The sequence below is a fragment of the Crotalus tigris genome, unplaced genomic scaffold (genome assembly GCF_016545835.1).
Source record: "Crotalus tigris isolate CLP2741 ecotype Arizona unplaced genomic scaffold, ASM1654583v1 scf7180000017987.690289119674:8195010, whole genome shotgun sequence".
Classification (NCBI taxonomy): Eukaryota; Metazoa; Chordata; class Lepidosauria; order Squamata; family Viperidae; genus Crotalus; species Crotalus tigris.
Window position 1 is genome coordinate 2,806,517 of NW_024096758.1, and position 102,866 is coordinate 2,909,382.

The window sequence follows — 102,866 nt, forward strand, 5'->3', positions numbered from 1 at the left end:
CAACCCAAAACCCTCTTATGTATCGTTGGGTGCTGGGTGGGCATGGCTCATTGGGTGGGTGTGGCCCATTGGTGGGCATGGCTGCGGTGGTAACGGCAGATTGGGTGGGACTAAAAAGTCCAATCAATCAATTCCAACTTTGCAAGATCTTTTTTTTCTCGCGTAAAGTTGAAATTGATTGATTGATTGAACTTTTTTTTTTTTTAAAGCGAAAGGGTTATATAAAACCCAGCTGAAGGCCTAGGACTGGGGCAATGGCGCACGTGCCCACAGAGAGGGCTCTGCATGCCACCTGTGGCACGTGTGCCATAGGTTCGCCACCACAGATCTAAGCTATCAGTAGTTCCAAAAGTTCAGAAAGAGATAGCAGGAACTAGTTGCCCCTTTCAAGCTTCAGGAGGACATAATCAACTAAAGCCAAGACCTTATCAGCCCATTATGTACAACTATAGGACAGTCCTGGAAGTGTGCATGTAATGCCTTAAAACAGGGATGTCAAATTGCCAGCCCATGGGCCAGATGTGTCACGAGGAAACCGTGCCCACCCCATTGCCAGCAATGGGGAAAACGTTCCGTTATGTTGCGCGACATCACAAGTTTGACATGCCTGCCTTAAAATGTAGTGAGGGGCAAGAGTAAGAACAATAGGAAGCTATAGGATGATGAAATCCTAAAGCTCTTCTTCTTTTTATTTATGATCTGTGGGAGGATAGACCTTACCTATCTGCTCTGTCCCTATAGACCCCATCCTGACCTCTTAGAGAAGTATGACTCTGGCACAACTAATTTTCTTCACGAAAGGAGACCTGGAACAGAATAGTACATAAATGTATAACATAAATGAACAATATGGGACAGACATTGTACAAAGAAATACATGCCAAGCATTTAATTAAAAAACAGCAGCATCCCAAGACTTTTTGGCCTGGCAGGCTCCACACCAACATGGGGGAACTGAATTTTCATAACCTTTGCATCTGGTCTATCCCCTTTTCTGAATTGTGCTAAACATTTCTTCCTCTACACTCATTCAGTTCTGAACCTCTTTCTTTTTAAAATTAAGGTCCAGGTTGAAAGGCCATTATCTTGACTCGATATTATAGACTACCCTGCTTTAGCACAGAAAAAAAGCAGAAATTGTAACAAGTAGCAAATCACATTCATTCTCAGCCCTGTGAGGCAAATCATACACAGCTAGAAGAAAGCACTTCTTGTTGCAGCTTTTTATGAAACCTGGCAGGTGGCACTTTAAATTACACAAGCAGGTGCCCCGTGCCTTGCTCCAAGGCTGACAGAAGAAGACTAGTCATTGCTGGTATTTTGAAAAGTTGAGAGCTATTTGGCTGGTTCAGACATGCTTTAATTTTCTCCAATCTCTGTTGGTCCTACTGAAGCTTCAGCTTCCCACTGGGGTTGTTTTATGGATAGCTGGGAAGAGAAAGGCATTAATTGTTTGCCACTGCAGTCAGTGGTTTGAAGTAGGATTATAAGAATTTCAGGATTTGCATGTAGTCATGGCAATTCTTTAAATCCTTATTAGCTAAAATAATTCTGCAGGCAACTACAACTTTGTAGCAAAGATCTATAATATTTGTATTGTGCTTTCAAGATCAACATTTAACCCAATAAATTTTGGTCTGGATTTAAGAAAGTCCAAACTCCATCCAGTATAATTTATGGAATTTTAAAGCATTTTAATGATTGTTCATTTTACATAATTCATTCAAGATTTTGGCTACTCATAGAGAAAATCTGTATCAATATTGGTAGTTTGTCAAATGCAAATTGATCAAATGCAAAGATCTTCCCTCTCACTGCTGCAAAGTTTACTCAGCAATGTTTGCTCACATAGTTTCAAATATCTGATTCTTTCATGTGGTTTATAAGAAATTTAATTCTGTGTCCACCACTTCCACATTTGCAGAATGGTCACAACTGAAAGTTGTATCAGTTGAACTTAAATAAGGGAACTTGGGGATTTTCACTTTGTTTAGGCACAGAATCAAGGTTTGGGTTCTCCATTGGATGTTTCATCTTAAGGCAGTATTTCTCAACCTTGGGGACTTTTAAGATCTGTTGATTTCAACTCTCAGAATTGTGGGAGTTGAAGTCCACAGATCTTAAAGGTTGTGGAACTCTGTTGTAAGGGATCCTGTCTTGTTCCATAAGCACAGAGAGGATCACACACATCATTCATCATGCAAGCTCCCTACCAAAGTGCTATCCCTGGCTTTGACTGAGATAGTTCCTTCACCTTCAAACTTCCTTTGAATCCAACTTGATTCCTGGTGACTTCATGACCAGGTTAATGTGCTTTTCTTGACACTACAGCTGGGATTTGTATTGTCTCCTTTCCTTTTCTTTCTCCAACCGCAGAAAAACAAAAAAATATCATTTGTGGTGACTGTGTTGAAATTTGGAGCTTTTTAAAATTTATATTTGGCCACATAATCAAACCCTTTAAGGAACTGCTGAGTGAGACTGTGAGGAAATGCCTCATCTTTGTTCACCTACTCCCAACGCATGGCCTCACTCCACTGCCTTGAACCAAATGGCAACCTCGACATTCTGTGGGGAAGGAAAAGGATGCTTTCCTCTCTGCTGACTCCTCAACGGCAAACAGGTCAAAGCCCCATATCAATTACACTGCAGATAAAGCCTTTTTCTTTATCAAGAAATTAGAAATAAATCATGAAGGTGTTAGCTCTGGAGAAGCAAGAAGTAGGGGAAATGCAAGTCAGTTTCTTTCAGGGACTCAAGTATCTCCACTGGAGTTCTTCTAATGACCCTAGTGTTTTTACTCGATTTACTGAGTAAATGTACAATAAACTCAATTTATTGGAGTTATTGGAAGGATCCTAGTGGAGATACTTGAGTCCCTGAAAGAAACTTGTTCCAGTGCCAGGTACCCACGCATATGGCAGGCTATGGACACATCTGATGGTGTCTGAAAGGGAGTTAGATCTTTGGTCCATCAACCTTCCCAACCAGACATTCCACAGGAATTCTGGGAGATATGATTGCATCTTAACTGGAGAACAACAGGATGTTAGAAATGTCGCTTGCAATATCATGGTGACCTCCAAGGTCTTAATAGAGAGGCCTTTCCCAGTCCATTGACCTGAGATCTTTCAGATTAGAGATACTGCCAAGGACTAAACTCAAACCTTCCATGCAATTATTTTGAGGGAGAATCTTATTAAAGTGACGTGTACGGAAACCTGTCATGAAATAGAAGGGATGCAGTCATTTTGCTTCATTTGTAGCTTGGTACAAAATTCTAGCTCCATTTGCATCCTAACCAAAGCAAAGCCAAAGCAGTGAAAATCTGACATTGTAAAATTTTAGAATATTGACTCAAAGTAGAATTTTTGAATGATTTACAGTAATTTCTCCTCATTTAGATAAATCCACCTTGATTCTGAAAAGATTTTTAATATTTATTTGATTTTTATGCTGCCCATCTTATCTAGAGGCTAATAGACTGTTTAAGTTCATTTATCTATTGTCCCCTCCACTGGATTTTAAATACAGTTTAATGATTCTGTAGTTTAATGCAGCATGGAGGTCTTAAGCTTTTGTGAACCACACTGGTGCATAAATATTAGAGTGGTGGGATACAGATGGCAAAATAAGCAGTGAATTCAAAACCTGTGTTTAATTGACAAGAGCACTTTTACTTTGTAGAAGGGATGATGCCTTTTCTCTTGTATATCTGCAACTAGGAGTATAAACTTTATCTGTAATGCCAAATATACTATGAGAGTATCAAGTAAACAATTGAAGGTCATACTAACACTGCAGATACTAAAAGTGGCAAGTTTAATCTTGCACAAGAGCCAATTGTCACTTAACATTAGACTAAACCAAAAGAAAGCCCAATACTATTTGTTAAAAATAGCTGCAGCTGAAAAAGGCAGTCTATGTTGCACCTTATGACACCATAGGTCTGAAACCCTGAAGGTTTCCAGGCTGTTACCCATTCGTAAATGATAATCAAAGAAATGTTGTAATGGTCAACTCTTTTTTTGCCTGTTATGGGAAGACCAAAAAATTCATTAGATGGATTTGAATGTGATACTCAAGAGAAATCTCTCTTTGATATCAAGTGATCTAAATGGACCTTGTTTTGCTAGCTCAGACAATGTTTGAAGTAGGGCCATGGCATCTCCATTCTGCTATGGCCTTAACGGGCAAATGCAAAGCCTCAGCTCTTCTTCACTATGTCAGTCCAGTCTTTTCATCATATAGGGCCCTTCTAGTCCATAGCCAATCTTCCTGTAGTAATCTCTGGTACCCACACCTGCAAGGAAAAACAGAAAGACTCAATTTAGAGTTGAGAAACAATTTACGGAGAAGAATATGCAAATAGCCAGTCTTACTGGAAGATGCTTGAAATTTATTTCAAATTACTCCTATTACATCTATTATCAGCAATGAAGTATGTTTATTTTGAAATAATACAGCATCTGTATGTCTTCTTGTCATATCTGTCCGCACACAACACCAAATAAGCTTGCTTCATCTTGCCTCATGCTTCTGTCCTCGGCTTATTCATCCCCAGTTCCCATGTTACAGGGACCCTCTTCTTTTTAGAGCAGAGGTCCCCAACCCTGGCCACTTTATGACTTGTGGACTTCAACTCCCAGAATTCCTCAGCCAGCCATGCTGTCTTAGAGCAGCATGTTCTTCCATTGATACCACAGACGGGAAACCTTGCAGCTCTTGGACTAATTTCATTCAGGATTAATTTTCAAAAACCTTATGTAAGCTCAAATTACTCATAAGAGTGATCTGTCCTTTATCTGCTGAGATGTTATGAAGAGGAAAAATTGGGTGCCGGAGAGGTTCCCTCCCCAATGCACTTCCATCACGTTATTCAAGAGAATGGGGTTCTTGATGGGTTGCTTATCTGTGACTTAGACCAACCCTCCATTTCAGCTGCAGAGCTTTTTATTTATTCTGTGACCACTCTTTCCACACGATTAACTAAAACGTTCCTGTGACATTTGCTACATAATGATACTGTTGACAGTCAAGCAATCTTTTTGTTTGTATTTATGATTATTAAACTGATCTAAGCCATTTTTCCCAGATGCAGAACTATAACCCAGAGCATATGGTTTCCACAAATGTATCTTGTGGAGACAAGAGAGAGGCCATTAGCATATCTCCTTCTATTTTGCTGCTGGAAAATAAAGTTCTTAATCAGTGATTCAGCGAGGGGTGGAAGGTGCTGAATGAAAACAAGGAAATAAATGTGTGCAAGTTATAGATTTTTCTGCCAGATGGCTGGCCTACATGTTCCATTATTTTGAATAATGTGTGGGCTTTATGAAAATCATATCCTTTTTTACATCAGGCTCTTGCCAATCCAGAAGATCAAGTATGAAAATTCTAGATCAAATATTCATAAAATATAAGATTTATAAGTTCTGAAAGACATACTTTTTAAAATAAGAAAGATGAACATTGTATCACATGACTTTCACTTCTGACTGATATGTAGGATAACTACATGCCTAAACTGGAACAATATACAGAAACTCTTATTTGCCTAGTTGCAAAGGAAAAATAGGTGGGGTAATAATACTTTTGGTAGATCAGGAACTATTTTATCAGATACTTGAAATATTATGCTGGGGAATGGGAAATGAAACACAGGCAATACAAGTAAGCTTATTAATACCGAATAATAAAATAACAGAGTTGGAAGGGACTATGGAGGTCTTCTAGTTCAAACCCCTAAGTCAAGCAGGAAACCCTATACCTTTTCAGACAAATGGTTGTCCAAACTGTTCTTACAAACAGTGGAACACCCACCACTTCTGGAGGCAAATCCTTCCACTGATTGTTTTAATTGTCAGAAAATTTCTCCTAGGTTGGTTCTCTTCTTCATTTGTCTCTATCTATTGCTTTTGTCCTGCTTTCAGATGCTTTGGAAAATAGGTTGACTTCCTCTTCTTTGTGGCAGCCCCCTAGATAGTAGAACATTTCTATCATATCACTCCTCATTCTTCAACAAACTAGACATACTCAATTCCTGCAACTGTTCTTCCAGTCCCCTAATCACCTTTGATGTTCTTCTCTGCATTTTCTAGAGTCTCAACATCTTTTTTTATATCGTGGTGACCAAAACTGGATGTAATATTCCAAGTGTGGCCTTACCAAGGCATTATAAAGTGGTATTAATACTTCATGTAATCTTGATTCTGTACCTCTGTTAATGCTACATTGGGCTACGTTGGCTTCTTTGGCAGCTGCAGCAAAATGCTGGCTCATATTTAAGTGATTGTCTGCTAGAACTCCAAGATTCTTTTCGCAATTACTACTATTGAGCCAGGTACCACCTATTCTATACCTGTGCATTTGGTTTTTCTTGCCTACATGTAGAACTTAACTTTTTTGCCACTGAATTTCATTTTGTTAGATACCATAATCTCTCAAGACTGAAGGATGCCAATGATAGATAGAGCCCAGTGTCCCAGTCTGTCCAGATCCTTCTGTATGTTGAGCCTATCTTCTGGAGTATTGGCTATTCCTGCCAGCTTGATGTCATCCACAAATTTGATGAATTCCCCTTCTATCCCCTTGTCTAAATCATTGATGAAGATATTGTAGACTATCTGACCATTCACAAAACAATTACCAATTATTAGCAATACATTAAAACATGGAATATGCTACTCCTATATGGAATGCAGAAAGGTATTTCTAGCAGATGATGATATACATAATACTGGAAGATGGGGAAGTGAGCAAATCCCCTATATTCTTGGTGACCTTATATTGTCCCATAATAGCATTGCCACAAACTCTTCATGGAGAAAAGATGGAGTTGGTATTTAGCTCTTTTGCAATTTCTGTTTCCTGGTTATTGTTCTGTCTGTTACAAGTTTCTAGTTGCCCCTGGCGAGTGGCAGTTTCTGGGGGTAGTTGGCACTCATAACTACGGTAAGTACAAGGTTCCCACCCACAGGCTTTGGAGAGGCAAATGATACAATTTAGGATGGGCTGTCCATCACTTATTATACTTTGAAATGACTTTAAATGGGACTTGCAAGTGGCAATAAACAAAACACTATCATTTTCTCTTCAAGGCTGGTCCTGTAATCAATTATTCTCAGCTATCTCTCCCCTCCCTTTTCAGCTTGTTGAATGAGCATTGTTTGAAACAAAGCTGATGTAAATTCTTAAGTCAGAATTAGCAACCTGATGCTTTCTAAATATTTTTTAGACCATAGCTCCTATAAGCCTCAGCCAATAAAGCAAGAGCTTTAAGAACTACAAAGTGTATGATCAGGACCCAACTATGTTTTTGAATCAAATGCGTGGGATTGTAATTGTCAAAAAGCCAGTTGTGACCACATGACAAAAGCCTTGCCTCCCATTCATGATTTACATAAAGGAATGGATGTCTCTGATCACACCTGCCATTTTGATTTTGTTTAACTACCAGAGGTCCTTGAATGCAATTACACTTTATTTAAATTAAATACACTTAACATATCCCTTGTAATAAGTAGAAGAAATTACCTTGAAGAACAGGAAGAAGAACTACTACCAAGAAAATGGTCAAATAAAAGAAACCCGAGTCTGGGTCAGAACTGTAATCTGAGAAAGCAACTCAGACAAACCCCTCCATAATTCTCATGAATAAAAGGAGAGGGGGGAGGGAAGTACATTCACACTTGCAAGATTCTGTTATTATAATCTTATGTTAAACGTAGTATTAACCTACTGTATATGACTTTGATTTCCTTGTCTGATCAACTATAAATGCAGATACATCTAAGTAGCCACTGTATATACAGTACACTGGATGGTTTGTTGTTCAGCCTATAAAGTGTTCAGTTATCAGCATTTCATTTATTTTATTTATATCCTGCCTTTATAATTTTTTTTTTTTTACAAACAATTCAAGGAGGCAAACATACCTAGTAATTCTTTTTCCTCCTATTTTCCCTTGTGAGGTGAATTGGGCTGAGAGAGCATGACTGAACCAAGCTGGTTTTCATGGCTAGCTTTCATTTTCCAACCCATGCTATACCATTATAATTAGGCAGAGAGACAGTGAGTAACTCCAAGTCACCTACTGAACAATGTGATGAATGAACCATTTGTATCCAAGTTTTTAATTTCTCAAGCACTGCCTCACTGTAGCCCACTGAGAATTGCCTTTTGCAGATGGATTTAATAATGGGCTTATTCATTCATGTGATACTTAAATTCCTCTTGCCTTTGTTGTAAATTTTTCTGTTTCTAACCAGAACTATGTTGAGGGTTGATTCTGGTTTTTGATTTTGAGGATTAGTTCTTATTAAGGATAGGAAATTTTTCTATCACCTCTATCAATAAAAAATACTGTTCAGTTCCTAACCCCTAAAACAAGGAAAGCCCAGATGATGCTTAGAAGTGAGTTGTTTTATGCCGCCATCAACCCCTGCTGATGAGCACTGGTCATAAGTAAAGAATGATGAGGGAAAGCTATGTGAAAATGTTTAGAAGTATCCAACCTCATAATCACAACAAAAGCAATCTCTGGTTCAAATCAAGCCCTAATAATTATTGAAAGATAATTTTTAAGTTTCAGCTGGAAAGCCAGCAGCCCATGTTTGAGCCTGAGTGTCATACAACAGGGTGAGCTCCTTTCCTTGTCCCAGCTCCTGCCAACCTAGCAGCTTGAAAGCATGCAAATATGAGTAAATAAATAGGTACCACTATGATGGGAAGGTAACAGCGCTGTGACATCATGCTGGTCACATGACCATGGAAATGTCTTCGGACAGCACTGGCTCAATGGCCTTCAAATGGGCATGAGCACTGCCCCCTACAGACAGCAATGACTAAAGGAGTAAAATCCTCAGAGATTCCTTTATCTTTTTTTAAAAAATTAATAATAAAAATAATTGTGGGCACAAGTTACAGATAAACATATAAGTATGTGCCAATTTTTAAAATTGTTTTTGCTTCTTTTTAAACATTGACTCCCAAAGTGGGGGTTTTGGGGGAGGGGGAATACAGCTGGGGTTGAGGCAGAGCTGAAGTGCCATTAATGAAATATTGCCATCTCTGCAGGAGCTCAATGAGATATAATCACTCCATCTGGAAGGTCTGTAATAGTTCTGAGTCTGGTTTTAATTGCACAAAGAAAAACCTACAGTCCAAAGGAGCTGGGATCTGCATTCACAATGATGGAATTGACAGATTTATCTGCCACCAAATATTATTGTCATTATGTTCAGTCGTAATAAAGTAGAACATTCAAGGATAGTTTATGATTTCAAAATCTATATAACATGACATTTTTGTCATTAGCTCCCCTTGATGTCATATTGAGCTCATGTGAATTTTTCTGCCTCAGAAAAACCTTTCTCAGGATTGTAGTAAATCTTAGTATCTTGTCTGGCTTTACAAACTTTACCTCTAGTATCTGATTTACAAACTGTAAATCAGCTTTCACCCCTTTTATATGGAAAGCAAAACTTTCCATATAATTATCAATGGAATACTGCACAAACCTCAAGGAACGGTTTTGGAAATGTGCGGCTGTGGGCTGCCTGAACAGGGTCAGTATTGTACGTAATAAACTCCCCAGTAGATGGAGAATTAATGGAGCCCAAAACTTGGTAGTCAATCACCAGGTTTGCATACAAAAAGTCTTAAATTTGGTCTCTGACATCACCAATTAAAAAAGGATCAGATGAATATGAAAAGTCCTGCTGAGTCAAACTAAAATTTCACCTAATACAGTATTTTCTTCTCCAACTGGTCAATCGATCCTGTTGGGAAATCCCAAAGACAACAACATCTCCCACCACAATTACTAATGACCAATATGCAAACAAGAAGTGATTATAAGAAGTATACATATATCCAGTATCATTAGTATCTGTGAAAAATTTATTATTCATAAGTATTCCTCATTCTTTAAACTCATTCAAAGTTGTGGCATCTTCTGGTAATGACTTCTTTAAGCTAACTATGTGCTATGCAAATTGCTTAGTTTTATCTGTCCTGACCCTCCCATTCTTAGTTACTTTTGATGCCTCCAAAATAAGCAAGAAAACTCTTTTTCTTACCACTGAGATAGTGAAAATTCATTCCAATCTAAGCCAATAATTTTGTGCTAGATGGAGAAACAACAGGCAGCTTCTTACACAGAAACTATAGGAAGATCTAATGGGGATTTAAGAACGGAGATGACGGGAGAATTTAATATAGAGAGACTGCTGATTTCCCAATGCAGCTTTTTTATCAGTTCATCCAGGCTATCAAATAATCTCAGTTTATACCTATGGAATAAAAATGAAGGACAACATTTTCCTGATTGAAATGAACTGTGCCTCTTTCTTTCAGAGACTGGTATAAATGAATGTTCCCCTAGCTTTATTTATTCATTTTTTAAAGGATTTTCCAAACTCATGAGTGAGGAAGGGAACTGAGCCCTCTATCCTGCCAAAGGCCACTTTTGTCTTTTGCTTCTTACAGGCTACTATGAAGGTCCAGCCAACTTGCATGTCATCAGTTCCCAGAAATGCCCCTCATCTCCTTCTACAGGCACTTCAGCAGCCGTGTGCGCTCAGGCATGCAACATTTCTGGCCTGTGTCCATGTTAATTTTCTACTTGATGGCACACAAATCGAAATCTGGTCTGGGGGAAAGCTGATCAACTCACTACATGGTAATTAATTCACTGCAAAGACAGGCAGTTCTGCAAAGTGTCACTGCCCCCCTCGCCCCTCCCCTCCCCACGCACTATCCTGCAGCAGAGATAAGATGTCATCAAAACGTAAGAGATGTAAATTTTGGGTATTCTTGCCTACCTTCAAATTTACACACACAGAATAAAAACTTGCAATTCTTCCAAACGGAGCTGGCCTTGAGTTCCTTACAAGGGCATGAAGGTTTTTACAAATTGGATGAAAATCTCAGAGCCCCCTAAATTTCCTTTCAATGGTGAAGGGGGGGCAGACAGGAGAACATTGCCTGATAACAGGAAAACCTACATTTTTTACTACCTAGTTCTATATATTCGTGCTCTTAGGCTGGATAAATACCATGAAGAATGTTATCTTTAATCTTTTCAAGAAGACAGAGGTTTGGTGAAAGTGGAGTTGGGAGATAAATTACGTGAGCAAGGACACAAGAAAAAATGAGATTGCTCCTGCAAAGCTCCTCCAACTTACCCCCGTTTACTTGCTGAAGGGAATCTAGTTCCAGATAAAAAGTTAATAAAAACAGTTTAAGATTTACTGTTTCTTTTTTGTCTTTGTAAAAGTTTATAAAAAATTTTCAATAAAAAAAACAGTTTAAGATTCTAGAAATAGACTTTAAACTCTCAGATATTATTTAGCTATCTATAAAACTAATAGAAATAGAAAAGCATGCCAAATCCAACACAAACTTGTTTTTCTCTCTCAGTTTATGCAACATTTCTGAAGTATTCTGTATAGCTAAAACAAAGGATTTTTTAATTTTATTTAAGTGGCACTTTACTTCTTGATTTCCTACGGAAAGTCAGAAACTGCCATTTTAGACACACAAATGTTTGGAAACAGAAATTAATTTGGCTACCCGCAAAGGTCAAAAACAAAGCAATTCTCCGTCATGCTGGTACATTACTCAATCTTGGAAGACCAAGCAACCCATTCCATTTACGTTTGGCTTTTGGAGACAAATTGCTAAGGAAGGAAGAAGAAAAAGGGAACAGAGTGGGGAGGGACGGCCTTTTGGTTCCTAAGAACATACAACCCACCTTTGCGAGAACAATAGAGGACTGATTGGCCAAACATGAAAGATTGAACAAGCATCTAAAATGTAAAACTGAAAAAAAATCTTTAGAAAATTGTTTAAATTGAGTCATGGCTGCTCAGTAAGCTGCCTGCTGCCCCAACAGCTTTCTCCTGTTCCTTCCATCATTACAGTCTACAAATGGTTCAGCTGCTGCCCAGGGTGCTGATTAATGGTCCAAGACCTCGCTTGTTTATGTATATATGCTATATATTTGGGAGAAAGTTGTATGTACGATCTGGAAGAACTGCAGTAGCAGCTTTTGCCAATCAGATAGGCCGGCATCAAAATTTTAAGGCTTTCCAGTCAAATGTACTAGTCATCCTGACAGAAGATTCTGTGAACTATGCTCATAGCATAACTGGACAGCACCCAGACTAAGAAAGGCTAGTCTATAAGCAAAACCATGAGTTGACACAACTTTTCTCTTTCCCAGTGCCCTTCAGATATAGTCTAGCACAGCGGTTCTCAATCTGTGGGTCGCGATCCCATTTGGGGTCGAATGACCATTTCACGGGGGTCGCCAAACAATGCAGTCCGCCATTTTTTCCCCTTTTCCTTAGCTGTGCTACTCCCTTTTATTCTTGAATAGAGTCTAATTCTATTGGCTTTCAAAAGCCAATAGGAATTGTCCAAGCTGTCTCTGCCCTGCTGAGCCCGCCAAAAGTCCCATTCTGCAAACGGTGCTGCAAGTTGTCTGCAGTGAAGGTGAGCTGTCTGGAAGTTTCCACCCCTCCCTGCTGAGCAACTACTAAAACTGTAAGTAAAAGAGGGCCAGGGGTGGGAGGTGGGAGGCCGGGGGGCGCAGGGAGGCTTGCTGGCGCGCGTGGGGCCCAGCAGGTGCCTTACCTCCCTTGGGCTGGGCCAGCTGGTGGTCCAGCCAGTGGTCGGCCTGCTCCGTCTCTGCCGCTTTCCAGCTATGCCTTGGCTGGCGCAGGGGGCGGCACCACACATGCGTGGCGCTCCTGGGCAGGGAAAGTCCTTGACTTATGACCGATTGGGTAGTCCTCGACTTATGACCGGTTGGGTAGTCCTCGACTTACAACCGGTTTGGTAGTCCTTGACTTACGACCGGTTGGGGGTCGCGGCATTAAAAAGGTTGAGAACCACTTGTCTAGCATCATGTTTCCCAGAGGGAGCAACTAGAAGTATTGGAAAGCCTACAAAGGAACTTCCAAAATGCTTCTCCTGTTGATGCTCCCAAGAAGCTGTCCTTTGTTTTCTCAGAATATAAAGATTACATCTCATCATCACAGACAGAGGACTTGGGACGTCAGTCTCCCTCACTTCAATCTTTCTCACAGAGCTGTTCTTGTGGGCATAAAGCTAGGGAAGACCATCAATATGCCACCTTCACATCTCAGAAAAAGAGCATATAAAGGTACAAAATTAAGGTTTTTTTCTCTGAATGTGGTTATTTTCTTTTCAAAGATATCAAAGTTAATAATATCCTTTGCATCTATCAGCAGAAAGTTATAATTACTAGTTGTGCAAAGAAAGGCTTCTGTCCTGAATATTCTGCCAATCACTTAAATGGATGAACTCAAAATTCTATAACTGTATCTTATATAGGAGCAATGGTGATGCAGTGGTTAGAATGCAGCATTGCATGCTGACTCTGCCCACATCAGGACTTCGATCTGATCGGCTCAAGGTTGACTCAGCCTTCCATCCTTCCAAGGTTGGTAAAACGAGGACCCAAACTGTTGGGGACAATATACTGACATTTGTAAACTGCTCAGAGAGTGCTATAAAGCACTATGGAGTAGTATATAAGTCTAGGTACTATTGCTATTATATTACTGTATGATAGGATGGAATTAAGTTGGAATTAAAATTGCCGGGAGAAATATCAACAACCTAAGATATGCAGATGATACCACTCTAATGGCAGAAAGTGAAGAGGAACTAAAGAGCCTCTTGATGCGGGTGAAGAAGGAGAGTGCAAAAGTTGGCTTGAAACTCAACATTAAGAAAACCAAAATCATGGCATCCGGCCCTCTCAATTCCTGGCAAATAGATGGGGAAGAAATGGAGGTAGTGACAGATTTTATTTTTCTGGGCTCCAAGATCACCTCAGATGGGGACTGCAGCCAAGAAATTAAAAGACGCTTGCTCCTGGGGAGGAAAGCTATGGCAAATCTAGACAGCATACTAAAAAGCAGAGACATCACCCTGCCAACAAAAGTGCGTATAGTCCAGGCCATGGTTTTCCAGTTGCAATGTATGGCTGTGAAAGTTGGACCATAAGAAAGGCTGAGCGCCAAAGAATTGAGGCCTTTGAACTATGGTGCTGGAGAAGACTCCTGCGAGTCCCTTGGACTGCAAGGCGTTCAAACCGGTCAGTCCTAGAAGAGATCAACCCCGACTGCTCTTTAGAAGGCCAGATCCTGAAGTTGAAACTCAAATACTTTGGCCACCTAATGAGAAGGAAGGACTCACTGGAGAAGAGCCTAATGCTGGGAAAGATTGAGGGCAATAGAAGAAGGGGACGACAGAGAATGAGATGGCTGGATGGAGTCACTGAAGCAGTAGGTGTGAATTCAAATGGACTCTAGAAGATGGTAGAGGACAGGAAGACCTGGAGGAATGTTGTCCATGGGGTCGCGATGGGTCGGACACGACTTCGCAATTAACAACAACAACAATGATAGGATGAAAAAGCCTTTTCTCCAGCCATTATAAAGCTCCATATTTCAGATGTCATATAAAACCTCATCTTTTTATTAGCTTCCATTGCCCACTTACTCCTCAGCTGCCTTTTTAATGATTATTGCTAACTGCTGTATAATTGGTGATGATGAGAAATGATATATACTATAAATATTTTTACTAAATAAATGTTGAGAATGCTGGAGTATCACGTTAGCCTTTATGGACCTATCTGCAGCTTTAAAGAGAGCAGCTACTGAAACTGCATGAAGATTATTTCAGTAGGAACCACCATCAGGAAGTTTTGGCTGTATCTGTGAAAAGCCCAATTCATAAGCTCTCAGATTCCAGATAAGGCAGAAGCAGGGTGATGTAGTGGTTAAGGTGTTGGATTAGAAGTAGGAAGGCCCAGCTTCTAGACTAGGGTTTCAATCTGCTAATTGGTGTCCTGAAGATCAATAATCTCATGCAGGCTCCCCACTTATGTGACAAAGAATGCTTCCAAAAGAGGAGGACCTGTTTTGTCTTTTTAAAGGGAAATAAAGTTTTCTGCCAGATCACCTTAATTCTGCTTCAGTCTTTCACTGATGGTGGTTCAATCTGAAGTCACATTCTCAAAAAATGGTCAGTAGAAAATATTGATACCAAAGTGAGTTTGTGAATGAACTCCATTCTCCAGGCATAATTGGAATTGGGAGAAGCCCAAGAAAAGAGAGAATTAAGAGTAATCTAAAAAGCTAAATATACATTGCAATTTGTGTATTATTTTATTACCTGATGCTTGTTGTTTTTAACATTCCATTAAACATAAGTTTGTATCAAGAGTTTTGAGATTCTTTTAATGTAATGTTCTAACCTCATAAAACAGGTTAGATTTTCTTTTCCAAATGAAACAGTATAGCCTAAATACTCTCCTGTCCCCATCAACCACGCAATATCTTCTAAACACCAATCTTTAGAAGTAGCATCTGTGGACTCGTTAAACAAAAGCTGCTCTAAAAAAACAATAGCTCTAGTTGCTGGCAAATAAATTCAGCCATTGTGAAGCTGACATGCAGGCGTGAAACCAGGCAGGTTACCATTTCCTGTGACCAATTCATTTAGGAAGATAAAAAGGAAAGCAGTCTTCTTAAACGCCAACAACTAAATGTGGGGAACAGCAAACCCAAAGAGAATATCCTGCACCACCATTTTTATAGAACACTAGTCCACAGTGGACAGAGAAAGTTGCACTTTAGGTTCACAGCCAGCCAAAAGATATAAACGTGGGTGGGAATCAAAGTACAGTGACTTGTTCAATTTATTCTAAGCACACATTTTTCTTAGCACAGACTCCAAGAACCCAAACTGCAGCTGCGTGGTAGGTGGCACAGACAGCAGCAAGATTTCATCAGTGACTGCCAGAAGCTTCCATAGAAGTGCCTGTTCTTAACTATCTTCTGATTTGGTTCATTTCAAGCTCTGTTAGTGAGGTGACAGGGCTATAATGTACTCAGTTCCTCCTTCATGGAAGGATTCCTTAAGATCTTGTTTGTTCATGTTTCTCTCTCCCTTCCACGACTCTGGACGATCTTGTCTGCCAGACTGAGGAAATTTTAGAGAGGTTTCTTGCCATCACCAATGTAAGGGTTTGGGTGGGTGTGCTCTGGAATAGGAACGGAGTTTAAGATGACATTGTTAAGGACCTAATCTTGCATTATTTTAAAATGATCTTATGGTCCAGTGAAGAAAACTACGGGAAGATGAGTTTGATGGTGGATTGGGATAGAAGAATTGCTTATATAAGAAAGAGGCAAAGGAGGAGGAGGAGGAAGTCATTTACTAACCCAGAATGTTCTGTCTCCTCTCCCCACCTTATCAGGAGGGGGGGGGGTCCCTGAAATATCAGAATCAGAATAGAGCTGAAAGGGACCTTGGAGGTCTTCTAGTCCAGCCCCCTGGTCAAGCAGGAGTCTCTATATCATTTCAGACAAGTGGCTGTCCAGTCTCTTCTTAAAAACCTCGTGATGGAGCACCCACAACTTCTGAAGGCAAGCTGTTCCACTGGTTAATTGTCCTCACTGTTAGGAAGTTTCTCCTTAATTCCAGGTTGCTTCTCTCTTTGATTAGTTTCCATCTGTTATTTCTTGTCTTGCCTTCTGGTGCTTTGGAAAATGAATTGACCCCCTCCTTCTTGTGGCAGCCTCTCAAATACTGGAATAGCGCTATCATGTTCCCCCCTAGTCCTTCTTTTCTCTAGACTAACCATTCCCAAATCCTGCAACCGTTCTTCATATATTTTAGTCTACAAGCCTTTAATCATCTTATTTGCTCTTCTTTGCACTTTTTTTTTTTTATGTGTTGACCAAAACTGGATGCACTATTCCAGATGTGGCCTTATTAAAGCTTTATAAAGCGGTACTAATACTTCACGTGATTTTGATTCTATGCCTCTGTTTATACAACCAAGGATTGTATTAGCTTTTTTGGCTGCCGCCACACACTGATAATTCATTTTTAAGTGATCATCCACTAGGACTCCAAGGCCCATCTCACAGTTACTGTTTTTTGAGCCAGATACACAACAGCATCAAATACCAAGTTCTCCTTTATCTGGGTTGACAAGTGACTGCCAAGGAACAGTACTAGATTGGTACAGAATGAGGTTTTAAGCAGTCAATGCATTTTTCAATTAGCTTATCAATTTTTATTTGACTTTTCTATGTGTACAAAATATAGATATGCAATGGGCTGACAGAAAAGCTTACAGTCTTGTTGAGAAGTAGATGTGGGTGAGAGAAGCATCAAAAGACAACTCTTTAAAGTGTGTTTTGATTTCTGTTACATTTGTTACTATGGGCAGGCTACTTTAATGAATAGCAAAGGAGTGTGGCGCTCACATAAAGTCCAAAGTATTTCTTTTAAATCCTTTATGAAGTATGAAGAATTCTTTATTTCTACTTTACTATTAAATAGTAAAAAGTAATATGGTAACATAGAATTAAAAAGGAGAGTCCTGCATCCTCTATTTTTTGCAAGAGCAGAAAAACAGTAGTTATCCATCCAATAATATCACAAAGCTTAAAAAAATCAAGACACAGGTGTAAATGTTAAATATATGGTTGTGCATTCTTTCAAAATTATTTGGAAGAAATGTCAGCTGAGAATTATGGGGGTTGCAATTGAAGTGCACTTAGAAAATTTCAGGATGGGTGAATAGTAAATAAATATGTTAGTTTAAATATTTGAAAAATTAACAAAGCGTAAAACAGGATCTTATGGGATAGATAATGAGTTTTTGCAAACTTTCATTGATTAATGGAATTTATATGTAGTGATATATTAATGAATTTGTTTTAGAAATGTATCAATTTGATTATAACATCTTATATGGAGAGTGTTAGTTTGTCTAAATATTTGAAAAATTAATAAAGCATAAAAGAAGATCTTATGGGATAGATAATGAGTTTTAGCAAACTTTTATTGATTAATGGAACTTATATGTAGTGATATATTAATGAATGAATTTGTTTTAGAAATGTATTAATTTGATTATAATATTTTAAACAAATAGAGAATGTTAGTTTAAGTCTTAAGGGATAGATAATGAGCTGCTGAAAATTGTTATTGATTAATGGAATTTATATCTAGAGATACACTAATGAATGAATTTATTTGAGAAATGTACTAATTTGATTATAATATCCTAAATAGATAGAGACGGAAATTTTAAGGAATACTGTGTGAGCTTTATATTTATAATGTTACTGTTTTTTTTTAATTAATTACCCTTTCTCCACTTTGGTTCTCAAGCCTTGTTGGTGTAAAATGGAAAACTAATAAAAACTGTTTTTTTTTAAAAAAGAAGAAAATTTTAGGGTGGGGAATGGATTTAGTTGGATCTTGTGGCAGACATGACCAAAGATGTGTCTTGAGGTAACTTTCATTCATCCTTCCTGTCCTAAAGACTAGTATACATATTCTTCTTTTCCATTAAAGGAATTTTATTTGGAATAATTTTACTTAATTTTAGAAATACAAATCAAAGCAAATAGTAACCTGTTGGAAAGATTTTCAAAAAAACAAACACATGAGCAATGCAGCATTAGTCAAAATATACATGAAAAAGCTTAGGGGAGCTTCATAATTTTATCTTCCATTTCTAGAAATATGTCCTGCCTTCTCCATAAGGTTCATTAATTTGGCAAAAATGACAAAAATTGTTTGAAAGACTGGAAATCCTACATGGACTTTTTGTTGAAAGAAGAAAAGACTGAAGTGATAACTCAGGGATTATATAAAAGGGGATGGATGGGGAAAAATTAACATTATCATTACTCAATAGAAAGAAGGGTGGAAAGCATAATTGTATATTTTTTGTTTATTTTTTCACTTCCTTTCTTTTTATCTTACTTTCTCTTTTTTGCTTTGCATACTTTTATTATTATTTTTGTGCATGTATGTGTATGAGAGAGAGCGAGAAAGAAAGAGAGAGTTTTCATCAAATCTGCAGCAAGAATTCTTCCCAACTGAGGTAAAAGTGAGAGTCTGTATCTTCTAAAGTACATCTAGCTTTCTAAAGATTGCTAATAGGCTTCTCCACAATATCATCTCATGCATTTCATGGTGCTTTAAAATGTGTCCTTAAACAGTCTTTAAGTGCTTCTTCTCCTTTGCTTCTTTGTAATGAAAATGAGAATAATTAACCAAAAAAATAGCATTTCTTTGGTATATCTGAAACAGTTTGAGAGTGAGTGAAATGTGAAAGAAAAAGTGGGAGAAGTTGATAAAGGAAGTTGGCCCAACTTAAGATCAGCAAAACATCTTTGATGGCTATTTATGCGTGAAGTTTCTTATCTGTGTCATGGACAAATAACTGGTCTACCTGAAAAGGCTAGGGTGGAGAATTTGTCTGAAGCTGTTGGGGACTGTAGCTTAAAAGTTCCCTAGACTCCACACTCCAATTCCATGAAATCAAGAATTTGACTTCCAAGACTGTAATAGTTTTCTCTCTAAGTAAGGGCCTTATATTGCCAGATGTATGCTTCCCTCCTTTCTTACCAGTTCAAAACACCATCGTCCCTACTGTGTTCTTGTAATGCCTCCCCAAACAAGGGCAGCAAAATTGCTGCATTCATATGAGGGCTGTGGCTGTTGGAGGCTTCAGTGGAAGAAGCACTGAGGTAAAGGAAGGGCAGGGAGGCAAAACCTGTCTCTCTACGTTTTTTCTCTTTCCCAGCAAGATTCTACAGCTATTGGAGAAAAAAAAAACTAAGTAGCGGAGGTGACTGACTGGAATAACAATTCCACTGAATTAATTTACAGAAAGTTGCTATTCGTAATTGAAAAGAAAACGAATCTACAAATAAATATGTAAAACCTTTGGTGGTTGTTATTCGTTTATTTAAATTGATTGGCTGCCCAATTCCAGTGGATTCCAGTGGTTACTGAGGATATTTTGTCCTTTCCAGTAACAAAGAGAAATGGCCTCAGAGATATAAACTTGCAAGATGGGGTAGGAGGGGGCATATCGCAACAGGTCAATTGGAGTCTTGTAAGTTACAGACTTCCCTCAAACTCTCTTCCAGGTGAATCAGAAAGTTTGCATGGAGTTATATTGTATATATTTTACAACTGAATACACCACTTTACTGCCAATATATTTCAATTGTTTCAGTCTTCCCAGTGGTATGCTGGTATTAAGATGGAGACTTCAGAGGGAATAAATGTAGAGAAAAGAGTAAGGAAGTGTTCTGATTTGTTTTGGGACAACTTCAGTTCACCTGTGTCTGCATTTGCAGACAAGACAGCCTTCCTTGAAAACTGAAAACAGTAGCCTTAAAAGCATTATATTCAGTTTGCAATAATTTAATGTAAATGGCAGGTTTAGGGTGCAATAGAAGGGAAGCACCCTGCTCTTTTTTGCCTTTTGCTTTTTAAGTGTGCAAGACATATCCTGCACCATATGAACTACCATGAATAAGGATTAAACTTCTTCCTTGATCTCTTTATTGGGCCATCAGAGAAGCCCCAGTTTTCTCACTTATTGCAGCGCAACAAAGGCTGGTTGCTTGGACAAGATTGGCAATCAGATTTTTAAAAAAAAAATATTTTGTCTTTATTATTTTTATAAATAAACTCAAGATGGCAAACATACCTAATACTCCTTCCTCCTCCTATTTTCCCCATGGCAATCCTGTGAGATGGGTTGGGTTGAGACAGTATCTGGCCCAAAGTCACTTAGCCAGTTTTCATGACTAAGGTGGGACTACAACTCACAGTCTCCTGGCTTCTAGCCTGGTGTCTTTATCACTAGACCAAACTGGCTCTTTTAAAAATATCATTCTTTCCTTCCCAAAGTTAAACTCCTAAAACATCCAGAAACTGATTAATAGAGAAAAGACTGCCTATACTTTTGCATTCAGGCCTTCTCCTGGCTATCTTATTCTTTGATAGATTTAATTTTATTCTGGACTTTCCCCTAAGAGTATTAACCCCTAGGTTGAATTTATGAATAGATAAACACTACAATGCACGTATAATGGGGGCTCCCTTTCCTCTCCTTCCTTCTCCAACCCTCTTTTCAATTTGACTTTGAAGAGTTCACCACCATCTCCAGCAGACTGTGACTACTGTGTGTAAATTTATGATTGCATCAGCACTTTCAGTTTAGTGCAGAACTAGGAGTGAATATCAATTTTATTTCTATGCAAAGTACAGGAATTCCTCGGAATTAGAAGAATACAGTATATGGTCCCTAGACAGACATAGTACTTCTCTCTTTAGAAAAATAAGCATGCACATCAGGAGTATGTCACACGTAGCCAAGCAAAATATTGTTAGAGAACAATTCCCATAATCCTTCCCTACTGGCTATGTGTCCAGAAACAAAGCTAGTTAGCTGTTTATCCCCAGTTTATACAGTTTGAAGAGCAATATTTGGGTGTGGTGTTTATCAATAGCTGGAAATACACATTATTTCCTGATCACAGCTGGAACATCAGTTGCGACCACCCTAGAGAGGGAAAGAGCAGTCTCACAACTATGTCAAATATATATCCTGCAGATTTAAAGGACAAACCATCCAAATTCCAATGGACGTTGTGATGTGGTCAGAATTTCCATATAGACATACTTTCCGCATGGAAAGTAAATTAAAGAAACTGTTGATTCTAGTTATCTGACCAATATTTCCTTCCCCTGGAAGGAAGAACACACAAAGAAACAATAAGAAATCTTATCAAACCATAGATACTTGGTGTAAACATACATTACTGGTTTTTTTCAATAGCAAAATGCTTCCTCTGCCACAGACAAAAATCTAGGGATCTAGAAAGCTTTTTCTCCATTTCTTTAGCAATTTTCAGATATTCAGCTATCCAATACTTTCCCATTCACCAACAAAGGAGGGTAGATACTTACCGTGATTCCCCGAAAATAAGACCTAGCTTGATTTTTGGTGTTGGGCCTAATATAAGGCCCTACTTAAGACTCCGCCCACTTCATCCCACCGTAGGTTTTTTGGCACGCTGCATTGCGTGCCTGTCCCCCCCCCTTGCCTGCTGTTGATACTGCCATGGTGAAGTGGCCTGAACATTAAGAGAGCTGCGGCCTGAGGCAAGCAGAGGCTGCCTCCTTTGTATCCCTGCCCTGGATTGGGGAATCCAGCGGGTAGGCAGGGGTGGGGACTGGCCGGGGCCTCAACCAGCAGCTTCTCTCCTTCACTCTCACCCTGAAGCAGCCTCTGAAAGCAGCCTGCACTGCCCTGTGGGCTTTGCTGGCTTTCTCTTCCTCTGCGGAAGGGTGAGAAAGAAAGCTGGGCATCCCAAGATGTCCCACTCTGGGAGGAGATTCGGGTTTCCCTCGGTGGGGGGAGGAAGGCTTTGGAAACTACCTTTTCATTTACATTCATCATCAATATTGTAATCCATCCCTTTATTTTTCCCAAAAAAATTATTTGTATTCACCACGATTAGCCTCCTTGATCGCAACGGGAAGGCATGGTATGAATTCTGCACATGAGCCACGGAAATAGAGACACTCGCACCCTAAAAGCTCACGCCACTTCCTTGCTCAGGGTGCACCACTGCTTTATGTGAGCATTCAACTTTGTGGCTCATTTAAACTGTTCAGCTGCGGCAGACTGCAGTTCCCGTCAGCTTCAGGAAGCCTGGGCGATAGAAACCTTAGGCCAGGCTCCTTGCAGCTGAAGCAATCTGGTCAGGTTGGCTGTCGCCGGAGGCGTGGCCCATCCTCGTCCTCCAGCTCCACCGCACATGCGGGAGTGGCCAACCTCACCCTGGGCGAGCTAACAGGGAGAGGTTGCGCATTGTAGGAGACAACTGCAAAGGGCCCTTATGGATCACTGCAGTCCTGGAGGCTCCAGGAGCTGCAGGGATCCACACGCTGTTTTTGGCGCCACATCTCCGTGTGCGTCTGCCTTGCTGTTTTAGGCAGTGCTTCGGATCAACTGCAGTGCACTGTGGAGAGGATGGCTGGGGTTTGAGGGATGTTCTATTCCCATTCATAGCATGGCCGCCGTCCAATCACTGCGTCACCTCTCGGGAGGGCAGCATCAGCTGCCAGTTCAGCGGTGGGGAAAGTGGAAAGCAAATCCCGCCCACCAAATCAGTCTGGTGGGGATGGGATGGGAAACCAAGTGGCGCCGAAAACAGCGCTAGGAGCCTCCAGGAACTGCAGGGATCCACGTGCGCCCTTTGCAGTCATCCTCCTGCAATGCACAGCCTCTCCCTGTAAGCTCGCCCAGGATCAGGTTGGCCATCACGGGAGGCTCGTCCTGCATGTGCGGTGGAGCTGGAGGATGGGGATGGGACACGCCTCCAGTGACCGCCAACCTGACCCTGGACGAGGCGGATTGCTTCAGCTGCGAGGAGACTGGCCTAAAGTTTCCATCGCCCAGGCTTCCTGAAGCTGACAGGAACTACGGCCTGCTGCAGCTGAAGAGTTTAGCTGAGCCACAAAGTTGAATGCTCACATAAAGCAGTGGTGTGTCCTGAGTGAGGAAGTAGCATGAGCTTTGAGGGTGCGAGTGTCTCTATTTCCATAGCTCATGTGCAGAATTCACATTGCACCTTCCCATTGGTGATCAAGGAGGCTAATCGTGATAAATACAAATCATTTTTTTGAAAAATAAAGGGATGGATTACAATATTGTTGATGAATGTAAATGAAAAGGCAGTTTCCAAAGCCTTCCTCCCCCACCAAGGGAAATCTGAGTCGCCTGGTGGGGTGGGGCACCGGCCAGGCTGGGCCTTGTGGTGAAAAAAATAAGACAGCCTCCAAAAATAAGCCCTAATGGGTCTTTTGGACCAAAAATAAATATAAGACCTGGGCTTATTTTCGGAGAAACACGGTACATAGTTGCTAGTAGTGTATTACCTGAAATGACAGCTATCTTCCATGAGCCATGCTCTTCCTTGGCAATTCTCTCTGCTTCCTCCATAAGCAGCATCCCAAATCCCTGGAGAAAAGAAATAGGAATGCAGGAAATGTAAGTTTCCAGAATACTGGGAGCTTATAATTTAGAGATTAGCTGGCAGAACACTTAGAAGGTAATATGGTAACTATGAAGAGGCAGATAGGATTGAGAAAAAGGGAAAAATGATTAAAAATAATTCAAGCATTTCCTTATTTTTAACAAATACACCAGCTCTTATGGGATAGCTACATTGATCTGTTACAGGAAACAAACAAACAAACAAACGAGAATAAAAAACAGAAAGGAGAATGTTGAGACATCCTTTATCAGTACAACATATGTCCCTCTGAACTAGTACATGAATGCCCACTATGTTGGCTTGTAAGATTGTCTCTAGAGAGCCTACCTTGCATAGAAAGAATAATGGGAGCATGATTGGATAACATTGGCACATATAGAACACGAGCAATTGAAATAGATACAATATTGAGCATTAGCAAATAATGCTGCCTACAGCACGGCTATGACTCAGGCTCATAATCTAGTCTGTATTTTTTCTATCTTTCTAAAATGAAGGCCTGAAAGGCTCATTTGAACAAAGCCATGATGGGTGTCAGAAGGTCAGGATCTATAGGCAGCATGGCAGAGTAAGATGCCCTGATTGGGACAGAAATGTCAAATAATCTGAAAGTTAAAGCTTTCCCCCTATATGCTAAAACCTGCAATGTGCCACATCAACCCTAGAAGCAACTTAATTAAATGCCTGAGACCAGGCATGTCTACGTTTTAGTGAAAGTGTATAAAAGGAATAGGTTTGTTAAAATATGAAGGTTGCTTGAGACTTTGCTGGCACTGTATTTGAATTGTGTGAATTGGAGGTGGTATGTGAACAGAGGAAGAGGAGGAGGAGGAGGGAGGGGGAGAGTGGAGGAGGAAGAGGTGGAGAGAGGGGGAGGGGGAGGGTGGAGGAAGAAGAAGAAGACAACAACAACAACAATAATAATTCAGGCAAGCAGAGTTGGAGGAAGAATCTGCAACTGACAACCCAACAGGAGCGAGCAGGATGAGAAAGAGGTTTGGTTGTGGGGACCAGCTAGTGAAAAGGCTGGGCACTTGCACCACATCCTTGAGTGCCCTCTATGACCCCTGCAATTCCTCTCCTGCACCCCTATGCACTCTGCTTGACTTGCATCACATCCCTGTGTCCCCTTCCCTATCCATGCCATCTCTCCCACACCCCTACCACCACCTGTCCCCAACCATGCTGCAGTCCCATACACCTTCCTGACTATTGTGCAGCACCTCGCACATACTATTCCCAACTTGGGCTCCACCCACAAACATCCTCCCCAATCCCTACAGCACCTCTTAAGCATCCTTCCTAACCCACCCAGCACATCTCATACAACCGTAAGTATGCCCTTGCACCCTTCCAGATCTGTGCTGCAGAGATGAGCGAGAGACACCACACGGGTCAGGAAAGTGCACGAGAGGTGCTGTGCAGGTTGGGGAGGGTATGTGGAGGTGGGCAAGAGACACTGCATAGGTCGGAGAGGTTACATAGGGATGTGGCATGGATTGCCATAACAGTGCTGATCCAGCAGGTCACAGGAGATTTTAGTAATAAACATTACTGTAGTTTAGAGAAAAATAGTACATGTATATTTCTGAAGGAGTGTGAGTGGCTAGAAAATTTCTTTCCTTTTCCCAAACCATTGACTGGCAGACACACCCACTAGCAATGTTAAGGCCACACTAGTGAAGTTCATGACATATGGAACCGTATAACTTTTTAAGAGCAGTAAATAGTGAAGAATGTGACTTAACGAATGAAATGAAGAAATAAAAATAGACTAAACGCTTGATTTAACAGACTAATTGCAAATCTGTTAAAGCCTAGTGTCCATTAATGGGATTTTATGCATGAGTAAAATGTACATAGAGTCTGTAAACTGTAAACTATTTACATACAACTTAGATAATGTATGTGCATTGTCCAGATTGATTTGCAAACAATAAAGTGTAACCTTAGATTTTGCCTGTTACATTTGAAATCAATGTCCATAAATTGAAGGTTAACTGTGGATATGTTAAATGTTTGTGGAACTAAAAGAAAGGGAAAAGATATAATAGACTTGAATAAAAGTGGTCCAATCTTGCGAAGTCGAAATATATACATAAGGAAATAAATGAACTAAAATATATGTCAGAAAATATGAATTGATATTATCCATGACTTTGTGACTTTGTATCAAAGTAAGAATTTATAGTTTGATGAAAGCATGTTTTGATGAATAATATGATAATGGAAGAACTAAGGATGAATTTGGGGAAAAAATTGGATAACATTGTAAATGAATGCAATCCAAAGATAAGTATTATTCTGTTAGATGAAATGAATGGATGGGTGGAAACAATCTAAAAATAAATTGTGCCTTGAAATACAAAAATGGATGAGAATGTGATGGCTTGGTGATAGCTTAGAGAAAGATATTGTTTCAAATATGTTATTTACACATTACTCATTTCTGCAAATGGAAAATAAATTAATAGAAAATATTATTGATATGCTTGCTTATAATGAAAGACAAAAAATCAATGAAAGCTACATTGGTAAGGAGATATTCTGGATATAGGGCAGACCATTTTTTGGTAAAGTCAGGAATATTTCTTGGAAAATAGACATGGAAGGAAAAGAAAGATGTGAAAACATGAGTGAAAGCAGAATGCATGCAAAAAGAGAAAATATTAATCATAATGTATAAGACTTTATTTTTTAAATGTCCTGACAAAATGTAGAAAGAGGGTGTGGTAGCAGCTTGGAACAGAGTAGAAAGGATTATTTTATAGAATATCACACAGTTGTCTGGAGAAATATGAACAAAGATCTTTGTTGGCCTGCAGAAATAAAAAGGTTCTGGAAATGCAATTACTGTAAGGGAATATTAATGCAAAAAATGAGAATGAAAAATATTGCATGTCAATAGAGGATAAAATATAGTTTCAAGGAATATAGTGAAAGAACAAGAAATAAGATTAAGAAGCAGAGAAAAGGCACAGTGATTTTAATGGAAATAATAATTTAGGTGAAGGGGGCTAAACAATGAGCTTCCAACATAGTGAAAGGAATTAAAAATAATAGAAATCAAATGATGTGGAAGGAAGATGAAATAAGAGAATGATGAAGGAGTATTTTAGGGATCTATATGGGAATGAAATAAATATGTTGAAATACAAAACTGAAGTGAATATTGTATTAGTGTCCAGGAAAAAAAGAGATGAAGAACAAAGGCAATGAAAATGCTGAAGAATAGTAAGCCTGCAAGTTTAGATGGGGCAATTAGAAAAATATTAAAATATGGATATGGTTTGATCATGGAGTGGGTGTGCAACTTGTTTAATATAAACCAGGGTGGAGCAGTTGTTAGAATGTAGTATTGCAGGCTAATTCTGTAATATGCTGACATTTGTAAACCACTCAGAGTGCTGTAAAGCAGGGGACCCCAAACCCAGGTCCGTGGACCAGTACTGTGGCGCGGCATGCCCACAACCGATCTGCACAAACAAGGGAAGCCCCATCTACAGAATGCAGGGAGCACACAAAACCATGCCCCCTCCAGTCTGCGGAAAAATCTCTTTCCACATAACCGGTCCCTGGTGCCCAAAACGGTGGGGACCTCTGCTGTAAAGACTATGAAGTGGTATTGCTGTATGATTGTGAAGATTACACCTATGTATGGCAATTGGAAGAATACTTTGACTCTTCCCATATACACAAGAAAAGATAACAGCATTGAATGCAAAACTACAGAGAGGTAACTTGCAATGTCTGCTGGGAAAGTGTTTGAGAAAAATCTAACTGAAAGAATATAAGAGTGACAACGAGCAAAACTTGGGAAATGCAGTGTGGGCTTTATGTTGTGTGGAGTAGGTAGTGACCAGGCACTTTAGTAACTCACTGAGAAAGTATGAATGGGAGAAGGTTTACTGCATGCTTATTGGTTTAGAGCAGGGGTGTCAAACTGCCAGCCCGCAGGCCGGACGCGTCATCTGGAAGCCACGCCCATCCCATTGCCAGTAATCGCAAAACCGTCCTGATACATTGCGCGACGTGACGTCACGAGTTTGACATGTCTGGTTTAGAGAAAGCAAATGATAAAATGAAAATAGAGTTTGAGATTAATTGCTGAATATTTATTTATTTCTAAAATGATTCTGAATATGGCGAAATGAAATGCTTAATGAATTGTTCAATTTTTGATTGGGGAATAAGACAAAGATATGTGATCTCATGCCATTTTTCAAATATATTTATGGACAAATACATAAATTGTAAATTGTAATGGAAACAAGGTTGGTTAACAAGGACAAAAATGCGTGAGAAGGTACAGCGAATGCTCTTGGTATAAACTAGATAGATATAATTTTTCTTTTCTTCCCTGTCTTTAGTTTTCTTTGTCTATTGCTTCTTACTGTTTTTCTGCATTGTGGATAGGGTTGCTTACCCCAACAATGAATAGTATATATGTACAGAGTTAGTTTTGCTTCGATTAAGCTAAAAGCCTTGTAATTAATTAAATTTCAGGATAGTACTGTGAAACTGCCTAAGGTGCAAACATGCTATATACAGTATACTACTGAAATCCTATTATCTATTATCTAGATACTTTTGCCCACTATACTACAAAATGTACCACCAGATTCCTAGAATATAGCAGTAACTATTTAACTATTATCAGAAGGAGCAGAACCAGGCTGCGAACCACTACCTTTGTCTTCTGAAGGAGTACAAGAGGTCCTCTGGGGATATGTAAATGTAGGTTCTGTGCCTAACCAAAATTTTCATTTGACTGAAGAAGTTACTTGGATGAGCAGTGAAACGTCTCAGTTTAATAAACGTTGGTCCAGTTGTCATGATTTAACCTTTTTACAAGTCCTCAGTGGATGTGGTAACATCACTTGAAGGAGCAGGGGGCTGAGTTTTTTTTATGGCCTTTGGGTAGTTGTTTTGGGTTTTTTATTTTAAGTAAGAACAGGAACCCCTTTATGGATTACTGCCTTGTCGTGGCGAAGGGGCTTGCGTAACTCAATGAAGCTATATGCTATGCTGTGCAGGGCCACCCAAGATGGACAGGTTATAGCAGAGAGTTCTGACAAAATGTGATCCACTGGGGAAGGAAATGGCAAACCACTCCAGTATCTTTGCCATGAAAACCCCATGGACAGTACTAAAAGGCAAAAAGATATGACGCTGGAAGGTGTCCAATATGCTACTGGGGAAGAGCAGAAGGCTAGTACTAGTAGCGCCAGAAAGAATGAAGCGACTGGGCCAAAGCCGAAAGGACGCTCAGCTGTGGATATATCTGGTGGTGAAAGGAAAGTCCGATGCTGTAAAGATTTTTTTCTCTATAGGAACCTGGAATGTAAGATCCATGAATCAAGGCAAGCTAGACGTAGTCAAAAAAGAGATGACAAGACTGAACATCGACATCTTAGGAATCAGCGAACTAAAATGGACAGGAATGGGTGAATTTAACTCAGATGACCATCAGGTATACTACTGTGGGCAAGAATCCCTCAGAAGAAATGGAGTAGCCTTCATAGTCAATAAAAGAATAGGAAAAGCAATACTGGGATACAATCCCCAAAATGACAGAATGATCTCAATTCGAATCCAAGGCAAACCATTCAATATCACAATAGTCCAAATTTATGCCCCAACCACTGGTGCTGAAGAGGATGAAATTGACCGGTTCTATGAAGCCCTACATCACCTTATAGAATTAACACCCAAAAATGATGTCCTTATCATCATGGGGGATTGGAATGCTAAGGTAGGAAGCCAAAAGATAACCGGAATAACAGGCAAGTTTGGCCTTGGAGTACAAAATGAAGCAGGGCACAGGCTAATAGAATTTTGTCAAGAGAATACGATGGTCATAACAAACACTCTTTCCCAACAACCCAAGAGAAGGCTCTACACATGGACATCACCTGATGGTCAACATAGAAATCAAATTGACTATGTGCTCTGCAGCCAAAGATGAAGAAGCTCTATACAGTCAGTAAAAACAAGACCAGGAGCTGACTGTGGCTCAGATCATGAGCTTCTCGTTGCAAAATTTAGGTTTAAATTGAAAAAAGTAGGGAAAAGCACTAGGCCACTCAGGTATAAACTAAATCATATTCCTGATGAATATACAATAGAGGTGACAAATAGATTTAAGGAATTAGATCTGATAGACAGAGTACCTGAAGAACTATGGATGGAAGTTCTCAACATTGTACAAGAGGTAGCAACTAAAACCATCCCAAAGAAAAAGAAATGCAAGAAAGCAAAATGGCTGTCTGAGGAAGCTTTGCAAATAGCTGAGGAAAGAAGGGAAGCGAAAGGCAAAGGAGAAAGAGAAAGATACACCCAATTGAATGCAGAATTCCAGAGAGTAGCTAGAAGAGATCAGAATGCCTTCTTAAATGAACAGTGCAAAGAAATAGAAGAAAACAACAGAATAGGGAGGACCAGAGATCTCTTCAAGAAAATTGGAGATATGAAGGAAACGTTTCATGCAAAGATGGGCATGATAAAGGACCAAAATGGCAGAGACCTAACAGAGGCAGAAGAGATTAGAAGAGATGGCAAAACTACACAGAAGAACTATACAAGAATGAGCTTAACATCCCAGATAACCACAATGAGATGGTCATTGACCTCGAACCAGACCTCCTAGAATGTGAAGTGAAATGGGCCTTAGAAAATCTGAGCAACAACAAAGCTAGTGGAGGTGACAGTATTCCAGCTGAGCTTTCAAAATCTTAAAAGACGATGCAGTAAAAGTGCTACACTCAATTTGCCAGCAAATTTGGAAAACTCAACAGTGGCCACAGGATTGGAAAAGGTCAGTTTACATTCCAATTCCAAAGAAAGGCAATGTCAAAGACTGTTCAAACTATCGCACCATTGCACTCATTTCACATGCTAGTAAAATTATGCTTAAAATCCTACAAGCTAGACTCCAGCAGTAGGTGGATCGAGAACTACCAGAAGTGCAGGCAGGATTTCGAAGAGGCAGAGGAACTAGAGATCAAATTGCCAACATACGCTGGATCATGGAGAAAGCTAGGGAGTTCCAGAAAAATATCTACTTCTGCTTCATTGACTAGGCAAAAGCCTTTGATTGTGTGGATCACAACAAATTATGGCAAGTTCTTAAAGAGATGGGAGTACCAGACCATCTCATTTGTCTCTTGAGAAACCTATATGCAGGTCAAGAAGCAACAGTGAGAACTGGACATGGAACCACTGATTGGTTCAAAATTGGAAAAGGAGTCCGGCAAGGCTGTATACTGTCGCCCTCCCTATTTAACTTATATGTAGAGCACATCATGAGAAAGGCAGGGCTAGATGAATCAAAAGTTGGAATTAAGATTGCTGGGAGAAATATCAACAACCTAAGATATGCAGATGATACCACTCTAATGGCAGAAAGTGAAGAGGAACTAAAGAGCCTCTTGATGCGGGTGAAGAAAGAGAGTGCAAAAGTTGGCTTGAAACTCAACATAAAGAAAACCAAAATCATGGCATCAGGCCCTCTCAATTCCTTGCAAATAGATGGGGAAGAAATGGAGGTAGTGACAGATTTTATTTTTCTGGGCTCAAAGATCACCTCAGATGGGGACTGCAGCCAAGAAATTAAAAGACGCTTGCTCCTGGGGAGGAAAGCTATGGCAAATCTAGACAGCATACTAAAAAGTAGAGATATCACCCTGCCAACAAAAGTACGTATAGTCCAGGCCATGGTTTTCCCAGTTGCAATGTATGGCTGTGAAAGTTGGACCATAAGAAAGGCTGAGCGCAAAAGAATTGAGGCCTTTGAACTATGGTGCTGGAGAAGACTCCTGCGAGTCCCTTGGACTGCAAGGCGTTCAAACCGGTCAGTCCTAGAAGAGATCAACCCCGACTGCTCTTTAGAAGGCCAGATCCTGAAGTTGAAACTCAAATACTTGGCCACCTAATGAGAAGGAAGGACTCACTGGAGAAGGGCCTAATGCTGGGAAAGATTGAGGGCAATAGAAGAATGGGACGACAGAGAATGAGATGGCTGGATGGAGTCACTGAAACAGTAGGTGTGAACTTAAATGGACTCCAGAAGATGGTAGAGGACAGGAAGACCTGGAGGAACGTTGCCCATGGGGTCGCGATGGGTCGGACACGACTTCGCAATTAACAACAACAACAACAACAACAACAACAAGAACAGGAAACTTCTGAGAAGCAAACCAATTCCATCTCTGGATATTTTACCACTTAATTTTGGCAGTATGATCTTCTGTATGTGTGTGTTGTGGCTGTTATCTGCCCACCCATAAAGAAGAGATTCACAGCAATTTACATTGTATATTTCTCAAACTGCCATATCCAGCCAGTGAACTGGAAAAAAAACCTGATCAGCAAGTCCAGGCTGGTACGCTAGAATAACCCACTACAGGAGAGATTTAGAAAACAAAATGACAGAACATCGCTTGTTCCATCTAGCTCTCAACTAAAACCCAATTCAGACATATGAGATCCAACTCAGCCTAGAACTAAACCCTTTCCAATCTTAATGATAGGCCTGTACTTTCTTAGAGACAATTGTCCAACCCCAAATGATAACACATTAACAATACAGACATCTAAAAAAGATGCAGAAGAAACAAATGCTGTAAGAAAAGCAATTTTCCACTAGTGGCATCCTCTGTGTACATAGGTACCCTTGTTACAGGATCCAGTAATGTCAATGTACACTTCTAGGGCTTCATTTGTTTCATTCATAATATTACATATGATTCAACTGCCAGTCACACAATTCACTTTATATAGGACAATCAAGCCACGCTCCATTCAAAACAATGCACACAAAATTGGTATTTATCAATAACCAATATTAACAGAATCACCATTTCATTTTCCTACAGTGCTGTTGTGTTATTCCTGTTTATCTAGTCAACCCCAAATAGCTTCAGCTCAGGAAGGATCTGAAATGGTCTAAGGAAATGATTTTTGTGATTTTATCTTCAAGTTTAAGATGGGCAGTCCAACTTAAAAATAAAAGAAATTGCATCTAAAAAGCATTGTAGAACATCTTAGCTCTTAAATGTATGTTGTTATAAATAGGATCAATTATTTTCTGCAACTGATTTATCAGATAAGGAAGCCTTTTAAAAGGCAATACAGTTATCATCATGTTATGTTTATGAACATATAACGTGGCTCCAAAAATAAAACAATTTTTACAAAGCTCCCTCAAGCCTTTTCACCATGACAACCATGTCAATTAAATGAGAAATCATGACAGGGGAACTATGGTCATGAAAAGCTCAATTTCTGAGTAAAACTGCATAATTTCACATGCTTTAAGATAAAAAGAACAAGGGACAGGTAAAATTAGTTATATTTGTGCCCATCTTTCTGTCTAGAACTCTCAAGAAGATGTACAGGTAGTCCTCAACTTACAATCATCTGTTTAATGCCCATCCAAATTAAAACAGCACTGAAAAAATTGACTTGCAACAGGTCCTCATACTTATGACCATCATAGCATCATGTTTACATGATCAAAATTTAGACACTTGACAACTGGCATGTATTTATGATGGTTGCAGCATCCTAGGGTCATATAGCCACCATTTGCAAGCTTCACTTAACAGCCATATGATTCGCTTAACAATAGTCAAAAGGTTGTAAAACTGGGCATAACTCACTTAACAGCCACCTTGCTTAGCAACATAAATTCTGGTCCCAATTGTGGTGGTAAGTCAAGGATTACTCATATACAGTATTCCATCCTCCATTCCCCCCCCCCCTTTGGTCTAAAGCCTTGTGCAATAGATTGGACACTGTTTGGCTCACAAACAGATTACTTAATAATAATGATGATGATAAAGTTGGAAGGGACCTTGGAAGTCATCTAGTCCAACCCCCTTCTCAGGCAGGAAACCCTATACCATTTTGTACAAATGGTTGTCCAGTTTCTTCTTAAAAACTTCCAGTGTTGGAGCATTCACCGCCTCTGGAGGCAGGTTGTTCCACTGGTTAATTGTTCTAACTGTCAGGAAGTTTTTCCTTAGTTCTAGGTTGCTTCTCTCTTTGGTTAGTTTCTACCCATTGCTTCTTGTCTTGCCTTCAGGAGCTTTGGAAAATAGCTTGACTCCCTCTTCTTTGTGGCAGCCTCTGAGATATTGGAACACAGCTATCATGTTCCTCCTCGTCCTTTTCTTTGTTAAACTGGACATACCTAATTCCAGCAACCGTTCCTTATATGTTTTAGCCTCCAGTCCCCTAATCATCTTTGTTGCTCTTCTGTGTACTCTTTCTAGAATCTCAACATCTTTTTTATATCGTGGTGACCAAAATTGGATGCAGTATTCCAAGTGTGGCCTTACCAAGGCATTGTAAAGTAGTATTAGTACTTCACGTGATCTTGATTCTATCCCTCTGTTAGTGCAGCCTAGCACTGTGTTGGCTTTTTTGGCAGCTGCAGCACACTGCTGGCTCATATTTAAGTGATTGTCCACTAGGACTCCGAGATCCCTCTCACAGTTACTACTATTGAGCAAGGTACCCCCTATACTATACCTGTACATTTGGTTTTTCTTGCCTAAATGTAGAACCTTACTTTTTTCACCATTGAATTTCATTTTGTTAGATAGCGCCCAGTGTTCAAGTCTGTCCAGATCCTCCTGTATCCTAAGCCTATCTTCTGGAGTGTTGGCTATTTTATTTAAACTAAACCAGATCTAACAATGGCCTGACATATATCCTAAAATGCCTAATCGTGTAGGAATTGGCTTTCTCAACAACTGTGGAGCACATGACAGCACAGCTGCTTGAAAAACAGAGCTGAAAGGTACGAAGAGGGCAGAGTCCGATCATTTGGGTATATTTGTTGATTTCACATTAAGATTTTGATTAATGTAAAATGAGATAGCAGAGAGTTATGTCAACTTTATAAATGGGTGGTGACTTTGCAGCAGAGTAGTAGTCAAAACAGCTGATCATGGCAGCCTAAGAAGAATAGCGAGGTTGAACCAATTCTGCCGCAACATGTTTTTCTATTCCTTAGTTGTACCAGCAGGAATAGACCAATATAGAGAAAAAGAGTTAGAGGAAAGAATCCAGTCCATTTTTTCCAAGAAGATCTATCCATAAATTAATACAGCTTTACATGACCTATGTGCTATGAAGTATTCTATGTGCCCTATGAATGTCAAGGATGGGAGGAGAAGAGGAAGCAAAATAGTGTAATTTCTGTGGTATCGCAACTACATTCCTCCAGTCCATCTTTGTGCGTCATGTACCTAGGACTTCGTTTCCAGTCTATTTCACTTCATTAGTGCTAGCTTTATTCAATTGATTTTTCTCCCTGTTGTCTTCCATGTGCGTCAACCCTTTTTTCCATTCCTGGCTTTTGAAATATCACTTTTGGAAGTAAGAATTCATTTTCTGCTCCTTCCCCTACTCTCTATTGCTACTGCCTCATTGCCCAGGGTTATTACCATCAAACAGAAGTCACATTCTAATGCACATACGGTCCCCCCAAAAAAATCTGCTTCAAAACACCTCTTTTTAAATCACAATTATTCGAACCTAAAATATTAGGTATATAGAGTGCATGCTGATAATTTCTCTATTCTGGCTAAAAGCTCAAAGGTGGTGAACTAATGATCACATCCAAGAGACACTTAATTTAATATTTACTTAACTGTAGTCCATTTATTGAGAGAGAAAAAGGCAATGATGGGAAGCAGTTGCACAGCCCACATAGCAGAAAATTGAGGTAAAGGAAAGGAAATGCACTATAAACACACTGTGAAAACACACATTTAATATAGAAAGGCAATAGCAATAGCACTTAAGATTTACAGTATATACCGCTTTACAGTACTTTACAGCCCTCTCTAAACAGTTTACAGGGTCAATTTATTGCCCCCAACAATCTGGGTCCTCATTTTACCAACATTGGAAGAATGGAAAGCTGAGTCAACCTTGAACCAGTGAGAATCGAACTGCTGGCAGTCAGCAAAATTAGCCTGCAATACTGCATTCTAACCACTTTACCACCATGGCTGATAAGGCGAGAACTTATTCCATGGATGTTATTATATCTGGGCTTGACATAAGCAAAAAGAAGTTTCTACTACCCAGAAAATCAGAGCGTCGCGGAGAAAGTCAAGCTGGAAGTACCCTTGTCAATATACTAGTTTTAGTGCAATAACAAAAATGTAAATAGAGAAGATCATCTCTACAAAGTCTATCTATAGATGTAATGGAATGTGTCTACTGAAGGGAAGGGGGGAGTGTGATGGACTACAATGAAAGCATTAAGGTTTCTCATGAAGAAGGGAGTACATTCCAAGCAGAGGGGATGAGACAAGAGACAACACAACCCAGAGCTGGATCAGAGAAAGAGAATAAGGATAGCCACCATCTCCCAGGATCTATGCATTAGGATTAGAGTACCATAGATTAAGTATGGTAAGATTCTGTCTATATGGTATAAGCAAATAAAGAACTGAGCTTTTAGCTGGATTGTTCTATGTCATTATTTGGTTGCACCTGATATCAATCCAGAAATAGATAAGATAAGGACTCACCTTAGCGAAGCCAAATTATAGAAAAAGAGAGCCAGTTTGGCTTAATGGTTCAGGCACCATCCTGGAAAATGGGACACTGTGAGTTCTAGTCCTGTCTTAGGCACAAAGCCAGTAGATGAACTAAACACTCTATCTCAGCCCTAGGACGAAAGGAATGGCAAACCACTTCCAAAATATTGCCAAGAAAACTGCAGGGGCGTGTGAAGGGAATCATTAGGAGGAAATACTTACTCAAAGATGCATGCACATGCATAGACACAAACAAATATATATATAATCTAGTCTTGTCTCACATATGGAAGAAAATTATGGCAGTTGTAGTTGAAGACACATGGTAAATATCAAATTAGAAAACAATGGAATAGATCCATCAGAAACAATGACACATGTCAATCAGATGTTCCAACAATTAATTCTATTGGTATTAGTAATTAATAGCAATTTTACATAAAGTCTCCAACAAGGAAGTGGTTGACCACTGGTGTCAAAGATAATTCAGAGTTATTTAATTTTTTTTAGTCACATGAGGCATAAAAAATTAATAAATAAAGTTCGCTGGGATTTACGGCAAAATATGTCTGTAAAGAACATCTCTTTGACTCCTGTAGAAACAAAACTGCTAATATACCAATATTAGAGAGAGCAAGTATTAGTGCTACAGATGCCCATATATCTTAATTCTGAAGTTGTACAATGTGCATTTTGCTATGTATGTATTTATGCTATCCATCTCCCCTATAGGCTGACTCTATTAAGGCCCAAATATGGATATCAAGTTAAAATTGGTAGCATTGGAAACACTGAATAGAATATACAGGAATCATTGTTCAAACAACGAGGAAACTGTTACTGAGAAACATTTACAGTACATAGCAGCCTGTTTAAAACCTGATATAAAAGGCATTTTTCTCTACCCGAGGGAAAAAAATCTTAATTCTTACATATATTTTAAAGAATTATGAAATATTTTTATATCTAATTTCTGATTTTTCCACCATAACACTTGACAAAATAAAAAAGAGGAAAATGTTTTCTTCATACTTTTTTTAAAAATTCCCTCCAGGAGCCACCATTTGTCTACACTTGGCAACTAACTGCTAGCAATCCACTGTACAAGGCAACTAACTGCTAGCACTGTACAAGGAAGTATACGCAGTTTTTCAAAAGAAACTGTAGCAATGGACACTAGCATCAGAGTAGACAAAGAAAGTAGCACTGAAAGGATACAGGCTATAGGAATACAAACATTATTGAAATAACATGTATGTCATTGATTGGAATGCAAATAATGCTACTGTTAAAAAGTCCTAATTAGGTTCTAGTATGTAGCCAATCTTGGCTGATTTCAAAACAGAAGTAGTTTTAGTTTCTATTTTGATATGAAATCACCAGGAAATATCATAGCTAGATTAGGAATTTGAAAAAGTATCCCTAGAATGAATGTAGTGACCAATTATATCCATTTTATTGCCAAGAGAATTACCTAATCAAGTCAAGATCATCTGGAGTTCAGCTTGACTCAAAGGAGACTTTACTTACTTTTACATTTATCATAAAATGATACCCTATTCAAAAGCTCAAAAAATCAATATACATCAAAGGCAGATGGATTAATTCTATATGTTGCTGCTACTGTTTACTTTAATAAGCTGCAGTTACCTGATGCTGGAATTTAGAGGGATCTCGGCTGCTGACAGGAACCACACTCCCATAGACATGGAGTTCCCGGACAATGGAAACACCACCCTTCAACTCGGGTCTGAATGTGTCCTCCGAACACTTCCGCAAACGTAAAAGTCCAATCAGAATGTCCTGTTGAGGATCTTCATAAGCAAGAAAAGTCTCCCAACCACCATTGGCCACATAGTCTCTCCGGACCAGTTCAACCTGGTCAAAAGTGAAAGAAGAGCCAAAAGGTTGATAAATGATATTAGATAGTAATCACTATAAAAACTGTGCAGCACTCAAAAGAGACCAAAGCCAATTTCACGGTGATGCAGGCAATTTTCTGTGCAGGAGAAAAACAGCATGAAATATTTTCACTATGTGCAGGTCACAATAGATGGCTTTCTAACAGCCTAGATAAGAGTCAAAAAGTATGATTATTGTCTTTTCACAGAAGTTAAAATGTTTAATGAAAACATCTTTTGTAGAAAATCACAAGAATACTTTTCAGAAGAGACTGAAGCATTTGTGGCCTCTCAACATTTTCTGCTGAGAATATATGAAGAAGCATAGTGTTTAGCCACAATATGTGCATTTTTTTGCTCATGGCTGACCACAAAATGGGAACAAAATATTACAAAAGATAGGATCCTTGTCTAATTAAAGTCTCTTCTTAGGCTCTTAGTACTCCGGAAGTAAAAAGAGGTAGGTTTTGAACAGTTCTGCATTGCATGCAATGTAGAAACAAATAGGTCTAGTCACTAGAGCATGAAGAATATGGGCCCCTCTACATGAGGCCAGCTTAAATCTGGGATTGAAGAGATGCTTCTGACTCCTGATACTGTGAAATTTCTGGAGGTTTTCACAAGATGAACTTATTAATTGTTGATTGGTTATGGCTGGGTTAGTTCAGTTGCTGCTCTAGAGGAAACACTTGAAGATAGCCCTACAGCAGTGTTTCCCAAACTTGACAATTTCAAGGCATGTGGACTTCAACTTCCAGAATTCCACAGCCAGCGTGGAATTCCTATCTCCTTAGGAATTTTATTTTACATTAGTAAGAACTCCTGCCTTGTCCCATCTCCCAAATAGCCTCTCTTCTTCAAGAGGTCAAGGAGCTCTCTTTCTGATCCAGCTCTGATGAGCTATGATACTATCTGGGCAGTGGCCAGGAGCTTCCATTTTATAAACCTCTGCTTGAGAGAATTCAAACACAATGTCAGTGACAGCTTGTTCTTCTATGTAGCTATGCTTGCTGAGACTGCTCAAATTTCTTCACCTTGTTCCTGCTTTGTTGCTCAAATTCCTGAACATCTATTGATACTGAACTTATGAATTCTAGACTCAACCTTGCTTCTGCTTATGGTGATAGAGTCAATTATAAAGTCATCTTGTTGCTTCTGATAATCAGATCATATAGCTGGCCATGCTGCATAAATCTTGATACAGAAGATGATGTGATGTACTTGGGATATTTCATATAAACTGAGGATTTTCTAGAGTGTTGGGAATAGCAATAGCACTTAAGGCTTATACAGTATACCACTCCATAGTTCTTTACAGCCGTTTCTATGCAGTTTACAAAGTCAGCGCATTGCCCCCAACAATCTGGGTCCTCATTTTACTGACTTCAAAAGGATGGAAGACTGAGTTAACCTTGAGCCGGCCAGGATCGAACTCCTGGCAGTGAGCTGAATTAGCCTGCAATACTGCAGTCTAACCATTCTGCCACCATGGCTCTCATATGCTAATAATAATAGGACTCGATGATGATGATCCATAATAATAAAGGTGGAAGGGATCTTGGAGGTCATCAAGTCCAACCCCTGCTCAGGCAGGAACCCTACACCATTTCGGACAAATGGCTATCCAGTCTCTTCTTAAAAACTTCCAGTGTTGGAGCATTCACCACTTCTGGAGGCAGGTTGTTCCATTGGTTAATTGTTCTAACTGTCAGGAAGTTTCTCCTTAGTTCCAAGTTGCTTCTCTCCTTGATCAGTTTCCATCCGTTGCTTCTTGTCCTGCCTTCAGGCGCCTTGGAGAATAGCTTTACTCCCTCTTCTTTGTGGCAGCCCCTGAGATATTGGAACACTGCTATTATGTCCCCCCTCGTCCTTCTTGAAATTTTAATCTGCCACTAGTGCAAACTGGCTCTCTTCCCCTGCAAACAGTTTACTGGTCGAGTTATTAAGATTCATTCCAGGGTTCTGCTGCCACCTGAGCCTCCTCAGTCAGAACAGAATGAATACCTCCATTCAGAAAGATCATCTTCCATAGCCATAGCCTCTAATCTGGATTCATCTTCGCTTTCTTTGATCTTGTCCACTTCTAAACTACCTCCAGGAACTAAAGTTCCATGGTGGATTATTATATTCCTGGAATAAGTAACTAGAAACAAAACGTATTGTAATTATCATCCACAGCTGATTATACTGTAATCTATTTTATAATTTCAGTATGTATTTGTGTACTGTCTCATTGAAAGGTTTTAGGCAGCTTTCATCTCATAAAAACATACCACAAAGCAATATCATGGAGCCACAATAAATTAGAACCCCCCCTCCCCCAAACACTTTCCTCCAATTAAATAGCATTGTTTGCCCTGGAGGGCTCTCTGTAAAAGCAGTGTTTTCACAGCTTTCTGGAATGTTAACAAAATGTTAATAGAATGTTTTCTATCACAGATAAACATGCTTTTTGAACTGGAAAATAATTTTCTGAGCCTAAATTGGCTGAGATGCTTGGTAACATGTTTATTTGACTTATGGTAATTTTATTTGCTGAAATGATTCCACCCCCCGAAATAAACATATTTTTAAAAAAACTGAATAATTTTTGTTAATAAAGCAAGCAAGATCAATGGTTCTCAACCTTTTATACCTATAACTGCATCTGCCAAAGAACTTAGATCTCTCCAGAAATAAAAAGGTATGGAAAAAAAGAATTGGATAAAGGGCTCTCAGGTTAACTATTTCTTGTTGAATTCTCAGATACTAAAAAAAAAAAAAAAGGCTTTTGGATAACTATGATGGATGAGACAGAAATTCAGCCAGCACTTCTTCTCCTACTATTGGCTGCTAAGAGGGAAAATTCTACCTAGAAGGCAGCTGTTAAAATGAAAGGAAAGGATCAATGCCCAATAAATCTTTGCAATAGTCAAAGCCGCCCTGTGGGAAAGGAGACCATTTGGATCCCTGTCAATGGGCATATATGGGCCAATGCCAGTATCAGTTCCTAACAGAAATTATAAAAGAAAGGAGGAGAGTTATGGGATACATAACTGGGACAACCCAGTTGGCTTGCAGAGAGGAATGACACATTGCCTTTCACTTCTGATGGCTTCTGTTGCTGCTAAGTACCAAGTGGCAATTGTTCAACTCCTTAGACTAGCAATAGACACTATGGCCATTGCAACCCACAACAGCAGCATTTCAAGTTCTGGCAGATGTAAGGTAAACATGATTTTTCTTCTTCCAGGAATTGTAAAACTGATGAGGATTTACAAGAGTAGAAGTGGATGTGTTAGACAGAAAGCTGGATGAACCACAGTCAGCAGTGAATCAGGAAATGCAGTTGTGCCTTTTCTCTTTAGATGGACATTTAAGCATATTCTGCATCCCACCTAATTTGGTTCAATTTTACTTTCTATTGATGGTATCACCAATTAAGAATCACTAGCTGAGATGTTTTATTCAAGACATATTCACTGTTATTTAGACTACTGATTCGGTTTGATAAGAGGCAGATTTCTTTTGTTACTTTGGGAACAAAGACAAGCATTTCTGTTGTCTCAACCTCTATTAAAGGGTGTCAAGTTCTCTTTTTAAACACTCACACGCAGAAAAAACAAAACTCACCTGGTAAGGTCGGACTTTGTGATGTATTTCTTGTATTCCAACTTCTCTTGTTCTCACATCACGGCACTAGATAGGAAGAGTAAGTGACAAAGCTTCAAATAAGAAGAGACAGACAAGAATTGCAACAGGAAACATATTTAGGCTAAGGAATAGTGCCCTCATCGTCACCACCGCTTCCTCCAGGGTTTAAAATTAAATTAAAATAGACAAAATGATAATTTGAATGGAAGATTTTAAAATAACAATACTTACTTATCCATTCCTAATACATCTCTAGGCAAAAAGGAAGGAAAAGCCTGGTATATAAAATAAAAGCCCATCCATTGCATATATTAGCAGACACTAGTTTCCTTGAGCAATATTCTAGTCCAACCCCCAGGAAACTCTATACCATTTCAGACAAATGGCTGTCCAGTCTCTTCTTAAAAACTTCCAGTGTTGGAGCATTCACAACTTCTGGAGGCAGGTTGTTCCACTGATTAATTGTTCTAATTGTCAGGAAATTTCTCCTTAGTTCTAGGTTGCTTCTCTCCTTGATTAGTTTCCATCTGTTGCTTCTTGTCTTGCCTTCAGGTGCTTTGGAAAATAGCTTGATTCCCTCTTCTTTATGGCAGCCCCTGAGATATTGGAACACTGCTATCATGTCCTCCCTGGTCCTTCTCTTCGTTAAACTAGACATACCCAATTCCAGCAACCGTTCCTTATATGTTTTAGCCTCCAGTCCCCTAATCATCTTTGTTGCTCTTCTCTGTACTCTTCCTAGAGTTTCAACATCTTTTTTACATCATGGTGAGCAAAACTGGATGCAGTATTCAAAGTGTGGCCTTACCAAGGTGTTATAAAGTGGTATTAACACTTCATGTGATCACGAAATAAGACACCACTGGGTTTTGCATTGGATAAATGAATTAAACTGTGTTTTGCATTGGATAAATGAATACTGAAGCAGAGATGGTGAACACGCTAATTTAAAGCTGTGCAGATAGAGAAACTCCTGAAAAAATTGTCACAAATGTAGAGTGTACTTACTTTCCATGGAGGATTAGGGACTGAAACTTGCCATGCTTCTCTAAGAAAGGCTTAGGGGCAAGAATCTTTCAAATATGATGAAAAATATATTGTTTATTCTGGGTGAGATTACATTAAAACAGGACAAGCAACATATGTTTATCTCCTATCAAGCATAGAGAATGGCTTGGATGACAGTTTAAGAAAACTGTAATCCAAAATTTTTAGAAGGCAACATGTGATCTGATCTATAAATCATCTAGTTCTTAACCCAGAGTTTCAAGCAGTGTTGACCCCTGGTTGTGGATGTACAAGTGACATCAATGGCACAAAATATCCAAAGTATGACAAGTTCAGTGTGGTATAACAGTTGTGATCATTCTTTATGGGGAAAGAGAGAGAGGAAAAGAATGTGACTTCTAGATATTGTAAAATGATGATTACCAAGGACGGAGATAAAGCTAGTGTACTACCTCATATCTTGACTGCCTTAAAAACAGTCTAGAAGTCTGATGCAATGCTTGAAAGACCCCAAAAAATCTGAGCACAGCAGATTGCTTCTTAAACAGCTATTATCCATTTTTAAGCACAAATCAAGCATTTGTTTTAACCTTAAAGCCATTTAAAATTCCTAAGTTCAGCCACTCTCAAATGAACCTCTTCAGCAATGACTATCTTCTTCAAGGAATTTTCAGTGGAAATAACAGCAATACTGTTTATCATTTTCCTTCTGTACTAGTAAGATTGCTGTGAATCCTGAATATCTTTAGGTGCTATGTAAATCTTGATCTACCCAAGATATTCATCTTAATCCTGGCTAATTTAGACTAATAATTTTTCAACATTTTTCTTCTGCTACTGCAAATCACTCAGAATGCAAGCCTCTCAGTTGAGTACGCAGAAAATGTGACATTTTCCTCTGCAGCAGGGAAAGGATGTAAGTGCTCCTGGGCACCAAAACACTTCCCAACTTCTTGTAGTCTAGGCTCCCTATGGTACCCAACGTTCTTTTTAAAAAAATAAGTAGGATCCTGGCATGCTGCAAAGCACCAGTTTCAATAAACATAATTGATTTGAGGCAATGCCTTTGGGCTTCACAAAGTCTCACTTGTATATTAGACAACTTGTCTCTATGTGACTGGCCACGTCTACTGTAGCAGTCTCCTATTATAGTCATCCTTGGAGGATGCATCCACCATATGCTCTCAATGTTCCAAATGTACTTTTAGTCCAAACGGTTATTTATTTCTATCCTATATAAATACATTAAGTATATCAAGGAAAGAGAAGCAACAATGTGTTTTGCTCAACAGAAAAAATACCCTTTTCCATGAACAATAATTGGTGGCACTTCAAATTCTTTTAATCCTAAGAGCATATAAATTATCTTTGTATAGCTCAAGGTGTAAAGAAGACCTATCTATTGTAAATAGATTTTTTTTTAAATATATTTTGCTAACCCAGAATAGTCTTTTATAAATCAACTATATCAGGAGTCTCCAACCCCTGGGTCATGGCCTGGTACTGGGTTGTGGCCCATTTAGAACAGGGACATGCAAGTGCCAGACATGCACGCTTGTGCACACAGCTCTGTTTGCGCGAGCAACAGGAACTCATGCATGCATGTGAAGTTCCATTTGTGCGAGGGACCTGTCGTTCGCACAAATGGAGCTTCAGGCGTGTGTGAGAGTGCCTGCTACTTGTGCAAATGGATCTGTGCATACAAGCATGTGCATCTGCTGCCCCCACAAAATAATTTCCTCTTGCCCCCCCCCCCCGTCCACAAAGCCAGAAAGGTTGTGGACCATTGAATTATATGGTTACCATATAGTGAAATTGCCACATTCAGATCAGGTCCTGTGTTTGGCTGACTCTAGACAGGCCTTTTCATATCTAGATTGAACTATTCTTTATGGGTGTTCAGGAGGAATCCTGAGACTGTCCCCTTTACCTCCCCCCCCCCACTTATCTGAATAAGGATTATTAATTTAGATGGAAAAACCCAAAATCAGAAGCATACGTCTCCTCCATATTAGTTCTGTACATTTGAAAAAAGTCAGCAGGATGGAGTGTATTTATCCATCATCACAATGATGAGAATAATAATTTTAATGCAAATAATCTGTGATGAGGCGATTGTTTTGAAGGACTTCCGGCTGCCTATTATGTACCCTTCCAGAAAAACAAAGTTTCACTATTTGTAGCTATTCCTTCTTCAATAATCTTTATGGCTGTACTCAGGCCTACATGCAAGGAAAATACTTACTTAATACATTTGTGTGCTGCCCACCTCTCTACCAAGTGATTTTGGGCAGATCTTGCAAACCAAAACAATTATACTTAGTACTGATAAGAATAGACACAAGTCTGGTAGATGTAAGAAATACTGAATAAAATTATGTGTTGTACCTCTGTTCCTAAGTCCTTCATCCTAGCCAAAGCCAATTCTCTCAAGTTACCATGTTCCACTCCAGAAGTGACTAAAGGCATTGGGATATCCCTGCAAGAAATAGACCCTCCATCAAACAAAAACATAACTTCAAAAAAATAACCACCAATGCTTTAAATATAAAATACAACAGTTCTTTGTTTACTACTACTTGGTTGAATCAGACCTAGCAGGACTTCATCCCTGTGTTGTTCTGGTGCTGTTCCTGATACCTGATTAAGAGTTTGCTGTCTTTGCCATTGCTTTGACTTATGACCATTCATGCAATAACTATTTAAAGTTACAACAGCACTGAACAAAGTGACTTATGACCGGTCCTCACACTAACAATTGTCATAGTGTCCCTGTAGTCACATGATCAGAATTCAGGTGACAGGCAACCAGCAGGTATTTACAATGGTTGCAGAATCCCAACATGACTGCTTCCCAGGGGGCATATGACAAGCAAAGTCAATGAGGGGAGCTGGATTTGCGATGGTTTGTTTAGCGATCATAGCGAAAAAGGTTGCTACAATAATAATTCAAATAAATGTGGAATAATTCCAAATATGACACATTTGTTCTTTTGGAGAAGCATCAATATCTAAAATGACACTGTTGCTTCTTCTGCTGTCATCTATTTCCTGTCCACATACATTGTGTTTTGATTTACTCTGGCACTTTTCCAGTTGTTATGGAATTTTTTGCCTCAGAATATGAAATAATCTTCAACTTTATTTGTATGAGGGTTAAGCAAATAATTGAACTATGAACATTAGGAATAGTGTCGCTGATTTAGAACACAGATCCACTGAATCGAAGTTTGGTTCCCAAAATGTCCAAATAAATGCTTCCACAAAACTTAGAAATATCCCACCCCATTGTTTATCTCTATTAGCTAGACTAGTGTTTTATTTATTTATTTATTTATGAGACTTATATACTGCTTTAAGTGCAAGCACTCTCTAAGCGGTGTACACCAGTAAGCAATGTATATATATATTTACATTGCCCCCAACAATCTGGGTCCTCATTTTACCTACCCCGGAAGGATGGAAGGCTGAGTCAACCTTGAGCCGGTGAGATTTGAACCGCTGACCTGCTGAACACAGTCAGCTAAAGTGGCCTGCAGTACTGCACTCTAACTGCTGCGCCACCTCGGCTCTTACAAAGTTTTACAACTTTGGCAAACTTCGGCAGGGAATCCTGAGAGTTGAAGTCTACATATCTTACAGTTGCCAAGGCTGAGAAACACTGAGCTAGATTTCAGAAAGGCATTGCCTCTGGACATAGAAATATCACACTGTCGTAATTATTAGCAACTATTTAACAGGTTTGAGATCAGTGGTGGGATTCAAATACCTGAACAACTGGTTCTCTGCATGGACGCCACTTCCAGAAGTCCATTCTGAGCCGGGGAGGCCTTCCCCAGGCCTCCAAGGCTCAGAACAGACTTCTGGAATGGCGTCCACGCACTTCTGGTGGGCCATTCTGGGCCTTGCAAAAAAGGGCTAAGCCAAGGAATCAGTCAGTTCACCAAAATCAACAAAAAATTAGCTACCGGTTCTACTGAAGTGAGGCGAACCGGCACAAACTGGCTGAATCCCACCACTGCTTGAGATTCAAGAATTTGCTTAACCCTCATATAAATAAAGTTGAAGATTGTTTCATATTTTGAGACAAAAAAATCCATAACAACTGGACAGGCCCTAGAGACACAGATAATAGTGCTATATAATAATTTGGATATTATACTTGGACCAAGAACCAGGTTCAAATCCTCAGCCCTATAAAAAGAGGTCATTTGTTCTCAACCCAACATGCTTCACAAGGATCAAGTGATGGAATACCTTTCCCATCCTGGTATTCTCTTTGAGATTTTGGAAAAAAGGCAAGACATAATAAATAATATAAGAAGTTGAACTGAAATCTAAACATAAACTTTGATCAAATAGAAGATGACTGGTCTAGCAGAGAGAGAAAACTGAAAAGGAAAACATAAATATGGTACAATCATTAAGAGGAAGCCACCCAGTGACATCTAACAGTGGGTCATATGTCCCAATTCATTGTCATTTTATTGGGAAAAAAGTGAAGGGAATTACACTTTTGCAATATAATTACATGGGTGGGATGGATGGTGAAGAAATACTGTATAAAATATAAATAAATATAAGAGTGGGAGATAGAAAACTCCTTCATTGATCTAAAACATCCTTCCAGGAAAATTAGTATGGACTAGAGATATAAACATTATATTGGGCATATGCTATGTCTATTTGGCTTTTTTTGGCTGGAGATAAGAACTATGGGGTCATGCCAGAGATTGACCTGAGAGAGAGGGATCTTAGAAGTTTTTTTGAGTGAAAGACATGGCATATGTCTAAGAGAGTAAAGTATAAGAGAAAGCGAAGCCAAAAAGACAGCATTTCTGAAACTTCTCTTAAAGTTCCAGTATGTCTGGGTGAAAACTGCTATCTTGTTGCAAGGAAAATGAAAAAAAGATCAGGGGACTACAAAAGTTGGTAATGTAAGAAGAGAAAAGAGGCTTGCTGGTGATAGGATAAGGCAGATTATCACGACATTCTTCACCCGCTGGCACACTGGGGCTTAATTTCCTCACCCCCTGCTCTCTTCTACATCAACCACCTATCCTTTCCTCTCTCCTGGCACACTGGGGCTTAATTTCCTCACCCCCTGCTCTCTTCTACATCAACCACCTATCCTTTCCTCTCTCCGGAAGACAGTAATAATTAGCTCACTCATTAATTTATTCAGCTGCGTCCTGGGAGTAAATACAACCTCATCTAGTCAACAGACATTAACAGTCTTCAGGCAGTAACAGTTAAGAGTTAATAAGCACCTCCCTGTGCCAGCTAAAGGATACACTGGAGGAGAATGCAATTTCCATCTAGGCACGTTAGAACAGAGGCAGCCATCAGAGAGCTGTGCTCCTTTCCAATTACCAAAATATTGAGGAAAGTCAGGCTGTTGCATGACTCACCACAGGGATGTCAATAAAACCATTCTTGCACCCTAGCACGTAGCCTACATAGCAGTATCCTCTGACAAGTCTATCATCTCTGGAACAGTGACACAGTATACTGGCACGCCCAAAGGCACTGGGTGGCCATCTGCTAGGAAACGTCTTTTTATTTCTGCATTAGGAGAGGCTATGACTCAAGATCAACATACACACATATGCAAATATGGCAAATTTTAAGAGTGTAAAGTCAAATCTCAATTCTCTCTCTCCATTGATGTCAAAGGTTTAAGATGTCCTCGCTGGATTTTCCAGCAGCAAAGACAGCTTGGGATGTTTGCTGAAGTTTACCTGCCCAAAGATTCCTCTAATAATTTTTTCAACAAGGCAAGACATCAAGTCAGAAGCCATATAATAGGTAAGGCTTATTGAGTATGGCAATATTACAAATGAACATTTAAGAGTAGAGCCCCCCTTCTATTACTATATAAGCTGGGAAATTTAGCTGGTAAAGGGCAGCTGTTATGTCAAAAAAAAAAAAAAGGAAAAAAATCTAAGATAATCTTTATCACTGAGGCTTCCCTATACATGCATTTCAAGCTATCAGTACTAATGTGGTATAATCTAATACAATCAAAACGCATCAGGTTGAAGAAACATGTTGCACAATACCACCATGAGGTGTTTTTCTGATTGTCTAGAGTCCCACTGGTTATTTTAATGGTAGCCAAGCTTTGAAGACTATATCTTTAAAAAAATTACATTCCTCGTAGTCCCCTACAAATGGTTTCGATCGAGTGACAGGCAAAGACAAATTACTTGATAATTACATTGCTTCTTATTAATTCCCATCCTTAAGCAGACCAGCTGTTATCAGAAACATTCTGTGCTGACAATTACAAATGGGATATTCTTCCCTCACTGGGTGAAAATCGGTGATGATAAACATGGGATTAATATTCTGAAATGTTTATCAGCATTTGCCAATATTTTGACTGAAAAAAGGCAATGTATTCCTTCTTTTGGCTAAAACAAGTTATGCAAATAGTTCAGCATATGACTGGCTGTCATATGCATAGCCATCATTCAAATGTATAGTAGAGTAAGAATTGACAATGTGATCCTCCAAATATTCCCAGGCTGCTATTCCTCTCATCTAATAACACTGATCACATTGGATGGGCTGCAGTGAATTGCAATTTAGGAATATCTTTCCACTAGAATATTTCCTTTTCCTGGCTACTCCAGGAAAATGCCCTCATTTATTCACTCTTTCACCACATAGTAGTTTAATACTAATACTGTTCTCTATTGCCCAATGTGCTCTTCTGTCCTTCATCCCTTATTGCCTAGGGGCCAATCCACATTTGCTGAATAGCTACAGATCACCATTGTTTACCCCTTCCCCAGTTTGGTTTTTATTTTCAAAGCTCATTTGCAAGTATCTATCCAAGATGCAAGTGGCCACTATCTATAGTGACTCATCAGAGATGAGCTTTAGTAGTTATGCACAAATGAGCTATCAAGCACAGGCCACAATTATCATAACATTAGCCTAGTGTGTCGATTCATCCTGAATCACATGTAATGGCTTGATATTTGTGATGAGAATTTGAATGACAGAGCAGGAGAAGTACAACATTGCCAGTTACTTTCAGGGAAGTGAGGGATGGTTAAAGGATTTAGATTTCCAGAAACATTTATTCTGAGAGGATAATAAAGTCAGAAATAGATGCTGCATGAGGAAATCAAGCTGTTTTGTTATCTCAGCCCCACTGATGCACTACCATATTTTATGAAGAGTTAGCATGAGCAAGGCAAATGTTACCTTTGTACTCTGTACACTCTAGTCCAGGGAGGCACGAGGGCAAGAATTCTTGCCACCAAATCCACAAGGGTGCTTGGAGGATAGCTTTTGTACCTCCCAGTTTTCCAGAGTTCATAGAGGCCAGTGCCGCGGATCACAAGTGTTGGGTATAGCTTCATGCCATCTGGGCGAAAGGCAGGATTCTCAAAAAACTCCTGCAGAAGAAGCAACATGTAAGAGAGATTAGTGCAATGGCTCACAACAGCTGGACAGTTCAATAAGTCATCATTCTGACAGGTACATGGGAGTGGGGAGTTTGCATGGTCCAGTAGTAGGAAGATTTCATTGCAAAACCTCACCATGCCAGTAGAGAGGCATTGAAGGGTTGTATGATTCGGTGGGAGGGAGAGGCACTCATTGACACATAATTTAGAAGCCTTTCTGTCATTCACTAAAAAACCCTCCTCCATGTGCCCATCAGCTGAAACTCCTACTGGACCACACCACTCATGAGATGTCCTAAGGCTATTTTTAAACCATGGGTTGAATGCTATTTCAGAAGAGTATTAAATCTTTTTAAATCTATGTTTAAAAATAGCTGCCTCAGCAGGTAGTTCTCCCTCAGTGCACTATGCAGCATTCCATTGGCCAGCTGATTTTAAACATGGGTTTAATGTTATCTGGTTGCTTACCAACTGAACTTGGTAACCCCAATCACAACCTGTGTAGTTATGTTTTTCTTCCAAGGGAAACAGATCAATTCTTCACACAGTGTTGATGGATAAAATGTGCTGCATAAGTTACCGACATAGCTACTATCTCAAAATGCCTTTAAATGGCAGTTAAAGAAATTCAGTGAGCAACAGAGGTTTAATAGTTCTTCGTGATTATCTAAAATCTCCATGTTCAGATAGAGAAGTATATAGGTTAATTGCTATGGAAGAACAGCAGGAGAAGGAATATATGGTTTTCAGGAAGCCCTCAAGTAGATCTAACAAACATTAGTTTGGAATCTTGGCAAGGAAGATGATGGAAAGATATTTAGTCAATAACAATTTCCACACTGTAATGGAACAGAACAGCTTTGTAATGGCTACTGATCATACTTGGGAGAAACTACATATAGATATACTGTAACATTTACTTAGGTCAATGTATTTAAAGTCCAATGTATACAAATTCTGTACTACCGTAAAGTCATTTTATGAACAAAACTTCTGGAGATGTAATTGTATATTTTGATCTCTAACTGGTTAGGTTTTAAATGTGTTGGTTCAAAACAAGCAGTGCTGTTATGTTTCAAAGAACTTACTTTATCAAAAAGAAATCAGTAAATCCAGCAGCAGCACAGGTTTTCAGGATACAAGTCAGACCAGCTAGCCATGACAGATATTCTATAAGGGTCATGGCTGATTTTGCCAGCACAAGTCAATTTATTTTAATTTTTTCCAAACCCCCTTCCACTATTATTATCACTAATGACATCAACAGACTTCATTCATTCACACCCTTGTAAATTTGCTAGCATAAATAAGCAGGATACAAACTGTACAAATCAGTAATGTTGATGCCAAAAAACTGCTGTTTTTCCATTATTGTGAGGATGCCTACTCAGCTGTGCAGCTGCAGCTTTTCTTCTAGGGGCCAGACAAAGAGGTGATTATCTTGCCTTGGCAGGATAAATATCTATAGAATTGGTTTACCGCTCACTCTGAGTAACTAAACAGAACAACAACAAAAAAAAAAGTCAAACAAGGAAAAACTGAAATAGATGAGAAAATGACAGTATTCCAGAAGATGGATCTCTGCCCCATTGTTATGTGAAGAGTAGACAGGCAGGTAGAAAAAGCAGAAGCTTTCAGGAGAGTTAGGAGTTAAAATTATAGAAGACCACAAAGGGCTTCTCCCAACCCTTTTATTTCAACAGGCTTTTAAACTCTAAACAAGCTACTGTTTATTTATTGATTTAAATTTGTTGCCCGTTAATGTTGCTAGTTCTAGCATTTCATGTAATGTTTTCTCCCGTATATTGATGCATTAGGCAAGGGGGTGAAATGGGGATCAGGTAGATGATGTGCAGGGGTTCAGTATAGACACTCCCACTTAACTTTTTTACCCAGTTGTTGGAATTACAGTACTCTAAAGTAAAATTCCAGTTTTTGGATACCAGCACCATCTTCATTTTTCTGATATATGTGACTAGTAATTTTTTTTTTTAAAAAAAAATTATGCTAGGTAGCTATAGGTCAGAATTTCAAGGTGTCCTGTGTCCAGGAAAACTTTGAAGCTAGTAATGATAAGAAAGATTCAGATGAATCTCTCCCTCTCTCCCTCCCTCCCTCCCTCCCTCTCTCTCTCTCTCTCTCTCTCTCTCTCTGTGTGTGTGTGTGTGTGTGTGTGTGTGTGTGTGTGTGAGAGAGAGAGAGAGAGAGAGAGAGAATGCTAGGAGGCAGAAAAGGGCACTATGAAGAGAAACTATCCATTCAATACAAAATTTATAACCCTTCTTACAAACAAAAGGGGAGCATTCCCAATACTTTGTGGCTGATTACACCCACTGCCATGACAATTTTTGTGGCATCAAGGACACAATGCAAAATTTCAAATTGGGCCTAAAAGCTTGAAAATGTGTAGTCTCCTGTATATGAAAATCTATCATATTGTTTCTCAACCTTGTCATTTCAAGATGGATGGACTTCAACTCCCAGCATTCCTGGGAATTGAAGTCCATCCATCTTAAAGTGGCCAAAGTTGAGAAAAACCGATCTATCACATTAAAATTATATTTGTTGCTACTGTATCTCTCCGTGGTTCCCTCCAATTACCTACTCTTTTCTCTTCTCTGGATGAGATATGGGAGATCCTAACTGATTAAGGATTACATAATGAAAGAGTTAAATTCACTACAATAACTAGTTAATCATAACTGACTGGAAGTCAGTGTTACTGAGAATATGTTCTGATATAGGTCATATCAATTGAGAGATATGATCAGATAAAAAGGGTGTTTTTTAATTTTTAAAGAAAATCTTCCAAAAAACAATAAAAAACCATAATAATAACGCTCTGAAGAGGGTTGGATTTTTTGGTTCAGCTCTAATCAGCCTAGCATCTACCCAGCCAAGTATTCCTGCCATGGTAATTGTACAGGTTAGATATAACAGGCAGCAGCTTAATGTTATGCTCCTCATTCAGGAAGATGAAAGACTCTACCATGCAGCCATCCTTATCTATGCCTGCATTCCTGATAAAATAATGAACTGTGGGCATGGGAATAATACATCAAACAACCAAGACTGATTTTTGTTGAATGACTCCAAGCTACCAGGACATAAAAACAGTCACTTGACATTTAAATGTACAGATGCAATAAACTGTTTACTTTCTCATGAGACCTTATGCTAAGTCTTGCTAGAGGTTAGACTTCTTTCCTTCCCCAAACTGGCTCCTGCCCCCTCCAAATCAAATTAAGCTATGAGGTCATTTTTTTTCATTCCCTTTTCATTATACAGATAGTCCTTGACTTACAACCATTTGCTTAACAACCATTCAAAGTTACGACAGCATTTAATAAGTGACTAATGACCGGTTGATGCATTTATGACCGTTGCAATGTCCTCATGGACATGGGATTGTGATTCCATCACTTTGGAAACTGGCATTTATTTACCATGGTTGCAGCATCTCAAGGTCACCTGATTGCCATTTACAACCTTCCTTGGGGCTTCTGACAAGCAAAGTCAATGGAGAAAGCCAGATTTGCTTCAGCACAGTATGATTTGCCTGACAGCCATGTCAAAAAGAGGTCATAAAGTCAGCATGACTCATTTAACAACTTCATCACTTAGCGACAGAAGTTCCAGTCCCAATTGTGGTAGTAAGTGGAGCACTACCTGTATATGCCTGAACACATACACATACATAAAAACTATGTTACTGTAAGAAATACTGTGAAAGACAGGAAACATCTTGGAATAGGGAGGCCAAAAGCATATATCACAGATATACAACAAACACCTCAAAATGCTTGTTGTACATTTTACATACAACAGAACAGGTCTGCCATCAAGAATAGCACATCAGTATATTCAGAAATTAGGAAGGTGTTTAGATGCAAAAAACAACAACAACCCACAGAAAGGAACGTAATCAGTATACCACAATTACAACAAAGTCAAAATGGAAAAGGTGAAAATTCTAAATACAGAATTGTATTCTTTGCCGCCTTTTTGAGGTCATCTGCATATTTGCAGCCTATATCTGGGAGTCCTAATCTTTCTCAACCCGTCCTGAAACTCAAAACACGCTAGCTGAGCCTCCTGCATAAAAACAAACCCAGTTGACTTCAGGGATCCCAGGATAGGCCCACCTTTTGGGCCAGAGTACCAACCTGCACTTTCCTAAACCCCTGTGAATATCACTGCTGAAAAGGTTAGTTTTTTCAATTGCTGAAGATCGTCCCATGTCATTTTGAGAGAAGCATTACAAAACTGTAACGCAACTCTCCCAATAGATTTAATATAGTTAAAACACACACACGTGCACATGCACACACTTTCCAGAATATTCCAATTAAGCCTGGGGAAGAACAAGAAAAATCCCACCAATCTACGTGATAAAGTTCCCATCACTTTGCATCCTTGTCCCATAAAACTATGGTAATTTCAAAGTTGTATGTAGGTCATCTCTACACCTCCTAGTTTTGTGTAGTGTTCTAAAATCTTCAGGGATTAAACCGTGGAGATCATGCCACCCAACAACACATAAAACCATCAGAAGAGTTTTAATCAGACTGAAAATATAGCAAAATTTTATTTCCCATTGGTGAATTAAATACCTCTGAAATACATACTGTCTATGGATGCTCCCTCATTCTTGCTCCTTGATGTTTATTAACATTCCAGATTTTTATTTAGTGAGGCACTTTACATTGAGATTAACTCAACAGACCTCTTTTCTTTTCTGTGTTTTTAAAAATTGCTTTTCAAAACTATCTAGGTCAGGAGCTATCATTAAATAACAGCAGGCTCTTTCACTATAAAGTGTGTGGATTACCTTCTGGGTACCAAGGATAACATTTCTACACATCAACAAATGGTATCAAAATATTGGGTATTAGGATGTATATCTAAATGTGGATGCAAAATGGGAAACATCAAGGATAAATGTCACCAGAATTCCTTACACAGTACATTTTTGAAATAAAAAAAACCCACGTTTAAAGCAAAAATTAACATTATTTTGAGATACAGCTTGTATAAAAATATGGTTGGGACAGCCTGAAGTCAGTGCTTCACCTACATTTATGTAAAGGAATGTGGAGATTATAGAGATTCTGCAATCTGGGGAAGAGGATAGCTTAGGGGGGGAACATGACTGTCTTAAATCTGGTTATAGTTATTTGAGAATTCTTCACTATCATTTAGACTACAATGTTTACTATTACTCTGCTTATTTATTATTAACTCTGCTAGCAAAAAAAAAAATAGTCTTTCAACAAGTTGGGTGATTCCTTGGAAAGGCAAATGAGTTTCTGAACTAGAGAATCTGACACAGCTGACTTTTTCCTCTGCAGTTATTTCAGAGATTTTAAATGTCAGTGATGTTACAGCAACAATTAATCCAAAGGCAGAGCAGAGGGGAGGATAGCAAAGGTTTATCATTCAAAATTGCCCTGCACATTTTCAGTTGATGAGTCATAAGCAGCCCAAGGCGGGGGAACAATTTTACCATTCATCAGCTGTAAAAGAAATTAAGGTGCGAGAGAAAAATTGCGAACGGCTCATACTTGTTCACAGAGGGTTTTTTTCAACATAGGAGGCTGCCCCACGTAGTTCATGACAAAAGCAGATGTACCCAGCACATGTTCACTGTTTGTTTCCCTTGTGCTATTAACTGAGTGCCAAAGATAAGAGATCTGAGCACATGGGACAGAACAGAACATTAGCTGTTGATATAAAAAATAATACATTTTCCATGCTATATGAAATTTAAATGCCATTCCCAATCAACAATTCTGGATGTTTTAAATCCAAGTCTGTAGCTTTTTTTGAATCAAGAAAGGAACCAGCAAAACGTTAGCTACTGCAGAGGTTCCCAATCTTTTGGGCATCAGGGACCGGTTCTGTGGAGAGAGGTTTTTTTCCCAGACCATGGGGGGCATGGTTTTGCGTGCTGCCTGCATCCTGCGGATGGGACTTCGCTTGTTTGCACGGACAGATTTCTGGCATGCCGCGGACCGGTGCCGGGGGCTGGGGACCTCTGTCCTACTGTATAGCCCTACAACTGCAATTGTGCATGGAAAAGTTGAGGCTATACCATGTGCTAAGACATGTTCTTTTTAATGATGCTTTGTTGTATAAATCAGGGGTCCTCAACCCCTGAGCTGTGGTCCACTACCAGGCTGTGGCCTATTTGCAACTGGGTATGTGAGTGGTGGGCTGGCATGCACCTATGTATGTACAGCTAAATTTGTGGGAGTGGTGGGGTGGTGCATGTGCACACACATGTGCTGCTTAATTTGTACAAGTCAAGCTGTATGTGCATAAGCATGCACGCTAGTCTTTGGCTTGGTTTAGCATGTCAGGGCATTTGTGGCTTATATCTTAGACACTACCAGGATGGTCATATATTTCTATTTTAAAAGAATATACAATTTCTAAGATCAAAGAAAAACATGGAGTCCAAAAAGATTCAGTGGTTTGCTGCCCAAACGCTTATTTGGGAAAGAAAGAAAGAAAGAAAGAAAGAAAGAAAGAAAGAAAGAAAGAAAGAAAGAAAGAAAGAAAGAAAGAAAGAAGGAAAGAAAGAAAGAACAAGGAAAGAAAGAACAAGGTTTAGAAGACTCAAAGAGATATTCTGAGCCACTGTCTAGAGCAGTGTTTCCCAAACTTGACAATTTTAAGGCATGTGGACTTCAACTCCCAGAATTCCACAGCCAGCAACGCTGGCTGTGGAATTCTGGGAGTTGAAGTCCTCATGCCTTAAAATTGTCAAGTTTGGGAAACACTGGTCTAGAGATTATGCTCATAGGGTGCACAGAGGGATTCCCCCCTCCCCCCAGCAGCCCATTTCCTCACTACTCCTTTTTTTTGTATTACTACTCCTTTTTTTTGTATTAGCTTTTCCTACTTAACCATTTTTTTTGTTTGTTTGTTTGGGAGAGCTTTCTGCTAATGTATGGACAGACAGATGGATAGGCACAGGGCTGAGTCCCTTTACATTATTTCTTTCCAAGATTCCATTGTGCTGGAAATAATAAAAAAAAAGAAGACTATTAAACTGTTCAGAGTTTAACTGAGTGCAATTTGTTTGCAATTAAAGTTATGGATTGCTGAATAAAGCTCTTGGAAATATTTTTTCAAGGCATTGCTGCCGAACACCTTGTATCCTGCCTCTGCTAATCTAAGAGTGGAAAAGGTAAAAATATCTTTTTTGTAGCGTTATTCCTTCTGCAAAAATGGCAGGTTTTTAAGGGGATGTTTGTCAGTTTCCCAAGTCTTTAACAGATTTTCGCTGCATGTACAATAATGGGAAAAATACCTTTCCTCTCCTCACCCCTTTTATTTGCTTATTTAAACATTTTTGGAGGTTTATAGCTTAAGGCAGTGGTGGCGAACCTATGGCACGTGTGCCCTCTCTGTGGGCACGCACGCCGTCGCCCCAGTCCTAGGCCTTCAGCTGGGTTTTATAAAACCTTTTCACTTTAGGCCTCTGCCACCATGTGCAAAAAAAAGGTTCAATCAGTCAATTTCAACTTCTCGTGGGGAAAAAAAAGATCTTGCAAAGTTGGAATTGATTGATTGAACTTTTTAGTCCCACCCAGTCTGCCGTTACCACCGCAATCATGCCCACCCAATGGGCCATGCCCACCCAATGGGCCACACCCACCCAGCACTCAACGATGCATAAGTGGATTTTTGGTTGCAGTTTGGGCACTCAGTCTCTAAAAGGTTCGCCATCACTGGCTTAAGGCCTAGGAAGTATCGTTGTAGCATGAAATATGGAGATACTTCTTGCTGTTCTAGACTTACTGAAAAAATAGTTACGCCTCCATGAGTTAAGTGTTGTGGTTCCGGCTAATGAAACATTCCAAAGAACTTCCAGGCATTTATTTTCCTAAAAGTCTTTTATTGTTACAAAATGTCGGCACAGGCACAACGGAGGGATGCTAGGATCTAAGTTCTCTTCCTCTGAGCAGTTAAATTATCAGCATGTTCCCTCCCTACCCTCCCTAAATTAGCCGTCATATCTCACACTATCCAATTAGTGTGAAGGTCAAATGTTTTCTTCCTCTTTCTTTCCTGGGCTTTACCCCCAACGCCCCTTCTGCTCTTTATTAACCCCATATTTAATAGACAATTCTGCATATTGTCAAAAGCAAGAATATACAATATTTGCAGCGTTGACATTAAGTACTTATGATGGGGATAGGGCAGTGGTGGGATTCAAATATGTGAACAACCGGTTCTCTGTGTGGATGCCGCTTCCAGAAGTCCATTCTGGGCCTGGGCAACAAAAAAATTAGCTACCGGTTCTGTTGAAGTGGTGCAAACTGGCTGAATCCCACCACTAGGATAGGAGTGGAAATGACAGATATAACCATTACTAATTATGGTGTGGAAAAACAGGATGAAGTGAAATTCCTTCTTTCTCTTTCATAATACTATAAATTTTTAATAGTACATTTACTATTTGTTTATATTGTAGATGATCTTCTCTCAGTTTATCCTCATAACAATCCTATGACATTCATTAGTCTCAGAGATAACACTAGGATTAAATAATTGAGCAAACTTCATGGCTAATTAGAAATCTGAACCTGGATTTTCCCAATCTTATTTAGAACTAATAGTAGTAGTAGTAGTAGTAGTAGTAGTAGCAGCAGCAGCAGTAGTAGTAGTAATAATAATAATAATAATAATGTTGGAAGGGACCTTGGAGGTCATCTAGTCCAACCCCCTGCTCATTTTGGACAAACCACTCATCTTCATTTGTTATCCAGATTGTATGAAAATCTAGGTCATTTAATGACTAGTAATCTTTGATGGTTAGGATACTAAACAAAAGAAAGAAAAACTTTTTCACAACTTCACAGTTAACTATGGAATCTGCTTTCAAAAGATCTAGTAATGGAGATTACTTTAAACCTTTAAACAAAATCATGAAGGTCACTAATTAGGTTACTAATGGCTACATTTTTTTTTCCAATATATCTTCCTTGTTCCTTCCCCGTATCATGGTCAGCCCATCTCTTAATACCAGTTTTGGGAATATGAATATTGCATTCATGTTCTTCTTAGAGCAGTGGTTCTCAACCTTTCTAATGCCACGACCCCATAATACAGTTCCCCATGTTGTGGTGACCCCCAACCACTTATACATCAGGTGCCAGGAGTGTGGCCGAAGAAAAGGGGAAAAAAATGGCGGACAGCCTTATTTGGCGACCTCCGTGAAATGGTTGTTCAACCCCAAATGGGGTCCCGACCCACAGGTTGAGAACCACTGTCTTAGAGACTTCCGTAATTACTACTATAAAAAGAGAATGCTGGATTAGTAAGGTCCTTAGACTGATTCATTATGGTTTTCTTAGGTTATCATATTTGATAAAGCTAGATAAATATATCTAAATTTCATGAGGATTAATGTGGGACTTTCTATTGTTAGCAAGCATCATGGATACATCTATTGAGATTTCTAATTTCTGAACAGAGAATTTCAAAAGCAACTTTTTGTTTACAGTATAATAATAAACTGTACACATAAGCAACACATAATTCACAACATTGTTCCAGAACTTCTACTGTAAACAATTAACATCAATAGGGCCAAAATTAGAGGAAACTAGAGAAATAGAACTCATATCCCTTCAACGCCTCAGATTCAGCAGGGGAGTTTATAACATGATCAGATTAATAGCTGGCATAAATCAACTGCTCACAAAAATTAATGAGGTTTTTAACACAGCCAGCATTTCAAGACTACATTAGGCAATAAAAAGCACACGTGTGTTGTCACAATGCAAGAAAAATGAGGTGACCTGGGGGGAAAATGGAAGGGGGGGGGTGTCATGAATCAACCATGCTGTCAAAACAGCATTGGAAGAAGTACTACAAGTGGAAAATGCACACTTGGGATTCCTCTTTCTGCTGCTTTGTGGTGTATTAACTACAAACTATCCTTTTTCTTAGATTTGTCTTCATTTTAATATAATGAAATCTCATTTGATCGGATCTTAATGGAAAAGACTTTACATGAAGCAAAGCAAAGCAAATCTCCACTGTGATTTATACTACTTGGATAAAAAAGTAATTATCCGAATGATACAAATTTGTCATTTGTATTTTCATTGATATAATATCAACATTATGCAAATGTCAAAAATGAATGTAAATTTATTTATGTAAAAATTACATGATGTCATCAAATGATGTAAGTCCAATGATAACCTACTCTGGTTCCTCCTGCATTATACTCAGTCTATTAAAATGAGGTTTTGCTGAAATAAAATAAAACACACTTCAGGCATGAAACCATGTTGGCCTATTAAAATACAAATGCCAATTCAAATTCTCTAACAAATGTTCTAATTGTATCCTGGAGATCGGTGGTGATGGTGGTATGTGAAAATGGGACATACCTGGTCGCTGCTGCCTCTTTGCCCCCAGCCCCACCCACTGCCACTGCCGAATGGCCCGAATACCGCTGCTGCTGAATGGTCCATGATAGCAAAGGATATGAAAATGGGAAGCCCCCAGCCACTGCCACTGTTCTGCCCACCAGCTCACTCACCCCCGCAGCTCTCCCTCCAGCCACCTGCAGTGAGTTGTCCCTGCAGCAAATTGGCTGTGTTAAGTTATCCAGAGGCAATTTGGTGACGGTGAGTTGGCAGAGGTGACTTGGTGGTGGCGAGCTGGTGGCAGTGAGCTGGCCACACCGAGTAGTCCTAGACCCCTTTGACGGCTTGGTCTTTAATGTAATGTAATGCTATCTTTCAACGTTGGGTATCCTGTTAAATTATTGTAATTATATTTATGAATTGCAGCTGGGTTCACATACTGTACTGAGCCTTAATATGGTTTGTTTGATTTGGCATGTTTTGCAAACCTAGACAGAGTATTTCTAAATGATAGCTTATGGCACAGTATGCTATTTGTTGTTCTTCTTGTTATAATCATCAACAAATGTATTTGCCACCCACCTTGTAGTACAAGGTGACTCTTGTTCGATGGTTAATGGTACAGAGTATTGTTTGAACCCTGCCAATTAAGGTTTAGACCACAAAGACTGGATAAGCAACCAGTTGCTTACCAAAATATGTGAATTAAATTATTTCTTTATAGTATCAAGCTTTTAAAATTACCACTGGACATAGCAACCAGTGTTGCAAAAGTATTAGTTGTGAACAAAGTATTAATTTGTCTAGCTGTAGTATGTTTGGTAAAATATTCCTTTAGCTTCTCTTGAATCCATGGCCCTGAGCAGTTGTATTAGTATTATGGGAAATATTATAATAATGTTATGAGAAACACCCTTGATATACAGGTGCTACTATATCTCCAACCTATGCTCTCTTTCTCTCTTGCTTTTGCTAAAGTGAATTCTGATTCAGCTGTGAACTTGCTAAACATGGATTTCTGCATAGGTTACTTAATGCACAGCTTTGTATTATCTCTTTGTCCACAAAATCATCAGTGCTTTGTCCAACATTTGACTTTAAGACATAATCATGAATATTTTTTGTGTCAAATAGTCAAGCATCTGATTAAAAGGCTTGATAATAAAAGGATATTCAAAGGAAAGATCAAGCTTTCATTGGTTGCTTTATTCCTTCTCCTTCTCCAGGCCCTGATGTCTCATGAGTCTAAGGGAGCAATAATCAGAGAGAAATAAAAAAGAGTAAATTCTTACCACAAACTGGTTGATGTCTCTCTCAAGTCCCATGTTGGGGAGATCTGGCATCATATGTGCTACCACCTTGAACCCAGCATCTTTGGCTAAGTGGAACGATTCACACACAGCCTTTACTGTATGGCCCCTGGAGTAAGGAAATTGTTGAGAAACTTACATATACTGTACCTATTCAAAAATTATGTTCCCCATGATGAAAACCTCTTGAGTAAGCATTTTAGAGTATCTGTATCCCAAACCCTTTACCTTCTAAATATTATGAAAACTAATAAAATCTAAAAAAAAATATTTAAAAAATCAACATAACTACAAAATTAATAAGCATGGCAATAAAAAAGGACAGAGAAAGATCTGGAAACTATGTTCTAGACAAAATAACTCTAAACATGTGGACCATATTGGTTAAAGTCTTTATGTTCCATTATCAAAAAAGAAGTCATTCAAATGTTAATAATCATATAAAAATTAATTGCTACAATTCTGGTATAGTTTTTTTTTCCTTCTAGTGTCACACAATTTTTTAGACAAACCATGTACCCATAATTTTTGATTGCAACAGATTTCAAATACTGAAGCTACAATCAAGAAGAACATGTGTATTGTTAATATAAACAAGCCTGTCACTCTCAATAAAAGTTAAAGACAGAACCATGTTCAAATGAAACATTGTTGGAATGTATATTTAATAACATTCTTTCTACAAACCTTATTTTCTACCCATATTCTATTCCATGTTGCTATATCTGTTAATTTTTCTAACTTCAACTGAGTTAATGTAGGAAAAATCAGACAGGATATTATATTTATTTGAATACGGAAGGTCTACCTTCAATAGTGTATTATCCTCTATGTTCAAGTATTCATATATCTGTGAAAGACAACAGGATCTTTAAAAGCATACAGCTATGAGATAAGCATGAAAATATCTTCACCTTTGCAGCTGAAAGAACTCCTTGGGGGAAGGGTAATAAATGCATATGAGACTTGGGATTATTGGGGCAAGAATGCTAAATACTCATAAACAAATCCACAATATTAGGAGGCAAATTATTGGATAGGAAAATAAAGCATTCTGTTGGCAGAACTGATATGCAGTTCTGTTGATGAAGCATTGTGCTTAATCTAATTAATCATGATGATATGGAACTGCATATCAGTTCTGTCAACAGAATTTATTCTCCCTTTGGCCTACAGAATTATAGAATCTTGCATAGAATCTTCTAAAATGCATCTAGGTTGTTCATGATGGGGAAAACAAAAGGAGACTCCTACTGCATAGGCAGAAACTTATGAGCACTATGCTGGATGATTTATTGTAATCACGAATTTCAAGGGTTTTAAATGAAGGCTATGAATCTCTCATTCTGTTCCTTCCCAAATGTTTTATTAATTCCCTTTGCTTTATAGGATCTTCCTTTATATATTTTATATACATTGTTTACAATATTACCACACAATAAAATTTCAAAAATTATATTTCTATCTCTTATTTCTATCGTAAGCAAAGAACTATCTCATCCTGCTAAGACAAGATCCTGCTACTTGTGCCAGCAGAGAAGGCTTGTTGCAGATTCTGTCAGTCAAGAAACTCCGATTGGCAGGATCCAGAAGAGCCTTCTCTGCTGTATTGCCAGCCTTCTGGAACATCCTGCTCCTCCTTGTGGATTGAGGTTTGCTCTCACCCTCCTATCCTTCTACAAGGGCCTGAAGACCTGACTCTACTGGTTGACCTGGGGACCCACATTGGAGATGGCTACTGGACTAATTAGCTGACCCTCTACCTCCCCTCTGTACTTTCTGCTCCCCTCTGCCCGTCTTTTAATTCATATTATTGTACTTTCCTTATTTGTTTTTATTGTTCAATTGCTTTGCTATTGTTCTGTTTACATTTTTTAAATTATTTTTTCCTTTTTCCATTTTACTATTGTAAGTCACTTAGAATAGCCCCATGGTGAGATGGGCAGCAAATAAATTTAACAAATAAATGTATCTAAATGTATTTTAGATGCCTAGAGTGATGAGAAAAGAGTAGTGAGCCATTTAGACTGTTATTTACATTGTGAACTAAGCTTTATCTAAGCCAATGGTTCTCAACCTGTGGGTCGGGACCCCATTTGAGGTCGAACGACCATTTCATGGGGGTCGCCAAACAACACAGTCCGCCATTTTTTTCCCCCTTTTCCTTAGCTGCGCTACTCCCTTTTATTCTATTGGCTTTTGAAAGCCAATAGAATAGACTTTCTTGAATAGAGTCTAATTCTATTGGCTTTCAAAAGTCAATAGGAATTGTCCAGGCTGTCTCTGGCGTGCTGAGCCCGCCAAAAGTCCCATTCTGCAAACGGTGCTGCACCAGTTGAGTAGTCCTTGACTTACGACTGGTTGAATGGTCCTCGACTTACGACCGGTTGGGGGTCATGGCATTAAAAAGGTTGAGAACCACTGATCTAAGCCCTATTAATACATAAAGAGATTCTGATTAAACAATAAGTATCAATGTTTAACCAAATAATGTATGGTATCATAACTTTATTGAATGCACTAAGCAGAAATTCACTGTTTTTTTTATTTTCTTCAAGTATAACATTTCTCATTAATACCAAAAATACAATTTGAAGGGGGTTCATCTGTCTATAGAGCATTGTTCTAATAATAGTCTAATAAATAATCTAAGTAGTCTTAGAAATAATTGAGATGGGTCACAATGTTTCTTCTAGAGAGAAGTGATTTCTTTCTTCTTCTTTCATTAAGTCTACTCTTGTTCAGTGTGAAAACTCCACCAGGCAATGCAAGAATAGCCTGAAGATCCTTTGCTGTGATAATAGGTTTCTGTGATCTCCTGGAGAATAGTATGCCTTGCTTTGGAGATGATTTTTTTTATTGGACAACCACTCTTGGAAAGATTAACAAGGGAGTTGCCTTGAATTGATAGAAGTCAGTCTGTAGCAATGGTTGTGTAGCTCCTTCAGCCCTTTTGTGATATCTGTAGAAAACTGGTAAGTGAATGACCTGTATCATTAAGAGCAACTCCCACAGTGGAGTTGTTGTATGTGTATATGTGTGATCTCAGGGGTGGGCCCCCAAGCTTATGCCAGATTGTTATCTCATTGAGTAGAAGTCAACTTCATTCCCTAAAAACACCTGATAGTTCAAGGGCTTCATTATTCTATTTCCAACAAAGACAGTGGATGTTACTTCAATGTGTTTAATAGATATGATGAAGTGCACAATTTTGGTTGTTGTTGATTTAAGCAGAATCTTTTTCTTTTAAAAATAATATGATTATGCTCTGGTTACACAATAAGTCAAAGAACAGTAGGATTACAAACAGTTCTAAAGAGTTCACAAATGTTATCTTTTCTTCCTTGATCTGCATTTGATCCTTCCATTAGAATACTGTATGATGATTAAACAGCAGTTTTAACAAAGAGGAACAGAGTAAATTGCTTCATCAATTAAAAACAAATTATCGTTGGAAAAATCCAAGCTGTAGTCATGATCTCAAGTTTAGAGGAAAATTAACTGAGGCAATCTTGTCCAAGTACAAGTACACAAGGGCACCATCCAACCTGACTCCCAGGTATACAGAGAAACATGTTAAGATTTTCTCTTGAATACATTTTATGAGACAGAGAAAAAAAATAGAGCAATAGGTGAACATTGCAATACTAGACAGCTCCCAAAAGAAGTGGGGTCCTAACAATAAATAGAGTTTAATTCCCTAGCACGGATTATTTTATTGGTTGACTTAAGATATGTGTATATTTTCTACTGCAGTTGTGCTGATAGAAATTATAATCTTGTTCCTTTATTTTAGCAATATCTCACTAAATCTCTAAAGACTGAACCAAAACTTAATTGTAACAGACTTGATTCAGAAATGGGCATGCAATCATTCACTCCATTTTTATTAATACAATTATTCTAATTAATATACAGATCCTGCTCCCTCCACTGAATCCTTTACTGAACATTCCATTGGTTCTCATGTATTTTACTTAATTTTACTTAACTGCTCATTTTACTTAACTTCTCTTGTTGCATTTAGCAATCAATATTGGACTCAGTATTTGTGTTAATTAAATCAAGTCTATTCTCTTTATCATACTCTTTCACTAAATCAGCAAATGCGCAAAAAATCTTTCTCAAATTCATACCCTTGTTCGTTTCTACTTTAATATATATATATATATATGCCACCTTTATTATTTGTATAGAAAACTCAAGTCATACTTAATATTCTTTCCTCCTTCTATTTTCTCCACAACAATCAGCCTGTGAGGTGAGTTGGGCTGAGAGAAAGAGTGATTGGTCCAAAGTTACCCAGCCCACTTTCATGCCTAAGGTGGGACTAAGCAAAAATCTGAGCTGCACATTCCTTACCTGGCTTTTAGCTGTTTGCACTTTGCTAAATTGTCATTTCCTGTATTATTTCAATCAGTGTTCTGCCACACTTTTCCAGATATGCTTGACAATCTACCCCACCCCCACCCTGAAGATATTTTTGCATTCAATTGTTACTTTCTCTTTTTTTTACATAGGAATAATAATGACATCCTTACAATATTGAAATGTTACCATAGTTAGTCCATACCTATGTATGGACTAACTATGGTAACATTTCAATATTCTGACAGCATTAATGCTTCTCTTTCATTACTTTTTGGAGGCAAAACTAATGTTTTTTGGCATTTCAACTGCACTCTGATATATTGCTATCACTTCCATACAGTTCTATAAAATATATTCATTACAGCATTTTTTTTAGTTCACTTTTATCGGAAATAATTTATTTTATTTCATTTTATTTACTTCTATTCCTAATTCTATTAGATCTTCTGGAGGTTCCAAAGACCAAGGTAAGTCAAGTTAATTCAGGTCAGAAACGAATGCACTGCAGAAGCCTCTGAAACTGTATTTTATTGTTGTTGGATATAATAATAGAATTTTGAAAGCCTGATAGAGTCAGTCAGTCAGTCAGTCAGTCCGACTGTCCCAACAGTCAGTCATTTATATTTTGCATTTTTTAGCCACCCATCTTTGGGCAGTCTTGCTTTTACTCCTCTCTAAATTATACAAGATGGGAGTTATTTTGATTCTCTTTCTCATGCTCCCTCCTTCCCCAAGGCTAAGCAGACAATTAGTTTCTCCTGTATTATCCCTTAATGGTACTGCTAATGGTTCTTACATTCCTGTTGCCAACATTATCTCTGCAATCATCTACAGGCTCTTGCTTAAGTCCATTTTACTCAGCCAGAAAACAATTCCACGCCAGTGAATTTTTAGTATTGCTGTCTTTGAGCCATTTCCCTTTTAATAGAAAACTGACCTACCTAAGAAATGTTTATGATTCCATATTGCAAGGAAGAAAGTGAAAAGTGAAGGTGAAACATTTTAAAAGTGAAACGTTAGTACCAGTTAAGAATGCTTGAATGGACCTCTTCAAGGCTAATTCATATACTACATTGTTATATTCTTAAATGCCTACAGATATGAATGCAAAATGAGATGATAAAAGTATGAAGTTACAGATAATGGTAACTGGAATGTAGCAATTGGCAGCTACTTTTTTGTTGAATATTCAGCATCGAATTTTGTTTCTGCAAGTATCAGCTAGGGTAAATGCACATACAATACAGACGTTTGGCATTATATATTTATAGATATATTTACATAAATTAAAAATAAAAGATATATCTATATCAGACTTATTGAAAATATCTGTAATAAAACTCACATTTCTACAATATAACCCTCATATTTCTGCCATCATATGTGCAAACATTATATGCAAGCTGGTGCATTTTTGTTATTTATTTTGCATGCACACTGCCTCTTTCCAAAGGCTCTAGGAGGCTAATAATGTCACCATATAAAATAATAGTTCCAAAAAACCCTTAGTACATATAAAAATAAAACGATCAAGAAAAATAAAACCCCCAAAATACAAATGCCATACACCCATAACCCTGCCTTCCAATTACAACACACCCTCTTCCCATGTACGGTGGGATATGTGGGTATATCAGAGCTTTCCTAAAGCCAAAGAAGGACTAAGTTGAATAAATTTCTGCCCAAAGGGAATTCCGAAAAGCAGGGCAACATTTGATCAAGCATACTTTCTTGAGTACAGAGTGTAAAGAAATTGCTGTTGATTTCTTCACTCAATTTCCAAGTCTTTCCTGCATCCAAAGAGAGCGTCTGACACATGGAAAGCCAATCTTTTGTGGTTTACTAAAATAATTTGCCCATAAGATCTCTTGTGAGAGCTTTAGTCCTGAAATTTGGGCAAATGTGCAGTAGAATTGGTTTATTTTAGAATTACTTACGATGACTAAGACTTTCTACAACCATAGTGGTATAAATCTGAACTTCTTTTAACTTTGGATCCCAGGCCCTAATATTCATAAGCCTTTCAAGTCCAGGAAAGTGACTCATCTCAAAGGTAAACTTTGATGTGAGTACTTTCTTAAACATATAGTCAATTCTACATATGAACCCCTTAAATCTGATTCATCCCAAAATTATCAAATCAGCATGATTCTTTTGCATTAACTTGGATAAAAAGCAGCAAATACTTTGTTTACTACTATGATTTATTTAAATTTATTGGCCACCCAATTCCAGTGGACCAGTTGTACTTGGCTGTGCTTTTGTTGTACATGAGACAATTTCACAAATACAGAAAGGGGACAGAGAAGTTAACATATTGCCAGTATTAAAAAATACTGTGGATTAAGGCTACAGACTGATATAGACTTGAATTCTGCTCTCAGAATGTCTAATTCTGTTAATATCTAGCAAGCTGGAGCATGTCTCATCATTTAATCATTTAAGTGAACTTCTCTGGAGTCAGAAGGGTAAGCAGGGCTGAGCTTGGTTAGTGTTTACATGGGAGACCTCCAGGAATACCAGGGCTGTCAATTAGACCAGGATAAAACATTCCAGAAGCAAGCAATGACAAACCATTTCTGTTCCACTGCCAAGAAAACCTCATGGATATTTGAAGTACCAAGACTTGAATTCATATGGAAAGAAAATAATTGATACGCTAGAGAATGTAATCTCTGGCCTAGTGCTGCCAAATGGCACAAATGACCTGTAAACTACTTGCCGATATTCTTCTTCTTCCTTTTTCTTTTTTTTTTGTCTATTGCCAATTAGATTTGCTCTCTGGCCAAAAAATTATCATTATAAGGGAGCAGAGAAGGTTTTTTTTCTCCTTGCCCATTTATTTCAAACTATGGTAAACCTTGATGACTTTCATATATGCCAAGCCATAGAGTAGACACCAAACTAAGAAGCCCTAAATGTGTTCCTGCTGTGACGACGTTGCAATAATTTGACCATTTTGGCTGTATCTTATATATTAAAACCCAACTCGGCAAGATGGTTTTTAAAGTGGAGTAACTCAAGAAACAATTAAAAGCACTTCAGTTACCTTAATTTGTGAGATGAATTATAATAGAATAACAGAGTAGGACGGGATCTTGAAGGTCTTCTAGTCCAACCCCCCCGCTCAGGCAGGAAGTCCTATACCATTTCAGACAAATGGTTGTCCAATTTTATAGTTCACAGATTACAGTTTTATGAGTTGATGCTCACACATGATGGCTGTGAGTGGCATGGTTATTTACAAATCACTTATTTGCCACTTGCTTCCCCATCATTCCCTTCACTGCCCCAAGATAATACTTACCACCTCAATTTAAGGGCTAGGCACATTCCACATATAACACTGAGCTCCAAGCAATCACCATTTTTCACAGTCTGTCAGATATATGAATCTCGAATATCCTCTTAGAAATAAAGGTAAGGGTAAGATGACTTATATTTTGTGGTGCAGTACACTGACTTCCCATTTATTTTAAATTTTAAAAAGAATACCGAAAATTAAAGCAGTCTGGTGGTCAAGAGAATCTGATAGGCATGCTTGCCTATCCTGCCTACATAATGCAAAATTGCAGTCAGGAATCTTGGAAGCAGGAAACACTTAAAATATAGGCATTTTTCCATGGAAGGTTCTGTCAGAGTCTCATTTCTAAATTTGTATAATTTCCCTCTAAAAACTTCTAACTCCTTTTTTCCCTTTGGCCTCCAGGTCTTACCTGTTAGTATCTCTGGCCACATCTTCATAAATGCTTTGTACTCCAATTTCCAGCCTTGTACATCCATAAGACAACATGTCACTCAAATGCCGTTTTAGGCAATAATCTGGCCTGGTCTCTATAGTAATCCCAATGCACTTTGTAAGGCTTCGCTCAGAGTACCTGTAGAAAGGAGTAGTAGAGAAAGTGAAATGAAAAAGAGTTGCAAATGAGGTGGGTTAAATTTAGCCAAGTTCATGGTATGGTCTACAGGTTACATCTGTCTAAGCCGGCTTACCTCATTACAATCACTGGCTTCAGAGAATATCTTAGCAAATCATTTTATGACACTCATGACAGGTATGACAATGGTGCATTCAGTCCCTAAATCTCTGTAGTCTGCTACTGAAATATTCTGTAAAGGATATTTGCTAAAGGATAGTCTGGAGCTGATCTCACTTGTGCTTATTCACTGCACTGAAAAACTATGCTGCCTCATGTAATAGCTTTGGAGAAAAAGAACATTTGCTTGAATGTTTCTCTTTTCAGGACACTATTTGCTTCTGACATGTTTCAACATGAACTAGTATAAAGAAGTGTTAATTCTACTTCCAGTATTAGGAAAGAAAGCAATCTTTTTCCTTGTATGAAAAGAAGCAGAGTACAAGTTCAATGGGTTTCTGGTATTCACAAATGCAAGATTTTTTTCACAACTCTATGATAGACAAACCAAAATGTGAACTGTTTTGAAAATGTTCCTGAAGCTCACCAAAGACTAGTCCACTATGTTTCAAAGAACTGCGCTTTGACTTCAGTGCATGCATGTGCATATTGTCTCAGTAGTTAAATGTTTTCAGATTGCATGTTATGGAAGTGCTGATCTGAAATATCTCAATCAGAAAAAGCAATCAATAGTAGTGTGTATTTCTAAACATCTTTTATTTTTCAGTTAAAATTATCATTATTTTACACTACCTTTTGGGAGCAGTATTGCTTTATTAAACATGTCTTTTTGCTGCTGGTTGAGAATTGTGCCACAGACTACTATATGGCAAGGTATCAATAAAGGCCCTGGAAAAGATATTCAGATGCTGTGGTATGTCTGCCCTTACAAAGATCACAACTGTGCAGGCAGTGCTTTTCTCTGTGATCAAAATGTGAAAGTTTGAATTTAAACATGAAGTATAGAAGTATAGAAAGAGCAATGAATCTCTGAATTGAAGAATACAATAACAATTAAAACAAATAAATGGATCACAGAGCAATAAATCAGAGTTCTCACTTGAGATGCAAATGATCTGGTTCTATTATATATTGGACACAGTACATGAAGTCCATAATGTTGAGAAAGGTGGAAGGAAATAGAAGAGGTAATTGACAAGCAGCAAGGTCAATATGGATAGGTGGTAGTGGTAGTGATAGGTACTTAGTTAGAGGACCTAAAAAACTAAATTGGCAACAGATGGTCCTCAAGAAGATCTATCTAAGAACTGAGAATGGTATAATGGTACATGATCAAGCAGTCGATCAATTCCAGCAGATACATTCTGCACTGTATTTTATTACTTTCATTGGATTTTAATCCCTTAACCAATTTGAATCTGCCTTCAGAAGAAAGAACAGTACTGTTCATCAGCCTTTCCCAAGTTACTGAACTGGATGCTGCTTCACAGCTTCAGAAGGAGTCCATTGTTGATATCTTCTGGAAGCAAAATCTAGCTCCTGTTGGAGAAAATATAATTATACTCTCTAGCGAACCCTCAGAAAACCCTCATGCTCTGGTCTGCCAACTTCCCCATAACTGCTATGAAGCTTTTACTTTCAGCCAGATTCCACGCTGCAAGGAAAAAAGTAGTTTTCAGAAGCCTGTTTTCAATGAATGAATGGTGGAACACAAATTTTCCGCTGATGACTAATATATATAGTGCACTGTTGCAAAACACAACTTGGCAAATAAAATCAAAGGTAATATATCTTGATTCTAAAGTAATCATTCTACTTTGAAGTTGTAGAAAAACCATTTTAAAGAGGAAGAACACAATTAAATATAAAAAGAGATAGAAACTATGTTATTAACTATATTTCCTACTTACAGTCAGGGGATCATTTGCTCACTGCTAAAACACTGCATTGCAGTAGCTACAGTTATTTGTCATAGCCATACTATGCAGCAAGTTAAATCTAGAAGTTAACTTATGGAAATGTATTTCTTGAAGTGTTCAAATACTACATCTAGATTAGATTGCAATATAACTTGGCATCATATTCATTCTGTAGTAATGCAACATATATAGCAACGTATAGATTAATAACTACTATATCCTATTAAGTCCAGACAAGTAATAGCTACTTTGAAAAAAAATGACGGAGCTCATTAGAAGGTTCACAATGGAGGCAGGTCACCAGAATGGAACTTAAAAAAATATAGACAAAACAGAGTTGCATAATCTATAATTTACCCATACTACAAAGTGTATTCATAGACCAGAGGGGCAAACAAGGTAAGGCAGCCAAGAAGTCAATTCATGTTCCTACCAGGTATCAGGAGATAAAAAAGCAAGTGATGTGGTTTAGGAATCAGCCACAGTATGGGACATCATCAGGGAATCAATCAAGCCACTTAGGTTCAAGAGGTCCAAAAATGACCAATATTCCTTCCCACACTGTATAGGGAATTTGATGCTGAAAGTTGCCAATTCACCCATACCTTTATCAAGCTACCTAGTGCTCAATGAACCTATTCTAAATAAGTTGCAGTTAAGGTGTATCCAATCAATACTGATTATCTCTACACTAAAACAGGTAAATGAATAACAATAACTTACAAAAAGGACAGTCAGTGATATTAGAGGGAGAAGGAATATTCTTGGCCCTTTCTGGAATTGTTTTGCTGATGTTTTAAATATGGTTTGTCGTTTCTATTTTATTTATTATAGTTATAAGACTGTCCATCTCACAAGAAGCCACTCTGAGTGGCATACAGCAAAACAAGTCGTAAAACAATAAATGTACCAAACCTAGTCATATTAAACAAGTTAGAAAAAGAAGTGCACACAAGAGATCTTACAGGTTCCCTGAAACCTCCAAGCATGATGACAAAGCCTGGTCTTGAGGGACTTCTGAAAAATAAGGGTGTATGGAGCTGACCTCATTTCAAGGTGGAGAATGTTCCATAAGCAGAGAAGGTCCACCTCCTCAAGCCTGCCAAGTATAGTTCTCTGAGACACAGGACATGCAGCATGGCTATCTTGCCAGATCTGATGGGGCAAATGTAATGTAAAAGGGAAGAGATGGTCCCTCAAATAACCCAGTCCCATGCAACGAAGTGCTTTAAAGATAGAAACCAGCAACCTGAATGGCCTTGAATGGCTTAGAAGGAGACAGGCAACCAATGCATCTCACAGAACGGAGAAGTATCATGTGCTGTTTTAGAAGCACACATACCTTCCTGTGCTGCTGCATTTTGCACCAGTGGAAACTTCCAGATATTCTTCTATGGCAGCCCCACATACAATGCCATCCTGGTGAGTTCAGCAATGTATTATTGAGGCTCGATCCATGATGGAGAGTTTTGAGCTTGTAGGAGATAATTCAGGCATTGTGCTGTGGCCCATACATATGTATATATATAATTTACAGGGCATCTGATTCACTACAAGTCTGGGAGGTCTTCTGCAACAAAGGACTTTATAGGTAAAACCAATATCTTAAATGGCATCTGGAAGCCAAACAGTAACTAGAGCAGCTTGCAGAACAATGGTGTCACATGGCCATAACAAGAAATGTCCATCACTGTACCATTGTATTCTGGAGAACCTGCAGATTCTGAGCAGTCTTCAAAAGCAGTCTCACAGAAAGCCTATTATAGCAATCAATTTGTGAGCTGACTAAGATGAATAACTAAAGTGCTTCTTGGTTCCAGGAACAAATGTAACTGGTGCAAAGGCACTCCTGACCACAGCTGCTACCTGCTCTTTGAGTGCAATGAACCCATACTGTAGGTGTAATGAGGTGTCATGAATCTATAAGTATTATCCAAATAGCACATCAGTCTTGAATAAGAAACTGCAATCCCATCCAAGACCAAAGACTGGAGATCCCAGAGCCAGGCCTCCAAAATATCCACAGCCACTCAATCTTGTTAGGATTGAACCCGAGTCTATTCCTTCCCTTCAGACCTTGCACAGTCTTCAGATACTAGACTAGGACCTTGACAGCATCATTTTGTTGATCTGGGATTGAGATGTATAATTGGATATCATTAGATATCTTTCTCATATTTTCTATAGTATAGCCTGAATTCTTTCATAAGAATAGCCAACTCTGAACTGTAAGCAATTCTTCAAGGATTCCCCCCCCACACACACACTAATAGGATTTTTGAATAAACTATAGCACATTAGAAATCTTATTGTAGTGACTGGGCTATCATTTGGCTGCTCTCAGCAAACAGCTCTGCAGCTACCATCTGCTAGCAGAATAATTCTTGCTACTGAATTACTTACTGACAAATAATCCCTTCCCTTCCGGGGCACATTTTATTGCTTTTATTAATTATAGGAATGCTTTTGTGAATTCAGATTCATTACAATGTTTTATTGTAACTTAATATTCTTATACACTGAAGCTATCTTTAGGGTTATTTTAAGAAGCAGTTTAGAAATACTTTACAAATAAATAAAATTCACTCCCCATAACTCCCTACATAAACATGTAGTTTAAAGGGATAGAACCATAGTCAGCATTTCAGCCAAAGCTGGATGAAACAGAACTTGTTTTATTCTGGTCTAAGCAAGCCAGACATTAAATGGCCTGAATTTTTTATTTTCAGATAGAAGAGAATCAGGAAAAAAGCCACAAAAGCTTATTTGGCAAATAGGAAGAAAATTTCAAACTCAAACCTACATGGATGCATGCAAGCTTTACAAAATAAAATTATTAATCACAAGTTGGATTTTTTTCCCTAAAAATGTTAAAGATATTGTCTTCATGTTTTTGTCTCATAGCAAATGTGATTATTTGAGAGATATGAAATAAATGAAATGGAATTATTAAAAGAGCAAGATTCTACATTAAGAAAAAGGATTTTATGCTAAGGAAGGGCTATTATTTTCTGAGAGTATATTTCCTCCCTCTATTATTATTCTACTTGCTTTAGCTTTTATAGATTCTAGTTTATACAGATGTGCAAATTGTATATGTAAGAAATAAGTCACAGAAATGGAAGGCATAATTTATAGAATGCTTGTCTTTCAACTAATATTCATTCATTAAAAGAAATACAAAGTCATCCCCCTATAATTTTTAATTTTTCACCGTTTATACATAACTGTATAAAGATTCACTCCATTTTCAATATTAAAGGCAGCAACTTTGGTGTTTGATACGTATCCTATGAAAAAGTGTGATCATGGTTTCTGAAATACGGGTATTCCTCCAGTTACGACCACAATTGATCCCAACATTTATGTTGCTAAGTGAAACATTTGTTAAGTGAGTTTGCCCCATTTTATGACTTTTTTGCCACAGTTGTTAAGTGAATCACTGCAGCTGTTAAGTTAGTAACATGGTTGTTCAGTGAATCTGGCTTCCCCATTGACATTGCTTGTCAAAAGATCACAAAAGGTGATCACATGACCCTGGGATACTGCAACTGTCATAAATATTGATGAATTTTGATTATCTGACCCTGGGGATGCTGAAATGATTGTTAAGGGTGAAAAATGTTCATAAGCCACTTTTTTCAGTGCCATTGCAACTCTGAATGGTCACTAAATGAACTGTTGTAAGTTGAGGACTACCTGTACTTATGATACCTAGATATGTGTCCCATGCAGAGCTGAGATTAGAGGAAGAGAGCTTCAGGAAGGAGGCTAGCATCTAGCAATCAACGTTTGATTTATAGGAGTCAAGATTAACTTGGCCCCAATCAGTTTGATTTTAGATTGTGTTAGTGGATGCATAAGATAAGTAAAATACTGTCTGTTGCCTAGGGTACTGTTGATTTGGGATCTGAATAAGGCCAAGGAAATAATTAGACAATTATTGGAGATACAGAAATACAAAATGAGCTATGCTGTATGGCAAAGTCTTTTGACCACTAAGATAATACAGAGGTTCACACCTGCAAAATATTTGTATTCTGTCTTCTAGCTTCATTAAAGGTGAGCATTTTCCAGAGCTTGCTTTAATGGTCTCTGATCAGTCATCCTGTGGGGCAAGTTCCAGAATATTCTATCAGAGGCTATAAGCATGTAGGTAGGCAGGATTGAATCCACGGAGCGTGTGCTTTTAGGCTGCATTTTTTTTCTGATTTATAATACTGTAGATCAGTGGTTCTCAACCTGTGGGTCGGGACCCCATTTGGGGTCGAACGACCATTTCACGGGGGTCGCCAAACCACACTGTCCGCCATTTTTTTCCCTTTTCCCTAGCTGTCCTACTCCTTCTTATTGGTGGCCACACCCACTTGGGGGTCACCACAACATGGGGAACTGTATTATGGGGTCACGGCATTAGAAAGGTTGAGAACCACTGCTGTAGATGCTCCAATAATTTTTTAAAAATATGGCTCATACTGAACAACGTTTTGTTAGCTACATTATAAAGGCTGATCCTGCTTAACAACTGCCCTGCTTAGCAATTGTTCAAAGCTATGATGATGCTGAAAGGTAAGTTTATGACCAGTTCTCACATTTACGATCATCACGGCTTCCCCATGGTCACAATCAGCAGTTGGACACGTCTCAACCTGCAGGAATTTACAATCATCACAGCTTCCTATGGTCACTTGATTGCTATTTGCATGCTTCACAACTGGTTTCAGACAAGAAGCCAATGGAGAAGTGAGCAGTAAATTCAGAAGTCATGATCATGTGATGTCTCCCTTAATGACTCGTAATGACTCACTTAATTACCAACTGGGAAATGATGTCATGATGTGGATCATGCTGTATGCTGTGGCCTATAAGATGCAGGAAACAGCCAGCCTGTGAGTTATCTGGATCAGGAGGAATGTTAATTATTTCTAGCATCCCTGTCACTCCCAAAAGTTTTTTGGTTTAGATCAGGGGTGTCAAACTGCCGCCCCACGGGCCGGATGCATCACAGCGAAACCACGCCTATCCCATTGCCGGCAATGGAAACAAAGTTGTGATACATTGCGACACGTCACGTTGCGAATTTGATACCCCTAGTCTAGATGATAAAGTATATGGTCACTCTAACTTTAGAGTAGAAATTATGTAAGATTTTTAAGCATTCGTTATAACTTGAGCAAATCAACCCACAGTGGCTTTCATAAAGCAATGAACACATGAATGTTAGGGGCTTCTTGGAGCCTGACATAGATACAAAACATTGTTAGCCTGGAATATCTGCACAGTTGTCTTGTCTTGTTAGCAAAAGAATTAAGAAATCATCACCCTAGTGTATTTGGAAAGTAACATATTTTGCTAAATATCCACTTATCAAGAACCTTTTCTCTAACCTTTTCATAAATCTGATTAAAGATGACTTTGAGAGACTCTTGTTTTCTGTTGCTAAGCATATATTGTGATTGAAGTATATAAAGCACGCATTGGGAGTGAAAGAAAAGACAAAATAAACCATTGTCCTCTTTCTTGACTGAAACAGTTATAACAAAATGGTATTGCTTTTCTTATTAAGGATAGTCAGGCTAAAGAATACAATGGCTACAAGTTCATCAATCAACTTTTAAAAACTTTTACCTGTTACTATATAAAGCTGTCTCAAACGTAACTAAGGAAGAAACCAATCAATTCTTATATAACATAGCTCTTCCAAAGATTACACATGATCAAGCTTCCTATCTAGCTGTACCTTTATTTCTTCAGGAAATAACAGATTCCATTAAAATCATAAAAAGAAAAAAAGGTCCAGTCCTGATGGCTACTCCATTGAGTAATACATAACACATATTGATTTTTTTTGTCTGTTTCCTGACATTCAGTTTTTACTCATTATATTGGAAAATTAATCTTCTAATACTTTTTCATACAGGATATGTACTTTCTCTTCCCACAGTCATCATACTTTTTCTCTTGTTTCTTTCACTGCTTTTTCTTTTATTCCCATTTTTACCAAGATATTTCATGCATTAAATCATATGGGAAAATTGAAAAATATTTCACAAGACAATGAAAAATCTAAGATTCACACTCAGGAAACATCTAGAATATTATTTAATCTTGTGTTTATCCAAATAAATGCTCATCTCCCTACTGAGTTTCATTTAATAAGAGGGCTATTTATTTTACTAGGGAAAGAAACAGATCTGAGCTAGAATCTGAGTTTGGTATTTCCAAAAAATGGAGAATTAAGATTTCTTTTATTTATCTATTTTCCAGAACTTTGGGAGAATCCATAGGCCAAACTAAGACCAAAACTTCTCCCACAACCTACCTTAAACTGTATACAAATGTATACATGTAACCTTTTTGGATACCTATGTTGATTTCTATGTTGGTACAGACGAAGAACTACTAAAGGACATCTCTCTTCCTACAGATTCATTTTTATGTATTCATTGGTCAATTGTGCTTCTCAGTTGAGTGTTTCATCTAAGATAAAATTCATGATTTTTAAAGTAAATCCCACTGATTTTGAAGTCAAAGAGAATGTTTCAGTTCTTTCAAAAATTCAAGGATAAACCAAGATGAAAATTCAGACTTTCATTTTAGCACTGAATCACTGTATGTTGCATTAAAAAAACTTTGTTTATCTAACTGTATATCAATAATGGTTTAGCAGATATATTTACAGTGAGGTGTGCTTACCTCAAAGCAGTAATATAGAAATAAATACAAGGAAAAACCCACTGAATCCTAGTGGGAGTAGCATGTAATATGACATTCAATTCTTCTCCAATTTCATAGTTCAGGAAGTAATACTGAGCACAAGTACACTACCAAGAAAGTTCTCTGCTAATTTATGCTTTCAGGAAATTTAATAACACCTCCTTGCTACCTAATATGGTTCAATGAAAGACAAAGATGCCCATGAGGAAATTGCTAGGCTCACTGATTAAATTCTTTTAAATATTTTTTTAGAAAATCATATGAGAAATTAGTCTACTACAGTGTATCATATTTATTTAGAAGGATGTGGGCTGGGCTCCACTATTCATAAAATAGTGAGTTGCTTTGCTTGGACATGTACAGTACACAGCTGTTCTATCATGTCCAAAGTGAATCTGAGTGATCTGAAGCAGGGGTCCCCAACCTCTGGGCTGTGGCCTGGTACTGGGCCTGTTGGGAATTGGGTTGCGCAAGTGGTAGGCAAGCACGCGAAGCTGCATTTGTGCAAGCGATGCATGTGCGCAAAACCATCTCTCTCCCCTCCCCACCACTGTTCCACAGAGCCGGAAAGGTTGAGGACCGCTAATCTAAAGCATTCTGAAGGTTAGAAAAGGATAGTAAATTTAGTATTTTGTTTTCTAATAAATGCCTATTTTTAAACTATCAGGTAGCAAGTTTATGAAGAAGTTAGATCAGGTTAACCCAATTTCTACATCATCCTGGGAGAAACTCTTCATAGTTTCCCACTTCCAGGAAAAGATAAGGACTGAAGCCAGGAGGCAATGCTTTTCAATGCCATTGTTTCAGAACTGACTTACCACAGAGTTCAGAAGTAGCCTCATTCTTGATGGCTTTCAGAATGTTAAAGATGCAAAGTGTTCGTACTCCGTTAAATGAACTTTATCATCTTTGCCACCTCTTATTGTTTAAAATTTTTACTGTTGTTATTTATATTGTCAATTTTTGGTTGGTTTTCATGACACATTTGGTTTGCATTAAAAAAGTATATGTTTTAATGTCTTCAAATGGTGAATTTACAAGATTGTGGTTGGATTTAACAGGCAAGCATTTTGGAAGTGTTAAAAAATATTCTCAAAATTTTAAATGGATCCACTGACTCAGAAACATTGCTTGCCTCTGGCAATAAAAACTGAATTAATTCATCAATGATAAGCTTTCTGCTTTAAAGAATATGTTCATACACACAAAACGGGGGGGGACTTGAGTCTACACCTGCAGTGATTTCTGATTTTCTTCCAATGCCTTTAAATTTATTCCCATGTTAAAAAAATAAGAGGTAGACATAAGTTCAAGCAGTTACTGCCCCAGAATTAGTGATTCTGAGAGGGCTGTTAGCTACATTGGTTGAAGAATGATGGGGACTGCTATTCAGTGCTCTTGGGAAGAGTCATGAGATAGATAAAGCTGTCAAAGACAGAAGCTGGAAAAAGATTAAGTTATGACTTGTTGGGCTTTTAAGGGAACTGCAAATATTTTAGTAACACAGAATTGATAATAGTTTAAACATTTGAGAGGTGCCTTGAAACTTCATTTCACCATGTTGTTGGATACCTCAACAATTCAATCTTCCTTTGAATAGAAAGCCTTCATGTGTCTAATTTTCACAAATATAGCAAGAAACTGCAAAAACCAGAGTGACTGATCACATATGGAGTGTTGGAATGATCAGCCCTTTGAGGTAGGCCATATCAAGAAACAGACAAGAATTACAGTAATTACTTTATTGTTGGAATAAAAACCTGAAAGCCTGTCAATGTTTCTTCCTACCCTCTCTTATACAAAAAAGGCTCAAGGTGGAGTTATTTTCAGTTTCTTTCTCTCACCTTCTCCTTTCCCAGGATTTCCTCTATTTTGCCTCAACTGATCCTCATCCCTTCTTTAAGGTTATATATATGTGTGTGTGTGTGTGTGTGTGTGTTTTCTGAAGTTTTTGCGGGTGTTTGTATGTAGGTCTTCGGGTTTTCTCCCGCGTAAAATTGGAAGTGTCTTGGCGACGTTTCGACGAAGTCCCATTCGTCATATATATATATATATTCCTCTGCACAGTAATAATATAATGCATATCATCCTAAAAACACTGTTTTGGGATCTGAATGGCAATATAGACAAAATATAATGTCTGCAATCCTGAAATACTTCTTCAATTTTAATTCAGGAAAAATAAAGTAGTCTGTTACCAATAGTTTATAAAATACTAAAACACAGCATACCTCATTGTATAAAAACTGTTTGACAGATACTACAGTTTGTTATAATAGCTTATTATCTGGTTTCCATTTAATAACCATAAAAAATGAAAATGGGAGCAACTAACAGAATGAAACTATTTTAAAGAGCCACTGGCAGTGTGACTATCTCTAGAATAAGTCAATGCAAGGCTTGAAATTTAGCCAAACTACAAGTCACAGTATGAATTTTATTTTCCAAATAAAAATAACTGACTGCATTATGTGCATAAAGTTGCACAATGCAAAATTAAATCTCTGGCAGGTAAAATGGGAACCCAGCACTCTTCCCATTGGCAGAATAAGGATAAAAGCACACATACCCATCTGTCTTCTGCCAACTTGCTTCTGCTCCAATTTGTTTAAAATTCTTTAAGCCCGTTCAAAAGACACATAATTAAAGGTCTTATCTTTCTCTTTTCTCAGCCAAAAGTTATTAAAAACGTCATGGCCAAGTTAAACTTTCTTGGACTTCACTCACATTTTTAAATCATGAGTCAGAACTGGATAGGTTTTAGCGAACATTTCCTCCATCCCCTAAATGAGTCAGAAGAAAAAGTAAGATAAAGAAAATCCAGTTATTTCCATCTAAAAAGTTAAGTTCATCTATGTGCTCCTGTTCAAATCACTTTCTCTTCTTCTCCTACCCAGAATTCTGTGTTTCAATGCCCAGAAGTGAAACCCTTTCTCTAAAGAACAAAGTCAGGTCACAACAGAACGATGATTGTCATGCAGACAGCTGTCCTCTCACAGAAGTGATGCCCTCTGCCTTATCCATGTAATCATTAAATCCCCAGATAGGCCTAGTTTGATAGGGATCTGGAAAGCCTACTGAAATCCTATTAGTGGCCTCATGTTCTCAAGAGATAAAATTAAAAAACTTCCCATCAGCCTTGCCAGGCATTCTTTAGAAAGAGAAAACCCTTGTCATTAGATCACTGGCTGGTTCTATTATCCCAAACACTGAGCCTCCTTCATGCAATGCCTTCTTGAAAACACGCTTCTGCGGGATTTTTTTCTATAAAGGCCAGCAATATGTGGCCTTGTAGGAACCCCATGGACTAATTTTTTTTTTTTTACTGTGGGCACAGAACATGATTCTATAAGGAGCTGGATTATCAGAATTTCCAGTTCCATTCAATGTAGTAGACAATTGATTGGCTATTCACTGGAGACAATGTACGTTTAAAGGCTTGAATACGAGGTGCATATAGGACTTCCAAAGGTTGCTTTAATGCTCTCTAGAATGGTCTCCTCAGAGCTTCTCTCCAGCTGCGTTGACTCACAACCCTCATCATCCCTAACTGTACTAAAAGGAAGGTGAAAGAAATATTAGTTAAATGCAGGTGAAGGTGGAGAGGTGGGCAAAGGCTGCTCTCCTCCTTTGGTGCCATTCTAAAAATCCTATTGTGCTCTTATACTACCACCTGAGATCCAATCTGCCAAAATAATGTTTTTAAAAACTTTCTAAAAACATTTGTTTAAATTACTCAAGCTTCTGTGAATGTTTTAAAAAAATATCATGAAAACTGTGTGTGTGGTGTGTGCGTGTGTGAGACAGAGAAGTGTTTACATTGTCTGATACATTATTTTTAATAAGCATACATTAAGCAATTTCCTTGCTTAAGGCCAGTCTTGTTAATTCCAGTTGTAAACTTTTATACTATGTTAAGTACAGTATTTCAGAAAAGTATTTCTAGAATTGGGATGACATTTATGCATTAAGATAATAATGAAATAGAAGTTTGCTGCCCTTATATAATATGTTACAAAAAAGCAGAGCAGTGCACTTCATTGCTATACAGGTAGTCCTTGAGTTATAACCATTTAAGAAATGTTCAAAGTTATGACTGCGATGAAAGAAATAATGTACGACTGTTGCAGTGTCCCTACGGTCACACAATTGCAATTGGGGTGCTTGGCAACCAGCATGTTTTTATGATGATTGCAGTGTCCAGGGCTCCTGTCATCATGATTTGCAAACTTCCCAGCTGGCTTCTGTCAAGCAAAATCAATGGAGGAAGATGGATTTGCTTAACACCCCATGATTTGCTTAATTACTATGGCAAATAAATAAATAAATAAATAAATAAATAAATAAATAAATACAAGTGATTTGCTTAATTACTATGGCAAATAAATAAATAAATAAAGTGGGGTCACCTGATCACTTACTTAATGATTGCATCACTTAGTGATGGAAGTTCCAGTCCCAGTTATGACCGGAACCAAGGACCACCGCTACACACTCTATGGATTCTTCAGGAGAACAAAGTAAGGCATACCAGTAAACCAGTGATGGTGAACCTTTCAACTCAGTGTGTCAAAAATTTATTAAATATCTAACTTGACATGCTGGCATCTCTCTCTCTCTCTTTCTCTCTCTCACACACACACATACACGCATACAGACACATATCAACAAAAGAGAAACAATTCTCTATTCCTCCGTCTGAAATCTAGGCCATGCTGAACAATGGCAGTCAACAGCAGCACTGAGGCTGGGTCTGAAGTCAAGGCTGGAGCTTCAACTTTGGCCCTAGCATCACTGATGTTACTCAAAATGTGTACAATCCTTTGGGATCGGTACAACTGCCCCACACCCAGCACTCCCCACTTATATTCAGATGGTGTTCTCTTTTTGTTGACAGGTCCCTGTGGCCTACTACCTGAAGTTCCTCTGGGGTTGCACAAGGCCTTTGTTCTTGACATGGCTTCATAGACCTCCACAGCCTCCAAAAAACACCCTGTTCTCCTGCAATTTTGGGAGGGTTCAGAGGCTGCCCCAGAACACATCCTATTCGCACATGCTCTCCGCAGCCTGTGAAAAACATGCCCCATTCTCACATATCCAATTCTTGTACAATTTTTGAGGCACCAGTGCCCACATGAGAGCATATCCCATTCTCCTGCAGCCTCCAAAAATTACACAAGAACAGGGCATGCTTTCAAGAAATAGTTGTTGGGTGTTGGTGAATATTGGCATGTCACATAAAATGCTGTTAGCACGTCATCTTTGACACACGTGTCATGGGTTTGCCATCACTGAACTAAATAGACACTGCCTGCTCCGGAAAAACTCACTACCCCTTCATCTAAACTAGGCTTGAAGTTTCTCCAGGAAATATATGCCTCTTCCCTATTATTGTATTGGTCCCAGGTGGCATTTTTAAAGCATTCTGAAAGCATCTTAAATTACTTTCAATCAGCTAGCCTTATAAACTAAATTAATGATTAAAGACATTTAAACAAAATGTTTCCTCAACTCTGTCCTACAGAATAGCTCTTTGAACATGAAAACACAACACAGTATATATGGGAAAGTCTCTCCAAATTTAATCTTTGCAACAATTCAGTGTAATGTGTTGGTCTGAGAAAATATGACTAGCCCAAAGTCACCACTGACCTCTGCAACTGAGTGGGCACTTGATCTATCGCCAAAGCCTTAACTAGTATACTACACTGGCAATCTGTGCTGTATACATGATATTTAAAGTATATTTATGGAGCCACGTTAAGAAAAGCTGTGGGACTTCCTTTTGGCAGTTACCAACTTAACAATCTCTTTGTATTGCTAGGATATTTTGATCAATGAAGGGATCAGATATTCTAGGAAGAGAGCTGTGTTAGTCTATGGTAGCCCAATATCAGAAGAAAGCTAGTAGCACCTTTCAGATTAACAAATTTTATTAAGAGATATAAGCTTTTGTAAACCATGACTCTCTTCATCAGATGCAATACAGTATAATGAAAGGGTGATAATACACAAGCAATTTTTCACCCAATTGATCAGCAATACCCCTCTGACTCATTCCAATTTAAATCTGACATCAATCTAGCCACTCCATTGCATCTGATGAAGTGAGCTATAGCTCACAAATCTTATGCTTCAATAACATGAGAAAACCTTAGTTTGAAAATGTACTACCAGATCCCTGCTTATTGAAGGGATCAAGCTATATAGGACTTATCCAGTTTAATTAACAATGACTGCTTCAGCACTTTGGACAAACTTTGTTTAACCATGGTACGTTGAATAATATGTAATTAGGTACATTCAAATTCTATAACATAATAAACCAAACACCCTTCCCAGATTATAGTTTGCCAATACATCTTAATGTCTTGCATTAAAAGAGGACATATCAATCATGATTAATACATTCTTCATACATCTATTTTCATCACTACCTGCTGTCTGCCTTTCCTTCATTGGGGTTTCAGCTGTAAGTTGACAACTATGTTTCTGACTAATGGTTTTCTTATGTATACATATGCACACATCTCTACAAAAGAGTATGGATTTTAAAATATAAGAAAAGCAACTACAAAACAATGTAAAATAACAATCATTTGATTATTGGAATGCAGGAATACTGCATAGGAAACAGAACTATTCTAGCTAGCTTGCTATTATCAATAGAAGAGAATATTCGTAACTCAGGATTGAATTGTGAGGTCCTTGGTGTTTTCTGAGCTTGGTTGTTTTCTTGCAGACACTTCATTATCAAACTAGGTAACATCACCAGTGCTAAAAGGGAGAGGGGCTTGCTCTGTCAGCGTTTGTGGGAGTGGTCTTGGTGGTTCCTTGACTGGGCTGTTGTTTACCATTAGCTTGTTTGTTTGAGTTAGTAGTTTCTTGATTGTTATTATGTATGATTATACCAACCTAGATTGTTTAGGCATTATGGAAGATGTATCCAACAAATCCAGAGGCACTAGATTGGAGAAACCTAGTCTACGTTAATAAGCAGTGACTCTGGTGACCTTCATACTCATACTTGAACATGCAAGAGTTGATCATGGGAAAATACTGCATGCAACACATCTACAGCTTTTCTCTATGTAGCTGTCTGAATACATGTACAAGCAAACTGTCAATTTGAGTGTTTCAAGCAATTGCCTTCAAGGAAGATTAATAAATATCAGACCCCTGTTGGCAGCGTGCCAGCTCAATAGTCTGTGAAAGAGCTAAATATATGGATTCCTGCCCATGTAATATTTTTATATTTAACTTATGACAGTCAAGTCATACCTGAAGAGCAACTCTGGGAAATTAAGTGGAAAAAAAATTCTAACAAACTATTTTAAGTATGTGCTGCCCTCCAGAGGAAAGAAATTGTTAAGATTCTAGAATGAACATTGTATCTGTTTCACATGGTTTTACAGTCCTTTTTTCACAAAAGTTTATGAGTTTTAGGATATGACAATAATATTTATTTTGACTTCAAAGGCAGAGACCTAAATTCCTCTCCTCTTGTCTGTGAATCTCACTAATACCCACGAACTTATTATCTGCTCAACGATAAAAGGAGAGATGTCTTATGTCCCACCCAAATTATATGAAAGATTGGAATGCTTAGACCAGGCATGTCAAACTTGCGACGTCACATGACGTTGCGCAACATATCGGGCCGGTTTTGCCAGTGCTGGCAATGGGGTAGGCGCGGCTTCCACGTGACATGTCCAGCCCCTGGGCTGGCAGTTTGACACCCCTGGCTTAGACTTTCTAGGGATTTTTCAGAATTTCTTAAATGTTTTATATTTTAATTAGGTAACATTAACCAATTGGACTGCACCACTACTCACCATCAACTCCAAACTTAACAACTTAACAACTACTTAAAATCCAACCTCCCTTTTTAAAAATGTTCCTTAGCAATGAAAATCAATACATTTTATCTATTTAGTCTATAATTTGCTACTTTATTATTATTCCATAAAGTTACCTACAGATATATTCCAGGAAAGTTACATTTAATCAGAAGTACTTGGTGAAGAAGTTAACCAAAAGCAATTCCAGGCAGCTGGTTTGCTTTATCTTTGCAAAACATACTGTATATTGATCCATCTTCAACAGATGTTATAGTTACTAAAGCTAATGCTGCTTTCTACCAATTTTCCTAAGATAAAAATCACTCAAGATGGCCTTCAATTAATTCAATTTCCCCATGGTCTTATTTTAAAATGAGCAATACATTGGTTACTTTTTAACTGTTGAGGCTGATGCTGGTAGCAAGTTCCACATTTTTGTTATATTATCATAAAGGACATGTATCTAAGATTTCTTGAGTAGATGCTATCCTGACTTAATTATTTGGCAATTTTTATCTGCTCATAATTCATAAAACATTTCATTTCCCCAACTTTTGTCTTGATTCTCATTCTACCTCTTGAATAAACAATAGTAGAGATAAGAAAACGGAATTAGTCAGCAGGAACAGATTTTGGCACAAGCTTTTGATCCTTTTTGAGTAATCTTTGATTCATTAACAGTACAACAGCTTCCATAGTCAGTCACTGTATCACTGTTGGTCTCAATGATTTTTATAATATTTTTTAAAAATATTGTAAACGTCACCAGAAAATTTTAAAGACCATCAGGGTAATTTTAATTGTAAACATCCATATGATACAACTCTCAGGTACAATAAACAGATTAACATAGAAAACTAATCAATACACCAAAGTATCTGCTGCATAAGGTACTTACTTGACTGCTTCTGCTACATTGTTAGAAGTATGACCTGATAAAGCATCATGCAAATTACGGATAAAGTAATCTCTGTATTCTTCTGGAAGAGCCATGAATGTTCCACCCATCACAATGAATTCCACTTTGTCGATGCTGTGGCCCAGCTGCTTCAGCTTTAAAATAAAATCAGTTTTTGGAACCATGCCAAAATCTACCACATATTTTTAAGTCTGTTTAAAATATATAAAATATATTTTATATATATATTACATATATTTAAAATATTTCAAGTGAGGTTACTTCACAGCTTTGTATAAAACAAGCATTATAGTATTAGCAGTTTTATTTTAGATTCCTCACTGAGTGTCCTTCAACATCAAGCAACAAAGTTATATTGAGCTATCCATTTAACTCACAAGCCTTCTTTCTTAATAACCCCTGAAGTTTGGAATTCTATTTCCTGGAGTTCTACTAATGCTTATGTTATGCCTCTCCTTAATCTCTAGCCATTAATGTTCTAGGATATTCCAAGAATATGGAAGGATAGGGTAAAATATTTAGAGTACTCTTGCTTTCCTCACCCCAAGGTTTTCATAAAAATTTATATTTATTCATTTATTTATTTTGAATAGTATTTGGAAACTTGTAGAGGAAGACTACTTTTTCAACCTGTAAGGGAGTTGTTGGCAGATGATATAAATAATCTTTGGCTAAAAAAATAAATGATTTAATTCAGTGTACAATAACTTTTTGAATGAAATAACATGGTGGAGAATGCTTAACATCTGGCACAAGAGCTCTGCAGATCACCATTCAAGAAGTTAACTTATAAAGTCCAAGCAGCATAGGTCATATTACTGGGATCTCTTACCCTCTTGAAGATTGTAATCTTTTCAATGAAAAAGGTTCAGAGTTTGGTGCAATTTTTAATCTAGCCCAAATAATTTGCTGCAGTAGCTGAAAGTAATTGTCAGGACTGCCATCCTGCTACAGCCATGCTTTGCCAGATGCCAGTCTGCCATAGGCAATGGGGGGAGGGAGCTGCAAGGAGGTAGAAGGGAGGCTGGGATAAGGAGGAATCAAAACTACTCTTTGAGCCATCCTGTGAGAGCCACTGGCAGTTCCAAGGTCATGCAATGGAATGTGATACCATCCAGCTTGCCAATCCAGGAATTGTTACCACAACAATTTGTTTGAATGTTAATTGAACAGTTAAAGATAAGTTGGAAGAAGGGAAACATTTATCAGATGCTTTGGGGGCGAAACTTCAGATCCAGTTTTGCCTTACTGTAATCATTTGGCATTTAGCATATTTTCCTTTTGGTTCAGTTTTCATTTTTACTGATGCTTTTCTATGTGAAAGAATCTTTTGCCAATTGGTTAATCTCCATGAATGCTAAATTGGTTTTAATAAATATATTTATTTAAGGTCATGGACATAATTGAAGATCAAGCTTCACATTTAGCTATGAAAGAATTAAATTGCTTTATTTTTATCCCAACATCATCCCATTCTCCCACCATAATAAATCCTTACTTGTTCAACTCTGTGTCTGGTCTGGAGATAAGGATCATATCTGGCACGTATGGCTCTCATAGATGTTGGCTACAAGAAATCAAAACAATATTCCTTAGGAAACCACTAGCAAGTTTGTTTTAAAGCATCTATACTTCAAACGCCTCTCACTTCATGTACAAATGATCAAGATCAAATTACCTTATAGTACTTCAGACCAATTATGTAAGGATTTAGCTGTATGTAGAACAGGGATGTCAAACTGCCACCCTCTGGGCCAGATGCGTCATGGCAAAACCATGCCCACCCCATTGCCGGCAATGGAAAAAAAGTCACGACACGTCAGATGACGTTGTGAGTTTGACATCCCTGATGTAGAAGATTCTAATGCTGACCCAGGTGGTAGGAAAAAGAAGAGAACAACCATTAGCAAGTTGGATGGACTCACTCACAGTGGCAAATGGAACTCCATGAAGACTTGAAATCTTGGGTTATGGACAGATTGAGAAAATCTATGTGTTTGTTAAGAGTCGATATTGACTCGATGGCAAATAATACATCAAATCCAAAGTCTGAACTGTACTGTACTATTAAATTTTATTTTTGCTAGATCAGGAGTATAGAGCTTTTAGTGGACTGAGGATTATACAATCTTGTTCAAAAATAGTGCTCAGCATATTAAAAAAAGTTAACAGATTCAGTATATAGACTAAAATTTATGTAATGTAAATGTAAATTACATGCTGCAAAGAAGATGACCATTCTTCTATTTAATAATTAATTATATCACATTAAATTTGACACTTAAGTAGCAATGTCCAGAAGAGTTCTAGAAACCTGACCAAATGGGATTTTATAAATAGATCTTCATCTAATAGAGTAATTATAGAATAATTATATACAATCTCCATTTTCAAAACAAGTATGTGATGTAGATATGCTAGATGAATAGATTAAGGAGTTATGGGAAAAGGGATCTGAGTCAATTACCTTGTAATTTCTTAAACAGTTGCTTCTAGTTCATATATCAGACTTCAGCAAATAGCCAGACAGAGTTAACTATCAATAAAAAACTAAGTGTCTTTTTAAAAACAGACACCACTCTTAGTGGATACGTTACTTGAAGATAAGGGGAGGTGTAATGGAACACTTTTGGAGACACAATTTGAAAAAGTCTTAATATATTAATATACTACTTCACAAATGTAGTTCTTTAACTATTTTCTTGAACTTAAGTCCTTCACATGCATTGTCTATTCTGGATGAGAATTAGGGGAGATAAAATCCAACATACTCCAGAAGACCAGTAAGTTGGGGAAGCTGTTGTATCACTCTAACAGTGTCAGTACAACAATGTAGAAAGAATACTTATCTGTACCCACAACCATCTCTTCATTTCTAACTGTGTTTTGGATACAGTTGTGAAATATTGAAAGAAAGGGGAAAAAACCCAAATCCACCACTATTCTATGAACGTAAAATAAACTGGTCCTCCCCTAATATTTCTGATATTCTGGTTTATAGTAAATGTATTTTTTTTCCTGAAATAGGACCAACAGGTCCATGATAGCAGTACCTCATATCCCGTGTAAGATTGTGTTGAATATTCAAAGTCAGAATCAGGCCCTCCAGGACAGTATCTATATTTTCGAGAAAAAAAAATGAAATCATAGCTAGAGGTTGAGTATATTATTAAAAGCAAGGGTTGGCAACCTATAGACTGTGTACATTTAAATGAATAGCAAAATGTTTGAAGGCAAAAGAACTGTTTCAATGGATGTTCAAAGTGACCCCTGTAGGAAGGAGGCTATTGACCTAAATAGATCCAGCCCCTAGGAAGCAGGAGGAGGAAAGGAATTTGATTGACTGATCGACTTCAAGACCGTAGAAAGAATTGAACCAGAAACCTTCCAATTTAAAAATTGGTTTGGGTCTTCAGATGTACTAGAAAAACCAACCCTAACCTTGTTTCATGAAAGGCTAAGTTGATAATGAGGATTACTAGAAAAATTCATGGCTGTATTATGCTACAGCATAATGTAGTTTCATTGGCACTGGCTCAGAGTGTTATGTGCAATAGCCATTGTGGTTATAAATCATAGTTGTTTATTAGAAAAAACATTGTTTAATATAATGTGCAAACCAAATCTATATGTAAATTGTTCCCAACTCCACAAAGCAAGGTTGAAATCCCAGGCCCATATTACTATTAAAAAAAACATCCTGCAAAAATCCATCACCTGAGCACACTTACAAAAAAAAAAAAAAAAAAGCACTGAATTGCAGTTACTCAGTACTTTTGTTTCCTAAAAGATGGTTGGAGTCCCTTCATGTTTGAAAATTGACATGAAAATAAGGCTACATTTAGACTAGATCTGCTTTTTAGAATACTCTTGTTACAAACTATCAAATGCCAAGTTTAGCCACTGTCCTGAAAAAAGTTGTGCACCTGTATCTTAAAGCAGGGGTCCCCAACCCGTGGTTTGTGGACTGGCATCAGGCAGCAGCATGCCAGGAATTGGTCTGCGCAAACAAGCAAAGCCCCATCTGTGGGATGCAGGCAGCACGTGAAACCACACCCCCTCCGGTCTGCGGAAAAACCTCTCTTCCAAGGAACCAATCCCTGGTGCCCAAAAGGTTGTCTTAAAGAACAGGTACCATAGTTATAGAAAAATAATCATATGCATGCAAGCCTCATTTTAGATAAGTCTAAAGAAAGAGCATAGCCTATTATTTTTAAAAAAGATGTTTATAATTATTAGGAATTTATTTTTAAATGAAGCTGAATACTTTATTCTTCATATTTATTTTTTACTCCAGTACAAAAGATTCTAAACAAGAAAAAGTAAAAAACAAGCAAACAAGAAAATCTATGTTTTGGCTAGGTAGTTAAGATATTCTGACATGTTATTAGACATACTCACATGCATATGTTTCCTGTGAAATTAATATGTGGACATCTATGTGGTTTGCACATTACTGCCACAACAGCAATCTGAAAGAAAGGAGTATTGCAGAGAAGTTATTAAATATCTGGTCTTTTTGTATACAGCAAATACAGCAATCCTCAACAGTTGAAGGAATGGTTAAAACAACTGTTCTGTTCAGAACATCCTGAAGCTATTCCCTAATCACTTTAACTTTTCCTGAAAATCACTAAAGGAAGCTCTAACTGTTTAAGTTTACAACTTTACAAGCATTGTTTTTCAAAGTACATTACCTTAGTAGAAATTATTTTAGAGAAGATATATACAGTATAGAATAGTACTGTGACTACTCTTTATAGATTAATTTTATTATTTATTGCCTTACCATTGGATGACAAATTATAGCATTTAGCAAGCCTTGACTGATCTCATAAAGCTAACAAGGATTGGTTAGCATATGAATGAGATACCAGTTCTGGGGCAGTAACAATCAGAAATGCTTTGCATGTGTTCTCAAGAACATTATATAGAGCTGGAGCAAAATTCAGTTTGAGGAGATTACTCTTGTTTATCCTTTATAGGCAGATATCCTTCTGAAATCAAATCCCTTCAAAGATGGGCAGCAAACTAAATTAACTGCTGCAACAAAACCTTAATCTCAAATAGTAATTGATTAAAATAGACAAACTCTGCCATTCTCTTAATCTCCTAAGCAACATCCAAGCTGAGACATGCATTCAGCAAGATAGTGAGGGGGGTTGGAAAGCAGGTGAGAATATTTTTTTAAAAATATATAAAATGTTTAGCTAATATTCCTCAGGTGATAGTTTTCATACATTGAAAACATTCTTCACTGAAGGTATTTATCAGTTGAATTTATTCAGCTGATAAAACAAGAGCAAGCGGAAATAGTAATAGTAAAGTTGGAAGGGACCTTGGAGGTCATCTAGTCGAACCCCCTGTTCAGGCAGGAAACCCTACACCATTTCGGACAAATGGCTGTCCAGTCTCTTCTTAAAAACTTCCAGTTTTGGAGCATTTACTGCTTCTGGAGGCAGACTATTCCACTGATTAATTGTTCTCACTGTCAGGAAGTTTCTCCTTAGTTCTAGGTTGCTTCTCTCTTCTCTGAAGCTACACAAATATATATTGGGGATACAAAATGGCCAAGGAAGAAAATCAATGTGTGACTATAACTGCTTGAACAACACTACTTTCACCTAAAGACAAAATTCTCTTCTCTCCCTGTAAGTGTGGCAGGCAAAGTTGTGGTCTGTCAATAATGATTTTGCAAAATCTAATAATTTTAGATTGCGAAGTTCAATCTATTTGAGTTTCTCCATGAAATATTGCTGCAAGTACTAAAAAGGCTACAATGATAACTTTTTAACTGTAAACAAGTACAAATAGAAACACAAACTTGCAAATAATTTTGCAGTTAAAGAGGGGCATTTTGTGATAGGTGTTTTAAATTTAAAAGGATTTGAATTCAAAAAATGTGTATAGCCCTATGCATATCTGTGGTGATTTGACAATTACATCTATTGGGCAAGCCAGAACAGTAACTGTTAAACTAATTGGAAAAGATTAACAATTTACCTAGGAAAAATATAAAACTAGGGAAACATTATATTCCTAGAGCAGAAAGTTGAAGTTGCCTTAATACAGGCCAGAGTTAAACCACTAGCCCATCTATTTCCATACTTTAGGAATGGCAAACTCAGAATATTCTGGTAGATTTATTGTCACACAGCAACAAAGGTTCATTGCAACAACAAAATTACTTCCTCTCTACACATTAAAGTTGTTTAAGGCAACACAAAATGAATTAACTTTTCATTCTTAGCAATTTCATGTGCTCAGCAGCTGTTCAAAGTCGTTGTATTCTTTAATTCTAAGTATATAGTTTATTTTTATGTTTATGCATATCTTGCACACAGTTCCAAGTGGGGAATATCAGATTTTAAGAAAAAACAAATAAATTCTGCAATGTTCAGATCTCGTCTCCTTCGATATATTCAGGTTGGAAGTAGATTCCAAGATCTCAGATACAGTACTGTTTTTTTTTTTCAAGTGGAGATTCTTATCACAGACTCTGGGACCTTATGCATGAAAAAAAACCAAAGACTTACCCCACTAGCAGTTCGGATGGGTTTTGCTTTCAACTTAGGAACCAGCACTTTGCGGTACTGAGGGGGGACAGCAGCAATGATGTCAACCAGACGTGGCTGTGCTGAAAGGCCATACTTGGCAGCCGTCCTTGTTTTAATCCTGAAATTGAAAGCTATGCAATTTAGAGACTATACAACAGGGAGAGGCAACCTGGTGCTTTCCAGATGACTTGGATTTCAACCCATGTCAGTCCATATCAATGTTTGAAGTTGCCTTGGTAATGCTATGATCAATAATAACCAAAAAGCTTCAGGTTGCTTCTGTCTATTATATATGTTTTTCTTCAATACAATTACATTGGAGTATAACAAATACAAAAAAAGTTGGTACTAAAAGGAGGGAAGAGCTCCAGCCCTATATTCTTCTCTTTGGACAGAGTCTTATGATTTAATTTTTTCTCTCTCTGATCCTATTCAATATCTACATGAAGCCATTGAGTGAGGCTGTCTATTAGCAAGGGGTTAGATATCAATTATTGCACATTTAATCTTTGATGCTCTTAAGCTTCTATCTCAGCATCTTAGGTTCTGGATGGAGAGGAACAAACGTAAGCTCAAACTAGCAAGACCGAGTGGCTAATGATTTAGGGGCTGCCTAGATCTGAAAATCTATTTTTGGTTCTGGATGGGAAGGCATTGCTCCATATATGGGGCTGTCTGTGAGATTAACTCAGAAGCTATAGTTAGTCTAGAATTCAGTATCACATGATGATGTGATACTAAATGCATAAACAACCGGTATTCCACGAGCTGCTTTGGTTGTCAGTGGATTTTTGAAGGTGTTGGTGATCAACTAAAGAGCTGCTCATGGCATAGAGGTCTGTAGTACTGCCTATCTCCAATTATCTTTTTGCTATTCACTAAAATCTGATACACCAGCATTCTATCCAACCTAGGTTTGCTATAATAAGCTCTCTAGAACTTCAGATACAAACCTTTTACAGGGCACAGCCTTTCCCATTAAAATGGGGAAGATAGAAACAGCAAAATGTTGAAGAGCAAAGAAGAAATAGAAGTCAACTCACTTGTTTAAGTTCACATCTTTGCCCTCATCGTGGGCATCAATGAGTTGTTTGATGACATCAGCTACAGTCATCATCATGAGTTCTGCTCGGCTGAGATCTCCTAAAGCAGAAGTAAAAGATTATGAAAGAATCTGTGCAAGTATACAAATGTAAACTGACTTGTGCTCTCTCAGACATAATAGTAATCATCATCATCTCTGGGACATCAGAATTCAAACAGACAAACACCTGCAACATAACATCCCGGACTTAACAACTATCGATAAGAAAGACAAAAAAGTCTGGATAGTGGATGTGGCAGTGCCTGGAGACAGCAGAATAGACGAGAAAGAACTGGACAAGATAACAAAATACAAAGACCTACAAATAGAAATAGAAAGATTGTGGCAAAAGCAAGCAAGGGTAGTACCAATATTAATTGCCTTAGGTGCAATCCCAAAACAAATGGAGCACCACTTAAACACCATTGGCATTGACAAATTCGCCATTACTCAATTGCAAAAAGCGGCCTTACTAGGAATTGCTTCCATCCTGCAACAATATCTGTAATACCATCAAACATCCACATCTGCCTATCCCAGGTCCTTGGTAATGACTCGATAGGTAGACAAAAATGCCAAATCCAGTCTGAACATCTGGCTGACTGTCTGATGATCAATAATAATAAAATTGGAAGGGACCTTGGAGGTAATCTAGTCCAACCCCCTGCTCAGGCAGGAAACCCTATACCATTTCAAACAAATGGCTGTGCAGTCTCTTCTTAAAAACTTCCAGAGTTGGAGCATTCACTGCTTCTGGAGGCAGGTTGTTCCACTGGTTAATTGTTCTAACTCCTCAGTTCTAGGTTGCTTCTCTCCTTGATTAATTTCCATCCATTGCTTCTTGTCCTGCCTTCAGGCGCTTTGGAGAATAGCTTGATTCTCTCTTCTTTGTGGCAACCCCTGAGATATTGGAATATTGCAATCATGTCCCCCCTAGTCCTTCTTTTCATTAAACTAGACATACCTAATTCCAGTAACCGTTCCTTATATGTTTTAGCCTCCAGTCCCCTAATCATCTTTGTTGCTCTTCTCTGTACTCTTTTTAGAGTCTCAACATCTTTTTTACATCGTGGTGACCAAAACTGGATGCAGTATTCCAAGTGTGGCCTTACCAAGGCATTGTAAAGTGGTATTAATACTTCACGTGATCTTAATTCTATCCCTCTGTTAATGCAGCCTAGCATTATTTTGGCTTTTTTGGCAGCTGCAGCACACTGCTGGCTCATATTTAAGCGATTGTCCACTAGGACTCCAAGATTTATTTATTTATTTATTTATGAGACTTATATACCGCATTAAGTGCAAGCACTCTCTAAGCGGTGTACACCAGTAAGCAATGTATATATATATTTACATTGTCCCCAACAATCTGGGTCCTCATTTTACCTACCCCGGAAGGATGGAAGGCTGAGTCAACCTTGAGCCGGTGAGATTTGATCCCTCTCATAGTTACTACTATTGAGCAAGGTACCACCTATACTATACATGTACATTTGGTTTTTCTTGCCTAAATGTAGAACCTTACTTTTTTCACCATTGAATTTTATTTTGTTAGATAGTGCCCAGTGTTCAAGTCTGTCCAGATCCTCCTGTATCTTAAGTCTATCTTCTGGAGTGTTGGCTATTCCTGCCAGCTTGGTATCGTCTGCAAATCCCTTCATCCAAATCCCCTCCAAGATGTTGAAGAGCACTGGGCCTAGAACAGAGCCCTGGGGCACCCCACTATACACTTCCCTCCATGTAGATGCAGTTCCATTGAGAACCACATGCTGAGTATGGCCGGTGAGCCAGCTATGAATCCACCTGGTGGTGATGCTGTCTAACACACATTTTTCTATCTTATCAAGTAGTAGGTTGTGATCTATTTTGTCAGATGCCTTACTGAACTCCAAGTAAATTATATCCACAGCATTCCTCTGGCCCACTAATTTTGTCACTTTGTCAAAGAATGCAGTAAGATTTGTCTGGTATGATCTGTTTTTAACAAACCCATGTTGGCTTTTAGTAATGACTTTGTTTGTCTCTAGGTGTTCGCTGTTTTGTTGTTTGATTATCTTTTCCAGAATCTTCCCAGGTATTGAGGTCAGGCTAATAGGTCTGTAGTTTCCTGGATCTATTTTTTTCCCTTTTTGAAGATGGGAACTACATCAGCTCTCTTCCAGTCCTCTGGTAGTTCCCTAGTGCTCCAGAATCTTTGAAAAATATAGTTCAGTGGTTCTGAGATCACATCTGCCAGTTCCTTGAGAACCTTGGGATGTAATCCATCTGGTCCTGGTGATTTGAACTCGTCTAGGCTAGATAGGTGCTTACTTACCATTTTTTTTGCCTATCTTAACTTGTTTCTAATCTGTTTTTTATGGTACTGTTTTTGATAGATTGGACTGTTTTTTTCCCTTTGTGTAAAGACAGATGCAAAAAATGAGTTAAATAGTTCTACTTTCTCCCTGTTGCTTGCCACCTTCTTGCCACTTTCTCCCACTAATGGACCAATCATTTCCTTAACTTTTTTCTTGTTTTTTACATGTTGAAAGCTTTTTTTGTTATTTTTGACTTTGGTTGCAAGCCATAGTTCATTTTGAGCCTTAGCTTTCCTCACTTCATCTTTGCAAGCTCAGGCTATTTGCTGATATTCTGCCTTAGTTATGTGCCCCTCTTTCCACTTTTTATACTTGTCTTTTTTATCTTTCAATTTATCAAAGAGTCTTTATGCAGCCATGCTGGTTTCTTTTGAGAGCTTTTATTTTTCTTCTTTGTTGATATTGTGCTAGGCTGGACTTTTATTATCTCACTTTTCAAAATTTCCCAAGCTTCTTGAGTTGTTTTCCCCTTGAGGATTCTCATCCACGGAATCCTTCCCAAGCTCTAAGTTTATTGAAATTAGGTCTCTTGAAGTCCAAGACTCTAGTTTGACTGTATTCTATTGCTTGTGCTTCCCTAATGTTGAATTCCAATATTGCATGATCACTTCCCCCCAAGGTTCCTGTGGGTTCAACACCTTCTATCATTTCATCTCTGTTAGTGAGGATTAGATCCAATATGGCTAATCCCCTAGTTCCCTTCTCTACTTTTTGGGAGAAAGTTGTTTGCTATGTTTGTCAGGAATTTGTTTCATCTTGCACTTGGTGCAGAGTTTGTCTTCCAGTTGATGTCAGGATAATTAAAGTCCCTCATTACTATTATGATATGCTTCCTACATACCTTAGTTAGCTGACTAGCAAAAAGTTCATCTATTTCCTCTGTTTGGTTGGGCAGCCTATAGTATACACCAGGGGTGTCAAACTGCCAGCCTGCAGGCCAGACACATCATCTGGAAGCCACACCCACCCCATTGCCGGCAATGGCAAAACTCTGATACGTTGCATGATGTCACATGACGTCACGAGTTTAACATGTCTGGTATACACCTATGGCAATGTCATTTTTCCCCTTTTATATTGACCCAAATGCAGTCAAGACAGTTTTCATCATTTTTGTGCTCTATTTCTGTAGAGATGTAGTTATTTCTTATATAGAGAGCAACTCCACCTCCTCTTTTGTTTGGTTTGTTTCTTTTAAATAATTTAAATCCCTCTAGCTGTGTGTTCCATTTGTGGGTTTCATCCCACTATAGTCTTTCTCTTCTCTCAAAGCCCAGAGTTGATTCACCTGAATCACAGAACACGTGCCTTTAGTACTAATCAATATGGCCTCTGCACTGCTCTGTGGTAGATGATGTGTGAGAGATGAGGAAATGCTGCCTTCAAATAGGCAAGAAAACTGTAGTACATACTGCAGAGGACAAAGTGAAAATGATTAGGTCACCCCTAGTTAACTTTCCTCAAGGATGTTTGAAGACTCCAAGAAGGAAGGTAATAGTGAAAGAGTTCTTGGAGGAATTATATTTTTTTCCTAAAGCAATAATCTGTTCTTTTCTAAGGAACAGATATTCACACAGAATAATCATGGACTGGAGGATATGTTAATTAAGTAGACACTTAGCTTATTTGAAAATCATACTCAAAAAGCATTTATTAATGTTTTATCAAATTAAACTGACATTTAGTTGGGTACCAAGGAGTTCAATCTTTTCAATACTTTCAATAATGCCATGGAGAAGATGCAGGAAATGCATTTAAAATTTGAGATGGGATAATACCTAGAAGACTAAAAGGAAATTGAATATAGCCTTGCATTTTAGAGAAATGGACCAAAAGTTACAGAATTAAGTTTAATAGAGGCAAGTTCTTCTCTTAAAGGAAAAAAAAAATCAAATGCACAGATAGCAAAGGTGATATTTGTCCTACTAATGATATTTGTGAAAAAGGCCAAGGAATAGATTACAAACTAAACCAGCAATGTAATTAGGCTGCAAAAGAATATAAATGCAATTTTAGGTTGCATCAATGTAAGTATAATGTCCAAATGACAGAAAGTAGCCATTCCATTTTGCTTTGGTCAGATCCTACCATGATTACTATGTTTGGGACACCACATAGTATGGATTAAGACAAAGAGAAACAAGTTAGAGAAAAGCAGCAAGAATGATTAGATGATTAGAAACCAAGTAAGAAGAGAGTTTAGTGTAGTGGTTAAGGCAGTAGGCAAAAATCAGGAGACCATGAGTTCTAATACTACCTTAGGCACAAAGTCAGCTGAGTGACCTTGAGACAATCACTTGCAGCCCTAAGAAACAAGGAATGGCAAGCTACTTTTGAAATTATTAACCCAGAAAACTGCAGGGACTTGTCCAGGCAGTCATCAGGAGTCAGTGCTGACTTGAAAGAGGCACATCCACACACACATTATGAAGAGAGACGGAAGGAACTGGGAATAAGTCTTGAGTAAAGAAACTTTTTGAGTTTAGCAGAGCAAAACAGGATATACTAGCATTGTTAAACACCTGAAAGGGGTCCAGCAGATTCTCTACTGCCCCAGACAGCAGGATACGGGAAAATTGATTTAAATTACGGGAGGGCAGATTGTGATTGAGTGTGGTGGTTTCCCCTTCAATGGGGGAAGTATCTCTCCCTGGGATACTTTAATCTGGATTCCTATGCTGAACAGAGGGAAACCCTTCAAGTCTGTGAATACTCAACCAGCATTTTCACACACGTTTCTCATGATGAAATTACTTCTTTTTGAACTAATGATGCTGATCATATTTAAAAGCCATCTCAGTCGCAACTTCCTATCGGTGAACATGAGACTGTCCTATCTTGAGTCGTTCGAACTGTAGTGGAACTACATTTCCCAGAATACCCAAATAGCGCGGTCCCACACCCAGTCCAATACATCTGGAGGGCGTCTCTTTCAGAAAGCTTCATACCAATATCCCTTCTGTCCCGTCCCCCCTTCTACCTTTCTTTTTCTGCCTCATGGCGAAGATCACCCTGGCGACAGCGAAACGATTTCTCAAGTCCTCCCCTCCCCGTTTTTATTCTCCGGCCGTCAAGCAGGAGCTTCTGTTATGCCACTCTAGGCTAATCTCTTTTTCTTCACGACAGTGCCGCAAAACAAAAGAAATACAGGGAACCGAGTAGGAACAGAAGGCAGTTTTTTTTCTGAGCGAGATTGACAGAGTCGAGCGCGCCCACGAGGAGAAGGGATTGATAAAGCTCGAGACGTCCCGCCTCTTCGAACTGACCATATTCCGCTGCAACCGGAGCCAGGGCGCGTATTGATGCCTAATGGCAGGGATGGGGAACGATTGCCGTTTATGACTTGTGGACTTCAACTCCCAGAATTCCTGAGCAAACTATCTGCCTTATGGCCTTGTGGACTTTACGCGTGGCCAGGACTGCAAAATCCGGAGGCCGAATAGAGGAGGAAGCAGAAAGTTATAATTTTGTTGCCATCTAGGAATTTTAAGGTTTTTTTGCAGCTCGGCTCTGATAGCTTTTTAGATCGCGTAAGCATGTAGAGAACCGCCGTTTTAAGTAAGGTGACCAATCGTCCTCCTTTAGGGAGGACAGTCCTTCTTTTGTACTCATTTAAATAATAATTAATAGGCATGTAAGCATAATTACAATATAAAATGTTATTGTTACAAATGTTTTTTATTATGCATTTATCATATTATAGTGTATTCTGTATTGTTGCAATGAATAAAATGTTTTATTTACGTTATTTTTTTTCTACAATTTATTTGTGTCTTCTCATTGTAAAAAAGTTGGTCACCTTATTTTACGTTAACCTAAATCAGCCCTCTTGCCTTCAAAGAGATTAATGTCTACGATAACAGGTGGTTGCTTTCTTTCCAGCAAGGCTATTGGTTCGCTACTTTTAGTAGATATGATTTGCTATCACAATAAGTTTTCATGTTTTATTTAACCATTACTAAAAACCGACAATGTTTGGAATTCTCATCATAATAAGGTATGACTAATAAACATTTAATAAATAGTGCTTAGATTGCCTTGTGGTGGTGTCCCAAAGGTACTTTTTCAAGAGGCAGCTGGACTTTCTTTGTTTTTCCTTGACAACATTTTGCTTCTCATCCAAGAAGCTTCTTGGTTGAGAAGCGAAATATTTTGAAGGAAAAACAAAGAAAGTCCAGTTGCTTCTTGAAAAAGCATCTTTTGAACAACTATGAACTATGATATTTAGCTATGCTCTTTGGGATGAACACCCTTCGAATGGTGTGGGAGTATGAACTGATTTCCTGAAAACATTGCAGACTACAGGAAAAGGGCAGAAAACATCCTGTAGCCACACACATTTTGCATTAGTCAGGTGACCCTGAGGACACAGAAAACCTCCAAATGGCCCCAATGACTCTCTAAAACAAGGGTGTCAAACTGCCCGCCTGTAGGCTGGATGCATCATAGCGAAACCGCACCCACCCCATTGCTGGTGATGGCAAAAAAAGTTGTGATACATTGCGACACTTTACGTGACAGTTGCAAGTTTGACACCTTTGCTCTAAAAAAAATGCAAATGACCAGCTATCTGCAAGGAACATAAATCCTTCCATTCCTCACCATCCAGTCAGAGCTGAAGAAGCTTCTTGGTTGAGAAGCAAAACATTTTGAAGGAAAAACAAAGTCCAGTTGCCTCTTGAAAAAGCATTGTGGGAAGTCAGGCCCCCAGAGAAGGAAATATTAAAAGGGCATAAAAATATATTTCCTAAAAAGATATTGGAAGAACCAGAAAAGCATGCCCAGTTTGCTTAATAGTCCCAGCTCTCCCTCCCCCATGCTCTGTACAAATGCAGATGTAGGAGGCCCCCCCGGCTAGAAACTTAGGAAGACAAAAAGACCTAAAATCTGCATACCCTACCCAAACTCTAAGAGTCATTAGCCTCAGCACCAGGGAAGCAGGATATGAACTTTGGGACATAATAGGATTAACCCACAGATGCCAAAGGGACACAGATCAAAATACATGACACAGGAAATATAAAGCCTCAAACAGGAAATAACCTCCAAAC

At 38.3% G+C, this 102,866-nt stretch overlaps 1 protein-coding gene across 1 annotated transcript; it reads right to left on the reverse strand.

Annotated features, from left to right (window-relative positions):
- Window positions 1-864: 864 nt before the first annotated feature.
- On the reverse strand, window positions 865-101,473 carry ELP3 (elongator acetyltransferase complex subunit 3). Its single transcript, XM_039345956.1, has 15 exons — window positions 100,796-101,473; window positions 95,418-95,517; window positions 94,354-94,492; window positions 92,219-92,289; window positions 90,871-90,934; window positions 89,316-89,384; window positions 87,797-87,951; window positions 70,260-70,421; window positions 62,155-62,281; window positions 50,266-50,459; window positions 45,436-45,526; window positions 42,019-42,084; window positions 38,156-38,383; window positions 23,824-23,905; window positions 865-4,303 (listed from the first exon to the last, which is right to left on the reverse strand). The coding sequence occupies exons 1-15, from the start codon at window positions 100,812-100,814 to the stop codon at window positions 4,227-4,229; spliced, it is 1,644 nt and encodes a 547-aa protein (XP_039201890.1). The 5' UTR covers window positions 100,815-101,473; the 3' UTR covers window positions 865-4,226.
- Window positions 101,474-102,866: the final 1,393 nt, after the last annotated feature.

Coding starts and splice junctions, on each gene's coding strand:
- ELP3 (XM_039345956.1), bottom strand. Junction 90,935..92,218: donor TTCACAGGAAACATATGCAT/GTGAGTATGTCT, acceptor TCGAAAATATAG/ATACTGTCCTGGAGGGCCTG. Junction 4,304..23,823: donor GAAGATAGCTGTCATTTCAG/GTAATACACTAC, acceptor TTTTCCTTGCAG/GTGTGGGTACCAGAGATTAC.